The 144,179-nt window shown below is 33.6% G+C and overlaps 2 protein-coding genes across 3 annotated transcripts; both read right to left on the bottom strand.

The window, feature by feature from the left end:
• Window positions 1-2,048: 2,048 nt before the first annotated feature.
• On the bottom strand, window positions 2,049-2,441 carry LOC114759751 (bZIP transcription factor 11-like). Its single transcript, XM_028948991.1, has one exon. It carries the CDS (start codon window positions 2,439-2,441, stop codon window positions 2,049-2,051), a length of 393 nt encoding a protein of 130 aa, XP_028804824.1.
• Window positions 2,442-59,612: 57,171 nt separating this feature from the next.
• On the bottom strand, window positions 59,613-134,698 carry LOC114759755 (uncharacterized). 2 transcript variants are annotated; one of them, XM_028948994.1, is made up of 10 exons: window positions 134,463-134,698; window positions 130,498-130,711; window positions 130,301-130,391; window positions 130,119-130,208; window positions 129,903-130,004; window positions 129,654-129,803; window positions 129,479-129,567; window positions 129,315-129,390; window positions 61,385-61,589; window positions 59,613-60,202 (listed from the first exon to the last, which is right to left on the bottom strand). In XM_028948994.1, the coding sequence occupies exons 1-10, from the start codon at window positions 134,689-134,691 to the stop codon at window positions 59,667-59,669; spliced, it is 1,782 nt and encodes a 593-aa protein (XP_028804827.1). In that variant the 5' UTR covers window positions 134,692-134,698; the 3' UTR covers window positions 59,613-59,666. The 2 variants fall into 2 exon arrangements, with proteins under 2 accessions (XP_028804827.1, XP_028804829.1); XM_028948996.1 differs by lacking the exon at window positions 129,654-129,803.
• Between the last annotated feature and the right edge of the window lie 9,481 nt (window positions 134,699-144,179).

The following is a 144,179-nucleotide window of genomic DNA, read 5'->3' as shown; positions in this document are numbered from 1 at the left end:
TCTAGCTTCAAGCCCAAAGGTTCCAAGCCTCCAAAACTCCAAACCCTAGCAGAGCCAGCCTCTAAAATTGCTCCAAAGTCGAAGTCCCCCAGAAAAACCGAGTATCCACCTCTATACGCCCTAATTTTTTAAGTTACCATATAAAAAGCACAGCTGCGAGGGGTCAGACGCCGCGGCGCCTATTACAGAATGACTTTCCTTCGAGGCTTCGGCGCCGCGACTCATGTGACAATCGGCCGCGGCAGATTATACCGAACAGGCTTCCTCCGACACAGCTTGGGCGCTGCGGCGGATTTAGTAAGGCGCCGCGGCGCCTTTTACATAGACGCACTCCTCCCTTTCTGTTTGAGCCGCCGCGGCGTTTTCTCCCAGATGCCGCAGCGACTGACTTCTTTTCAGCTTTTCTCCATTCTTTACTCTCCTCAGGCTTTGTTTCCTGCAAAATTGACTTTCAAACCCAATAAAAGAGCGCTAAATCAGCTTAACTCAGTAGGAATTTTAAGAGATTATCAGTAGTCTAGCCCCCTTAGGTGTTTGTTGTTCAGTCTCTCACAACTTCTACGGAGATCATAGTCTAATTAAGCAAGTTCTAAACTTTCATTCATTTACCCTCGTTTTCTCTTTTCCTTCTATTAAAATAGGTTTGAAATGTGGTTGGTTCTTGTCATGATTTTCTGTTGGTTGATGTAATTTGTGAATTTGTGTGTTTGTGAGAGATATTGTGTTACCTGTGATTTGTGATTCATTCTGGGGTTCTCGTTAAAATTAGTGGTTTTCTTTTATTTCTTATTTCATGTCTAAAAGATACATTTGGTCTTATAACTTTGTACAATATTTCAATTTGGTTCCTTAACTTTAAAAAGTATATTTTTAGTTCTTTAACCCTAAAATTTTTTTAAAAAATGATGACATTAAGATCTTAAATGTTCATAAAATATTATCAAATGCTAACATATTAAGTTTAATTTTCAAAATATTCATGATTGTTACAAAAAAAATCATCATTAAAACCTAATGATTTTAGGGTTAAAGGACCAAATGTATGCTTTTTAAAGTTAAAGGATCAAATTAAAACCTTATACAAAGTTAAAAAACCAAATGTATACTTTAGTCTTTTTTTTATTATTTAAAATATTTTGAGTTGTTTGGCTTGCGTTTTGATTTTTGATTTTTGTTTTTTCTCTAATTGATTTTTACTAGAGCCTTTCCTTTTGGCTTCTTAGACTAAATAAATTTTATATGTCTCAGGTCATGCTAATAATAGATGGTTCATTGTTTTATTAAGTAATAAAATAAATGGCAACGGCGACGTAGGATACGGTGATAATGGAGTTTGAATATGACCCATTTAATGACAATCACAATAAAAGAATGATTTCAAAGAGTTAGCAACGTTGTCAACCTAAAAATCCAAAAAAAGGTGGAATTCTGTGAATCTATATGTGTGAATTTAATGCTACATTTAGTGGCATGGAAGTGATGCCTTAAAATTGGAACTGGGATGAGAAGTGAAAAATTGGGCCGTTTGGTAAGAAGGAAGCCGATTCTTGTGGAACCCAAATGATGGAACTCGGTTCCCCGTGTCGACTTCTTTTTGCCATCTCCATTTGTGTCTGAAATTTTCTCTCTTTGCCCTCTCTTTCTTCTCTTGTTCCGTGAAATTTCAAGGTCTCGTGTATCGGTGGATCTATAAATCGACCGTAAAAGCAGTCATTGTGGGTGCCGTGAGTCATCGTTCAATGAAGGAATATCATCATAGGGATGAGAATCTGAGTTTCCAGAAGGCAGCGATGAAGTCTTCCCTACCAGATTTCGAATAACAAGAGCACGTTCATGGTGAGATGTTTTTGAACTGCAAGAAAGGAAGATGATTTTTTTTATTATTTGTTTTAAGTTTGATTTTCGACGGTGGATGTTCCATTTCTAGGATAGGAACGATGAAGATGATGACTGAAGAGAGTTTGTTTTTCCCTTTTGATCTTTTTATCTTGAACATACATATACAAATTTAAAATCATATGATACTTCTGTTAACATACCAAACAACTTTAAAACTCACTCCCACTTCCAATTCCACTTCCACTTGCAACACCACTCCCAGTTCCACTTCCACCTCCATCAAATTCTTTCAAAAAGAGATCCAGAGGGGGGTAATCTGGGAACCAGGTTGGAGGAACTGTAAATCGATTGAAGTCAGGGAGGTCATAGGAGGGCTTTGCAGAAGCTGCATTGTTGGTGGCAGTCAAGTGGTTGATTCTTTTGTTGAGAGATTCGACCTTGGCGCACAGATCAGTCACTTGAGCTCGAAGAGCAGAGATTTCATGGTGAACACTGGAGTAATGTTCCGGGCTGCCATTGGCGCTCGTGAGTATTTGGGGAGGCTCTTTCTTGAGCTGTGCCACCTGAGCCCCCAGATCCTCCAGATGCTTCTGCATTCTCATTCGACGTTGCCTTGCTACCTTGCGATTCGATATCATCCTCTTCCTCTTCCTCTTCCCCAGATCCATCAGAACCTGCAAATCTTCCTCTGATTCAGAGTTGTGAGACAGAGACGACCAACCAGAACCTGAAGATGCCCCGCATGATGAAGAAATGAGACCCAAAAAGGAAAACAAAAGACAAATATAGAAAGAAACCCAGAAAATAAAAGTATTATTGCAAAATAGATCAATTAAATTTAAGTTCAAAACGGGCATAAGCTTTTTTCTTGGCAAGGATTCAAGTTTGTTTATCTCAAAAATGAAGTGTTGAGACTTAAATCCAAACAACAAAGTGAAATAAAGGCAAAAAACAGAGTGATTGTAAAGATAGATTTATATTGATTTAAAGATAAACAAATATTTAAAAATTTAATTAAAGAAAAATTTAAAAAAAAACATATACAGTAGTAATGTTCATGTAACTATACTCTGCAAACTAGAATGATATCCATGTAAGAAAAGGAGGTGAAGTTTTGATGGAGATATGCACCAATCATCACATTGCTAATAGTATGGTCCAAACCAAAATCTCCTTCGCCTAAGCTTATATCCTTCCATGATTTACACTGAGGAGTAACATCAAGCTGACTCTTCAACGTTAAGCAATGTTTCTTCAACTTCAAATAATCATTTGCAAATTCTACGTGGTTTAATCACGGGAACAAGATCGAAAAAGAATTAAAAAAGTATTAAATGGACTAATATAATAGACTTTGACAAAGTAACTAGCAATTGGATCAACAGGTCTGAATGAAAATTTCCAGGACGTCATTAATTTAATTTGTGTTGAAAATAGAGATGTTGAACATATTTTGGGCTTGAAAACTTGAATTTAAAGGGCTTAACAAAGTATTACGCATAGAAGACTCGTTAGGGTCAAATGCATTATATTTTGGGTTTAATATGCTAATTATATTTTGTTAATTATATTTGTGCTAAAATTACTACCTCTTTGTTCCTTAGTATTCAGTTAATTGAACTACAAACTAGGTCTTATACCACTAAATCAGTTGTTGGCCATATATAATCTTTAACACATTCTAGCAATGAGAAAAAAAATGAAGTCACAATAGGAGTTAAGTATTTATTTCAATGTAATAAGTGAGAAGAATAAAATATAAATAAATTCAATATATTGCATGCATTTTGGTGTCCATTTTTTAAATATCCTAGAAACAAACAATAATTATGAGGTGATCATAGCAACAACTACTTAAATCAAGGCACGATAGAGCAACTATATAAATTATATATATATATATATATATATATATATATATTACAAATAAAGAGGGCTGTAAATAGTTGAAGTTAAAGCATGCACCTGTTTTGAAACCAACATTATTTCTCTTGACTTTATTATCAGAATCAACCCCTTCTCTTTCAATTCCACAAGAACTTTCACTTTCACTTTCCACTTGTGCAGAGTGCCAACTTGCTACTTCAGCATTTACTGTTTCTTTTTCTCGGTTCAAGTCACTCTTGAGCAACTTTAATACCAAATTCAGTCTTTCTTCATTGCTGTCAAACTGCATTTGGTTTGTAACATTTATATGACTAGGAGTGTTTGTACATCCATGTACATGTGCTGTGCATGTGTGTATATAAGACATTTACCCTATGATTGGTATTAGGAATTGGAGGGGATAGGAGGAAAAGTTTTGATGAGCTTAATTTGAAAGGCTAAGGAAGTGGCATTCTAAAATTTTGATACAGAAAATATGTAAAATAAAAAAGAAGTGGCTTTATAAAATTAAAGAAGTGGCGTTCTAAAATTTTGATGAGCTAATCGAAATTTTTTCTCTCCTCTCTTCTCCTTTATTTCCTTCGTACCAAATAAATCATTAAAAGTAAAAACCATGCAAGAGAATGTACCTGAAATAAAGGCTTTTCCCTCACATAATTATGCAATTGTTGCATATAATTAATAACAAATATACCACAATCATGCCTACATATTAAAGAAACAGGATACAGTTGAACGCATGTTTTAATTAATTAAGAGGATAATTTTTTAATAAAAAAATTCTTAAACTCACCCATTAGGCTGTAACGGAATATTTCTCATCATTCTCGAGTAAAATTCTTTGAACTTACCTTCCTCGAAGAGTCTATCCATGGCAAGCAACTACAAAAAAAAAAATAATAATAATAATTCTAAAGAATTAAAAGATCAGTCTATACATATTAATTATATAAATATCATATATTTATGATGCTTACCAATTTCTGTGTTGTTTGGTCACGTTTAGCTTTATCTATGAATTGATCACAGAGAGAATCCCATATCTCAATTTCTTGATTCTTCATATGAATAATGTATAAATAATAATGTCCACTTGAATCCTTTTCGACATGTACGGGGATAAATATCTGCCATGCGTGATCAAATGAATCAAATTGACATGGAGCCCAAAAAAAAAAACGTTATTATGAATAAAATGTCAATTACAACTAGACAAAAGATTATACCTTCTCACAATCTTTCAAGTCATCAAACATGAAGTTCTCTCTCAATTTTTGCCGTTCAACAAAGTCAAGGAAGGAACTTGCATCACTATTGAGTGCTGCACTCTTTAATCACATCACAAAAGAACAACTAAATATTCTGATCGATGAGATTGTTTTAGAGTCAAGAACTAACAATATCAAACATATATCATCAAATTGAAAAGGGAATAAGCAATCACCGAAAACATCATGGGAAGATACCAATTTACAGGTTTACTTTTCTTCCTTCTCTCAGATTCGGTCAAGATATCGGCAAAAACATCTATTATCTAAGAAAACATGAAAATTGAACAATAACATAATCAAGACCTTGCTTAATAATAACAAACTATATAGAATAAACGTATAAGCAAATACTCACCCCCGAATCCAAATGAGTTTGTGGTTTAAGTGTAATCAATTGAGATTGAGGCAGATCTAAATGTGATGACCGAAAAGGTGTACACCTCTCACTAAAGAACATATAAGGTGAGTGATTTAACTATGCTTCAGATTAAAATACAAAAACACACACAAACATAAACACTAATCATATAGTTACAAGCATATGAATCTAACCTCGAATTCTCAAACACATATTGTATCAGCCGTAAATCAGGTTCATTCACAATATTGGAAACATGAAAAGGGCCGACTTTAATCCTCTCTTGATGATGCATAGCTTTTGTGTCGATGTTTTTTTGTTGGAGAGCCTTTATCCCTTCCCACATTGTTTTGGGGGACATGTAACAATCAACCATTCTTTCATTGAGTCCGTTATAATCTCTTGGTCTATCCATTGTTAGTAAACCTGTTTCATGCATAATAACGCACTTAGTACATTAATAGTTTCAAAAGTCACAACACAAATTCAAACTTCTTAACCATGAATTAATCGTGGCTATGCTATCAAATTAGGAAAAATTAATATGAAGTCCCAAAAAAATATAATCACCAAAAAGTTTGAAAACAAGTGAGCAGCATCATTGGACGTGTTGTCATATCCAATATCAAAACTTGTTATTGCATGCTACTCACTTTTGTAAGACTTTTTGGTGATTAACTACATTCCTTTCTTAGTACCTCCTAGATGTTAAGATTACTTTAAAAAAAATTAGGAAAACACATGAAAAAGAAAAATATTCTTCTGGTGGGTCAAAACTTTGACTTTCTATTTTTGAAGAAAGAAGTAGAAAATGGGGTAGCTGTAGGGCGGCTATGGTCAAAGGCTACGAGAGGGTTGTTTTAGGGAGTGCGAAGCCATCTTTTTTGGCCTATAATTTTGAATTAAACTTCAAGCTTCGGGAAGGAGAGCCAACCTCTCGAAAGATTGGCAACCTTGTTCTGTTTGAATGTGTAGCATCATCGTATTGTGGACTGTGCTCTGTTTCTTCTGGCTTTGTAGCTGTTAGTTAATTGTTGTTTGTGTATTTGAGCGTAAGAGAGTGATGCGTGTGTCTTAAATCATCCCACCTATGGTAATCTGATATAGTTTTGCAGTAATACTGTAGTTTCACTTACTCCTGTCTTCATTATCTATTACTAAGCTTTTTATGTCCTGTTACTATAGAGGGTCCTATCAGATTTTCCCATTAAATTATCTCCCACTTAGTTCACATGAATCATTCCTCACCCTAATATATGGTAAAAACCATTGAAGAATATCTTATTTAGAATTAACATACTACTCATTATAATCCACAATTAATTAATATAATCTAGAACACTTATGAGGTCCATTAATTAATTTCACACACTAGTAATGTTTCATTTCATTTATATTCACGATGAGAAGAATATAACAAAATATACTTATGCTATTCATATATCAGAGTCTTAATAACACCATTTCAAGATACCAAGATCTCATTCTTCAATCAATTTAAAATAATGCTACATCTGGTTCTAGATATAAGAAATAGTTTATTATTTCATACCTTGTGAATTAAGGAGATTTTGGTTCTCGCAGGTGCCTTTGTCGGAATCATCAGGATTACACGGTCGAATACCCTTACCCGGAATTTGATTAATGTGAGATTTGATTCGATTAGCACTTGCTGCAAAGACATATCCACAGTGATTACACTTTACTTTCTTCTTCTTCCCCTCCAACACAGTGACGTGTTTCCACACTTCAACATCCTTTGGCCTTCCACCTTCTCTCTCCATTACCTTCTCCTGCATCCAGCATTATTAGCTTCAAAAAAGTAAAGAATCTGACTGGTTTGAAAATAGCCACTGAATATATGGAAACCCTAATCATAGCGAAACAAGGAGAAACAAAAGTGAAGAAATTTTTGTTTTGTTTTAATAAAAAACCAATTCATAGCCTGAAAGGAATAAGGTTACTTACCTCAGGTTTCTGGAAGATGATCGCGATGATGATTTGAAGCCAGAGAGAAGAAGGAAGAAGATGAGCTGACAATTGAGCGTCAACTTTGAATTGCAGGCACTTTTTCCCCCCTCATCTCCGTGGGTGACTTAAACTAACTAGAGTCATTTAATTTATTAATTTACTCTAATCTAGACTGTAGTGGCAGGGCAAAAAGATGCATATATATATATATATATATATAAAAATCATTTTAACAGCCAATAGTGGCAACTTCTTTATGCATTCTCGTCAAATGAGATCAGGGACAGAATATTCGTTGTCAGCAGTATAATAAGCATGGGGTGTTTTGTATTTTTCAAAAAGAAAATATTAACATTGAGATTGCAAATTCAGTAAACCGTGTTATACTTTGAATCATAGTCCGATCCAATAATTCATTAAACAAAAGTTCAGGGGCATGCTATGCAATGTGTGTTAGAAAAAAGAATTTTTTTTTTTAACGGAACAATAAGGGTGTGTTTGGTACGAGGGATTTGGGAGGGAGGAGAGGGAAGGGGAGGGATTTTAATCATTTTTCCTTGTTTGGCAACACACAAATTTTAGAAGGGGAGGGAAAATTTTAAAAATTTTTCCCTCCCCTCCCCTCCTCAACCTCCCCTCCAAAATTGGGAGGATTTGGAGGGGAAGGGCAATATTTTGTCATGTTGTAACTATTATGCCCATATTTTGCCATGTTATGATTATTATGCCCATATTTTGTCATGTTGTGACCATTATGCCCATATCTTAAATAAAATAAGAACAAAATTGTCCATATTAAAATATTTTTCCCTCCCCTCCCCTCTTTTTTTTATAAATCCAAACAAGATAATATTAAAATCCTTCCACTCTCCTCCCCTCCCCTTCCTCTCATTGAGCCAAACATACCCTAATGCAATCCTTTATTACAACGAACTAAATCAGTGTCCTTTTAGAGACTAACCAGTTTCTAAAACAGAGTCTTAGAGACAGACCTTTGCCCACAAAGGAGTTTGAGTACGTAAGTACTGACGCGTGGTGGTCGATGGCTGGGGAGCTCAAATCTCTCTCCATTCTCACTGAAAACCAAACATTCACTTCTTTCTTCATTCTCCTTCATCTCGCAAATGAACCCGAAAGCTCAGAAATGAACTGTTGTAACACCGGAGCATATGGGCTTAGGAAATGGAGGCCCATCAGACATGCACAGGCCTGAAGCATTACGTAGAAGCATGAGGATGCGGAAGAAAACATGGAAGTTGCGTGCATTGGAGGGTGCAGAATAATATATGGATGTCAGAAACGGTTAGACGTGTGTGGAATGATTTGGGAACCTTATCTCTCTCTCACCACTTCTCTGTACTCTCTCTCCCTCCTTCGTATCTCTCTCTCTCTCTGAGACCACATGACCCAAGTATTCCACCTTCCGTTGCCCAAAAGTACATTTAGAAAATTTGGTGAACAAATGGTGTTGTGTAAGGACTTGCAACACTGCCTCCAGGTGTTTGAGATGTGCATCCCAAGTCGCACTGTAGACTAAGATGTCATCAAAAAAAATGAGAACGAATTGTCGCAAAAATGGATGAAATATCGTGTTCATCAGTGCCTGAAAAGTTGCCGGAGCATTGGTCAGCCCGAATGGCATGACTAGCCATTCATAAAGCCCCAAATGAGTCCGAAATGCCGTCTTTCTCAATTAGACTCTCTTATTAAAATCTGATGATACCCTGATCTAAGATCCAATTTGGAATAAAAAACAAAGCCGTATAATTCGTCTAGCAACTCGTCTACGGTCGGCATAGGAAATGCATCCCGCACAGTTATTGCATTTAACGCTCGGTAATCCACACAAAACCGCCAAGAGCCATTTTTCTTCTTTACCAAGATGACGGGTGCAAAGAAAGGGCTAGTGCTGGATGTATCAATCCTTCTTGAAGCAGATCTGCGACCATATTTTCGATCTCAATCTTTTGGCTCAACGGATAACGGTATGGACGTACCTTTACTGGTCCAGTGCCCGATAATAGCTCAATCCGGTGTTCATGAACCCTTAGTGGTGGTAAGCCATGCGGAGTGTCGAAAACACTCTTAAACCTCTCTAACAGTCGTGCTAACTCCATAGGAGTGTCCTCTCTTTCTCATATATCTGTGTGGAATACGACGTTTCATTCGAGTCGTCTTGTAAGGGGGCCAACATGAAGCATTCGGCAATGGCATCTGTGTTTTGTATCCGTACCAAATGATGGAATTGCGCCTGAGTCATGACAGGTCCTCTGAATCCTTTTAAAACAACAAACTGACCGTCTAGCAGGTATTTAATTGTGGATGTGCTATAGTCTACAACGTGGGGCCCTAAGGTCTCCAACTAGTCCGTGCCCATTACGATATCAGTGCCCACCACTGGTAGTACATACAAAGTTAACTTAATCTTATTACCATTTACCATCACTTCGAGGTCTCTCACCTCTTCTACGCTTCGCAATATCCTGCCAAACCCGCCCAAAACAAGATCTCAGGTGCTGGTACCACAGTCAGGTTGAGGTGTTTAACGACGAGAGGATGTATAAAATTGTCAGAACTCCCCCCCGTTCAACAGAATTTTAACAGGCAGCCCTTGTATAATCCTATTGAATCGTATAGTTGCAGGCCCTCGTGTGCCTCTTAGAGCATAGATTGATAAATGGTGCAACGTAGCGGTGGTCTCTGTTTCTTCCATAATTATTTCTTCATCCTCCCCCTATTCTTCTTCCCTTGTTAACATCATGAGTTGCTTGTTCGGGCACTTATGTGTAGGTGAGAATTTAGCATCGCATGTATAACAAAGCCCTTTCTCTCTTCGGACCTGCATTTCAGCTGCTGTCATTCGTTTGGGTTATGAGGTTTTGTCGCCACATGCTGGAATGTAGTTGACCGAGCTACAGAAGTACCCGTGAACACAGGCTCAGAAAATAACCTGGATAGTGCCATCGTATTTAGAAGGGTAGTGGGTCGTTACACCAATACATCACGCTTCAACTCGGGTTTAAGACCCCCTAAATAGCAGTCAAGTAGTGCTGGTTCTGGTACATCCTCAATACGGTTTGCGAGGGCTAAAAACTTCTGATTATATTCCTCTATCTTCCCTCCCAGACCCTACTGTGTTAGCTTGAAAAGCTATGCTCGAGGGCAGTCGAATTGCGTAGGCCCGTAATAGACCTCTACTACCTTAGCTAGATCCAGCCATCGTGTAACCCATCCTGCCTTTTCCAGCATTTGATACCAGGGCAAGACGTCCCCGTCGAGATGCATCGAGGCTATCACCAACTGTTGAGGATCTTGTATATCATAATATTTGAAAAAAACTCTCAGCCTTAAAGAGCCAATCTAACGCGTCGGATTCGTTGAACCAAGGAAAATCTACCTTCACTGATCTATAAGGACTCGGTATATAGTCAACCGGCTGTGTTAATGACCCTCCCGCAAACGAAGATTCTTTGGAGCTCGATACGGAAGAATCCGCAACCGACTGCAATCCTTCTACAGTTTTCATTAGGGCTCGCATCATGCCTTCTAATGCGTCAAATCGAGTGTTCACCTCTTCCAAACGATTATCGATCTGACTGAAACGGGCTCGAGCATCCTCTTCAAACTCGTGGGTGCATCTCATATCAGCTTGCAACTCCTTCAACTGTGTATTCTCTGTCATGGATGTTCACACTCCTCTCAATGAAAACACCAAATGTAACATTAACGTTTCAACAACAGTCACAAATAATCCGTTCCAGCTTTGAATGTATTATTAAGTGTTCATCCAACGATTACAGAGCAAACGCATGGAAAACAAAGGTACGTAAAATGCAGAAATCACAAATGACACAGAAGCTTAGACATGGAGAGAGAGAGATACGAAGGAGGGAGAGAGAGTACAGAGAAGTGGTGAGAGAGAGATAAGGTTCCCAAATCATTCCACACACGTCTCACCGTTTATGACATCCATATATTATTTTGCACCCTCCAATGCACGCAACTTTCACATTTTCTTCCGCATCCTCATGCTTCTACGTAATGCTTCAGGCCTGTGCATGTCTGATGGACCTCCATTTCCTAAGCCCATATGCTCCGGTGTTACAACTGTCTTCAGGGAAGATCTTGCCATCGCCACGCACTTTTGTAGTTTTTTTAGACCATAAAGCTGCCGGCTTTGATCCCACCATTTTCAACTTTCAATTGTCGATGTGAGGCTCTCACACACCCACATATATATATCGGTGGAATTCAAACTCTTTCAGTTATACTCAGCCTGAAGATGATGATCATAAAACAGAGTCTGAGAGAGAAAACTTCGCCACAGCCGAGCCTGACGCTGTTGAATGGAGTCTGAGCATGCAAGAACTGAAGCAAGTGGTTGATGGGTCAACGCTTGAGAGCTCAAACCTCTCCCCATTCACAGCAAAAACCAAAGTTTCTGTTCTTTCTCCCTTCTCCTTCATTTCCCAGATTAACCCAAAAGCTCAGGAATGAACGGTCGGCTTTGGTACAACCATTTACAATTTTCAATTCTTCTATATGTCTTCACCCTCTCTCTCTCAATATATCTACACATATATGTAAGTCCGTCAGTCCACATGATTAGCCAAGCTATAAGGGAGGCACAAGTAAGAACGTAACACGACCCTTTTATTTGGAAACTGGTGGGAGCACAGAAACTGTTTCTAATATATGTGTGCATATGCGATCAGAGGAGAACGCAGAGAAGAACAAAACTCCTCCCCTGAACCCCAACTCTCTCTCCCTCTGCTTTCATCATTGGTATTTGCGGTGTAACATAAACGGGATTTTGACTCTCTTTCGCGTGGCTTGATAAATGTGTGTCCGATTCTCAATACAGAACCTAATTACTCCTCCGGTCCTAAATATTTTTTTAATTTGAGTAGATTAAGAATCTTAGTTAAATTAGTTAACATGACATGTTCTTTCTAAAACATCTTAAACATCTTTCTTAATTTTCTCTCCTACTTACTTATTGTTAGGGGAGTACCAAGAACTAATTTGAGAAAAAATTGATAAACATATGAAATGAGTCTTACAAATAAAACTAACATCAATTTTCTAATTAGGATCTATATTAAACACAGAAAGAATATATATTACAGGGCAGAGTCAGAGTAACAATCATGGGAAATCGTTGGATCCTCTATACATTTCTTTCTTTTATTTAGGCAACAGACAACATAGTTCATACTCCTTCCACAAGAGCGATCTTAAATACAAGAGAAAATTCTCAGGTGTTGTGCAGCACCCAATCCTTGCTTTGTGAGCAAATCAGCCCCTTGTTGCGTGCACGGCCAATGTAAATCTTCTTCGAGCACTACTCTTCTACTACAAACACCCCCATAACTCAGCATGAGGGGCATCTCCATCATCATAAAAAGCAATAATTAACTAGTTAATGATTTGTGAAATTTACTTTCCGCGTCGATTAGTTAACTGAGCGATGTAGAAATGTATTTAACACGTCGTGTTTTAACCAGCGCAGAAACGTTAAAAAACTGCATCGTTACGCGTCGCTCATATAATTAATAATTAATATTAAAAGCTCATTTTGTTCATGACAATAATCATCTTAACTATTCAAATTTTATATGGACAGACGAGATTCAATGTTTCATATTTTTGTTTTTCAAAAAATATTTTTCTTTTAATAGGTATATAGTCCAAAATAAATATAATCTCTCAACTGTAAGTTTTTTAAAAAATAAAATTTTTATTTAAAAATTACTAGTTAAAAATTTTAAATATAAGTCATTAAAATTGATTTTAAATAATTTAGATTTTACTACAGTAATGAGCATCATGATAGTTATTATTACCATGAGCATTGCCACTAGCTGCGGTGAAAAGTTTTTCCTGCAACAGTGTATGTGATTCTTATTACAACATAATGGGTGAGTTTGTGATTTTTTTTCTTTAAATTATAGTTGTCATCTTTATTAAAAGAAGTATGCATCTTGATCATATCATATTTGTTCAATAGTAGTATATAGATGTATAGATATGACTGGGTATATTTGATATTAACTATATACAACAATTGGATCATTATGTGAGACAAAATCATTTATTTCCCCAGTATGATCACTTGCAAATTAGTTAATTATTGCTAAATACTCTACACAAGCACGTGTAGGATGTTTATTTGTGTCCCATCTTGTCCTAGTTCTAGTCACTTTGGGACGGGACAGTTTTTGAGACGGGACAAAAATAGTTCAAGAGGGCACATAAGATAAGGGTGTCCCGTCCCAGTTCCTTTTTGATATATTATTTTTTTTAATTTTTTTATTTATTATTAATATAATAATGTTATAATTTTTATGATTATGTTGTCTACAATTTATAAATTTTTCTGTATATGTTATATGATGCTTTTCAAGAGATATTTTGAGTTTGTATATTTTTTATCTTTCAAAAAGAAACATTTTTCTATGCTGATTTTCAATTAATGTCAATTTATTAGCCCATTTTTATTTATTTTTATATAATTTTTACTATAAGTTTTTATGCTCCAAAATACATTTGGTTTTCAAAAAAAATTTTAAAAAAATTGGAACACGAGACAGAAAGACTATCTCGTCTCATCCGATGAGCAACCCTACGTGTGCGCATCCACATGAATGTATAAACACCAATAATAGGGGCGAAATTCAGTTTTACAATGACAAAGAGGATTGAAGTTGGCTTTTAAGTAGTTTAAGAGTGACCTGAATCAAGAAAAAGAAACACTATGAGCGACAAGACATACAAAACTGCAAGTACATGCATACTGAATCTAGAAGAGGACTACGCCACATAACGAGGAAGATTGATGGCATCTCAAATAGCAAACCAATCAATCTCCACGGAAGGAAACTCCTCCAGCCCAAAGTCAATGGTGTCATCCTTGGAATCCAAGAAATCCAAGAAACTAATGTCGGATTTGGGGGAAGACGGGACAGGCCAGGATTTATCAAACAAGGACTACGATGATGATGATTCTATGTTCTCCACATTACAATCCTCCACATCACTCTTTGATTCGGACTCGTTCGATGCCATCTTAAGCTTTGAATCGCCGACGAAACAAGGCTCCCCTGCACTCTCTTGTTTTTGGGAATAGGCCAAACTCTCTTGTCATCAAGGGAGGAATGGAGAGGTTTGTAATTTCCAAACTCACCGAAACGAGGAAAATAGAGGCGAGAAAATTCACCCCTAAGCTTATAAGCAGCGTTGTTATAAGCCAAGGCAGCCTCCTCTTTTTTCTTTGCCGAGCCAGAGAAATATCAAGAACTTAGGAAAAGAAATAGGCTAACCAAAGATGGAGCAATGGTGCCACTATTTGTTACCAGTGTTTCGTGGTCTTTGAACCAACTGGGACAGGAGAGCAAAACAGGCAACTGAGAGAGACATAGCACATATAATTCTCCGGCTTATTACATTCACTTGTTTCCAACTATTTAATTTCATAATTTCTTTTGACATCACACAAATCAGATATGTCTTAATTGATGATCTTTTGCAATGGTCTTTCGAAACTAGTAAATACTATTATCATCTTGTCACTAGCTTCTTCTATTAAATCTTGTTGTGCACGAGTTAGTAAAACTGTTTTTTCTGCCCCTCTCATTCTCCATATCCTAATTCCTGACACCTCATTTTTTTATGTCTTTGAACCTTTTTTTAACCACCAAATCAATTGTTGGCAATATATAGTCTTTGATACATTCTAGCAATAAGAAAAAACGAGCTCACAATAGGAATTAAGTATTTATTTTAAATGTAATAAGTGAAAAGAACAATATATAAATAAGTTCAATATAGTGCATGCATTTTCTAGGGCAACTTCATTGTTGACTTCTCTATTTTCTATCGTCCACTTCTCTTATAATCTCCTTACTTCATTCTTTTTGTGTTGTAAGTTCTAAGATTCTCATTCATTTGCCATCGTTTTCCCTTTTCCTATTAAAACAGGTTTGAAATGTGGTTGGCTCTTGTCTCAATTTTCTGCTAGTTGATCTAGGTCGTGAATTTGTCCGTTTGTGAGAGCTGTTGTGTTACTTGTGATTTGTGATTCATTTTGAAGTTCTTGTTAAGATTAGTGGTTTTCTATTATTTTGTTCTCCTCTCATTGTTTAAAATATTCTGAGTTGTCCAGCTGGTTTTTGCTTTATATATGGAATATTGTTGCGTTTTTATTTTCGTTTTTTTTTTTCCTCCTTCAACTGATTTATGCCAGAGCCTTTCTTTTTGACTTTTTAGGTTAGATAAGTTTTTTATGTCTCAGATCTTGCTAATAATAGATGGTCTATTATTTTGTTCAGTAATAAAAATAAATGACAACGGTGACATGGGATATGGTAACAATCGAGTTAAATATGATTATAATAAAGGAATATGGATTTCAAAAAGATGAAAACTTTATAATAAGAAATAAATTAATTCAAGTTAAAAAACATTAAAAAAAGCCAAAACTAATAGGAAAAGGAAAAAAGACACTATTACTTTATTGAGAATATAATAACATTATTATTATGCATGTGTGTGCATGTTTAATTAGTTACTTTTTACTATAGGGAGAATTACAATGATGTCACAAGTAAGGAAAACAATTGAAAAACAAGTATCAGAAGTTGTTATTCTCACTATAGGACTTGTCATTATAAGTTGTTGAGATTGTTATTAAGACTTTTTGATAATTATTTCTTTTTTGTGGGACTTGATTATAATTCTCCCTTTATTATATGTAATTTATTTGTTGCTATCGCGTTTTCGTTCTTTATTTTGTTTTGCTGTATATGCTAATTCACTTATTGAAATGCCAGGGGACTGCTAATTGAAAAGTAACCCCTTGTTTTTTTTTAAAAAAAAAAAAGAACAAAACTGTCTTACATAACAGTTATTTGTTATACCCATCACGGATATGATTTTTTTTTTTTGCCAGCCCATCACGTATAAGATTATTATCATACATGTAATAATTATTAAAAAAAAAACAATCATGTATAATAAATCAGAGTTAGCAATGTTGTCAATCTAGAAATCTAAAAAAGGTGGAATTCTCTAAATCTATAGACCTTACATATGAACTTATGCTACGTTTGGTAGCAAGGAAGTGAGAAGAAGGAAATGGAAGTAGAAGTGGAGTAGAGATATCTGTTTCTTTGGTAGCCTAGAAGTCAGTTCCATGGAATTCCTAAGGCTTTATTTCTTCAAGCGTTTGAGTGGTCTAAAAGTAACTAATCTAGCTCACAAGCACGTTTCGAAAATTCTGACTTGTTTGGGTGAGCTTTTTTCCGGAACTAGTTTCGGTGCTCATCCATTTGATGAGCACCATAAACTCATCAGATCTGAACCGTCCATATCTCATTTGGATGGTTCAGATTTGATTTCTTTTTTATTTTTATTTATTCAAAATAATTATTTTAATATGTAGAGAATCTAAAATAGTGATGATCTCTTAACTATCATTCTTTCAAAAAATAGTTTATTGTATTTAAAAATAATTAATTAAAGAAATCAAATATGAACCTTTCAAATGAGATATAGATGGTTCAGATCTGATGATGTTATGATGCTCATCAAATGGATGAGCACCGAAACTGGTTCCGCTTTTTTCCTATCCTACTTTAAAACCAAAAGCTGGATTCATAAGTATGATTGCGTTAAGTATCTCAGAGTTGCTTATTGCTTTTGTTGAGCTTATAGTTAGTTGGCAAGATATTGCTAAAATAATAATTACTCTTAGAAAATAATTTTCTTACTCTTCTGCCCCATTCTCCGCTCACTCTTCTTGGCTCCATCTCCTTGCTCCTTCATCTACTCCTTTCCTCTTCTTGTCCGACTTGTCGTTGTCGTCGCCAAATCGTGCCCGCCGTCTCCAACTCTTCGCTGCTGTCGGACCATCGAGAGCAAAGGCAAGAGACTTGACCAATTCCGTTGCAGGTCGGGCAGCACAGAAGGAGACAGAGAAAAAGAAAAGGAGTTGTGGCCTGTAGGGATTAATATGGTTATTATGATATTTAAAAGTTATAAATAAAAAATAATTGAATAAAAGAGGTGGTGAATTCTTTGCTTGGAGTTTTGTAGGGATTTTTTTTCCCCTTCTGGCTTCTTACTTCTTTAATGCATTAGAAAATTTCTATTTGAATTAAATCTAAATTTAAAAATTATTTTCATACTGAAAAATTGTTATGTAAATTTTCTAATCTGAATATATTTATTTCATTAAATTTAACTTCTTTCAATTAAAGTAGTTTAAAATTATTGTATTATGTAAATGGGTAATTTTTTTCATTTTATATCATCTAATAAAAGTCATATCTATTTTAATAATTTTACAAACCACACTTACTTATTCAATTATAATCCAAATAACTTCTATTTTTATTATTTCTCTTTTTTTTAAAGTTAATTCAAACATAAATCATATTATCCAATCTAATTTTTATTTAATTTAGTTTTTTAAAGTCAAATTAAAAATAATCTTTTTTTTTTCACCACTGTTTCAAACAGTCACTGATTCTATCAAAATAGTTTCCTCACTTCCATAGAACTCATATTTTTTAGACTATTATACCACTAATAATTTAACATACTGTCAACTTTATCCTTTTCACTGTACCCGCCTCTTCTTCTTCTATCTCCCCAAGCCTTCTCTGACTTCCTTCATCCCCACCCTCTGCGATCTCCGGCGTCTACCTCTCCTACACTCTGCGATCTTCGATCTCCCCATCTCCATCCCTCACCAAGTTCGACACCCTCCTCTCCTTTCATCTTCAACTCCTTCATGTTTGGACTGATCACTGACCCTCCTCCACCAGTGACGGCGACGGCCGTCTTCTCACCAGACTTGTCTTTTCTCCGTCAACTCCTTCTTGATTCATCGTCATGTATTCCGCCATTCACTGCATCTATGCGTCGCCCCCATCTCATCGTCTTCTTCAACCTCTAGTGACGGCAACGAAGGAGATTCTTCTTCAACCTCCAGCGATGGCAGCAGCGGAGATTCTTCTTTAACCTCTTCTCTTCAATTCTTAGATCTGCAAGTTTGATGACGCGGACGGAGATTTCATCGACCAATTAGTCTTGCTTGTGGATTCTCAGATTTAGTGAACGTATACGAGAGATGAAGTCATATGATGAAGACAGATTACGCATATAGAGCGAATATGAAACCAGAACGATTGGCAACATGTTTTTTTTTTTTTCCCGGTGATATTCTGCTCTTCTTTTTTTTTCACTTTTTGTTTTTCTGTCTTCTAATGAGGCGCAAGAGAGTCTTTTTAATTTATCTTTCATCTAATATAAAGCCCACTTCCAACCCAAATTCTATTTTCACTTTTATTTATATTTCTACTTTTATGAAAAACTCTTCCATCAGACCGACCGACCGATCAACCAACCGGACGAGGCCTTAATGCTGCATTTGGTAGCACGGAAGTGATGCCTTAAAACTGGAACTAGTTTGCGAAGTGAAAAATTGGACTGTTTGGTAAGAAGGATTCCAATTCTTGTGAAACTGGATGGGAATTGAACTCAAATTTTTTAGACTACTATACCCTTCATAATTTGTTTTATTGACAATTCTACCCCTTTAATTTGACCCTCCTCATCTTCAACCTCTTCCTTCAGCCTTCTCTGCCTACAACGGTCCTCCGTCTTCTTCAACCTTTGTCGCCCCTCACTCTTCAATCTGCAAAATTCCATCGTCCACATCATTTCTTCTCTGGAGGCCATCCAAGCACAACCTTTCCTTGCTCAGTCGCATTCTGCAATGTGCTCTTCCACTGGCCTATTCAAGATCAATTTGCTTTCAGCCATCTCTGTTTTTTATTCAAGAAACAGAGATAAATAGAACCATGAATGCGAAGGTTGTAAGCGTGAAGATCTTTCCAATGGCAAAGCCATTGTATCTTGTTGTCTTATAGCTTGGAGTTTGTTCAATGCTACATAAAACTCCTCCTGCGAAAACAATGTTTTGGAAATAAAAAAGAAACGCATCTCCTGGATGGAAGAGTGATAGGGAACACAAATTTGCAAAGATGTCTTTCCTAAGAGCTTCTAGGATAGCTCTCTTATAGGTGGCACACGTCTTAATCCATACCTACAAGTTTTATTATAAAACAATTTTATTTAATGACAACATTGTAAGCTTTTTATTGTTTTTTTTTTAATTGGAATAAAACTATTTATATGACCAAATGTGAATCAATGCCTGTAATGAAAACGTAAGAAGAACAAGATTCCTGGACTGAAGCGAGTGTGGGAGAAGTTAAGGGTGAGTGAAATGCTAAATGGCATATTTTGAAAGTTGGGTATGGATTTATAAACACCTTCTTTCTCAGAGAAGATAAATGAGACAGTGAATGCACAGTGATTCAATGAAGAAGATGATGACCTTTCTAAAAATAAAAATTGAAATCATATATCCAATCAGCCTATCAAATCAGCATAGCATGTCAGCAGAATAGATGTTGTTAATGACACATCAACAAACTTAATGTCAAGTTCAGGTTCAGGACCTTATTAAACTACAGAGATTAACACTGTAAATAAAGTAAAACTTAAAAAACCAAAATCTATAGTTTCAAATCTCAGGAGCCAAGATTAAAATAAAGACAAATTATAAAGATCAAATATTATATTAATCCTTTAAGATAACATGAGACTTCCATTAGCATACCAAACAATTTTAAAACCCACTTCCACTCCCAGTTCCACTTCCACCTCCATCAAATTCATTCAAAAATGAGAGGCCAAAGTGATCGATACTTTTTCATTCAGAGTGGAATTATCTGAGAAAAATTTTGCAGGATCTGTAAATTGATTGTATTCAAAAGGGTCATAGGAGGGTTGTGCAGAAGCTCCATTGTTGCTGGCAGTGAAGTGATCGATTTTTTTGTTCTGAGATTCGACCTTGGCACACAGATCACTCACTTGAGCTCGAAGAGCAGAGATTTCATGGTGAACTCTCGCACAATGTTCTGGGATGTGATTGGCGCTTGTGAGAATTTGTTGAGGCTCATTTTCGAGCTGAGTGACTTGAGCCCCCCGATCGTCCAGATGCTTCTGCATTCTCATTCGACGTTGCCTTCCTACCTTGAGATTTGACATCATCCTCTTACTCTTCCTCTTCCCAAGATCCATTAGAACCTGCGCAGCCTCCTCTGATTCAGAATTGTGGGACAGAGACGACGAACCTGAACCTGAAGATGTTCCGCATGATGAACAAATGAGAGATCAGTACTAAACTGCACCAGGAGATAAAACAGACAAGCACAGATTCAACTTAAACTGAAAGAAGCCCAGAAAATACTGCAGTTAATAAAAGTATTACTGCAGGATCTGGCGATTAGAGATAGTGAATAGAAAACTAGCGGGAAAACTTTGAAATCATGAAACATGGTACAATCGGTAGAGGAAGGCAATGGAGAAAGATTGAACTAAATGGGTCCTGTGCCTGACTGTGGAATTGAGAATTGACCATACACTCGAAAAAGAAGATTTCACAAAGAATTCAACTCATGAATCTCAAATATCAACACCGCGAAATCATGCGTTTAAAAAAAAAAAACCTCAAAATCTATTACAGTTGATTGGGGGAAAAAAAAAAAATAGAGACTTACATTTAAGTTTAGGAAAAATGGCAAAAAAAGATCTTGAAAATAGAAAAATTGCAAGTGAGGACCTATTACAACATAGTATGAATCTTGACAATGATTAATAAGCAAATAACAACAATTTTTGTGAATAGGTCCTTATATGCAATTTTTCAATATCAATGGTTTTTTTTTTTTTAATGATTTTCCCTTAAGTTTATTCATAACATCTACCTTAGGACTTCCATGGCTAAACAAATTCAAAAATAAATAAAAAGAAAAGGGGTCCATCAAAAGAAATCATACATTAAGAAAAAAGGCAAATTTGTGAAAATTTTCACTTATGAGCACCTGGTATTTAAAAGTTTTTTTTAAGATCAAATTTATTCTAAAAGTTTAAAATCCATTTTTTCGACATCCTAAAAGCAAACTAATAATTATGAGGTGATCATAGCAACTACTTTCACCAATCCAGGTTAGAACTATATATATATATATATATATATATATTTTACATATATCGCTACTGAAAAAGGTTGTAAATTATTTGAAGTTAAAGCATGTACCTGTTTTCAAACCAATATTATTTCTCTTGACACTATTATCAGAATCAACCCCTTTTCTTCTAATTCCACAGGAACTTTCGTCTTCACTTTCCTGTAGTGCATAGTTCCGTCTTACGTCTGCAGGCTCCATAACTGAATTTAAGAAGTCAGGCTCAATAAGAGGCCTTGTAGAAGCTCCATTGTTGCTGGTAGTCGATCGATGGATCCTTTCCTTCATAGAATTGACCTTGAGACAGAACTCACTTATCCGAACTAGAAGAACACAGATTTCATGGTCAGCTATTGAGTAATGTTCTGGGCTAGGATTATCGCCTGTGAGAATTTGGTGAGGCTCTTTTTTGGTCTGAGCCACTTCAGGCACCCCATCGTCCAGATGCTTCTGCCTTCTCATTCGACGTTGCCTTGCTACCTTGTGATTCGATATCATCCTCTTCCTCTTCCTCTTCATCAGATCCATCAGAACCTGCAAATCCTCCTCTGATTCAGAATTGTGAGACAGAGATGACGAACCTGATCCTGAAGATGTTTCGCATGATGAAGAAGTAAGAGATCAGTACTAAACTGCACTAGAAAAAAAATAAGACGAATACAGATGCTACCTAAACTGAAAGAAACCCAGAAAATACTACAGAAAATAAAAGGGTTATTGCAGGAACAAGCGATTAGAGATAGTAATTAGAAAACTAGCAGGGAAGACTTTGAAATCATGATGAAACATAGTACAATCAGTAGAAGAAGGCAAGGAGGCAATGGAGAAAAATCGAACCAGATGGGTCCTGAGCCTAAACCTGGAATTGACCGTACACCCGGAAAAGATTTCATGGAGAATTCGATTCATGAATCTCAAATATCAATACCAAGAAATCATGCATTTGAAAGAAACCTCAAAATCTACCACACTTGACAAGAAAAAAATCGCGACTTACATTTAGGTTTATTCATAGCATTTACATTTAGGACTTCCATGCCTAAACGGATTCAAAACAGATTTATTCTAAATAGCTAATTCAAAACTAGAGAAAACTATAAGTCATTGAATTAAATATTAGTTATGTAGTTTGTAAGTTAGCATTTGATGCTTTTAAGTTAGGTTTGAATGTATCTCTTAAAATACTTTATATTGCATAACTATTTTGTATTTAGTTAGACTTTATTTTTAGGAATGAAAAGTTGTGTTTATACGCTTTCAAACTTGAGAGTGGCCTGGATCCCTAAGGTTCTCAATTGGACTAACATATTTATTAAAGATTGATCAATTTTATGACATCTTCAAACACTATGGTCCCGTTTGGTACGAATTATTGAAAATGAGAGGTAGGGATTGAGATTAAAATTGAAAAACTTTGTTAAAAGGATATTTAGCATGAGAGATTTTTTGTTACATGAAATTAGACAAACCCACGTATGTGGGATTAGAGAATACTATGGTGGGATGTGGTATTCTCCAATCCCACCTCAATATGTTTGCCTAGTCCCATGTAATAAGTAACTACTCATACTAAATACTTTTTTAATGATTTTTCTCACTTACAATCTCAATCTATATCTTTCATTTTCAATACTTTATATCAAACGGGACCTATGGGTCTTTATTTTTTCATGTTCAAGGGTTCAAGTACATCACAAGTCCTTTATTTAGATTTTTTGAGGTGAGTATATTTAGATTGGTTGTGAATTCATGAAATATTTTTCTTAAGAGTTCACATTATCTAGATGAGAGGGGCTTAGTTTCTCACAAGTCCTAATACAAAAGTTAGTTTTGGTTGACCAAGTAATTTCACAACTCTCACCCTGGGAAGAGTGATAGAAAGGGTCAAAGTGTTACCACTACGACAATGTTCTCCAATTATTTCTTCCATCGAAATGCATGATTCATTTGTAAATGGTCTCTAGGTTTTAAAGTTGTGTTATTCTTGCATCATCAAAATCTTCATTCTGCGGTATACATAGATATCAAGAACTTAGGTAAAGAAACAGGCTATCCAAGAATGGAGCAATAGTGCCACTATTTGTTACCAGTGTTTCAAAGCTATGAGTGCTAGTCTTTGAACCAACTGGAAAGAGAGCAAAACAGGCAAGCGAGAGAGACATAACGCATATAATTTGTCCGGCTTGTTACATTCACTGATCTCCAAATCAGATGTCTTGATCTTTTGCAATGGTCTTTTGCAACTAGTAAATGCTATTATCATCTTGTGACACAGTAACCCAAATAATATGGTCAAAATTATCACTAGCTTCTTCTAAAAGCTTGTTTATGTCTCTCATTCCCCATATCCCAATTGCTGACACCTCATTTTTCATTATTCATTCCCATTTTTCATGGCTTTGAACCTTTTTTTACCTCTAAATCATTTGTTGGCAATATGTGGTCTTTAACACATTCTAGCAATAAGAAAAAAATGAGGTCACAATAGAAATAAGTATTCATTTCAAATGTAATAAATGAGAATAATAAAATATAAATAAGTTCAACATATTGCATCCATTTTGATATCCATTTTTCAGAGATATCCTAGAAACAAAGTAACTATTTAGTGATCATAGCAACTACTTACATCAAGCCAGGTTAGAACAACTATATATATATATATATATATATATATCACTACTAAAAAGAGTGTTGAATAGTTGAAGTTAAAACATGTACCTGTTTTCAAACCAATATTATTTCTCTTGGTTTTATTATCACAATCAACCCCTTTTGTTTTAATTCCACAGGAACTTTCGTTTTCACTTTCCACTTGTGTATAGTGCCATCTTGCTACTTCAGCATATAGTGTTTCTTTTTCTCGGTTCAAGTCACTCTTAAGCAACTTTAATACCAAATTCAATCTTTCTTCATTGCTGTCAAACTGCATTTGGTTTGTATCATTTGTATGACTAAGATTGTTTCTACACTCGTGTGCATGTGTGCATGCATGTGTATATATAAAACATTTAAAAATAAAACTATATATGTATGAACGTACCTGAAATAAAGGTTTTTCTCTTACATAATTATCCAATTGTTGCATATAATTAATAAAAAATATGCCACAGTCATGCCTATTTATTAAAGAAACAGGATACAGCTGAATGAATGTTTTAATTAATTAAGTGGATAATTTTTAAATAAGAAAATCTTAAACTCACCGTTAGGCTGTAACGGAATATTTCTTATCATTCTCTAGTAAAATTCTTTGAACTTACCATCCCCGAAGAGTCTATCCATGGCAAGCAACTACACAAAAGAAGATTAATTCTAAAGGATTAAAAGATCAGTCTATATATTAATTATATAAATATCATGACTGTATGATGCTTACCAATTTCTGTGTTGTTTGGTCACGTTTAGCTTTATCTATAAATTGATCACATAGAGAATCCCATATTTCAATTTCTTGATTCTTCATATGAATAATGTATAAATAATAATGTCCACATGAATCTTTTTCGACATGAACAAGGATAAATATCTGCCATGTGTGATCAAACGAATCAAATCGACATATGGCCAAAAAAAATAATCATTGTTGTGAATGAAATGTCAATTACAACTCAGACAAAAAGCTAATACCTTCTCACAATCTTTCAAGTCGTCAAACATGAAGTTCTCTCTCAAATTTTGCCGTTTAACAAAGTCAAGGAAGGAACTTGCATCACTATTGAGTGCTGCACTCTATAATTACATAACAAAAGAACAATTAAATATTCTTGTCAATAAATTAAAATTGTTTTAAATCCAAGAACAAACATTTATCATCCAATTAGAAAGGGAGTAAGAAATCACCGAAAACATCACTGGAAGATACCGATTGAAAGGTTTGCTTTCCTTCCTTCTTTCAATTTCAGTCAAGATACCAGCAAAAACATCTATTATCTTGGGAAAAAAGAAGAAGAAGAAAAGTTGAACACTAACATAACCAAGACCTAGGCTAATATTAACAAAATAGAATAAAAGTACAAGTATATACTCACTAATGAATCCAAAAAAGTCTTTGGTTTAAGTGTGGTAAATTGAGATTGCTCCAAATATAAACATCGTGAAGAAAAAATTGTCTCACTGAAGTTAAAATAAGATGAGTGATTCAAAATTTTAGAAAACATAAACAAACACGTATAAACACTAGTTAGTAATCATTAATATAGTTCGCAATATATGAATCTAACCATCATTGTTCAAAAACATATTGAATCAACCGCGAGTCAGATTCCTTCACCATATTAAAAACAGAGAAAGGGCCAACTTTAATCTTCTTTTGATGATCTTCGGTGTGGATTTGTACTTGCTGGAGAGTGTTTATCCCTTCCCACATTGTTTTGGGGCACATGTAACAATCAAGCATTCTTTCATTGAGTCCATTATCATCTCTTGGTTTATCCACTATTGGTAAGCCTGTTTCATAAATAATAACGCAATGAGTCTGGAAAGTCACAACGAAAATTCAAACTTCTAAATTCTGAATTAATTGTGACTACGCTATATTAAATTAAGAAAAATTACTACGAGTTCTCAAGGAATGAATATAATCACCAAAAAGTCTTACAACAAGTGAGCAGCATGAGATATGTTGTCATATTTTACTCCATAACTTGTCGTTGTATGTTCTACTAACTTGTTTCGGGACTTTCTGGTGATTAGTTACATTCCTTCCTTAATACCTCCTGGTGATTTTTACCATTAAATTAATTCTCACTTAGTTCACATGCATCATTCCTCACCCCAATATACAATACAAAAAACACGTAATGATATTTAGGCGCAGAAACATTACGTACAAATAACAAAATGTATTGACATCTTTTCTGATAAATACACACCAGTAATGTTTAATTTCATGTATATTCACGCTGGGAAGAATATAATAAAATATACCTATGTTATTAATTCATATGTGAGAGAAAATGGTATTTAACACTCCTCTTGTTCTTAATATAGGACTTGACTGGGGAGTTGGTGTTACTTCTATATATAAAATCTATTTCACATGTGTTATTGTTTTTTCTCAAAATTAATCTCATTGATATTCTCCCAACAATAATTAAGTAGAGGAGAGGAAGAGAGGGAATTAAGGAAGATGCTTAGGATGTTTTAGAAAAATCATGTCATATTAGCTAATTTAACTAACATTATGAATCCATTCAAATTAGCTAATGAAGTCCTGTGTTAAGGAGCAGAGAAGTAATACCCTTTCAAGATGCCAAAATATCATTCTTCCTTCAAATTAAGATACTATTATTTCATACCTTGTGAATCAAGGACATCCTGTTTCTCACTGGTGCCTTTGTTGGAATCGTCAGGATTACACGGTCGAATACCCTTACCCGGAATTTGATTAATATGATATTTGATTCGATTAGCACTTGCTGCAAATACAAGTAAGCAGCGATTACACTTTACTTTCTCCGTTTCCCCCTCCTCCTTCCCCTTCAATACAGTGACGTGTTTCCACAGTTCAACATCCTTTGGCCTTCCACCTCCTCTCTCCATTTTTCCCTTTTCCCTGCATCCATCATCTTGGATCCACTTCTAATCACGCATTCAATTTAACTGCCAAACAAGTACTAAGAAATTTCCAGTGTTCAACCATTTTCCTTTGCCGGCAAATATAAAAGGTAAAGAATCTGATTGCTTTGGAAAAAGCTATTGAATTTACAGAAACCCTAATCAAAGAGGAGAAACAAAAGTGAAGAGAAACAAGAAAGCCAATTCAAAGCCTGAAACGAATGAAGTAAAATAAAGAGAAAAGTTACTTACATCAGGTTTTTGGAAGGTGATGGCGATGATGATTTGAAGCGAGAGAGAAGAAGAAGGAAGAAGATGAGCTAACAATGTAGCAGCTCCCCCTTGAATTGTGGGCACTTCTTTTTGCCTTAGCTCCGTGGGTGAAATAAACTAGGTAGAATCATTTAATTTATTAATTTTGCTCTAATGATCTAGAGTGTAGTGGCTGGGCAAAAATGTATTTATAAATCATTTAGCAGCCAATAGTGGCACCTTCTTTATGCATTCTCGTCAAATGAGATCGAGGACAGAATAATTGTTGTCGGCAATATACCTTTTTAAAAAAGGAAATATTATTAATGTTGAGATTGCAAAAATTGAGTAAACCGTGAGATACCTTAAATCATCATAGTCCAATAATTCATTAACATTAATGGCGTAATGGGAGCCAAGAAGAAGTAATTAAGTTTTGTGCAATCAGATATTCAAATTTGTTTCTCACTTAATTTTAATTTCTTCCCCAGTTCGCACCGTAAACAATATAAATCATTTATCAATCCTGACTAGACAGTTTGAAATACCCATGAGAGCAAAGGTTATCAGTTCATCCGAATACCTAGGTTACAACAGTTCAAGGGCTTGCAATATATATATGTATGTATAATATGTTAGGAAAAAGACTTTTTTTTTTAATGCAACGAATAATGCAATCTTTGATTTCAACGAACTAAATCAGCGTCCTTTTGGAGGAAACAAATTTCATAGCGATGACTGAAGAGCATCATAATGCTCACCGCTGTAATAAAATCTAAGCCATTCAAAATCAGTTTTAATAGTCTAAATTTAAAATTTTCAACTAATAATCTTTAAATAAAATTTATTTTTTAAAAAAACTTACAGTTAAAAGATTACATTCATTTTAGATTATATACCTATTAAAAGGAAAATATTTTTTAAGAAACAAAAATATTAAATATTAAATCTTGATCATTTATATTAAATTTGAATTGTTGAGATTTGATGAGCATCATGACGCTCAACAATGTGATGATCGCTGAAACTAATTCCCACCAACCACTTTCTAAATCAAGAAACTCCCTACAAAAAAACCACTCTAAGGTATACATGTGAACATGATCATCATATAAAACGAATCCGCATTCCTGCGAATCGAATAGATGAGCAGGGAATGCTCATACCCTCAAACGCCACCGTTTGGGGATGAGACACCACCTCCTTTCTTCATTTTTTTAATTTTCATTAATTTTATTTTTTATTTATTTGGGTTGACTTCTATCCAATTCAGCACTCTAAAATATTTTTTCATTACACACTTAGCATCCCAAGTTAATAATTTTTAGTGTATTCAAAGTATTTTTTAGTTAGTGAGTATTACTAAAAAAAAAAATACTAGATAAACTAAAAATTTAATTTATAATACTGGGTATCACAGGAAAAATATTTCAAGATATGGATACAGCAAAAATTAATTTAAAATATTGAGCGTTACTAAAAAAATACTTTAGATTATTGGATATACTAAAAATTGATTAATTTAGTATGCTGGTCCTACTGTGAAAATATTTCAAGGTGAAAAAAATAATTAACTTATGACATTGGGTGCTACTTAAAAAATATTTCATGGTGCTACATGGATGCACTAAAAATTAATTAATTAGGATACTAGGTGTTACCGAAAAAATTTTATGATACTAGATGCACTGAATATTAATTAATTTAGAATATTAAATGCTACTGAAAAAATACTTCTAGAAGCTTGATTCACTAAAAAATAATTAATTTAGAATACTGGATGTTACTACAAAAATACTTCAAAATACTGAATGCATTAAAAATAAATTAATTTAAGCTACTGAGTGCTACTGTAAAAAATATTTTAAAGTTCTAGATATAAATTAAACCCAATAAATAAAAAAAATTGATAGAAAAATATTATTAAAAAAAAAAAAAAAAAAGGGAGGGAGTATAAATCAGCTCATCCCAAAATGACAACGTTTACGTTTGGGGGATGAGCATGCCGTGCTCAGAGATTCGCTGAGCACGGCATGCGGACTCCATATAAAACAGGGTCTTAGACATACCATCGCCCACAATGAGTCCCGAGTACGCTAGTACTAAAGCAAAGTAGTTGATGGGGAGATCAAATCTCTCTCCATTCACACCAAAAACAAAACTTTTCTTCTTTGTTTATTCTCCTCATCTTGCAAATGAACCCGAAAGCTCAGAAATAAACTATCTTCAGGGAAGGTCATGCCATCACCATGCACTTTCTAGTTTTCTCAGACCATAAAGTTGCCGGCTTGATCCCACCATTTTCAACTTCTAATTCTTTGATGGCTCTCACATAATTTGGACTAAGCTTGACTCACCCTTGATGGATTGCCCATAAAGCTTGGAGTCCAAAATATAATTAAACTAAGAATTTAGGATTATATTCCTAAAATATCCTTTATTATCCAAATAATAGGGAGGGAACAGTTATAGCACGTATTTTTGAATGAAAAACTGTAGAGTAGTTATAAGACTGTGTGTATGCATAATAAAATGCTCTCCTGTCATTTTTTTTCCCATTAGACATCTCCATCAAATGCTGTTTCATGGGAGATTTTGCCTTAAACTTGTAGGTATTGAACTTAATCGTTAACCTCCTAAGCTTAGTCATGGATATGCCACCTAACTTGTCTTTTAGGACCGTCCACATGGCTTGAGCAGTATCATACTTGTTGAACTCACACATAAGGTCATCTGTATGTACTTCTTGGAGTTCTTACATGTGTTCCATGAGACCATGTTCATGAAGATCATCTTCCTCAGGATCCTACTCAGGTTCCATTTCTGGGTCTTTCTCAGTGTCCATTTATGGATCTTCCTCTGGATTCATCTCTAGTCCTCCTCTGGGTCTACCACATGGTTCATTTCTAGATCCTCCTTAGGATACATCTCTTGGTCCTTCTTATGGTCTATCTCTGGCTCCTTTTTGGAGTTCATATTAACGGATTGTATTGTAAAAGCTTATCATCCATGTATTTTATGCTAAACGATCATATGAATGAATTTCTATGTCTAACAAACCCCTTGCTTCATTTTACCTAGAATAAAAATAATTTTAAATTAAAAACTTAATATTAAGAATTTTTAAACTAAAATCAATAAAAAAAAGTGAACAACTCATAAATAAATCCCAAATTGCCTTATAAAATAGGCAAATGATATATCATAATCAAAATCATAAATTTAGAAATTTTTAAAGACAAACCGCACCTCAAACAGAGATCCCACATACCTACATATGTCATGGAAAAGAATAAATCCTTAAGAAAAGGAAAAATTTTGTGAAGCCTAGTCTCACCATTGGCACGTGAACTTCACATGCGATCGTGAAGGCCGCCAACAATGACACACGCTTGACCATCGGCCTCCACGCACCACCACCATTTAGGTGGTGGCGGCGGCCACGTGGTCATAAGATTTGCCATTGGCGTTACGTGCCACATCGTAGTTCTAGCCCCCTTTCCCCTTTTTTAAATATTTCATTTTATTTATTTATTTTTTTTGTTAAAAGTTTGAGCTAGAAATATTTTTGGGCCTCAACCAAAAAGCACAAGATTTTTTTAAATATCTGGGCCTCCTGTAAACTGGGCTAAAAACTATTGTGTTTAAATGATGGACCCAACTCTTTTTTCAAAAAATCCTACACACCAAAACAGTGTCATTTCAAGGCCACTATTCATCATCTATTCATCTTCAACCTCCAACCAGGTCAACCCAACCTAACTACCGACATGGGTCAGGTCCACTGAACCCGACCCTTCTTTCCTCTATATCTTCTCCATTTGAAGTCCAAATTTCGTATTCTTGGTGTCATTTTCTTTGTTTTTTCGAACTCTACACAATAGGATAAGTTTGGGAGCCTAAAACTTGATTCTCTATGAACTCAAAAATGAAAACTAAATGCTCAAAAGATGGGTTCTCACTTATTATGAGTCTCATGCCTCCAAGTCTATGTTTTTATTGTTTTCTGGATGTTTCCAATTGTTTCCTTACACTTCTCTTACAGACTACTAACACATAGTAAAAGGAAACAAACCAAAAAAAAATGGAAACTGAGAAAAAAAAAAGAACTCAACGTTCCAAACTTAAGAAGGCAGAAACGAACACACAAACATTTATATTCATAGGTATAAAATACAGATATATTATAAAGAGGGATTTGCAAAATAATTGAGAACAAATCGCATCTAGGAAAATACTGGTGACCCAAAAAAAACGCGAAAGCATACACAAGGCAGAGAAAAAATAATATAGGCCACAGAAAAATTTTGAGCTCTGATATCAATGAGGGATTTCGGAACTTACCTGGTCTCCCACAGAGTCCGATCACAATGAGGCGTCGGAAGATTGTAATACAGCAAGTGCACTCTGGACGGAAGAGAGGAGAAAAAACTGCAGAGTGGTTATAAGACTACATGTGTGCATAACAGAATGTTCTTCTATCATTTTTTCCCTATGCTCTATTTACAGAATGTTCTTCTATCATTTTTTCCCTATGCTCTATTTTCTCTCTTCTCTTTCCTCCAGAGTGCACTTGCTGTATAACAATCTTCCGACTCCTCCTTGTGATCGGACTGTGTGTGGGCAACAAGGTAAATTCCAAAATCCCTCACATAGATATATATAGACACACACACACACATATTGGTGGAATTCAAACTCTTTCGGTTATGCTCATGATTCACGTTGGTTTGGAAAGCGCACGCATGAGGTGACGGCCTAAGTTTGATGGGCGGCGAGCAATTTGCAGCTCCGGGGAACGGACTTCATTTTTACTGAGGGGGAAGGATAAAGATAGCTTTTGAAGATAATAGTAATATTTAAAAGTTACAAAAGTATTTATAATATTTTATGAAGTTATCATCTTAAAACAACAGGGGTTAAAGCCAAAATTATTGTGTTGATGGCACTGAAGTTTCAATAACCAGTGTTTCTTTTGTCCTGTTTCTTAAAATGTCCAAAGAAGTTTCGGTCAGAGTCTTGCAAATGCGTCAAACAAACTAGTTTAACCAAGAGGAAAAAAAAACAAAAAATCTCTGATTGGTCTTTTCTTTAGATCATTGGGCACCAGTTAAGGTAACAGAGAAAGATATATACCGAGGATTCAAAGCTCTACAACATGTGCAGAGATTAGCATGGATACAGATTTATCAAGGAAACTGAAAGATACACTCAGTAAAGTGCCGGAGATCAGCACTCTCTCTCTCTCTCTCTCTCTATATATATATATATATACACACATATATATAAGTCCATCGGTCCACTTGATTAGCCAAGCTATAAGTGAGGCACAAGTAAGAACATGTGACACAGCCCTTTTATGTGGAAACTGGTGGGAACACAGAAACTGTTTCTAATATATATGCGCGTGATTAGTCAGAGGAGAACGCAGAGAAGGACATAAACTCCTCCCCTGCAACCCAACTCTCTCCACCTCTACTTCCATCATTGCTATTTGCAGTGTAACATAAATTGGATTGTGACTCTATTTCGAGTGGCTTGATCAATGTGTGTATTTTATATGCTATGTTTAGTCATTAATATAAAACTTATTTAACTAGTTTGAAGAGATTAAGAAAATTAAATTAAAGTATTTTAAAGTATTATATTTCTTGTTTTTCTTCCAATCAAATTGTCCAAATTATGCAGAGATCATATAAGATATGTTATAATTAAGTAATTTTTTTGTTTTTTTAATTTTTTCAAATTAATCAACTAAATTTTATATTAAAAATCGGATGTAATATATCATATACAGGGCCAGCATGCAGAGTTAGAGTAACAATCGTGGGACATCTTTAGATCATCTACGCCTTTCTTTCTTTGCTTTTTCTTTTTTTTTTAGGATAGACAAGAGACACCTTAGTTCTTCTACAAGAGGGATCTTAAATACAGTCCTTCCTAATTATATCAATTCCTAATGATATCAACCCGCTCAGGAGGAGCTGAAGAGAAAATTCTCAGGTCTTGTGCAGCTCCCTATCCTTGCTTTGCCATAATCAACTACTATCTCTAGTTTTTAATACAAGAGTTAGTTAACTAATTTGAGCAAGTCAAGAAACTTTGTTAAGTTAGTTATTTGTAATAAATATTATCTTTCCTAAAATACTACTCCCTCCGTTTCTTATTATAAGAGACAAATAACCGAAGTACGTTGATAAAAAAAACAGTTAAAATTAGTTAAGAACAATTAATGTGTAGAAAGTATAATTTTTTTTTTCAAAAATACCCTCATTACTAAGGAGAGAGAACAAATAAATTATTAAAAGAAAGAGAAGTGGGAGGGAGAGAGAGTGTGAGTTGGAGATAATAAATATGGGTAAAATAGTAAATCAACACAAAAAAGTAGATACAACTTGTAAGTGTCTCTTATATATAGGAACATACCATAAGCATCAAATGTCTCTTATAATAAGGAACGGAGGGAGTATTATTAATAATGTGTATTAACTAAAACTACTATTTGGTGAAACTTTTAATATGTGTAATTACGATATGGACTACTTTGAAAAAAATGAATAAATATAAGAAACAAAGTAGATTAAGATCTTATATCTATAACCAAATTAAATTTTAAACTAGATATTATATTAAGGACCAAAGGTTGCACTTCTCTAATACTCCTCCGGTCCTTATTATAAGACCCCATTTGACTTTTTATTTGGTCCTAATTATAAGACCCCAATCCATTTTGTCTCTTATATTTATATATTTTTTCCAAGATAATCCTTCTAATAATGATAGTTTTGGCCAATATACTTAATTAGTAAGGATATTTTAGGAATGACAACACTTATTTATTATAAATAACCAACTTAACTTACTTCTTTAATCTCCTCAAATAAGTCAATTGGGTCTTATAATTAGAACCGAAGGAATAGTATCGTGCAACACATGCTCTTCATTGGTCCCTGACTGAATTAACTCAATCACAATGATGGAAGCTGTTTCGAGCGCTACTCTTCCACAACAAATGTCCCAAGTAACCTTCAGGCCACACAAACACGCCCATAACTCAGCATGAAGGGCATGTCCATCCTCATACAATTAACTAGTTAATGACTTGAGAAATTTACTTCCCACGAGCATTAACTAGTTAACTGAGCGATGTGGAAGTGTATTTACCACATCACGTTTTAACCAACATAAACACGTTTCTCATATAATTACTACCTCCTGTCCTTAATATAAGAGTTCGTTTACTTTATCTGTCATATTTATCCCATTTTTTAAGGTAGTCCTTGTAATAGTGGTAGTTCTAGCCAATACACTTGATTAGTAATGATATTTTAAGAAAGACAATATCTATTTATTATAAATAACAAACTAAACTAATTTTCTTAATTTATTCAAATTAATCAACTAGCTCTTGTATTAAGGACAAGAAATAGTAATATTAAAACTCATATTGACCAAGGTTAACAGGTTTTCCTGCAATAGTGTGATTCTTTTGTGATGTAATAATAGATCACATCGCTCAATAGTGATAATGTAAGTTTCTTCCTTGCCTTTGTTGAACAATATAAAATAAGAGAGAACGTTCATTATACCACAAGTTGATATAGTTTGTTTTATCATAAATTACGTATATTTGTTCTCGTTTATATTGAAAAAGATAAATGTGGACATTATTATCTCTATGTTACTCATATGAAGAGTGAAGTTGAAACATGGGATTCTCTAGGTAATCAACTTGTAGATAATACTGAACGTGATCAAAAAACACAAAATTGATGTGTTACAAAGTTGTGCGTGATATACATGTAAGCAATAGTTTGATCATTTAATTCTTTAGAGCTAAACTTTTATGTATAGTTGCATGCCATGGAGAATCTCTTCGTGGATGCTACAATGTTAACAAAATTTGATTCGAAAATGGCAAGAAATATCTTATTACACTATAATGGGTGAGTTTGTGATTTTTTTATTTAAATTATAATTATCATCTTTATTAAAACAAGTATAGATACGACTAGGTATATTTAATATTAACTATATGCAACAATTAGATAATTATGTGAGGCAAAATCATTTAGCCGGTATGGTCACTTGCAAATTAGTAAATTATTGCTAAACAATCCATGTGAGCATGCTTAATGGCGCTCACTTGTGTTTCATCCTAACGTTCCGTTCCAGTCTTAGTTATTTTGGGACGAGGCAGTCTCGTCTCGAAAATTTTGAAGACGAGACAAAAGTAGGACATGAAAAACAATATCTCGGAATGGGACGGGATACAAGATAAAGGTGTCCCATATATTATCTTTTTTAATTTTATAAATTTATTTTATTTATTATTGACATAATAATTTTTATTATTATGTTGCCTACAATTTATAAATTTTTCTGTGTAGGTTATATGATGTTTTTTTAAAGAGATATTAGATTTTATATATTTTCTATCTTTCAAAAGAAACTTTCTTTTTTGCTAATTTTCGATTGATGTCAATTTATTAGTCCATTTTTATTTATTTTCTTTATATAATTTTTACTATAAGTTTTTATGCTCCAAAATACATTTAGTTTTGAAATAAAATAATTCAAACAAATTTTTAAAAAAATAAACATGACATCCCCATTCTGTCCCGATTCTATTCCGTCCCATGAACACATTGACAGTTACGAGAAAGATTAAATTTGGTTTTAAAGTGGTCTAAGAGTGACTTGAAACAAGAAAAAGAAAACACTAAGCAACAAGACATACAAAACTGCAAGTACATACATACTGACACTAGAAGAGGACCAAGCCATAAAACGAGGAAGATTGGTGGCATCTCAAATAGCAGACCAATCAATCTCCACGGAAGGAAACTGCTCCAGCCTAAAGTCGATGGTGTCATCCATGGAATCTGAGAAATCCAAAAAAATGATGTCGGATTCGGGGGAAGACGGGACAGCCCAGGATTTATCCGACAAGGACGACGACGACGCTATGTTCTCCACCTTACAATCCTCCACATCACTCTTTGATTCTGACTCGTCCGAAGCCATCTTAGGCTTTGCATCGCCGGCAGAGCAAGGCTCCCCTGCACTCCTCTGTTTCTGGGAATTGGCCAAACTCTCACAAATAGCTTGAAGCTTGGCATCTACGGAGGAATGGAGAGGTTTGTAATTCCCAAACTCACCAAAATGAGGGAAACGGGGGCGAGAAAAGTCACCCCTAAGATCATAAGCAGCATGGTCATAAGCCAAGGCAGCCTTTTGGACAGTGTCTTTTTTCTCTGCCAAGCCAAAGAAATATCAAGAACTTAGGTAAAGAAATAGGCTAACCAAGGATGGAGCAAAACAGCCAAGTGAGAGAGACAAAACACATAATTTCTCTGGCTTACTACATTCACTTATTTCCAAACATTTAATTTTATAATTTCTTTTGACGTCAAACAAATCAGGTATGCCTAAAATGATATCCATATAATAAAAGAAAGTAAAATTTTGATGGGGATATGAACCAATTATCACACTGCCGATAGTATAGTCCAAGGCAAGCTTATATGCTCCTATGATCTCTATTATTACTGTTGAGTAAGAGCGAGTTTACCTCCAACTTTAGTCGAATCCCATTTCATGAACGGCTGTAAAGCTTTAAGCAACGTCCCTCTATCGTCGAGTGATCCTTCGTAAATTTCTATTGGTCCAATCATAAGAGCAGGAGCCAAAAGAATTAGAAAAAGCATTACTAATACAAGAGATTTTAACAAAACAAATGGCAATTGAATTAACAAATCTAAAAGAAAATTCAAAGGACGTCCTTAATTTAATTTGTGCTAAAATTGAAGCTACCGAACATATTTTAGACCTGAAAACTCTCAATTTAAAGAGCTTGAAGCAAGCACTTCACATGATACGATTCATAAATATCATGACTCATTTGTAATTAAATCAGATAAATACTATCATCTTTCGACATAGTAACACAAATAATATGGTCAAAATTATCACTAGTTTCTTACTAAAACTGTTTTTCTGCCTCTCTCATTCCCCATATCCCAATTGCTCACACGTCATTTTTCATTATTCATTCACGTATTTGATATTTTATATCTTTGAACCTTTTCCCCCACTGAATCAATTGTTGGCAATACATAGTCTCTAACGCACTCTAGCAATAAGAAAAATGAGGTCACAATAGGAATTACGTATTTATTTTCAAATCAAATAAGTGAGAAGAATAAAATATAAATAAATTCAATATATTGCATGCATTTTGATATCCATTTTTCAGATATCCTAGAAACAAAGTAATAATTATCAAGTGATCATAGCAACTACTTACATCAAGCAATGTTAGGAAAACTATATAAATTATTTTTTTTATAAATTACCATTAAAAAGGGCTGTAAATAATTGAAATTAAAGCATGTACCTGTGCTTAGCAAAAAAAATGCATGTACCTGTTTTCAAACCAATATTATTTCTGTTGACTTTATTATCAGAATCAACCCCTTTTCTTTTAATTCCACGGGAACTTTCGTTTTCACTTTCCACTTGTGCATAGTGCCATCTTGCTACTTCAGCATATAGTGTTTCTTTTTCTCGGTTCAAGTCACTCTTAAGCAACTTTAATACCATATTCAACCTTTCTTCATTGCTGTCAAACTGCATTTGGTTTGTATCTTTTTTATGACCAAGAGTGTTTGCACATCCATGAACATGTGTGCATGTTTGTATATATAAACCATTTAAAAACAAAAACTATGTAAGAGAATGTACCTGAAATAAAGGCTTTTCGCTTACATAATTATCCAATTGTTGCATATAATTAATAACAAATATACCACAATCATGCCTACATATTAAAGAAACAGGATACAGGTGAATGCATGTCTTAATTAACAAAGTGGATAATTTTTAAATGAATAAATCTTAAACTCACCCATTAGGCTGTAATGGAATATTTCTTATCATTCTCCAGTAAAATTTTGTGAACTTCCCATCGCCGAAGAGTCTATCCATGGCAAGCAACTACCAAAAAAAAAACAAGAAGATTAATTCCAAAGAATTAAAACATCAGTATATATATTAATTATAGAAATATCATAACCATATGATGCTTACCAATTTCTGTGTTGTTTGGTCACGTTCAGCTTTATCTATAAACTGATCACATAGAGAATCCCATATTTCAATTTCTTGATTCTTCATATGAGTAATATATGAATAATAATGTCCACATGAATCTTTTTCGACATGAACAGGAATAAATATCTGCCATTTGTGATCAAACGAATCAAATTGCATATAGCAAAAAACGAAAGTAATCATTATTATGTCAATTACAACTAGACAAAAGATAATACCTTCTCACAATATTTTAAGTCGTCAAACATGTAGTTCTCTCTCAATTTTTGCCGTTCAGCAAAGTCAAGGAAGGAACTTGCATCACTATTGAGTGCTGCACTCTATATATAATTACATCACAAATGAACAATTAAATATTCCAGCCGATGAAACTGTTTTAGATTCAAGAACTAACAATCTAACTTGTATGATCCAATTAAAAAAGGAATAAGAAATCACCGAGAACATCACGGGAAGATACCAATTGAAAGGTTTGCTTTTATTCCTTCTTTCAATTCCGGTCAAGATATCAGCAAAAACATCTATTATCTAAGAAAACATGAAAATTGAATTATAACATACTCAAGACGTTGCTCAATAATAACAATATACAGAATAAAAGTATGAGTAAATTCTCACCCCTGAATCCAAATGAGTTTGCGGTCCAAGTGTGATCAATTGAGATCGACGCAGATATAAATGTGACGACCGAAAAGGTATACATGTCTCACTAAAAAACATGTAAGCTGAGTGATTTAATTATGCCTCAGATAAAAATAAAAGATACCCATACAAAAACACCAATCATATAGTTATAAGCATATGAATCTAACCTTGAATAATTCTCAAACACATATTGTATCAACAGTAAGTCAGGTTCATTCACAATATTGGACACATAAAAAGGACCGACTTTAATCCTCTCTCGATGCATAGCTTTTGTGTCGATGTTTTCTTGCTGGAGAGCCTTTATCCCTTCCCACATTGTTTGGGGGACATGTAACAATCAACCACTCTTTCATTGAGTCTGTTATAATCTCTTGGTCTATCCATTGTTCGTAAACCTGTTTCATGCATAATAACACAATCAGTACATTAATTAGTTTCAAAAGTCACAACACAAATTCAAACTTCTTGACTATGAATTAATCGTGCCTATGCTATTAAATTAGGGAAAATTAGTATGAAGTCCCAAAGAAAAATATAATCACCACAAAGTTTGAAAGAGAAAAAAAAAAATGCTCTGCCTCTGCATTTGATTTATATATATGATCTTTTGGAAATTCTCAATAGTTTGTCCCTCGAACTCTGTGAAGAAGCAGAGTAACATGAAAAATGTGTACTTATGTGTCGTTCACTTTTTATATATCTCAGGATCGGGGTTGTATATTATACACACACATGCTTCTTGGCCCTCACTCATAAATGAATATGTAATAAACTTGTAATGGAAAAGGAACCGGAGAAATAATCTTAAAAATCATGATAGAGTAACCCTTGAGAACTCCAGCTTTTAAGGGGTCAAGTTAGTAAGTGTGGTATTCACACATAAGATGGGCCTGTCTTCTCCAACCGGACAAATGCTCCAGAAACTGTTACTCTGTTTTTTGAAGCAGAAAACAGGGTAGTGAGTGGCCCTGCAAGAGACTTTCTAAAATCAATTGGGTTGAAAGTTCAGCAGTTCTTTGCCTCAAAACTGACCCGCAGCGCAGAACGCATTAGCATTGCAGGTGGGAAGGTAGACCAAGATCACGTGAGAGTGCTTAATCAGATTTTACTCAGGCCACTTCATCCTTGTTAACTCAAATTAACGGCATTTGCAAGGTTATTTGGCAGAAGGACTAGCACCACTAACGGTATAAACATTAAGGATGGAATAAAAAGGAGAAGAAAAACTATAAGAGACTAATTCAAAATTTGATGAAATTATAAGGACTAGCAAATTAATTTTCTTTTTAATTAACGTACTCCCTTACTTTCTTTTTTCAATACATTCTCTCTTTCTTTTTTTCTCATTCCCGCCTACCCACTTATTTTGGATTTTTTTTTCCTTGAAAAGAAGGTACATTTCCTACATATTTATTATTTTTAAGTGATGTTAACTAATTTTAACAATTCTCTTAAAACATGCAATTCCATTAATGGATCTTATATATGGGACAGAGAGAGAGTAACAAAATAGATAGCGATGAGGAGGATGTATGGATAGCAATGATTTGAAGCCAGAAAAGAAGGAAGAAGATGAGGTAACAATAACAGTGTCTTCTTTGAATTGAGTTTCATCATGAATGCTTGAAGAAGAAGACAACTCTTTTTTATTGGCCGCATCTATTTAGTTTCCAATTAAGCTTTTAAGACTATATCATTGTCTTTCACACGCCATTAATCGTTATGTCCATTGTTTATTTATTACTATTATAGATTAATATTCTGGGTCCTATTAGCAGATAAAATCCATAACCACCAACAGAAGGTTCAATACTTGGCAGCTAAAGATATCCTTATGATTTATAGTAATTTATAACGCAGAATGAAAAGGGTAAAACTAACAATGAGTTACATTAATTGGCTCATTCTTCAAGTGAACAACCATTGAAACCCATTGCCAGAACCATGCGAAACTGAGAGAGAATGATCCAAAATAGAAGCAGAAAGAAAGATGAGAGAGGGATGGACCTTGTTCATATTTCAAAAAATTTAGGAAAAATTAATCTGTTGGCCCCTATAGTTTTCACTTATTTGCAACTCAATCCTTATATTTTGACTCGGTACAACTCAATTCCCACAGTTTTGACTCGATTGTAACTCAGTCCCTGAAGTTTGATTCGCCGCGACTCAGTCCCCATATTTTTAATCATTTTATAATTCAGTCCCTCATTTTATTAGATATATAATTTTATTTTTCAAAAACACAGGGACTAAATTATAAAATGGATAAAATTATAAGGACTGAATTCCAACGAGTCAAATTTCAAGAACTGAGTTACAACCGAGTCAAAACTATAAGGACTGAGTTGCATCAAGTCAAAATATAAGGACTGATTTACAAACATATCAAAACTATAAGGACCAAAAATTAATGTTCTCAAAAATTAAAAGCAGAGCAGATATGTGTTTTAGAGAGATAGATAGTAATCTGCTTAGAGAGGAGATTTATCATATGGAAGAAACAACATTTCAAAACATTTCAAACCCATTCAGACGTATTTTAAGCGGACACAACTTCCCTAGGTCAAGGACTAGCCTTAACAAATGCAGCAGTGCAAGCCTTGCCTGATTTCAAAACAACCAATACGGTGAAAATAAATGCTTATGCTCCCAACATAGGAATCTACGCATGATTATGAGCTTCTGGATATGGTACGTACATGTATGTTAGGAAGTACCGGCAATGTCTTCGCATTAAACCAGTTATCATTCTCACTGACTAGACAGTTTCAACTGCCTATTAGAACAACAGTTCATGGGCATGCAATATAAGAGAACTCTACCAAAACATAAAGAACAAGACAACATGGAACATCAAGGATTTAATTAATATAAGATGAAATGTTTTCTAGGTTGCATTTCTACTTTTCATATACGTTTCGGAGTATTTCTTAGAACTTACGTCATCTTTTCTTCCCCAAGGGATTTTGAAAGAAAAATAACAAAAGGGATTTTAAGAGAATGCAGAATCCGTGGACGCTTCACAAAATGAATACAGTGGAAGCTATAAAATACAAAGAAAAACACCTAGAATGATATACCATACCTATTGATGTGAAATTCCAATCTTGAGTTTTCTTTTCCAGCACTGCATAGTCTCTCACAATTTCCAAGTTTCATAGTTATAGAGCAACTCTGTTTTCATTACAGCTTTCTTTCATATTTCTTTCTTCATTTCCCATTATTTTCTTTGGGGAACATAGAACAAAGGACTGAGATACAAATTTGTTTTAGAAGTTTTCACTCAGAAGTACTGGGCATCCATAAATTTGTTTTAATGCAAATTTGTAAAGTTTAAAATTTTAGTAATATTCTACTCACCTTTAAAATAATAATGTTGATTGTTAGCATTTTTAATGACAGAGCAAAATTGTTACGATTTTAAAATTATGCTGCACATTTGCATCGAAAAATACTTTGAACTACCCAACGCTCCTAGATCAAAACTTTCGAGTCAAGTTTACTCATAGAACAAATCAAAGCAAGCAAGGTTTGTCAATAGAGAAAAAGTGGGACTCTCTGAGGATAAATCTGCAGAAGCCGTAATTGGTTGGTTAGGATATGTCATGTTCATTGGGTTCAAGAAGCCATTGTTGGGCTCAATGAAGGTGTTTGCAGAAGCTCCATTGTTGCTGGCAGTCGAGTGATCGATTCCTGCGTTCAGGGATTCGAGCCTGAAGCTCAACTCAATCGCTTCAGCTCGAAGAACAGAGTTCTCAGATTCAACTCTTAAGTATTGTTCTGTGTTGAGCTCAATGCTTGTGAGAATTTCCTGATTCCTTTTTCTGAGCTGAGCCACTTCAGCCACCAGAGAGTCCAGATGCTTCTGCTTTCTCATTCGAGATCGCCTTGCTGACTCGCGATACGACATCATCCTTTTCCTCTTCCTCTGATCCATCAGAACCTGCAAATCCTCCTCTGATTCAGAGTTTTGAGACAGAGACGACGTACTTGAACCTGAAGATGTTCCGCTTGACGAAGCCGTGAGAGATCAGTACCAGATTACAAAAAAAACCAAAAACAAAAGACAAATACAGATATGATATTGAAAGAAAGAATCCCAGAAAATACTGCAGAAAATAAAAGGATTATTGCGGTGTCCAGCGATTAGAGATAGTAATTAGAAAACAAGCAGGGAAGACTATGAAATCATGAAAACATAGTACAACAATTAGAGGAAGGCAACGTAGAAAGATTGAACTAAATGAGTCCTACGCCTGCCCGTGGAATTGACCATATACCCAGAAAGGAATTCTCGCAGAATTCGATTCATGAATCTCAAATATCAATACCACGAAGTCATGCTTTTTTTTTTTTAAAAAAAAAAACCTCAAAATCTGCCACACTTGATGAGAAACAAAATCGCGACTTGCGTCAAGGTCTATTCATAACACCTAAACTTAGGACTTCCATGCCTAAACAGATTCAAAAATTAATAAAAAGAAGCTGTCTATCAAAATAAATACAAGAGGAAGGTAAGGCAAAATATATTGGGTTTACATTAATTATGGTCTTTTCGATAAAATTGTGCAGTTTGTTATCATCGTAAGAATAGAGAGGGATTCATAAGACCTGAATTTCAGTAATGCACAATTTGAACACTGATTAAGAAATTAGCATCAAGCATGCATACACTAAAAATTGGCTCGGCATGGTTAATATTTATTTTAAGCTCTACTTGATATAACCAAAATAATATATGTACATACCCAAACTTCCAAAAGATCAATTAAATTTAAGTTGAAAATGGGCATGAGCTTTTTTATTAGTAGCAACTCCAAAATAGATCAGAATTATATAGGAGTAGCAGCAAGCTGACTCTTCAACTTTTAAGTAATGTTTCTTCAACTTTAAATGATCCTTTGCAAATTCTAAATGATTCAATTACAAGAGCAAGAGTTAAAAGAACTTAAAAAGCATCAGATGGGCTCGTGCAATAGACTTTGACAAAGCAAATGGTAATTGGATCAACAATCTGAATAAAAATTTCAAAGATGACATTAGTTTAATTTGAACTGAAGATAGAGTTGTTGAACATATTCTGAGCTTGGGAGCTTCAATTTAAAGGGCCTGACAAAGTACTACGCACAGAAGACTCATTGGAACCTGATTGATATGCTAATTATATTTTGTTTGTAATTGTGCGAAAATTGCTACAGTATTTAATATAAGAGCTAGTTTGCATTTCAAATATATATGAAGAACTAGAGGTAGTACTAATTAGTTGCCAAATATGACTTTTAAGCTCCCAAATTATTAAATTAAGTATTAGTTGTTTATTTTCTAAGTTAGCATTTAATACTTTTAAGTCAGATTTAAATGTATTTCTTAACATGTTGAGTAATTCATTTTGTAATCAGACTTTAATTAGCTTTTAGAAATGAATAGTTGTGTTTTCACACCTCCAGACATAAGAGTGGATTTCTAAGGTTCTCCATTGAATTAACAAATTTATCATGGCTTATCAACCTTGTGACATCTTCCAACACTTTGGGTTCTTGCTCTTCCATGCTCAATGATTCAGGTAGATTACCAGACCTTTATTTAGATTTTTTGTGGTAAGTATATTCAAATTGATTGTGAGTTTATGTGATATTTTTCTCATGACTCCGCTCCGTGGGGCTTAGTTTCTCACAAGTGAAGGCATCAAAATATTTGACAGAAGGATAGAGCATGGTTCCTCTTAAATACCAAAGTTAATTTTGGTAGACCAAGTAATTTCACAACTCTCATTTAGGAAAGAGTGATAGTAGCTAGGGTTGAGAGTGTTACCACCATAATAATGCTCTCCAACTATTTCTTCCATCGACAAACAAGATTAAACGTAAATCGTCTCTAGGTTTGGGAGTTGTGCTATTCTTGCGTCATCAGAATCTTCATTCTTCTGCATCCATAACTATCAAGAACTTCGAGGTAAAGAAATAGGCTATCCAAGGAAGGAGCAAAGGTGCCACTACTTGTTTCAAGTGTTTCAATACTATGAGGGAGATAGTCTTTGGTTTAAGTGTGGTAAATTGAGATTGCTTCAAATAAAAACGCCGTGAAGAAAAACCTGTCTCACTAAAGACAATATAAAATGAATGATTTAAGCTTTTATAAGACACAAACAAACACATATAAATACTAATTAGTACTACCTCTGGTCCTAAATATAAGACTTAGTTTGCTATACAAAAAAATTATTGAATCAATTGTATACAAACCAGGTTTTATATTTAGGATTAAAAGTAGTAATTAATAATATAGTTGGAATATATGAATCTAACCATAATTGTTCAAAAAACATATTGAATCAACCACAAGTCAGATTCATTCACCATATTGGAAACAGAGAGAGGGCCAGCTTCAATCTTCTGTTGATGCATCAGTGTGGATTTGTACTTGTTGGAGAGCCATTATCCCTTCCAATGTTTCTGGGGGACATGTAACAATCAAGCATTTTTTCACTGAGTCTGTTATGATCTTTTGGTTTATCCACTATTGGTAAGCCTGCTTTGTGTACCTCCTAGCTATTAATTTTCCCATTAAATTAACTCTCACTCATTTCATACGAATCATTCCTCACCCTAATATATTGGAAAAAGACACTAAGGAATACTACCTCTGGTCCTTAATATAAGATCTCATTTGACTTTTATTTTGGTCCTAAATATAAGATCACAATCCACTTTGTCTCTAATATTTATGAATTTTTTTTCAAGATAGTCCTTTTAACAATAGTAGTTTTAACCAATACACTTGATTAGCAAGGATATTTTAGAAAAGACAACACCTATTTATGACAAATAACTAACTTAACTTCTTTCCTTAATCTCCTCAAATTAGTCAACTAGCTCTTATAATTAAGACTAGAGGTAGTATATCTTATTTGGAATTAACATAATAGTCGACACAATCCACAATTAATATAATCCAGAACACCTATGACTGTATGAGGTCCAAAAAAATTGCAAAAGAAAAACGTACTGATGCTTTTTTGTCAGAGATTTTGTTTTCTGCTAGGGTAAAAAAAACGTGCTGATATTTAGGCGCAGAAATATTACGTACAAATAACAAAATTTATTGACACCCCTTGGTGATAAATTAATTTCAAACACTAGTAATGTTTAATTGCATTGATATTCACGATGGGAAGAATATAACACAATGTACTTATGGGAAGAACATAACATAATGTACTTATGCTATTCATTCATATATGAGAGAAAATGGCACGTTAATAATACCCTTGGAAGATGCCAAAATATCATTCTTCCTTCAGATTAAGATACTATTATTTCATACCTTGCGAGTTAGGGAGATTTTGATTCTCGCTGGTGCCTTTGCTGGAATCATCAGGATCACATGGTCGAATACCCATACCCGGAATTTGATAGATATGATATTTGATTCGATTAGCACTTGCTGCAAATACAAATCCACAGTGATTACACTTTACTTTCTTCTTCTTCCCCTCCAGTACAGTGACGTGTTTCCACAGTTCAACATCCTTTGGCCTTCCACCTCCTCTCTCCATTATTGCCTTTTCCCTGCATCCAACATTTTGGATCCACTTATAATCACGCATTCAATTTAACTGCCAAACAAGTACTGAAAAATTTCCAACGTTCAACCATTTTCCTTTTCCAGCAAATATAAAAAGTAAGATATCTGACTGGTTCGAAAATAGCCACTGAATACATGGAAACCCTAATCAAAGGGAAACTAGGAGAAACAAATGTGAAAAGAAACAAGAAACCCAATTCAGAGCCTAAAATAGCAGACCAATCAATCTCCACGGAAGGAATCTCCTCCAGCCTAAAGTCGATGGTGTCATCCTTGGAATCCAAGAAATCCAAGAAACTGACGTCGGATTCAGGGGAAGACGGGACAGCCCAGGATTTATCCGACAAGGACGACGATGACGCTATGTTCTCCACCTTACAATGCTCCACATCACTCTTTGATTCTGACTCGTCCGACGCCATCTTAGGCTTTGCATAGCCGACGGAGCAAGGCTCCCCTGCACTCCTCTGTTTCTGGGAATTGGCCAAACTCCCACAAATAGCTTGAAGCTTGGCATCTAGGGAGGAATGGGGAGGTTTGTAATTCCCAAACTCACCAAAATGAGGGAAACAGAAGCGAGGAAAGTCACCCCTAAGCTTATAAGCAGCGTGGTCATGAGCCAAGGCAGCATTTTCGACAATGTCCTTTTTCCCTGCCAAGCCAGAGAAATATCAAGAACTTAGGTAAAGAAATAGGCTAATCAAGGATGGAGCAAAACAGGCAAGCGAGAGAGACACAACACATAATTTCTTTGGCTTATTACATTCACTTATTTCCAAACATTTAATTTCATAATTTCTTTTGACATCTCACAAATCAGATAGGCCTAGAATGATATCCATATAATAAAAGAAGGTAAAATTTTGAGGGGGATATGCACCAATTATCACACTGCCAATAGTATAGTCCAAGGCAAGCTTATATGCTCCTATGATCTCCATTATTATTGTTGAGAGAGGGCAAACTTACCTCCAACTTTAGTCGATTCCCCTTCCATGAATGGCTCTAAAGCTTTAAGCGACATCCCTCTAAAGTCGTCATTTTCTTCTGGTCCAATCATACAAGCAAGAGCCAAAAGAATTAAGAAAGCATTAAATAGACTAATACAAGAGACTTTACAAAAACAAATGGCAATTGAACTAACAAATCTAAAAGAAAATTCCAAGGACATCCTTAATTTAATTTGTGCTAAAATTGGAGCTACTGAACGTATTTTAGACTCGAAAACTTAAACCTAAAGAACTTGAACCAAGTGCTACACATGATAAGATTCATAAATATCAAGATTCATTTGTAATTAAATCAGATAAATACTATTATGATCTTATGACACAGTAACCCAAATAATATGGTCAAAATTATCACTAGCTTCTTACTAAAACTGTTTTTCTGCCTCTCTCATTCCCATATCCCAATTGCTGACACGTCATTTTTATTATTTATTCACATATTTAACACTCCTCCAGTTCTTAATATAAGACCCATTTAACTAATTTGATTAGATTAAGAAAGTTAGGTAAGTTAGTTAATTATAAAAAATGTGACACATTTTTTCTAAAATACCATAATCATCTTTCTTAATACCCCTCTTTGTCTTATGCTTGATTATAGTTAAGGGAGTATCCATAGGGGTAATTTAGAGAAAATTGATAAATATGATAAATGAGTCTTATATTTAGGACCAAAACCAACTCAACAATTTGGGTCCTATATTAAAGACCGCAGGAGTATATTATGTCTTTGAACCTTTTTTCCCACTAAATCAGTTGTTGGCAATATATAGCCTCTAGCAATAAGAAAAATGAGGCCACAATAGGAATTAAGTATTCAGTTTCAAATGGAATAAGTGAGAAGAACAAAATATAAACCAATTCAATATATTGCATGCAGTTTGATATCCATTTTTCATATGCCCTAGAAACAAAGTAATAATTATGAAGTGATCCTAGCAACTACTTACATCAAGCAATGTTAGGAAAACTATATAAATTTTTTTTTTATAAATTACTATTAAAAAGGGTTGTAAATAATTGAAATTAAAGCATCTCCCTGTCTCTAGCAAAAAAAAAAAAAAATGCGCGTACCTGTTTGCAAACCAATATTATTGCTCTCGACTTTATTATCAGAATCGACCCTTTTTCTTTTAATTCCACGGGAACTTTCGTTTTCACTTTCCACTTGTGCATACTGCCATCTTGCTACTTCAGCATATAGTTTTTCTTTTTCTTGGTTCAAGTCACTCTTAAGCAACTTTAATACCAAATTCAATCTTTCGTCATTGCTGTCAAACTGCATTTGGTTTGTATCATTTATATGACTAGGGCATGTATGTGTGTAAATAAAACATTTAAATATAAAAACTATGCAAGAGAACGTACCTGAAATAAAGGCTTTTCCCTTACATAATTATCCAGTTGTTGCATATAATTAATAACAAATATACCACAATCATGCCTACATATTAAAGAAATAGTATACAGTTGAATACATGTTTTAATTTAAGTTGATAATTTTTAAACAAAAAAATTTTAAACTCACCCATTAGGCTGTAACAGAATATTTCTTATCATTCTCCAGTTAAATTCTTTGAACTTACCATTCCCGAAAAGTCTATCCATGGCAAGAACCTACACAAAAGAAGATTAATTCCAAAGAGTTAAAACATCAGTATATATATTAATGGGTTACTATAATTTTGGGTCTCTGAAATTTGAGCTTGCTTTGATTTTGGTCCCTCACATTTCAACTTGTGGTTTTAGTTCCTAGAATTTAGCCCCTCTTAAAACATTAGTCCATGAAGTTGCAATAGTGTTAAAATTTATTAAAGTGTCATTAATGGCATCAGAAGTGGTGATATGGACTGATCACATGGCACCTAGCTAACTGGATATTGTGTGTATAACAGAATGTGACGCAGTGAATAGCTTTTGGAACGAATTGTAATGAAGAAAAAAAACAGGAGGCTAAACAGCTTCGTTTTGATGAGCTGTTCTTTTTCTTCCTTATGTTATCCTCTTACAAGATCCAGCTAATTACCATTTGATTAATCCACATCACCACTTAACATTATTTGTGACACTTTAGTAGATTTTAACACTGTTATACCTCTGGGAACTAACGTTTTAAGATGAACTAAGTTTCAAGGACTAAAATCATAGGGTTTTGAAACTTGAGGGATTAAAATCAAAATATACTCAAATTTCAGCGACCAAAAAATATATTGACCCTATATTAATTATAGAAATACCATAACTATGTGATGCTTACCAGTTTCTGTGTTGTTTGGTCACGTTCAGCTTTATATATAAATCGATCACGTAGAGAATCCCATATTTCAATTTCTTGATTCTTCATATGAATAATATATAAATAATAATGTCCACGTGAATCTTTTTCGACATGAACAGGAATAAATATCTGCCATGTGTGATCAAACAAATGAAATTGCATATAGCAAAAAAAAAAAAAATCATTATTGTGAATGAAATGCCAATTACAACTAGACAAAAAGATAATACCTTCTCACAATATTTTAAGTCGTCAAACATGTAGTTCTCTCTCAATTTTTGCCGATCAACAAAGTCCAGGAAGGAACTTGCATCACTATTGAGTGCTGCACTCTATATATAATTACATCACAAATGAACAATTAAATATTCCAGCCGATGAAATTGTTTTAGATTCAAGAACTAACAATCTAACTTGTATGATCCAATTAAAAAAGGAATAAGAAATCACCGAGAACATCACGGGAAGATACCAATTGAAAGGTTTGCTTTTATTCCTTCTTTCAATTCCGGTCAAGATATCAGCAAAAACATCTATTATCTAAGAAAACATGAAAATTGAATTATAACATACTCAAGACGTTGCTCAATAATAACAATATACAAAATAAAAGTATGAGTAAATTCTCACCCCTGAATCCAAATGAGTTTGCGGTCCAAGTGTGATCAATTGAGATCGACGCAGATATAAATGTGACGACCGAAAAGGTATACATGTCTCACTAAAAAACATGTAAGCTGAGTGATTTAATTATGCCTCAGATAAAAATAAAAGATACCCATACAAAAACACCAATCATATAGTTATAAGCATATGAATCTAACCTTGAATAATTCTCAAACACATATTGTATCAACAGTAAGTCAGGTTCATTCACAATATTGGACACATAAAAAGGACCGACTTTAATCCTCTCTCGATACATAGCTTTTGTGTCGATGTTTTCTTGCTGGAGAGCCTTTATCCCTTCCCACATTGTTTTGGGGGACATGTAACAATCAACCACTCTTTCATTGAGTCTGTTATAATCTCTTGGTCTATCCATTGTTCGTAAACCTGTTTCATGCATAATAACGCAATCAGTACATTAATTAGTTTCAAAAGTCACAACACAAATTCAAACTTCTTGACTATGAATTAATCGTGCCTATGCTATTAAATTAGGGAAAATTAGTATGAAGTCCCAAAGAAAAATATAATCACCAAAGAGTTGGAAAACAAATGAGCAGCATTATCGGACGTGTTGTCATATCCAATATCAAAACCTGTCATTGCATGCTACTCACTTGTTGTGAAACCTTTTGGTGATTAACTACATTCCTTCCTTAGTACCTTCTAGATGTTAAGATTACTTATAAGAAATTAGGAAAACACATGAAAAAGAAAGATACGCTTTTGGTGGGTCAAAATTTTGACTTTCTATTTTGAAGAAAGAAGTAGAAAATGGGGTAGCTGTAGGGTGGCTAAGGTCAAAGGGTATGGGAGGGTTGTTTAAGGAGTGCGAAATCATCTTTTCTGGCCCATAAATCAGCAGAAGGTGTGGAGAATTTTGAATTAAACTTGGCCATTCGAGAAGGAGAGCCAACCTCTCGAAAGATTGGCAACCTTGCTCTCTTTGAATGTGTAGCATCATTGTATTGTGGGCTGTGCTCTGTTTCTTCTGGCTTTGTAGCTGTTAGTTGATTGTTGTTTGTTGTTTGTGTATTTGAGCGTAAGAGTTTGATGTGTGTCTTAAATCATCCCATCTATGGTAATCTGATATAGTTATGCAGTAATATTGTAGTCAGTTTCACTTATTCCAGTCTTTATTATCTATTTCTAAGCTTTATATGTCCTGTTACAATAGAGGATCCTATCAGACTTTCCAATTAAATTAACTCCCGCTTAGTTCACATGAATCATTCCTCACCCTAATATATGATAAAAAACATTGAAGAATATCTTATTTAGAATTAACATACTAGTCATCATAATCCACAATTAATATAATCTAGAACAGGTATGAGGTCAATTAATTAATTTCACACAGTAGTAATGTTTCATTTCATTTATATTCACGATGCGAAGAATATAGCAAAATACACTTATGCTATTCATATACAAGAGAAAATGATATTTTAACAATACCATCTCAAGATACCAAGATATCATTCTTCAATCCAATTAAAACAATGCTATATCTGGTCTTAAATATAAGATTTAGGTCATTATTTCATACCTTGCGAGTTAGGGAGATTTTGATTCTCGCTGGTGCCTTTGTTGGAAGCATCAGGTTTACACGGTCGAATACCCTTACCCGGAATTTGATTAACATGAGATTTGATTCGATTAGCACTTGCTGCAAATACATATCCACAGTGATTACACTTTACTTTCTTCTTCTTCCCCTCCAATACAGTGACGTGTTTCCACACTTCAACTTCCTTTGGTCTTCCACCTTCTCTCTCCATTACCTTGCTTCAAAAAAGTAAAGAATCTCACTGGTTTGAAAATAGCCACTGAATATATGGAAACCCTAATCATAGGGAAACAAGGAGAAACAAAAGTGAAGACAAATTTAAAAAAAAAAAAAACAATTCAAAGCCTGAGACGAATAAGGTTACTTACCTCAGGTTTTAGGAAGATGATCGCGGTGATGATTTGAAGCCAGAGAGAACAAGGAAGAAGATAAGCTAACAATTGAGCGTCCACTTTGAATTGTAGGCACTTTTTTTTCCCCTCATCTCCGTGGGTGACTTAAACTGGCTAGAATCATTTAATTTATTAATTTTCTCTGGCAGGGCAAAAAGATGCATATATATATATATATATATATAAATCATTTTAACAGCCAATAGTGGCATCTTCTTTATGCATTCCCGTCAAATGAGATCAAGGACAGAATATTCGTTGTCGGCAACATAAAAAGCATAGGGTGTTTTGTATTTTTCAAAAAGAAAATATTAACATTGAGATTGCAAATTCAGTAAACCATGTTATACTTTGAATCATAGTCCGATCCAATAATTCATTAAACAAAAGTTCAGGGGCATGAATTGCAATGTGTGTGTGTTAGAAAAAAGATATTTTTCTAACGGAACAATAATGCAATCTTTTATTACAACGAACTAAATCAGTGTCTTTTTAGAGACTAACCAGTTTCTAAATCAGGAAACCACTGTACGTTGTACGTGTGAACATGATCGATCATTATATAAAACAGGGTCTGAGACAGACCTTCGCCCACAATGGAGTCTGAGAACGTCAGTACTGAAGCATAGTGGTTGATGGCTGGGGAGCCCAAATCTCCCTCTATTCACATCAAAAACCAAACTTTCTCTTCTTTGTTCCTTCTCCTTCATCTCGCAAATGAACCCGAAAGCTCAGAAATGAACTGCCGGCTTTGAGCCCACCATTTGCAACTTTCACTTCCTCGATGTGAGGCTCTCACATATATGTCTGTGTGTGTGTGTGTGTGTACCGGTGGAATTCAAACTCTTTCAGTTATACTCAACATGAATATGATGATCATGAAACAGAGTCTGAGAGAGAAACCTTCGCCACAGCCGAGCTTGACGCTCTTCAATGGAGTCTGAGTATGCAAGAACTGAAGCACAGTGGTTGATAGGTCAACGCTTGAGAGCTCAAACCTCTCCCCATTCACAGCAAAAACCAAAGTTTCTGTTCTTTCTCCCTTCTCCTTCATTTCTCAGATTTAACCCAAAAGCCCAGTAATGTAACTGTCGGCTTTGATACAACCATTTACAATTTTCAATACCTCTCAGTGTCTTCACCACTCTGTCTCTCAATATATATATACACATATTTATATAAGTCCGTCGGTCCACGTGATTAGCCAAGCTATAAGTGAGGCACAAGTAAGAACGTGACACGGCCCTTTTATTTGGAAACTGGTGGGATCACAGAAACTGTTTCACGTATGCATATGTGATCAGAGGAGAACGCAGAGGAGAATAAAAACTCCTCCCCTGCACCCCAACTCTCTCTTCCTCTGCTGCCATCATTGCCATTTGCAGTGCAACATAAATGGGATTGTGACTCTATTTTGAGTGGCTTGATCAATGTGTGTATTTTATATACTTCCTTCTCTCTTTAATATAAGACTTATTTAACTAATTTGAGGAGATTAAAAATGTTAGTTAAATTAGTTAATATGATATGTTCTTTCTAAATTAACCTTACCATTTTCCTTAATTTCCTTCCTCCTTCTCCTAGATGATTATTGTAAGGGTTAATTTGAAAAAAAATTAATAAATATGTAAAATAAATCTTACATAAAGGACTAATATTAATTTTTTAATTAGATTCTATATTAAGTACCAAATGAGTATATATTATATACAGGGGCAGAGTCAGAGTAACAATGGTGGGAAATCTTTGGATCATCTATACCTTCCTTTGTTTTTTGTTTTTGATAGGCAAGAGACACCTTAGTTCATACTCTTTTCACAAGAGGCATCTTAAATATAATCATTCCTAATGATGTCAACCAGCTCTGGAGGAGCTGAAGAGAAAATTCTTGGGGTCTTTTGTGATGTAGTGACAGATCACAGCACTCAATGGTGAAAACGTAATTTCCTTCCTTCGTTGAAAAATACAAAATAGGAGAGAACTGCATTTTAGATGACTATATTGTGAGAAGGTACTTCTTTTTGTCTTCTTGTAGTTTGTTCCACACTTATTATCACGATTATTCTTTTTTACCACAAGTTGATATGATTTGTTTTATCACACATTGCGCATGTTTGTTCTCGTTTATATTGAAAAAGATATATGCGGACATTATCATCTCTGTGTTACTCACTTGAAGAATGAAGTTGAAATATGGGATTCTCTAAGCAATCAACTTGTAGATAATACTGAACATGATCAAAAAACACAAAAGTTGATAATTGTGCCAAAGTTGTGCATGGTATAAGCAATAGTTTGATCTTTTAATTCTTTAGAATTAAGCTTTTATGTATAGTTGCATGCCATGGAGAATCTCTTCGTGGATGCTATAATGTTAACAAATTTGATTCGAAAATGGAAAGAAATATCTTAGCACAACATAATGGGTGAATTTGTCATTTTTTTAATTTAAATTATAATTATAATCTTTGCTTGCATGCATCTTGACCATATCATATTTGTTCAATATATAGATATATAGATATGATTATGTATATTTGACATTAACTATGCAACAATTAGATAATTATGTGAGAAAAAATCATTTATTCCTCCCACATGGTTACTTGCCAATTACTCTTTTGATTATAAATATAAGACCCATTTTATAATGTAAATTACACTATAAAATGGGTCTTACATTTATGATTAGAAAAGTAGTTAATTATTGCTAAACAGCATGCATATGCATATCAATGTATAAACACTAATAATATGGGGGCAAAATTCAGTTTTACAGTGACGAGAAAGATTGAATTTGGCTTTAAAGTAGTTTAAGAGTGACTTGAATCAAGAAAAAAGAAACACTATAAGTGACAAGACATACAAAACCACAAGTGCATACATGCTGAAACTAGAAGAGGACCACACCATATAACGAGGAAGATTGGTGACATCTCAAATAACAGGCCAGTCAATCTCCAAGGAAGGAAAGTGATGGTGTCATCCTTGGAATCTGAGAAATCCAAGAAACTGATGTCGGATTCAGGGTAAGACGCGATAGCCCAGGATTTATCCGACAAGGACAACGACGACGCTATGTTCTCCACCTTACAATCCATTTAAGCAAGGCTCTCGTGCACTCCCCTGTTTCTGGGAATTGGCCAAACCCTCACATATAGCTTGAAGCTTGGCATCGACAGAGGAATGGAGAGGTTTGTAATTCCCAAACTCACCAAAATGAGGGAATATAGAGGTGAGTAAAGTCACCCCTAAACTTATAAGCCAAAGCGGCCTCTTTGGCGGGGCCCTTTTTTCTCTGCCGAGCCAGACAAATATCAAGAACTAAGGGAGTATTTAGATGAAATCAAAACCATAATTTTAAAAGTATTTTTATAGTATACAAAATAAATATGTGGAGGAGTTTATCTCGCTTTATGAAAAAATACTTTTAAAAAGCATTTTTCACGATACCCAAACACCCCTTAAATAGGTTAACCAAGGATGGAGCAAAACAAGCAAGCGACGGAGACACAACACATAGGGTCCATTTAGATTGGCGGTAGAAAGAGTAACTTATTTTCAATCTCACTTTAAAAAAGTCAAATTAGGTAATGCAATTTATGCTTGAATTAGCTTTTAAAAAAGTTAGTTTGTAAAGTAAAAAAAACTGTTTGGATTGTGATTGAATAAGTAAATTTAGTTTGTAGAATGACAAAATAGATATGACTTTTATTAAATAATTAAAAATATGAATTTACAAAATATAATAATTTTAAATTATTAATAATTTACAAAAAACATTACATAAGTAATTGGATGATATACTCTGCACAATTTATGTAAATATAAATAAAAATAATATTAAAAATTAAAAATATTATGAAAACTATTAAAAAAAAATTTTGCTTAAGAGAATATCACTTAAAAACTGATTGAGAAGCACAAGAAATATACAGAAAGAAGCATAAGAACAACATATATATATAAGGGTAAATAAGTCTTTTAATTTCAATAGCAAAAAACAAAGTCTTTTAATTTCAAAAAGCTACTTTTGTACAAGTTATAAGTAAGTTTTAGTTGTTTTTGTAACCATGCTTAAAAAAATAACTTTTGACTTATAAGTCAGATTGACTAAAAGCTATTACAAACAGCTTTTAAATTTATAAACTAACTTATCATTCTTATAACCTACTTTTTGCCCCTCTGCATGTCCCACCAAAGAGGCACATAATTTCTTCAGCTTATTACATTCATTTATTTCTAAATATTTAATTTTATAATTTCTTCTGACATCACACAAATCAGATATGTCTAAATCAATTGATCTTTTACAATGGTCTTTCGAAACTAGTAAATACTATTGTCATCCCGTCACACAGTAACCCAAATAATATGGTCAAAATTATCACTAGCTTCTTCATCAAAGTTTGCTGTGCACGAGTTACCAAAAATGTTTTTTATGCCACTCTTATTCTTCATATCCTAATTGCTGGCACCTCATTTTTTATTATTCATTCCCATTTTTCATATCTTTGAACCTTTTTACCACTAAATTAGTTGTTGGCATTAAATTGTCTAACACATTCTAGCAATAAAAAAAATGAGGTTAAAATAGGAATTAAGTATTTATTTCAAATGTAATAAGAGAAAAGAATAATATATAAATAAATTCAACATATTAAATGTATTTTTTAAGGCAACTTCGTTGTTCACTTTTCTATTCTCTGTCATTCACTTTTCTTATCATCTTCCTACTTCATTTTTTTGTGTTGTAAGTTCTAAACTTTCCTTCATTTACCCTCGTTTTCTCTTTTCCTTCTATTAAAATTGGTTTGAAATGTAGTTGGTTCTTGCTGCGATTTTTGGCTAATTGATATAGTTTGTGAATTTGTGTGTTTGTGAGAGAAGGTGTGTTACCTGTGATTTGTGATTCATTCTGGGGTTCTTGTTAAAATTAATACTCCTCTAGTCCTATTTATAAGACAGAGATAGAATGTTTTTTTTTTTTCTATTTATAAGTCACTTCATTAAATTTTTAGCATAAATGTAATATTTTGTCTTTCATTTATTATAATGTAGATAATTATTCTTTTGAAAGGTGTATATATTAAATCGGGGTAAAGTTGAAAGTTGTTATATTTTAATGGAGAGTTAATACAGTTTAAGGTTTTTTTTTTATCTGTGTAAAAGTTGTTGGAAGTACCTTATAAATAGGATCAGAGGAGTAGTTTTCTTTTAATTTTTTTCATTGTCTAAAATATTTTGAGTTGGTTGGCTGATTTTTGCTGTATGTATAAAATGTTGTTGCGCTTTAATTTTTGTCTTTTTTTTCTCTACCTGATTTTTGCTAGACTTTTCTTTTGGCTTCTTAGACTAAATATGTTTTATATGTCTCAGGTCCTGCTAACAATGGATGGTCTATCTGTTGAGTAATAAAATAAATGGCAATGGTGACATAGGATATTGTGATAATAGAGTTGAACATGACCCATTTAATGGGACGTCTCTTAAAACAAATTTCAACAAAGGTGATACTTTGTATGTGAAGCACGGTCATAATAAAAAAATTATGTCAATCTAAAAATCCAAAAAAGGTGGGATTCCTTGAATCTATAGACCTTATGTATGAATTTATTGCTACATTTAGTAGCATAGAAGTGATGCCTTAAAATTGGAATTGGGATGAGAAGTGAAAATTTGCGCCGTTTGGCAAGAAGGAAGCCAACTCTTGTGGAACCCAAATGAGAGAACTCAGTTTCTTGTCCCCTATGGAACTGTATAGGGGTGTTCACAGGACGAGACGAAATCAAGACAGGCCCATCCCGGTGAATAGGGATGAGATAGGGTTTTAGTCCTGTATCCTGTCCGGTCTCGGGACCGAGATGAGACGAGACGTCCCGTGCCTCCTTTTTTTTTAAAAAAATATTATAATTTTTTATATGAATTTTTATTTATTTATAATGCTTATTTTTCATTAGGCTTCTAAAGATAAAAACATTATAAAAAATATTATGTAAAAAGCTCAATTATATAGCATAAAAAAGGTGTAAAAACAATATTGTAAAAAAAAATTACTGCAGAAGAAACACTATATAATAGTTTTATAAATTATTTTATTGAGGAAGGAGATATTGTTGAGATAATACTACAATTTAAGAGCTAAAAATCACTATAAAAAATTATTATTAATAAATAAATTAAATAATTTAATAATAATTATTAATAAATAATTTTTAAAAAAAAATACTCCGGGACAGGACAACCCCGTCCCGCGTCCCGTCGTGTCCCGAACTCATCAGGACCAGGACGGGACAAATTGAACACCCTAGAACTGTATAGGAACTCAAGTTTTGGACTCTTATGCCCTTCATAATTTGTCATATTGACAACTCCACCCTTTTAATTTGCCACTTCTCATCTTCAACCTTCGTCATCTCCCTTCAGCCTCCTCCGCCACCAACGGGCCTTCGTCTTCTTCAACCTTCGTCGCGTCCACATCATTTCTTCTCTGGCGGCCATCCAAGCACAACCTTTCCTTGCTCAGTCGCAATAAGCTGTCAGCATCATCACCCAACAAATTGAAAGGGCCATTTTCTTCCTCATTTGTTCTTCCTGTGGTCGTTCTTCTAATATACTCGCGTTAAGCTTCTCAGGTTATTAAATGTCAATTTCTTTCTGCCATCTCCATTTGTGTCTGAAATTTTCTCTTTGCTTTCTCTTTCTTCTCCTGGTCAGTGAAATTTCAAGGTCTGGTGTATCGGTGGATCTCTAAATCGACAGTAAAAGCAGTCATTGTGGGTGCCGTGAATCATCGGTCGGTGAAGGACTATCATCATAGGGACGAGAAACTAAGTTTTCAGAAGGCAGCGATGAAATCTTCTCTACCAGATTTCCAATAACAGAGCAAGTACATGGTGAGATGTTTTTGAACAGGAAGAAAGGAAGATGATTTTTTTATATTATTTGTTTTAAGTTTGATTTTCGCAAGATTCATTGTTGTTAGTACTTGATCTGTAGTTTTAATTATTTGTTGATGGATTGTTGTTCTTGCTCAAGGTAGATGTTCCATTCTATGATAGGAAGGATGAAGAGGATGAATGAAGTTCTAATCTTTTTATCCTGAAAATACATGTATAAATGTAAAATAACATGAGACTTCCATTGGCATACCAAACAACTTTAAATCTCACTCCCACTCCCACTTGCAGTCCCCCTCCCAGTTCTACTTCCAACTCCATCAAATCCATCCCAAAGTTGATCTAGAGCGGAATCATCTGGAACAAGTTGATCTAGAGTGGAATCATCTGGGAACAAGTTTGCAAGAAGTGAATTGAAGTCAAAGTGGTCATAGGAGGGCTTTGCAGAAGCTGCGTTGTTGGTGGCAGTCAAGTGACTGATTCTTTCCTTCGGAGATTCGACCTTGGCGCACAGATCACTGACTTGAGCTCGAAGAGCAGAGATTTCATGGTGAACGCTGGAGTAATGTTCTGGGCTGCGATTGGCGCTTGTGAGAATTTGCCGAGGCTCTTTCTCGAGCTGAGCCACTTGAGCCCCCAGATCGTCCAAATGCTTTGGCATTCTCATTCTCATCCGACGTCGCCTTGCTACCTTGCGATTCGATATCATCCTCTTCCTCTTCCTCCTCCCCTGATCCACCAGAACCTGCAAATCCTCCTCTGATTCAGAGTTGTGAGATAGGGACGACCAACCAGAACCTGAAGATAGATCAATTGAATTTAAGTTGAAAATGGACATAAGCTTTTTTCTGGACAACGACTCCAAAATAGAGCAGAATTCAAGTTCATTCATCTCAAAAATGAAGTGTTAAGACTTGAATCCAAACAACAAAAAGTGAAATAAAGGCACAAACAGAGTGATTGCAAAGATAAGTTTATTTTGATATAAATTCATGTCAGATATTCAAAAATTTAATTAAAGATAGATAAAACCAACACATACAGTAGTAATGTTCATATAAGTATCCTATGCAAAGTAGAATGATATCCATGTAATAAAAGGAAGTAAAATTTTGATGGGGATGTGCACCAATCATCACATTGTCGAATGGTATAGTCCAAACCAAATCTCCCTCGCCTGAATCTTATATATATCCTTCTGTGATTTATATTTATATTGAGCAGTAACACCAAGCTGACTCTTCTAGTTTAAGCAATGTTTCTTCAACTTTAAATAATCATTTGCAAATTTTAAGTGGTTTAATCTAAAGAACAAGATCACAAAAGAATTAAAGAATTGTTAAATGGACTTGCCCAATAAACATTGACAAAGTAAATAGCAATTTGATCAACAGATGTGAATGAAAATTTTAAGGACTTCATTAATTTAATTTGTGCTGAAAATGGTGCTCTTGAACATATTTTAAACTTGGAAACTTCAATTTTAAAGGCTTGACTAACACATAGAAGACTCATTAGCTTCTAATGCATCATATTTTGGGTTTACTACGCTAACTATATTTTATTAATTATATTTGTGTGAGTATAACTACATCTGGTCCTTAACATTCTCTCAATTAAACTACAAACTAAATCTTATAGTAAGAATCAAAGGTATTAAGGACCATTGAATCAGTTGTTAGCATTCCATAGTAGTTAACACATTCTAGCAATAAGAAAATATAAGGTCACAAGAGGAATTAAGCATTTTTTTCAAATCTAATAAGTGATAAGAATAAAATATAAATAAATTCAATATATTGCATGGATTTTGATATCCATTTTTTAAATATCCTAGAAACAAAGCAATAATTATGAGGTGATCATAGCCACTGCTCAAATCAACCCATGTTAGAGCAACTATATAAATTATATTTATATATATATATATATATATTACTAGTAAAGTGGGCTGTAAATGGTTGAAGTTAAAGCATGTACCTGTTTTGAAACCAACATTATTTCTCTTGACTTTATTATCAGAATCAACCCCTTCTCTTTCAATTCCACAAGAACTTTCGCTTTCACTTTCTACTTGTGCAGAATGCCAACGTCCTAGTTCAGCATATAGTTTTCCTTTTTCTCGATTCAAGTCACTCTTAAGCAACTTTAATACCACATTCAATCTTTCTTCAGTGCTGTCAAACTGTTTATGGTTTGTATCATTTATATGACTGAGTGTTTGTACATCCATGTACATGTGTTGTCCATGTGTGTGTAAAAACATTTACCCTATGTTTGGTGAGGGGAGGGGCAGAGAGGGAAAATTTTGATGAGTTCAATTGGAAAAATTGAAGAAGTGGCATTCTAAAATTTTGAAGAAGAGAATATGCAAGACCAAAAAAAAATTAATTAACAACTTTTAACCACAGTTTCTTCAATTTTTTAAATCGAACTCATTAACATTTTTTCTTTCCTCCCTTCATTTTTACTTCTTTTGTACTAAATAGATCCTTAAAAGTAAAAACTACGCAAGAGAATGTACCTGAAATAAAGGCTTTTTCCTCACATAATTATCCAATTGCTGCATATAATTAATCACAAATATACCACAATCATGCCTACATGTTAAAGAAACAGGATACACTTGAATGCATGTTTTAATTAATTAAGTGGATAATTTTTCAATAAAAAAATTCTTAAACTCACCCATTACGCTGTAACCGAATATTTCTCATCATTCTCGAGTAAAACTCTTTGAACTTACCATCCCTGAAGAGTCTATCCATGGCAAGCACCTACACAAAAAAAAAAAAATAATTCTAAAGAATTAAAAGATCAGTCCATGTATTAATTATATGAATATCATAACCATATGATGCTTACCAATTTCTGTGTCGTTTGGTCACGATTAGCTTTATCTATAAATTGATCCCATAGAGAATCCCATATTTCAATTTCTTGATTCTTCATATGAAAAATATATAAATAATAATGTCCACATGAATCCTTTTTGACATGAACAGGGATAAATATCTGCCATGTGTGATCAAACAAATCAAATTGACGTATCGCCCAAAAAGAATCATTATTATGAATGAAATGTCAATTACAACTCAGACAAAAAGATAATACCTTCTCACAATCTTTCAAGTCATCAAACATGAAGTTCTCTCTCAATTTTTGCCGTTCAACGAAGTCAAGGAAGGAACTTGCATCACTATTGAGTGCTGCACTCTGTAATCACATCACAAAAGAACAACTAAACATTCTGATCGATGGGATTGTTTTAGATCCAACAACTAACAGCCTAACATATATCATCCAATTGAAAAGGGAATAAGCAATCACCGAAAACATCACGGGAAGATACCAATTGATAGGTTTACTTTTCTTCCTTCTTTCAGATTCGGTCAAGATATCAGCAAAAACATCTATTATCTAAGAAAACAGGAAAATTGAACAATAACGTAATCAAGACCTTGCTCAATAATAGCAAAATATATAGAGTAAATGTACAAGTAAATACTCACCCCCGAATCCAAATGAGTTTGTGGTCTAAGTGTGATCAATTGAGATTGACGCAGATTTAAATGAGATGACCGAAAAGGCGTATACGTCTCACTAAAGAACATATAAGGTGAGTGATTTAACTATGCTTCAGATTAAAATACAAAAGTACGCGCAAACAAAAACACCAATCATATGGTTATAAGCATATGAATCTAACCTTGAATTCTCAAACACATATTGTATCAACCGTAGGTCAGGTTCCTTCACAATATTGGAAACATCAAAAGGACCAACTTTAGTCCTCTCGTGATGTATAGTTTTTGTGTCGGTGTTTTCTTGTTGGAGAGCCTTTATCCCTTCCCACATTGTTTTTGGGGACATGTAACAATCAACCATTCTTTCATCGAGTCTGTTATAATCTCTTGGTTTATCCATTGCTAGTAAACCTGTTTCGTGCATAATAAAGCAATGAGTACATTAATTAGTCTTGAAAGTCAAAACACAAATTCAAACTTCTTGACTATATTAATTAATAGTGACCATGCTATTAAATTAGGGAAAATCAATATGGGGTTTTAAGGGGAAAAAATATAATTACCAAAAAGTTTTAAAACAAGTAAGCAGCATTATCAGACATGTTTTATATCCTCACTTGTTATTAATTACATTCCTTCCTTAGCACTTGCTAACGATTTTCTCATTACATTAACCATCACTTGGTTCATATGAATCATTCCTCACCCCAGTATATGATTTACAAAAAAAAAAAAACTGAGGAATATCTTATTTACAGTTAAAATACTAGTTAGTACGATCCCCAACTAATACAATCCGGAACACGCATGGGGTCCTAAAAAAAAAAAATCCAAAAATCGCGTACTGATATTTAGGCGCAGAAATATTACAAATAGCAATATTTATTTACATCCTTTTCTGATAAATTAAATTCGCACACTGGTAATGTTTAATTTCATTTATATTCACAATTTGAAGAATAACAAAATATACTGATGTCATTCATACATGAGAGACAATGGTATTTTTGTCTCTCTTAAGGAGAGATTATTGTTAGGATTAAGGTTTTGATGATAACAAAGTAAGGAATATGTGTTTTAGTATGTTGATTGATCATCTGATCGATCAAGGACTTATCGATAACTTGATAGATAATATTGTGTACAATCAGTAACTTAGTGAAAACATTGATCAATAACTTGATAGATAATGTATTGATCGATCATTGTTAACTTAGTTATGTATATAAGTCTGCAGTAAATTATCGATCACTTGATCGATAATCAAAATGATTGAACATCAGTTAGATAAAGCGATACAAATTTGATAGGCATTTATCGATCACATGATCGATAAATGGTTTATCGATGAGAAGACAGATAAATGGTAATGTGCTCTACTCACTCTACGTTTTGCCTCCATCACCATTTATCGATCACTTTTATCGATCAGTGATTTATCGATAATGTGATCGAACATTGCTTTATAACCCACTCTACATGCAAGTTGTTATCCAAATGACTTATCAATCACTTGATTGATCAGTGGATTATCGATCAAATGATCGATCATCGGTATCTCGTTTTTAATTAATGTTCTTTTCGATCACCGGATCGATAATCAAATTATCAATAATATGATCGATCACTGCACTTACCTGTATGCCTTGTTTTTTCACATAACGTGATCGATAAATCAGCTCTTTGAATTTATAGGATTAAATCTCTTTGTTCTATTTTATCGATCACTTGATCGATCATTCATTAATTGATCACCTATTCGATAATTTACATAGTCTGTGTTTTCACTGAATATACTTCTGCTTATTGTTTATCGATTAGTTTATCCATCATCTATTTATAGATAATGTGTTCGATCATTATTGCTTTAAAATCTGTTTCTATAACACCTTGTTTATTGATAGCCTGATCAATCAACAAGTGTTCAATCATTTGTTCGATCATAGAGCGATTTCAGTTTAAACTTCAACCAGTCACGATGATTTTCAAAATTTATTATCTATTTCATTCAAGCTTTTCTTAGTCTTTATGTTTATCTTAATTCTCTATTTAAAGAGATTCAAAATCGAAAGTGACCTTAATCTTCATTTTCTCTGCATACCAGTATGAAGTTACTTTTTCCTTTTATCGATCACTTGATCGATAAATCATTAATCCATCACTTGATCGATAAACTTAGTTATTTGTTTCAAAAGCTCTCACTCTAAATAATTGATAGCCTGATCGATCAACCAGTCATCGATCATTGCTTCGATCAGGGATGTCTAGTTATTGTTCAACACATTTAACAACTGATTGATTCTACTTGTAAACTATGAATGTTCATTTTATCATTTGTTCGTTTTGATCTCACTCTACAAAGAAAAACTTATTGAATTAAAATACTATTGTAGAAAAACCCAACGGCTCTCCAACGGTTGTCTAAGTAGCCTGTAGCCTACCTTGTGAGAAGTATTAATGGCAAAAACTCTTCCAACTAGAGAAACACACAACTGAACTCCCAACGGCTAGAAGCTCTTCTGTCTAACAGTTACTAAACTACTTGAACTATAAAAGGTGTGAAGAAGCATTAAATGAACAGATTGAATACGTGAACTACCCTCTGTTGATTATTTACTATTACATTCAATACTTTGTTCTGCCATACACCGAGCTTCAGTGATTCTCATTTATTCACTCTGTAAGAGAGTTTTGTATCTATCATCATTAATCACGTTCTGTGTGAAACTCAAGAGTGTGGACTCTTGGGTGGGATTGTAACCTTATGGGTAGTAAGGGGGAGTGATTGAGAGTATCAATTACTATACTGCGACACCAAGAGCCAGATTAATTTTGGAACATAGTGGAATACTAAGAGGTGTTCTGCGGACTGGACGTAAGTTAAGTGGTTGAGACCAAACCAGTATAAATTCTATGTCTACTTTCTATGGTGAAATCTCTCTAACTCATACTCTCTGTTTCCGTTAACTTATTGTTTTAAATTCGCAAAATTTTTATAACTCACCCAATTCACCCCCTCTTGGATGAGACTACCACTAACATTTGGTATCAGAGTAGGTCTCTTCTGTAAAGACTTAACAGTCTAAAGAGAGATCCCGTGGCAGGATTTGGAGACAGTGTGCTACCCGAAGGGTGTTCAACATCAAAACCGCCTGGCTTCAACAGAGAAAACCATACCTTCTGGAAAATGAGGATGAAGATCTTCATCAAGGCTACCGAGTATGGATTATGGGACGTGATCGAGCATGGTAACTACGTTCCTATGAAAACCGTAGACAGACAGCAAGTACATAAGAGTCCCAGCGAGTTCGATGAAGAAGACAGAAGGTTGGTGACTCTAAACGGCAAAGCCATCAACATACTTACCTGTGCACTAAGCCAAAGAGAATACTCTAGAGTTTCTAGTCTGGAAACTGCGAAAGAAATATGGGAAGCATTGGAGATAGCTCACGAAGGAACCACCTGTATAAAACAGAGCAGAATCAACACTCTCACCATAGAATTCGAGTTATTCAGAATGAAGGATGGAGAGAGTATCCGAGACATGGAGGTTAGATTCTCGCATCTCATAAACCACCTCACTGCACTCGGAAAGAAGTATACTCAGGAAGACCAAGTGAGGAAAATCTTAAGCGGTCTTACAAAAGAATGGGAGCCAAAAGTAACATCCATTGAGGAAATGAAGGGAGAATCAATTGGCTCGGTTGCAGCTCTATTTGGAAGCCTTGCAGAATATGAGAGCAAGCAAAGATATAAAAGGGAGATGAATGAGAAAAACCGCAAAAGTATTACTCTCAGAACTCAAGAGAGCGAAGATGACAACGAAGAAGACCTGGAGGATGACGAAATAGGTCTTATTGTCAAAAGATTCAAGAAATTCTACAAGAACAAAGCCGAAAGGAAGTTTCAGTCAAAACACAGAGTTTCCATATCTCAGAATGAGCCAAAAGAACCAATTATCTGCTTTGAGTGCAAAAAGCCGGGACACATCAAAGCAGAGTGTCCCCAGCTATCTAAAATTAAAGACAAAGAAAAGAAGAAAGAAAGGTTCAGAAACAAGAAAGCCTTTGTCACATCAATTTAGGGAGATAGTTCTTCAGAAGAAGAAGAAGAAAGTGACGACGAAGAAACCACCAACACCTGTCTTGTGGCTCAGGAAGATGAAGAATCAGAGACAGATGAGGTATGCCTCAAAGCATCCAGAATGAATAAATGGTACATCGATAGTGGATGCTCTAGGCATATGACGGGTGATACTGAGAAATTCACATCGCTCAAACCAAGAGAAGGAGGCAAAATAAGCTTCGGTGGCAATCAATCTGGAAGAATTGCTCGAATGAGAGAGATAGGAAATGACAAAGGAATGAAGGTTAAAGATGTATAGAAGGTTTGTGTCACAATCTACTCAGTGTCAGTCAGAGTACCGACAAAAACAACTGGATGATCTTCGATTCAGAAGAATGCTTAGTCATAAGCAAAGACGACTTGCCATTAAAGAAAGAAAAGTTGAATATAAAGCTGAGAGCTCCAAGGGACAATAACTGTTATACACTCCAAATTGACTCAAAACCTCTAGATGATGATGGTGAGATCGTTCAAAATTTTCAAAAACTGGATTTAAACAAATTTTCAAATAAATTACCTTCAGAGGAATATTTAGAAAACAAAAATGATTTAAATGAACCTTCTTCACAAGAAAATTTAGAACAGCCTAAGACTTGGAGACATAATTGAGACTATCCTCTGGAACAAGTCATTGGTCAAGTCAACGAAGGGCTCAAAACACGGAGACAAGTGTTCAATGAAGTTCACTTCTCTGCATTCATCTCGCATATTGAACCTACCAATGTTGACGAGGCTCTATCCGATGAATTCTGGATGGTTGCAATGCAAGAAGAGCTTAACCAATTTGAGAGAAATCAAGTTTGGGGATTGGTACCCAGACCTAATGATCATTCGGTCATAGGCACCAAATGGGTATTCAAAAATAAGCTCGATGAATCTGCACAAATCATCAGAAACAAAGCCAAATTAGTAGCTAAAGGCTATAATCAGGAAGAAGGTATTGATTATGAGGAAACTTATACTCCAGTAGCTAGATTGGAGGTCATACGAATACTCTTAGCCTTTGCTTGCATAAAAGATTTCAAATTATATCAAATGGATGTTAAAAGTGCATTTGTGAACGGCTATATTTTAGAAGAAGTTTTCATCGAACAACCTCTTGGTTTTGAAGACTCAAACTTCCCTAATCACCTTTATAAACTAAAAAAAGCTTTATATGGTTTAAAACAAGATGATCGACTTGGCAATTTCTTGATAGAAAAAGGTTTTGAAAGAGGGAAAGTGGATGCTACTCTTTTCATTAAAAGAAGTAGGAAAGAACTTTTGATCGTTCAAATCTACGTGGATGATATTATTTTCAAAGCTACTAATGAGGATATTTGTCAAGAGTTTGCTAAGCTAATGTAGGGGGAGTTCGAAATGTCGATGATGGGAGAACTGAATTTCTTTTTGGGATTACAAATCAAGCAGAAGAAAAAGGGCATATTTATATTCTAGACGAAGTATTTGAAGGAGTTACTAAAGAAATATGGACTAGAAAATGCTAAAAGTGTAAAAACTCCTATGAGATCAACCATCTCGTTAGATGCAGACGAAAAGGGCAAGGACGTGAATCTGACAAGCTATAGAAGAATGATTGGTTCATTACTCTATCTCACTGCTAGTAGGCCAGATATTCAATTTAGTGTGGGAATATGCGTAAGATATCAATCAGCCCCAAGGAATCACATAAAGAAGCCGTCAAGCGAATCCTCAGATACCTTGTTGGAACACAAAATTTAGGAATTTGGTATTCGAAGAAGGAAGCAGAATATCTAATGAGATATGCAGATGCAGATCATGGAGGATATAAGACGGATAAAAAGAGTACCAGTGGATAATGTCAATTCTTTGGAGGGTGCCTTGTCTCATGTTCAAGTAAAAAACAGAATGCTGTAGCAATTTCCTCCATAGAATCAGAATATGTTGCCACTGCCAGCTGTTGTGCTCAGATTCTATGGTTAAGACAACAACAACAGGATCTAGGAATCAACTTGAGAGAAATTCCAATTCTGTGTGACAACACGGGTATGATAAGCCTGTCTAAGAATCCAATTCATCGTGCCAGAACTAAGCATATTGACATTCGACATCATTTTATTCAGGATCATGTTCAAAAGAAAGATGTAAAAGTAGAATTCATCTCCACCGAGTATCAAATAGCAGATATTTTCATGAAGCCTCTTGATTAACAGAAGTTCAACTACTTTAGAAGAGAATTGGGAATGGTAAATCCCAATGAGTTGTAAGAAATCTCATATTATCTCTTAAATTTGAATCTTTAGATTTAATGTTTTGATGATTAAAAGACTAACTTAAGCATCGAAGTAGATAGAAATTTGTTTTGCAGGAAGCTCTGTTTTGTCCAAAAAAAAAAGCAGAGGTAAACATAGTATGGAATGATCGATAAAGACATCGATAATCATGACGCCATGAAGGGATCATTTATCGATCAACTAATCGATAAATGAAGCATGTAAGGAGAAAGAAGAAAGTCAAAATGAGGATTATCGATAAGATGATTATCAATCAACACATTGATTAGGAGCAACAAGGATTTGAGACACTTTGTTCAATTTTGGTAAGCATTATCGATAAGCTGATCGATAAACTATTAATCGATCAAATGATCGATAAAATAGACCAGGTACACATTTCCTCTATCTACGTTTATCGATAATATGATTGATAATTATCTTCAATGTTCTTGTGTGTTCTTCATATTTATCAAACATGTGATTGATCACTCATTGATCAATAACATGATCGATAATTCTGGTGTTTTATAATGTTTAATTTTTGAAAACCCCTTGTCAATTATCGAACCCTAACTCCAAAAAAATCGATCCCCTATTTCCACACAATGGTCTAAAATCACTATTCCATTAAATTTCCTGCCCCTTTCCACTCGAATCCAACTCTGAAGCTCACTCAACCTCCACCGCACTTGACAAACACTTCTTTAACCGATTAAATCCTCAAAATTCTTCGGTCCTACAAAAATGACGAGAGTTAAGCAGCCCAATGTTGAGCGGGAAGAGAGCACTAAGAAACAAACCCAACCTAGCGGCACTACTCCCTCGGGTACAAAGAAGAGGTACAGATTGAAAGTGAGGGAAGAATCGTCGAAGAAAAGAGGAGTCCTCAAAATTCAAGAGAGTCGGGCCGAAGAGCAACCCACTCCTCAGAGAAAATCTCCCTTGTCCAAATCTAAGCTACCAGTGGTCATTGAGGAATCAGAAACAGAATTGGATGAAGGAGCCTCGGTTCAGAAAGCTGTGGAAATTGCCTTGAGAGTTCCCGTCCCCAAGCAACCAAGATAGAGAAAGCAGAGAGCCAGTAAAGGTGTGTCACGACAAATTCCTATTGAAGGTACCTCATCTGATTTTTCTGAGCTGTTGATTGGGAACCTTGATAATGAAGTAAATTTGGCTAAGTTTAAGACAGATTTTGCAAACCGAAAATTCTATCCTGTGGTTTCTGTGGATATTGAGAACCTGAAAAAAAACAAACAGATTAATCTGGATTTAAGTGACCCACTGCAATACTATTCAAATTGGTTGATTATTGGCAGAGAGTATTGTCCTGAGGTATTTAAGAGGTTCTACTGTAATATGAAATCACTGGAAGAATATGATGAGCAAGATAATCTGATAAATGATTATCTACGGGTTAAACTTAGAGGCCGAACCTTCCACATTACTAGTGCTAAGCTGAATGAATTGCTGGGAACCCAAGAATCTATGAGAGGAGGTGATATGAATGACATCAAAGCTTACAAGATTTTGCTACAAAGTGATTACTACCCCGGTGAGCTAAACTTTCCACCTAAGCAAATGTGTGATTATTATAAAATAATCCACTATATCTACTCGAGGAGCATGATCAACAAGTTCGAGAGTTTTTCACATCTGACTCAGGATGATTATTTGCTACTGGCCCGGATTATCAGTGGGGAAAAGATCAACATAGGGGATTTGATCTATAACAAGATAAAAGATTTTGCTCTTAACAAATCCAAGTCTACACCAATTCCCTATCCTCATTTGGCCACCTACATCCTTCAAGCAAATAACGTCGGCCCTTTTGAGCCTAGAGAACTCAAGACAAAAGTTTCTGCTTTGGCATCACCTAGCTCAACAAAATGAGGATCCCTGTATCCTTTAGACCCTCACAGAAGATGACTCAGAAAGATAAAGGGAAACAATCAGTTGCTAGCACCTCTAGAACCCAGGATGAGGCCGAATCCACTGCAACTCCCTCTCATACCCATAGACCATCATTTCTAGAAAGATCAATTAGGCAGATGTTTCAAGCTGAATTTCAAGAATTTGATAGAAGAGTTTATGTCATGGCCAGAGACTATGGGGAAGTCTCAGACAGAAAATTTGAGGGCATTTCCAAAATTCTGGATCTTCATCGACAAGCAATGGTAGTTTTGAAAAAGCAAGTTTCTCAGAGATTTGATCATGTTAACAAAGAGATCCGAGAGCTCAAAAGCATGGTGGCCTCTCTCTACAACAACTTCTCTGTGCCCAGCACCTCTTTTAGTTTTGAGGATTTACTTTCTCATCTGGCCTGTCCTCCTCACTATGCACTTGTACCATCTACCTCAACCATACCCACTTCTCCTATTTCCACTTCACCATTTGTACCCTCTACCTCTCCCACTCCTCTTACTACTTTAGCTCTTATCACTTTCCATAGCCAATCCCTTCTCTGCATTTTCCACCTTTCTCTCCACTTTCTTAACCTCCACCTCTTCCTATTCCACTTCCTATGCCTGTTGTTTCTACTCCTTCCCCTTCTTCTGATGCTGACAAAAAGGGGGAGAGAAGGATTCTGCTGTTTAATTGTTTTCAGTTTCCTGTTTTTACTGTTATGTATTTTGATGTAATTTGCTTACTGATATGTATTATGACAGTTCACGCTTATCAGTTAAGTTTTTTCCCCCTTATGTTGCCTTTTTGTCTCACTTTGATTTGTCAAGAGCCTTTGTTGTTTTGATTTTACTGTTATCTAATGCTACTTAGTTAATATCCCTCACCTATGTTTTGTCATCATCAGAAAGGGGGAGAATGTTAAGATTAAGGTTTTGATAATAACAAAGTAAGGAATATGTGTTTTAATATGTTGATCGATCATCTGATCGATCAAGGACTTATCGATAACTTGATAGATAATATTTCTGTACAATTAGTAACTTAGCAAAAACATTGATCGATAACTTGATAGATAATGTGTTGATCAATCAATTGATCGATCATTGTTAACTCAGTTATGTATGTAAGTCTGTAGTAAATTATCGATCACTTGATCGATAATCAAAATGATTGAACATCAGTCAGATAAAGCGATACAAATCTGATAGTCCTTTATCGATCACATGATTGATAAATGGTTTATCGATGAGAAGACAGATAAATGGTAATGCGCTCTACTCACTCTATGTTTTGCCTTTGTCACCATTTATCGATCACTTTATCGATCAGTGATTTATCGATAATGTGATCAAACATTGCTTTATAACCCACTCTACATGCAGGTTGTTATCCAAGTGACTTATCGATCACTTGATCGATTAGTGGATTATCGATCAAATGATCCATCATCAGTATCTCGTTTTTAATTAATGGTCTTTTCGATCACCGGATCGATAATCAAATTATCGATAATATGATCGATCACTGCACTTACCTGTATGCCTTGTTTTTTTCACATAACGTGATCGATAAATCAGCTTTTTGAATTTACATGATTAAATCTCTTTGTTCTATTTTATCGATCACTTGATCGATCATTCATTAATCAATCACCTATTTGATAATTTACATAGTCTGTGTTTTCACTGAATATACTTCTGCTTATTGTTTATCGATTAGTTTATCCATCATCTATTTATCAATAATGTGTTCGATCATTATTACTTTAAAATCTGTTTCTATAACACCTTGTTTATCGATAGCCTGATCGATTAACAAGTGTTTGATCACTTGTTCGATCATGGAGCGATTTTAGTTTAAACTTCAACCAATCATGATATTTCTCAAAATTTATTATCTATTTCATTCAAGCTTTTCTCAGCCTTTATGTTTATCTTAATTCTCTATTTAAAGAGATTCAAAATCAAAAGTGACCTTGATCTTCATTTTCTCTGCAAACCAATATGAAGTTACTGTTTCCTTTTATCAATCACTTGATCGATAAATCATTAATCCATCACTTAATCGATAAACTTAGTTATCTATTTCAAAAACTCTCACTCTAGATAATCGACAACCTAATCGATCAACTAGTCATCAATCATTACTTCAATCAAGGATGTTTAGTTATTGTTCAATACATTTAACAATTGATTGATTCTACTTGTAAACTATGAATGTCCATTTTAGCATTTGTTCATTTTGATCTCACTCTGCAAATAAAAACTTATTGAATTAAAGTATTATTGTAGAAAAACCCAACGACTCTCCAACGGTTGTCTAAGTAGCCTATAGCCTACCTTGTCAAAAGCAGTAATGGCGAAAACCGTTACAACTGGGGAAACATGCAACCGAACTCCCAACGGCTAGAAGCTCTTCCATCTAACGGTTACTAAACTGCCTCAACTGTAAAAGGTGCGAAGAAGCATTAAATGAACAGATTGAATACGCGAACTACCCTCTGTTGATTATTTACTGTTACATTCAATACTCTGTTCTTCCATACACCGAGCTTCAGTGATTCTCATTTATTCACTCTGTAAGTGAGTTTTGTAGCTATCATCATTAATCACGTTCTGTGTGAAACTCAAGAGTGTGGACTCTTGAGTGGGATTGTAACCTTACGAGTAGTAAGGGGGAGTGATTGAGAGTATCAATTGCTATACTGCGGCACCAAGAGCCCGATTGATCTTGCAACATAGTGGAATACTCAGAGGTGTCCTGAGGACTGGACATAGGTCAAGTGGTTGAAACTGAACCAGTATAAATTCTGTGTCCACTTTCTACAGTGAAATCTCTTTAACTCACACTCTCTGTTTTCGTTAACTTATTGTTTTAAATTCACAAAATTTTTATAACTCACCCAATTCACCCCCCTCTTGGGTGAGACTGCCACTAACAATTATAACACTTGATTCCTTAGTTGGCAAAAAAAAAACTAATAATACCCTTTCAACATACCAAAATATCATTCTTCCTTCAAATGAAAATAATACTAGCTCCAATTATATTAAATACTATCTCCGATCTTTAATATAAGAGCTAGTTGATTAATTTGAATAAATTAAGGAAACTATATACTAGTACAAAATGCTCATTCAACTACTCATTTTTGCTTCTGTTACATGTGTAAAGAAGCAATAAGTAATTTATGTACATTTCGCTTCTGTTATATTATTGATAGACATCATAGTAGCACTTATGGCATCTTTTCAACAAGTAAAAGACATCGTAAGTACTTTTTTAATCCTATAATTTTTTTATCATTTTTAATTTTTGTAATGTTTTATTATATAATGTTTCAAATTCTTTAATGCTTTTATTATATGTTTTCATTAATTTTTTTAGTTACAGTATTTATTCCTAAAAGAATAGAAATCATAACAAGCATTTATAATTTTATATAACTATCCATAAACATTAGAAGAGAAATTAAACACTTATGGCGTTAGGTCCTTATTAGACTAGATGCCATTTATAGTTAGAAACTTAGAAAAAAAGAAAAAGTTAATCACTTATGGTGTCAAGTCCTTATGGGACCAGACACCATATACATTTGAAAAAATTTCACCCTTATGGTATATGGTGCTTATTGGACCCGACACCGTAAACGAAGAGCAACTTAGGAAAACAATACTCCCTAACTTAGGGAAAAAAAATCCCTATCCCTAACCCTCCTTAAAATTCAGTTCTCCGCTTTGCTTTTGTGGTCACCTGCCCAAATCCATTATCTTCTTCCTTCAGTCATGACATTCTTACTTCTTTCCTTAGCCAGTGATCTTTCCTAGCGCCATTGTCTTTATCCTCACTATCACACTATTAATCTTCATCTCCCTTCATCGACGTGCCTAGTCATTGCCCCCTTCTCTGTTCCCTCTTTATCTCAAGCTACAATCATTGTTGACGCTTCTATCCATCATCCTGACTAGCAACACAATCCAACACTATTAGCCATTCTCTAAAATCTTACTCTTTTATTGTGCATTGTTGTCTCTCTCATCGGCATCATTGTCGTGTGTTCTTTAGTTGGATTCACTACTGATTTTGTTGCTCTTCCCTCGTATTGCTATTCCTTCTCTCTTTTTTTGCTTGCAAGGTATTTCTTTTTTCTCCCTTATTTATTTACATTAATTTCCAAGTCTTATTTTGATTCATAGGCTTGAAATCAGTTAATGGATGTTTGACAAATGATATGGCTGTAGGCAATTTATGGTTTCATCTAATCAATTGCAAACTCTCTAGCTAACTTTTGAACAAGAAGTGAAAGTGTTTTTTGGTTCAGCTCCTTCTTTCCAAAACATTAATGAAATAAATGAAAAATTGAAGGAATTGATGTCAACTTCTTATCTGCATATGCTGTCACCTTTTTTTTTTTTAATCAAAGGAGAATTTCTTTTTTTTTTTTCTGTTCCTGTTATGATGCTTTCTTTTGTGATATATGAGTTGCAGAGGATGTCTATCTCTAGTTTGGTTTGACTTTGTGATTGAACCAAACTTAAATTGAAATCAATTTGAAATAGATTTTCAAAGCAAGTGGTTAGGATGATTGATTTTTGAGGCTATCTTGAGGTGTAAACTTTGAAAAAGGATATAGTTGTAGATTCAGAAAAGAGTGTAAAGGATTAAAATTGTTGCTGCCAATTAAAGCTTAATAAAGGAAATTTAGTTTGTTGCTTATGATCAATTAGATTAGAAATAGGAGTTTAAATGATGGTAGCTGCTATGTTTTTCTGACTTGAGTGAGTGTTGTGATTTTCTAGTGTTGTGCATTTTTCTTGTTACAAAATGTATTGACGATAATAAGGGCCAAAATAAGATCAAGAGTTATTAAGGGCAGTTTCATTTTTATTGTTAGAGTTACGTTTCTTATAAGAATTAGTGATTTTGTGCTCTTGAGTTAGTGTAATTTCAGGAAAATAGTGTTCTTGAAAGTTGTGCATTAAATTCTAGCCAAAAAATTTGTGCATTAAATTAAGCAGGTCTTTAATTAACTCATCCTCATGAATATATATTGTAATTCCAGGAACATGATTATTACTCTCATATGTTCTTGGAGTTTCTTTGTGGCATTTAATGTTCCATTCCTCTTTGATGTGTACTTACTTTTTTGTGATTTTGACTTGACATTGGATCATATACCATGACTCTATTTTTGATACTTTGTTATATTTTCAGTGATCTTATACAGGTGGATTTCTATTGGTTATGACTTGAAGATTTGACGCTAGAAGAGACTTGGATGATGTGGGTGCCACTTGCGATTGAAGGTATATTTGTTTAAAGTTGTGTCATATTTATTTGGAAAATTGATCTTTTACTAGGGGCTTATACTTTTACTGTGATAGACCCAAGGATGCAAAATATGACTTGTTTTGAGCGTCTTCTATTGTTTTGCAATTTTGTAATACAATACTTGTTATCCATAATTTTCCTATGCTGAATGATTCGAGGCAGTGTTAGACTAAAACACCAAGCTATGTTTGTGCTAAACTCTTTAAGATGATGTAATTTGTTATGTGTCATATTTTTCTTTGTTTGTTCTTATCAGAATACTGGTTTTGATCAGCATTTACTTTGGGTTATAATGGTAGTCTTTATTGGAGTCTTTTAGTTATTGTCATCCTAGTGAAGTTGTTACTTTTAATGGTAAGATCTTGGCTTGTGTAATTCCTGTCTTAGAAAACAAAAATTGCAAGACAATAAAGCAAATGAGAAAACTAAAATGACGTGCATATGGGTACTGGCTTTTCCTTGTATTAGTTGATCATTTAGTTACATTTGAGAAAAATCCAACAATTTGGCAAGTTTCTATAATTTTTTTTTACTCTTTCAAATTTAGAAATGCATAGAAGCAAGTCCAATATAATATGCTTATGATTTATTTTGAGATATCAAGGAAAGGCTTTTTGTTCTCTCTTGTTGAGGGTATGTTGTTGCTTGGGGCTATCCTTGCTGGATATAATTGGATTGGTGAGGAGATCGGCTTTGATGTTCCCTTACTTCTTTTATCAGTTTCCCATTTCAAGGTTTTTTTTTAATTTTATTATATATTTTTCAAAGGTAGCATCTCATGCAAAATAGTATTCTCAGGTGGAGGAGATGGAGGATTTGGGTAACTGATTTGTAATTCTTGCAATAATACTTCTAGCTTGAAGGGCATGCCAGCTAAATTAAGTAGAGCATATGGCTTATATATTTATGTGCTATTTGAAATTTATGTAATTGTTGGAATTTAGGCTGGCTTCGGTATTTTTAGTCCATGTGACATTGGATTTGTACAGAAATGCTTGTATATATTAGTTCAGGAGTAACTGGCAATTACTTGATTTGTGTGTTTTATTTTTTTTTTTTGGTGAAAAATAAGACTTATGGCATTTGCTACGCAACAGAAGCCATAAGCTATGACTTATGGCGTCTACTGCGCAACACTATGACTTACTGTGTCTGTTGCTTTATGACAAACGTCGTAAGTCCTACCTTTCGCTTCTTCGCCTTCCACTACTCACCCTGTGCAGTAGTAGAAGCTCATTTTTAACTATGCCAAAACTAGTATTTGCAATAAATACTTGTTGTTTTTTCTCCCAAAATATCCTTATTAATCAAGTGTATTGTTTAGAACTACTATTATTGTAAAGATTAACTTAAGAAAAAATAAATAAAAATAATAGATAAAGTGGATTGGGGTTTTATACTTATGATTAAAATAAAAGTCAAACAAACTCTTATATTAAGGACCTAATTTAAGAAGATTAAAAAAATTAGTTATGTTGTTAATTGTAATAAATATATGTTGATTTTTCTAAACCATCATCTATTCAAATTACTCCTTAGCAAGATCTCTTACTCTCAATAAAGGTGTTTGAGAGAAAACATTAAAAAAATTTAAAAAAAATGGATTGAGATCTAGAACCAAATTTAATACTCCTCCGGTCCTAATTATAAGACCCAATTGATTTATTTGAGGAGATTAAGGAAGTAAGTTAAGTTGGTTATTTATAATAAATAAGTGTTGTCATTCCTAAAATATCCTTGCTAATTAAGTATATTGGCTAAAACTATCATTATTAGAAGGATTATCTTGGGAAAAAATGCATAAATATAAGAGATAAAATGGATTGGGGTCTTATAATTAGGACCAAATAAAAAGTCAAATGGGATCTTATAATAAGGACCGGAGGAGTATTAAATTAGCTATACGAGCAGGTAGTATTAAATACCTTGCGAATCAAGAAGATCTTGTTTCTCGCTGGTGCCTTTGTTGGAAACAGGAGCACACGGTCGAATGCCCTTACACTTAATTTGATTAATATGCGATTTGATTCGATTATTACTTGCTGCAAATACAAATCCACAGTGATTGCACTTTACTTTCTTCTCCTTTCCTTCCAATACAGTGACATGTTTCCACACTTCAAGTTCCTTTGGCCTTCCACCTCCTTTCCCCATTATTCCATTTCCTACATCCAGAATCTCCGATCCGCTTCTAATCACGCATTCAATTTAACTAAGGAAACTCTGATCAAAGGGAAACTAGGAGAAAAAGGAAACCCAACTCAAAGTCTGAAACGAATAAGTAAATAATTAAAGAGAGAAACTTGGAAGATGATGGCGATGATGATTTGAAGCCAGAGAGAAGGAAGAAGATAAGCTTTATCCATTCCCGTCAAATGAGATGTAGGGCGCGTTGGCAAAAGGAGAGAGAGGACAAAATATTTGATGTTGGCAATGTAACAAGCACCGCGTGTTTTGTATTTTTCAAAAAGAAAATATTGATATTGAGATTGCAAATTAAGCCACGTGATACTTTGAATCATAGTCCAGTAATTTCATTCACATTACTGGCCGTGATGAGAGTCAAGAAGAAGTAATTAAATTTTGTGTAATCAAATATTCAAATTTCTTACCAACAAGCTATTATTTGAGATGGTAAGCAGTCTCATTTTCTATAAAGAGAAGAACACAAGTTTAAATCCTAAGAAACATATTTATTGGGAAAGTTTTAATCTTAACGCTCCCGACCTAACAAAAATTAGTCTCAAACTCAAAGTGAAGATACTTTAAGTTATGTAAAAAAAAAAATTCAAATTCCTTTCTTACTTGAATTTTAATTCCTTCCCCGGTTTGCACTATAAATCATTCATCAACTAGATTGTTTGAATTACCCATTAGGACAAGGGGTATCAGTTCATCGAAATAATTAGGCTACAACAGTAGTTCAAGGGCATGCCATATAATATTTTTAATATAAGAACTAATTAATTAATTTAAGTAGATTAAAAAAACTAATTAAATTAATTATTTACAATAAATGTATATTGTCTTTTCTAAAATATCTTTGTTAATTATATGTATTAGCTAAGAACTATCATTTGGTGGAATATTTAATATGTGCAACTATTATAAAGACTATCATGAGAGATAAAATGGATTCAAATATGATGTTTAGGACCAAATTAAATGTGAAACTGACTTTTATATTAAAGACTAAAAGTAATATACTCTTCCGGTTCTAAATACAAGACCCGCTTTATAGTATAATTTACACTATAAAGTGGGTTTTGTGGGTCTTGTATTTAGAACAGGAAGAATATAATATATGCTAGAAATAAAAGGCTTTTTTTTAATGAAAGGATAATGCCGTTTTTTATTACAACGAAGTAAACCAAACCTGTGTCGTTTTAGAGACTAACCAGTTTCTGAAATTAGGAAACTGATCTAAACGACTATGTCTTGTGAACATGATCATTGTATAAAAGAGCCTTGCCCTATGTTTAGCATGAGGAAAATGGATGCGAGGGGAGAGAAGAAAAAATTTAATAAGTCTCATGTTAAAAATTAGAAAATTAGGATTATAAAATTTTGATTATGATAACTCAAAAAAAATACCATAATATTTATATTTGCAAAAGTCACACTAAATATACTCCTATCGGTTCTATTTATGATCCATTTTATAAGCTTCAATTTGGGTTACATTTAATGTATTTTTTTTAATGTTACCCTTAATGATTTCTCTTTTATCACACTTCCTAATATATTCTTTTTCATCTTTTTTCTCATTTATTATAGGGGCATGTTTGAAAACAAAAATATATTTATAACATATTTATTATTTTTAACTAATTTTAACTAATTATTCGTTATTTATAAATTAGTTATTTGAAATTTATAATACGGATCGGAGGGAATATTTAATCAACTATTTTAATATTTTCTAGTTTGTTTAATAATAAATTAACTATTTTTATTGTTGTAATTTTTAATTATAATATTTCTCTTAAAATTATCATTTTTCGTACATATAATATATATTATTTAATAAAATTTATGTTTTGCCAGTCATTTTATATCTAACTTTGTTTTTCTATTAAACATCCAAGTGAATTTTATTTTGTCAAATGGAATTTTCATTTCATAAAGTAAATTTAAATATAAATCTCACTACACCATAAATTATTTTTGTAACAGTCTGATGAAAAAATTACTTTTGTCATGACTAATTCAAATTGGCTTCCCCTTCAATTGAGTTTTTGACAAAAGCTCTTACCATTTTCATGGTTGGTTAAAAACGAGTCCCTCCCCTCACTTGGTTACTAAATTTTCTCCCCTCCGTCTCTTACCCTCATCAAGATGGGCATGTTTAGTTAGAAGAGGAGGTAAAATGAGTCCCTGTCCTCATTTGGTTACCCTCCCCTATCCTAATTTTAGCTTCCCCAAATTGGAGTATTTTCATTATGGGAGTTAAATTTTTAGACCATTTTACTTTTGTATTTTTTTATATTCTACTAATACTCATAAAATATATTATTATAATATTTGTTTCCAATAAAAAATAGATTACCATAATAAAAAATAAAAAAATATAAATTATTATAATTAAAAAATATATTATAATAAAAATTAATTAAAAATAAAAAATTATTTCAATAAAAATTATAAAATTATAAAATTAATTATTTTCTATAAATATATTTTTATTAATTAAAGTATATTTTAAAGCTAAAAAAAGCCTAAATAGAACAAAAATTACAACTTTCTAGACAAGATGCAAATCATGAAGAAGTCTTGTTTGAATTTCTCTCTAGACTCACAAGAACTTTGAGGAAATGGTTTCAAAGCCTGAGTGATTATCAAAAACTTGTAGTTGCTAGAGTCGATAATGCAGGTACTCTTTTGGGTATTATTCATAAAGAATTTATTGGTGATTTTCAAATCATCGATAAAAGGCATAGGCAAGAATATTTTGAGATGATATGTTGTTCTTTGGATAAATGAGATTTACAAAAGCATGTTGAACAAATGTCTAAAAAATATTACATGCTTAGAGGAGCCAATGATGCCAATCTTTGGCGTACATTTATTGCTTCTCTTTCGGATGAATTACAGCTAGAACTTTATAGAGCTATCAATGCTCTCCATAGAAATATGATTGACATTTGTATAGACAAATATATTAGTTAGCATCATCAACTGTTGATGAGCTCTATGAACAACAAAAGTTCTTCAAATGGATAATAAAAGGAGAATCAAAATTGAAGCCTTCCTGCAAGAAGCCTTATTGAAAAATAAAATGCAAGGATAATAAAGATGGCTTTTGTTCTACCAAGAGAAAATCTCATTACTGACATTTCAAGTATCCAAAAGGATTATATTCCAAAAGAAGATTTAAGAAGCCCTTCTTGTGATACTCCAATAAACGATGGGTGTTTAAAGAAATCATATAGGTGCTCTTTGTGCAGAAAAAAAGGACATTTTGCAAAAAATTGTCCTAACAAGACAAAAAGGGATGTAAAGCTGCTACAACATTTGCAAACTGTTCTGATAATAAATAAAGATAAATATACTGAATTTGTCATTGAAGAACAAGCTATTCAAGTTGAAGAAACTCAATATATTCTTCTTCTTACAGATAGTGAGGGGATAAACTTTGAAGCTTTGTCTCAAGAAGAAGAAGAATGCAGATATCTTTGCTCCTGTGACCAACCTTACAATTCCCCTCAAAAGAATCCATCTTTTCCCACTATTCTTTATCTAGAAACTTATCTTGGATCTCTCAAGCTGACCTCTCAACTCGCACAAAACACGGTCATTCCCAGACCAAATGTCATAATCTATATCCTCCATAAAAAGTATGAGAAACCAATCAATATTATCAGTTTTATTGTCACTGGAGCTTGCAAAACCATAATAAAGCTTCATATCCTTCATCCTAAAGAATGGGTTGCTTTCAATCGATACTTTGTCACTACTAATTGAAAGTTATTCAAGATTGATTGGATTACTAAAAAAAAAAAAATGGCATTCAATTCTTTCCAAGATGTGTTTTGTTGATTAAGGTGCTTGGAAGTGATCTGCTAGGGAAAGATATTCTTGTTGGATTCAATGCCTATTTTCATACTGAGAATCTTCAAGTATTGCCTAGAGGAACTCAATACAAAAATTTCTTTAGTGCATATATTGAAATTCCTAGTTTGTTTGAAATCCAGCAAGCACCACCAGAGTATGAAGATATCAAGAATCATCTTCTTAGATTCTGTGCTGATAGTTATAATCAGTTCTCTCATCCATCTCCATTACGGAAAAGTTAGGAATTTTTCATAAAACTTCCTTTCAAGAAGAATGAAGATATCAATCCTATTAAAGTTTCTCATTTAGGAATGAATCCAAAAGTTCTTAAATTAGCCAGAGAAGAATGTGTTATACTTTTTAAACAAGGTCTTATTGAACCCACAAAATTAGGTTGGGCTTGTCAGGCATTCTATGTTGAGAAAAGATCTCATTGACTATAAACCTCTCAATATTTTCCTTCAAGACGACAAATTTTCTTTACCAAAGCCCAGTTCTCTTACTATTCATCTTAAGGATCCTCGAATTTTTTCCAAGTTTGATGTTAAAGCAGGATTTTGGCAATTAGGTATCTACCCAAAAGACTGCCATAAAACTGTTTTTTGTATTCCAAATACCCAATACTAATGCACTATCATGCCATTTGGGTTTAAAGTCACCCTATCATTATTTCAAAAGGCCATGACCAAAATATTTGAGCCCATTCTCGATATTACCTTTATCTACATTGATGACCTTTTGTTTTTCTCAAAAGATGAGGACTCCCGTAAGCTATTATTGATTTAATTTGGAGAAATTGTTGAAAGATATGAATCATGTTGTCAGCCAAGAAAGGAGAAATTGGTGCCACAAAAATAAAATTTCTTGGAATGAATTTTGAAAATGGTCAGTATTATTTGGGATCTCATATAACAGGAGAATTGTTCAAATTTTTACATAAAAATCTCACCACAAGGCAAATTCAATAATTTTTGGGGATTGTCAATTGTCTCAGTGATTTTATCCCTCATAGATCTAATCATACCAACTAGCTATCTAAACTTTCAAAAAAGAATCTTCCCACATGGGGAACAAATCAAACTTTAGCTGTCCAAATCCTCAAAAGGATAGCTTAACATCCACCACCTTTAAAGATTACTGAGAAAGTATTGCGGATCCTACAAACCAATGCTAGTGATGATTTCTGGGATGTTGTTTTAATTGAAGAAATAAATGGGAAAAAGTTTTAGTATGGACATACAAACAAACAATTCAAGGAGTCAGAAAAGCATTATAATGCCACTTACAAGGAAATCCTTGCAATCAAAAGCGGAAATGAAAAGTCTAGTTTTCATCTCAGTCCTTATTAATTTAGAGTGAAAATAAACAATACACCTTTTCTTAAGATGCTTAATCCCAAAGGAAAAATTTTACCAGATAGCCAAATACTCCGATAGAAAAACTGTTTTTCTTGCTATAAATTCACAGTTCATCACCTTAAAGGGCATCAGAACGCCATTGCAGACTACCTTTCAAGACCTCAAAAAACTCTCCATATTTTAGCCCCTTTATCCTCTACTACACCACACTAACCACTTTACATCTTAACCAGAAGAAAAAATGCCTCACAGAATGAAAATCACAATTTTCCCTTCTGGATCTCAACCTGAAACCCCTGCAAATATCCATAACCTTGCAAGCAGTACTTTGTTTTATCGGCTTCACTTCCTCATTGTGAAATATTGGGATCCACTCATATCCTCAACAGTTTAACCTAGATGCTTTATATCTCACTATTCCCATTGTTAAAGGACCTATGCCGAAAGAACTCTTATGGTACCTTTGGTCTCTCTCAGCCATTAACACCTGTGCCATAGCCTTTCCAACCTTACCCATATATCACTACCTTTGTGATTTAAGAAACCAAAATTCTCTCCTTGTCACTCTTTTTGAACTCTTTGCTCCTCTATCCAACCAGAGAGGAAAGCTTTACAACATCCTTGATAAATATAATGTTTGGAGTGCACCATCATCAAAATGAAAAAGACTTTTTTATTTATTAACTCTTTACAAAAGTTATGACAAAGGTGCTAATGGAAATCTCTATACAGATAGCCATCTAAATTTCTGGATTACTTCTCTCTTATAGCAAAAAGATGAAAAGTTAATAATAGTAAGACTTGAAAAAAAAATTATTTGCACTTAATGAACCAGACACATGAAAAGACTCTAAGTGCCTTTCTCTAGACCTTTTCCTCTAAGTCCTCCCAGTTCATCACATGTGGCTAGTTCCTCAACTCTTGAAGAGTTTCAGAGAAATTTATCCTTCAGGCTATTGCCTCTCGTTTCAACAAGAGAATCACAGCCTCCAGTTCTCGCAGGAGAATCGTAGGACCCTTATCAGGATAATTCACGGATTTAAGTCACCCAACCTAAAGGACTCTAACACCCTTAGCCAAGGTTACAGTCACCTTCTTATTTTCATTATTCATTAGGGATCTATGACTTCGATGCTAACAACTCAAATCTAGAAGACAACATGAACCTATCTCCAAGTCATGAACCTCTTTTCAAGAACTATGGATAGGGAGGACCCACCATGAATCTTCTTTAAGCATCTTTATAGCATGAATCTACTATTGCTTTAAGAGTGCTTGTCCTTCAACAATTAAAGGCATCTTTGCCCTTATTTTATGCGTCTGTATGGAATCTTTGCTTTAGTGCTTATACCAATAACTTTAGTTTGTTTATTGTACTATAGCCTAAGAGTCTATATAAACTAAGCTCTGCTAAGTGATATTGGCAGAAGTAGTTATAAAAACCTTCTTGTATAATACAATTATATTTTCGCTATAAAGTCTCTCTTTTCTTCTGAAAGCCTAACTTATAATGCCTTTCTTCTGTCTCCAAAGATTCTAAGTATACTCTGTACTTACCTCTTAAGAGGACCCTATACATCAAAAGTAGAATCTAGCCACGATCTATTAAAGTGTGTCCGGTGATATCTTACTAAGGTTTCATAGTTTTGGTATTCAAAAGATAAGATTCATAATGTGGCCCTTTGATGAGTTGATGTGTATGGTCTTACCTGAACTAAAGTATTGAATATCAGGTTATGTTAGCTTCGTTAGTTTTACCTAACACCCCCAATGTGGTATTAGAGCTTTGGTTGTGATGGGATGCATGATAAGTCCCACATCACCTAAAATTCTGATGCCCACGAGATTTAAATATTCTTTCATACCTCCTACTCATGAGTTTGCTTTTGGGTTTAATGCACATATTAACATGATAAGACTGAATTTTTATTAAATTATATAATTTGAGAGTGAAGCTTGTTGACACATGTAAGATATCACATAATTAAGCTTTCAAAATTGTGCATTAGAAAGAATTTGATAAGACTATAATTTTCATTAAATTATATGATAAGTTAGGCTTTAAGAGTGCTTTTCATGTTTCACTAATTAAAGGCATCTTTATTTTTATGTCATGCGTTTGGAATCTTTTCTTTAGTGTTTGTACTAATAATTTTTAGTTTATTTGTCACATTGTAACCTAAGAGTCTATATAAATTAAGCTCCGCTAGGTGATATTGATAGAAGTAGTTGTAAAAACCTTTTTGTGTAATACAAGTATGTTTTCTCTCTAAAGTCTCTATTTTCTTCTAAAAGCCTAACTTATAATACATTTCTTTTGTCTTCAGAGATTCTAAGTATGTTCTGTACTTGTCTTTTAAGAGGATTTTGTGCATCAAAAGTAGAATCTAACCACGATCTATTAAAGTGTGTTTGGTGACATCTTACTAAGGTTTCCTAGTTCTAGTATTCAAAAGATAAGAGTCTTAATGTGGCTCTTTGATGAGTTGATGTGTTTGGCCCTACCAAGACTAAAGTATTAAATATCAGGTTATGTTAACTTGGTTAGTTTTAGCTAATACCACAAATGTGGTATCAAAACATTGGTTGCGGGGGAGGGTGAAAAGTGGTGCGATGAATGATGAGTCCCACATCACCTAAAATTCTGAAGCCCACAGGATTTAAATGTCCTTTCATACCTCCTACTCATGACCTAGCTTTTGAGTTTAATGCACATATTAACATGATAAGACTGAATTTTCATTAAATTATATAATTTGAGAGTGACGCGTGTATTAGAAAGAATTTGATAAGACTATAACTCTTATTAAATTATATGATAAGTTAGGCTCTAAGAGTGCTTGTCTTGTTTCAATAATTAAAAGGCATCTTTGCCTTTGTGTCATGTGTTTGTCTGGAATTTTTACTTTAGTGTTTATTCCAATAATTTTAGTCCGTTTCTTGTATTGTAACCTAAAAGTCTATATAAACTGAGCTCTTTCAAGTGATACTGGTAGAAGTAGTTGTAAAAACCTTCTTGTATAATAAAATTATGTTTTCTCTCTAAAGTCTCTCTTATCTTCAGAAAACCTAACTCATAATATCTTTTTTTCGTCTCCAAAGATTCTAAATATGTTCTACACTTGCCTTTTAAGAGGATCTTGTGTATCAGAAGTAAAATCTAATTATGATCCATTAAGATGTGCTGGTGACATCTTACTAAGGCTTCTTGGTTCTGATATTCAAAAGATAAGATTTATAATGTGGCCCTTTGATGAGTTGATGTGTGTGGCCTTACTTGGACTAAAGTATTGAATATTAGTTATGTTAGCTTAGATAGTTTTAGCTAACACCCCCAATGTCGTATCAAACCCTTGGTTGCGAGGGACGGTGAAAAGCGATGGGATAATGATAAATCCCACATCGCCTGAAATTCTGATACCCACAGAATTTAAATATCCTTTGATACCTCTTACTCATGAGTTAACTTTTGGGTTTGATGCACATATTAACATGATAAGACTAAATTTTCATTAAATTATATAATTTGAATTAAAATGTAAATTATTTTATATAATATATAAATAAAAATATAAACTAATATGTAAGAATAAAATGGTAAATTGATTATTACTATTCCTCCTGTCCTTTTCTTGAACTAAATAAAGGATCATTAAATATTCCTCCTTTCTCTCCTCTTTAATTAAACCAAATTAGATGAGGTCAAAACTTCCTCCACTCTTTCTTTCCTCCTTTGCGCTCTCCTCAAATCATAGAGGCTTCAAACCAAACAGGTTGAAAAGTAGCCTTTATTTTTTTGGGTTCTATCTTGATTTCAAAAACAGCCATCTTCTGTCAGAGGAAGCGACAATAAAAAATGTTTAGAGAAAGAGATAATAATAAAAATATTAGAATATTGATTTTTAAGTACAAACATTATTGCTAATATTTTATGAAGATACGATTAGTTTATGTTTGGGCTTGATGTAGCTGCATGAACACCAAAAAGGTTAAAAAAATAATATTAGAAATAAAAAAATAAGAACCTTTTGTTTATTAACAAAATAAAAAAAGTGATTGCCCTTCATTCAACATATATTAATAATTTCGGAACTGAAATTAACATTCTTTTAAAGTATGAAAACTCAATAATTACAAAAAGTTCAATCGGTTTAAATTTTTTAAAAAATTGAAATAGACAATATATTAGGAATTAAAGTAAACTTTATAGAATCTACCCTACAAAAAGAATCCAAGGGATTATACATCAAGCCAAGCAGGACCAAGTTTTGGATTGGATTTCATCTTCACTAAACCTAGCTTAGTCACAGAACAGAATAAGTCATAGCTTGATGAACATAATTATATAGTGAATCATTAGTTAATAGTTTTATCTTTATTGTTAATTTACTAGAGATTAAATATAATAATAATAATGTAGTATTTATTCTACCTCTGGTCTTTAATATAAGACCCTATTTGATTTTTATTTTGGTCCTAAATATAAGACCCTAATCCACTTTATCTCTCATATTTATACATTTTTTTTTCAAAGTAGCCCTTCTAAAAATAATAGTTCTAGTCAATACACTTGATTATCAAGAATATTTTAGAAAAGACAATACCTATTTAAGACAAATAACTAACTCAACTTACTTTCTTAATCTCTTCAAATTAATCATCTGACTCTTATAATTAGGACTGGAGGTAGTATTATTCAAATTAAACACTACCTCCGGTCCTAATTATAAGACCTCGTTTATAGTTTATAAACGAGGTCTTATAATTAGGACTAGAGGTAGTATAAAGTATTCATATAATATCCAAAACCAGACATAAAATCGGATCATATAGTTTGAAAATAAAAAGTTTACATTTTAGTTTATTATGATTGGCAAGTCCCACAAATCTTTATCAGAAACGAATTTATTGTCACAACAAATGCCAAAGATTCTGGCGAAGAATGCAACATGGTTCTGCATAAACACAGGAGAGCCAGCATTCATGAGAAGATCCTTTCATTTTAATTTTTGCATGCAAGGCTTGTGTAGATGACGAAACATACTGAAGAGTTAGATCATCCGCATTCCATAATACCCATATTCCCCCTGCGTATCCCTTGGCCTCAAGTCTAATCCAATTGCTGAAACCTAGTCTCCGAATAATGCTGTCAGCCCTTGCCACTTACTCGTGTCTCAGTTAGGACCAGAATATTAACATGTCTGCCTCTGATCACATCCCTTAATCTACAAGGAAAATTTTTTGAGGCCGCACCTACAATTCCAAGTTAAGATATTCATAATTAAAAATTTGACAGAGAATACCTAGATCAATACGAGAGGCCTCATTGACCCGAGTCTGAAAGTTCCATCATTGTCTTGTCCTCTCTTGGGCTTCTTCCCTCACATTGTCTTCAGTTTCAAACCATTGATCCAAACCATCCCCCAAATCTCTCTTTGTTCCCACGTGTCAGCCTCTAGCCTTCTTCCGGCCTGGTTTCACTATTATTATTATTATTATTTTTGCATATAATAACATTTTCTACTTCAATTTCTCCAAACAAAGTCAGAGATTGAACATAACTTCATATGTGTGTCTCTCTCTCTATATATATATATGGATATGTATCTAAATGAATAAAAACAAACTGAACTATTTAGGTTGGCTTATTCCTATAACACATGCATACTCTCATTGTCCAAACCCAGTTAGAAGCTAGTAATGTGTCTTTGCTTTAAGGACTTCAAAGCCTTTGACACAAGGAAAATACTCTTAACATTTCAAAGACGAAATTATTACAAATTGAAATAAGAAGTAAGAACATGTTGCATGGTCGTTTTGAGAGGTTGACGTAAATACCCTTCAACACAACTTTGAAAATTAATCGTGCAATCAGGATATATACAGAATAACACTTAAATACGGGAAAACTTGATCAAAGCAAAGCTTGGAGAGACAAGAAAACCAATTTAGGGCTTGTTTGGATCAACGTTGTAAAAATACTTACAAATATTTTCACACAAATTGAAACAAAACTCATCTAATATACTTATCATGTATTATGTAAATCACATTTAAAAAGTTACTTATAAATTATTCCGACCCCTTAAAGTATGAGACAAATCAAGTAAAATGAAGAAAAAATTACGCACAGGTCCCATGAAATGTTAAAATTACTAGCAGGTTCTAAGGGACCTTAAAGTATTATATTCTAATTGTAAAATGACATGACTACTTCTCATATTCCCAATTCACATTTTCTTTTGCTATTGCGATTAACAACCTCAGCAGCGACTATTAACAGCCCAATGAGAAGGTATTGACAACCTAACCATTAAGCATTTTAACTAAACCCAATAGGATTATAGTAAAATTTTAATGCGGAGATCTATTGACAACCTCAACAGTGAGTATTAATAACCCAAGGAAAGTTGTTGACAACCTTAACAATTGATTTTATAGGATAATATAGCCTCTAACAACTATAACTAACTAAATTATAACTAAATAGTGTTAAAGTTGATCTTATGTAGTTGTTATGTTATACTATTTAGTTATAATTTGATCTTATGTAGAGATTATATTATCCTATAAAGTCAGTTGTTAATAGATACTACCTAGGTTGTCATCAGCTCTTCTTGGGTTATTAATACTCACCATTGAGATTGTCAATGGATCTCTATATTAAAATTTTACTATAATCCTATTGAGTTTAGTTAAAGTTCTTAATGGTTTTAAAAAGCTTCCTATTTCGGTGCTAAAGTTGTTGTATTATACTGTTTGGTTATAATTTACTCTTATGTGGAGGTTATGTGATCTTATAAAAAAATTGTTAGCGGATATTGCTTAGGTTGTCAACATATTCTCATTGGGTTGTTAATAGTCACTGCTGAGGTTGTTAATCGCAATGGTAGAGAAAATATAAATCAGGAATCTAAGGAGTAGTAATGTCATTTTATAATTAGAATATAATACTCTAAAGTCTCTTAGAACTTGTTAGTAATTTTAACATTTTGTGAGACTCTAGATAAATAAAATCTTTTTCTTGAAACCTATACGTAATCTTCGAAAGTTACTTGCTCAAGTTTTTGAAAGATGAGCAGGACAAGAAGATGATAGAGATGAGCTGACGCCAGAAAAGAATGAAGATGAGGCATGCACTAGAACAGTGCTCTCTTTGAATGGTGGCCACTTCTTTCCTCCTTGGTGCGGGAGGTGACATAAAATAGAATTATTTAATGAGAGCTTGCCTTTTGATTGGCCAATGAAAAAAAATATATATATAATTTTTTTTATTTTCAATATAAAAAATTAGTTTAACTTTTAATTTGATTATAATATAAAATCTCAATTTATTTTACCTTTCATATTTATTAATTTTTTTAAAGTAATCTTCATAGTAGTTATACATATTAAGTATTTTATTAAATAATATTTTATTAGTAATGATATTTTTAAAAAGACAATATCTATGTATTATAACTCTTGTATCTCTTGTATTAATAAGATATCATGTGGCTTTATCGCGTATTCATAAATCATTCTAACGATGGAATCTTCGTATTGTCTCTCCTTTTTATTACTCCCTCGGTGCCTTTTAATAATATCCAAAAATTTTAATTGCTCCATCTTTTTTAATAAAATTCATTCTGAGGTCATTTAAATACTGAATGTATTCTTATCAATTTTATTCTATACACTTTCTTCTATAATTTTTCCCATCGTTGCTCTCACTGTCTCAGTTATGAGTAGGGCAATTCATATAACCCGGAACCCGGTCTAACCCGTCCTAACCCAGTCCAGTTTGGTCCAGCCCGATGGTTAAAAAAGCAACCCAATATCAACACCAGACTGACCGGACCGGGTTGCCTAGCCGGGTCAGACCGGGTTCCGGGCTAATCCATCTGACCGCTTAGTTCAGTCCAACCCGGTAATAAATTTTGTAATATATGTACATTTTTAAAACGTAATAAATAATAAAAAGAAAAAAGGGCTATTCTCACCTCCTATATACGCCTCAACCAATTTTTAGCATCAATTTCTTTTCTTTGAATCACCAACAATCGATCCTCAACCTCAAGCGTTAGTAAGCCTAGTAAAAAAGTATGCAAATCTGAATCTAAGCCACCGTCACCTTTGCGAAGCTTATGCCCAATGCCTCTGCAGAATGCTCACCTTTCAACTCCACAATCTGCGAATTCGAAGGTCCGTCTTGAGAGGAAATCAAAAGACCCACTACCAAAACATCTTGGGTATTTGCTCATCTTTTATTCATTCCATTCTTGCCTGTCTTCAACTTTCTTCTTGTTCCGTTCTCAGGTTGGTCTTGTCGGCGGGGATGAAGAAGCAAGGAGAAGGGTTTGTGTCAAATGCCAAGGGCAGTAAGAAAAAGTTGCGATGTCAAATGGGTACTTCGGTTTGGGTTGGGCTGTTATATTTTCTTTTCAGATTTTTGTTAAATTTGTTTTACTGGAATCAACTTTGGCAAAAAAAACTGGACTGACCCAGAAGTCTGGTATAACCCGGTCTAGTCCAGCTAAGTACCGGGTTATGATCAGGTCAGACTGGACTACAGACTAATTTTTCTAACCCAGTATTATTTCAGACCGGACATTGGGTTGGGGTGTAACCCGGTCTAACCCGGTCTTTGAACACCCCTAGTTATGAGTTTTTTTTTTTTTTTTACCAACCTGTCTCAGTCATGAGTTATCTACTTGTAGACAAAGATATATTTAAAAAAGAATGACCCACCTGTCTCGGTCATGAGTTATCTACTTATAGATGAAGATATATTTATTAAAAAAATGTATATTTCTAATGTATTTATAATAAAGGACTGATGGAATATTTGTTTTAAAAGAATATCCTATACTTAGCAACTAGTTAACTTTCCGGTACAAAAAAAGGAGAACAGTCTAAGAAACAAAAATATTTGCTCAAAAGTTTAAAAAAAAAAAAACTAGATACAAAACAAATTTCAGAAGTTATTATTTTTATTTTAAAATATTTTATTATCAGACCTATTTAAATTGTTACTGGTAACACGGTGTTATTTGCCCTTGACTCGCTGTGGCAATATGTGACCAGGTCAGTCAATGGTGGCTACTTCCTTTATGCATTCTCGTCAAATGAGATCTAGGACACGATATTTGTTGTCGGCAATAGATAACATTTACGATTCGTTTGATTATATTCAGAGGGGCCAATTAATATTAAGCACCCGTTCAAAAAATTTTGAAATTTTACCATACCCCCTTAATCAAAATTTTATACGTGAAAAAACAAAAATGTTGTTATTTTATTTGAGTTGCAAATCACTAATTTGTGTTAAAATTGCCGAATTTGTATTGTTCATTCACCTACAAAATTTAAAAAGATTTATAATCAAATTTGACGATTTACAATAAAAATCAATGATATACAATATAAATTCAGCGATTTGTAATATAATAAGGCAAGGGTATTTTTGTTTTTTCACACATAAAATTTTGGTCAAAGAGTGTAGTAAAATTTCATAATTTTTGAGAGTTGACTAACGTTATTGGCTACTGAAAATTTTATTGAAATTCATCTTTATATTTACGAGATATTTCTAAGATGTTTTATTGGAATTAAGAAAAACTTTAAATTTTACCTATTCCATTTTAAAATTTAATAAATTTTTAGTTTTATTTAATAGTACTTCATGTCCTAAATATAAGAGCTCATTTATAGTGTAATTTATATTATAAATTAGCTCTTATATTTAGAACTCAAGATAATATATACTTGTTCCTATGAATAATAAATGAAGAGTATAATTGCATATTCATGTGAAAAATTTAATACAACTAATAGGACCACAAAATATATTTTTTCATGCCTTATAAATAGGATGAGAGTTCCTCAATAGGACATTAAGTGTTTTTCTAGAAGTGGAAACAAGAATACCACTCTCATTCTTATTATCTGTCACTTGTATGAAAGAATTTTGGTCCTTTTTATTTTTACTTGTATTTTTTATTGATTTATTTCCAACTCTATTCCTATTAATATGTCTATCTATTAATATACAAAAACAGAGTACAAAGCAATACTTAATAGTTGGCCGCTCTATTAATATATAAAAGTAAGGGAAATTTTCAACTTAGGACTGTAGATGGCAATTAATTTCAAACAGCCCCCTAAGAAATTCTGAAATTTTACTGCATGACTCAGGGGACAAACTGAAATTAATTACACAGTCCATTTTATTGAAATGTCCCTATTAATTGTTGCCTAAAATTTGGAAATGAGAGGGCCAAAAAATAGGAAAACACATTATCCCACTTTTCTCTCTCTCTCATATTAGTCACATTCCCTCTTCCCTCTCACAATAGTTGTGGTTCTGTCTCTCTAAAAACTGTTAAACAACTTCAAACACCAAAGGAGATTGTCATCGTCGTTGTCACCATGGTTCCAGTGTAGCCATTGTCGTGGACAAAGGAGGAAACTTGGAAGGCCAGTGCTTTGATGCATGATAGCCAGTAGAACAAAAAGAAGAAGAAGGAGAAGTAGATATCAATTGGAAGGCGATCGAGAAAGGACGAATGAAAAGTAGAAGAGACTTCAGGCAAATAAAAGAGTGAAGTTTGGTGAAAGTAAGCCTCCTTATGTATCTTAAATGTTGTATTTGTGTGATTGGGTTTATTTGTAAGTGAGACAGGCAAATGAAGCTACTGGGTCTATTTTTGTGGTGGGTGCTCTGCTTTTTGCCTTTGACAAAGATGGGTTGTTTGTTTATGTGTGTTTGAATTTTTCTAATGAGTGGTTGGTGAACAAAATTGAGAGGGGAAACATTATGTTTGCAACAAGATTTGGGCTTAAGGGAAGAACCTTATGTTCGTGATTGTTTGTGTTTAGTGGTATAACAATTGAAGTTAGGCAATTTGACAGAAAAACTAGTGCATTTACAAGTTGATTGTGGTAATTTGATATTCAGTAGCGTAACAACTAAACTTAGGCAATTTGCGAGAAGAAGTAGTGCATTAACAAGTTCATTGTGGCAACTTCATCGTTAGTGTACTAACAATTTATTCTAGGCAATTTACATGACGATTTAGTGCATTTACAGGCTGGCTGTAACAATGTCATGTCTCATCTTGTAACAAGTGAAGTAAAGAAATTTTCAATAATAATTATGTATTTAGAAATGTGGAGTTCGTTTAACAAAGGGAGCTGCATGCAATGGATGTTGATGAACTGTTTACTGTACTTATTAATGAAACAATAATTATTGTGTGTATCGTTAAAAAAAGATGACAAAGAAGGATCCAGATGTTATAGGGTAAAAGGTTTTTAAGACTGAATTTTGGAAAAAGAATAAAGAGGACATACATGGGATGAAAGCTATGTCAGATGTAGCATCAGAAGTTTGGAAGAAAATGACAAATGTTGAGAAGGCGCCATATAGAATAAAGGACGAAGAGTCATTAGAAGGAAAGAAGAAGAAATATGTGACCCATTTTCAACCCAGTGCTCCCCATCTAAATTCAAGGAAGTAGCTGATTTTGTTAAGGGGAAAACAAATTTAAAAAACAGGTAGAAAATTTGGGGTTTAGAAAGCTATTAAATATCACGCTAAACAAGATTCTAAAAGAATTATGTGTGGAGGTCATACGTGCATATGATCCCCCCATAAAAGAACTGACCATAAGGAGGAAGACATTAACAGTAACACTAAAAGATATGAAAATACTAATGGGGTTATAGGATAATGGTCTAAGAGTGAAGTTAGATGGTTTCAAAGATGAAGTGAATGAACTGAAAAGGAAATACATGCCACTGACATATGTTGAAGTTGGGGAAAAACTAATGAGTGAAGAAGATGATGGAATATTTGAGTTCTATTTTGTTCTCTTTAAATGGAAAATTTTCTTTATCCCACTGGGAGTGCAAGTGTTAGTGAGAAAGTGTTAAAAGTAATGGCTTGCACAGAGAATAAGTAAACAGAATTTGATTGGACAACATTTGTGCTTGATCAAGTGAGTGATAAAATACAATGGTACAATATGGGCAGCAAAAAAGGAAAGGCAAGGCAATATGTATTTGTTATTGGTACTTATATATTTGTTTGTATAATTAATGGAAGATTTCACTAATTAAGTTGTTTCCGTATTGCTTTGTTTGATTAATAACTTGTTATATTTTTCTCTTTTAGTTTTACTTCTTGCAAAGGTCCTACTGGGAAAGCTGTACTGAAATCACCTCATGCAATTAAGTATTGGGATGATAACACTGTGAAAGAGAGGATTAAAGTAGAAAAGGGAAGTAAACGTGACATCTTGCGTAGCCATAGTACTGCAGAAGTAAAGTCAGTAACACAACCGAGAAGACAAGTTTCCAAGACCCAATAAGTAGTACTAAATATTAGTCTAATTTGCTGACATGAATATAAGTTTTCTGACAAACATTTAAATACGTAGACATTCAAGAATTTTGGTTGAAATTCAACAATAAATTAAATAGTGAGATCAAAAAGCTTAAAATTTTGTTTGAAAGAACTGATACTGTTAGAAAGCAAAAGGACTGCTAGTGGGAGAGATGAAGGAATGCATGCCGCAGAGGTAGAAGAAGGTGAAAATAAAGATGAAGAAAAAGAAGAAGGAGAAGATGAAGAAGAAATCAATGCACCCTCCAAGAAAAGAAAGACAAACGATGCTACAAAGGCAAGAAAAGGTGAGAATGAAGATGAGGAAACAAGAAGAAGATGCATATAAAGAAAAAGAGTGAAAACATGATGAAGCTGCAGATCAGGAAAAAGGAAGAAAAAGATGAAGAAGAAGACAACGATGAAGAAAAAGGTGAATAACAAGATGATAATAAAGAAAAGGATGAAGAAAAATAGTCAAAAGAAGATGAAGATAAAAATGAAGAAAAACAGAATGATGGTGAACCTAGAAAAAAAAAGTTGATAAAGGGCAAAGAAAATTAAAAGCTATGCAACTACCCACAAGGAGGTCAAAAGGACGTTATAAATAGGCTATAAAGTCATCATACGAAGCCACGTACATGAAAAAGGTCAAAGTCAGCGAGAAGGAAGTATTTTATAAACTTTGTAGTGACTGGTGTCAACAAGAAGAGACTGGAGAGTAGGTACAAACAGTGATTGGAGTTGTTTTTATGATGGAAATAATAGCACTCCACTAATTTAACTTCCATGTCTGTTGTGTAGGGTATTAGTGGACATGTTTGGCCATTATGCAACATGGCAAGACCTGCAGGTCTTTGGTCCAAGACAATAGATAAGCAACTGAGTATATGTGATGTTGAATTGAATTTATACAGGCATATATTGTGAATCAATTTTAATTTTAATGATGCATAAATGTGCAGATAATGTCATTGATTGCCCATGTTATGAACAACGAACATAAAGAACAAGCTTTTATGGTGAAGAGGCACATATTTGATGCTGATTTCAAGGGTAGTGCTATCTAGTTTTTCTCTGTTAATATGTTCATATGTGTCTAAGAATACATTGAATTACATTATCCTGTGACAAAAACATTTTGGAAATTAGCACATAGAACTAAAGTACTTACAATGAACGTTTGAATATTAACAAGTTCATGGTCTCCATATATGTCTAAGAATGCATTGAATTATATTATCCTATGACAAGAACAATTTGGAAATTTACACATAGAACTAGAGTATTTACAATGAAATTTCAGATATTAACAACTTCATGGTCTGCATATGTGTCTGGAAATGCATTGAATTAAATTATTCTTTGACAAGAACAATTTGGAAATTTACACATAGAACTAGAATACATATAATGAAAGTTCGAATATTAAAAACTTTATGGTCTCCAAATGTGTCTCTAATAATGCATGAATTACACAATAAGAATTAGAGTATTGCAATGAAAGTTCAGATATTAACAAGTTGATGTTCTCTAATGTTGGCTGTCATAGACAAGAATGGTGCAACAACAGAGATCATAGGGGGGTGGAGAAACACCTCAAAGAACTACTACCAGAACACCTAGGCTATAATTTAGAAGACTGTGACTTTCTCTTTGCACCCATCATATTTACAATGTATTGGTTTTGCTTTGTGTTTGAACCAAGGACGCTAAGGTTTCATTTGTTGGACTCCCTGCATGGTGGCGATGAGGTAACAGACAAAAGGAAAAAGCAAAAGAAGAGAAAAACTAATCCTAAAGACAAAAGCCAATGCATGATGGCTCAATTTTGTGTTAGTTCAATCATCCTTAACGATATTTTGTCACTGTTGACTAAAACTGTTGTTTGATAGTTATTTTTTGTTGTCAAGAGGGCACACTTCATTGATATACTAAAGAGAGTTGAGCCTGATCTGGAGTCATTAAGCAACCCAGATGCGAACAAAGACATCTTGTACCCTACTATTCATGTCTAACAGAATACATGAGTTGTCAATAATGTTTATATACTGCATTTTTCATTATTAATAGAACCAAATATTGTGGTTTGTCAATTTTCCAGCGATGATTGTGGCATTTATGTTATCACATATCTGAGAGAGTGGCCCCATGTATAAGAGAAAGATGGAATTAAATATATTATTCCTTATTATACAGAAGTATGAGTTGATTAAGTGTTTATCTATGAATGCGTTATTTTTAAATCTCAATCCTCTATCCTATTGTGTCCCTTATTTAATGCTCGTTAATGTTGTGCAACAAGAAGAACTCAATTCCCTGAGGGCAGTGTTGCTGTGGTGGCTTGTTACTCATGCAAGAAATACACAGTCGGTAGCTGTTGTGGAACTATTTGCACAAATACAGACACAACCAAGAGGGAAATTAAAGAGGGATCCATCTACTCAATATGTCTTTTGAACAATCATAGGATGTGTCAAAATTTATGTAAGGATTATTCACAATTTCATTTTCTTTGCAATCAACTATATATAATATGTTTATTATATGTCCAGTAATGGTATTATATTTTTCCCACAAATATCGCACTTTCACTATACATGTTGACTACTGAAATTAGGGATTTTGCAACAATAATAGTTCAGTTTACAACAGGAACTCTTGTTTTCACAAGTGATTTTTCTCGGATATAACAATCATCATGCTAGGGTCTATCATGTGTCTTCACACCTGGGTTTAGATAATTTGCAATGGTAATTAGGTAATGTATAACAAGATTTGTGTTTTCACAACACCCATTTTTCCATATGTAACTTCATTTTCTACCTAGTCTGTCATGTGCATTCACAACTATGCTTAGACAATTTGCAATGGGATTTTAATAATTTACAATAGGCACTTATGTTTTCACAAGCAACACCCATTTTCCACATATAACTTTATTTTCTACCTAGTCTCTCATGTGCGTTCACAACTTGGGTTAGACAATTTGCAATATGACTTAGGTAATTAACAACAGGCACTTATGTTTTCGCGACACCCATTTCTCACATACAACTTCATTTCCTTGCTAGTCTCTCATGTGCATTCATAACTAGGATTAGACAATTTGCAGCGGGAGTTAGGTAATTAACAACAGTTACTCGTGTTTTCACAACACCTATTTCCCACATATAACTTTATTTCCTCGTTAGTCTCTCCTGTGCATTCACAATCGGGGTTAGACAATTTGCAGTAGGAGTTAGACAATTAACAATAGGTACTTGTGTTGTTCCAACACCTATTTCCCACATATAACTTTATTTCCTCCCTAGTCTCTCATGCGGGTTCACAATGGGGGTTAGACAATTTGCAGCAGGAGTTAGGTAATTAACAACAGCTACTTGTGTTTTTGCAGCGCCTATTTCCCACATATAACTTGACCATCAAGCTAGTCTGTCATATGAATTCACAATTGGGTTTAGATAATTTGCAATGGGACTTAGGTAATTTATAATAGGCACTTGTATTTTCGCAAGTTTAATTTAGGGATTGACCATGGGTTAGGGAATTATCTAATATAATGTGTAGTTGACAACAGAAATTAGGAAATTTGCAACAGGAATACATTAAGTAACAACAGAAATACGACTACTCCTAAGTGGGCAATGTCTTTCATACATTTACATTGTTGCCACCCAATTTTAGTGTAGTACTTGGGATAGCTTGTCGTCAAGTACCATTATGAAATATTTCAACTATCAAGTCACTATATAAAATATATTTCAATCCACCACCAAAAATACTAAATGGGTTGTCTTAGCTACTTCCCCAATCTATCCAAAAAATTACATATTGTGGTTTATTCACATATAAAAGTAGTTGTATATTAAACCAAAAAAAAAATATTGTTAGCAATAAAGTCACATAGGGTTTGGTTTCCTGTAAGTCTTTCTCATGTGACCACCTTCACCATATCTTGAGCAATGATACACTTTCTTGTCCTGAAATTGTGACTCAATCCTTCTAACTCTAGGCCTTTCAGGATGGCGAGCAGTCAATGGTGGTTGTAGAAAGATAGTTGATGAGTATTCTTCATATCAAAGGAAATCTAGTCTAGGAATGTCATGTGTCTCAACTGGGATCATAAATGTATCATAAATTTTTTCTTGAGTTGAGAGTAAAAACCAATCATTCACATATGCACATATATTATTATATATCTTCTTGATTGCAGCACATACTTGAGGACACAAAGTCCTAACATCTGCCAACCTTTGTAATTACATTCACGTAATATCATATTTACTCACACATCTATGTTTCCCCACCTGATCCTAAATGTGTTCATTTCATAATTCTACACATCCATTCTTATTGATCTAGCCATGTGATCCATCAATTTTTTCTCTATATTAGGTCCCATACCATTGGTCCAATTCCTCAGCACTATTTTGCTGCTATACATCTTATTTGCTAATTTTTTTCTATGCTCATGTATCAATACAGCAATATTATGCTTCATCTCATAAACTAGCGAAGCATTTAAGGATTCAGCAAGGTCTGTAGTGATATTGTCCCACCTCTTTTAAGAAAATTGCTTTGTGCCTAATGCTCAATGTCTCCATTCCTTTGCAACCATTCTCCTATTTCTAGCCAAAATCCCATTAGCTTCTCCATACTACGATCAAAGTTCCTGTCAAGTCTTGCATATGTAATTGAATCAAGTAATTTCAAAGCAACTTCCTTTGTTTGTCCATTGGTCTTTCTCTTTTCCCTAGTTACTTTTAAGAGCTCAGCACTATAATTCTCTTTCAAATGATGATAACAAAAAGCATGCTGATCTCCTCTAAACACAGCTTGCATTGCACTTTTTATTGAGTTCTACCTATCCAAAACTATTACTAATTACAATGATCTAGTAATATCCTTTATGTTACCTAAAAACCATGCCTACTCTTCAAAAGTCTCACTCCCTACAATTGCATATACAAGTGAAAATAACTCGTTCTCTGCATCATATGCTTGTGCTCCCAATAAAGTCTTTTTGTACGAACTACTCAAGTAGCATCCATCCACATATAATATGGGTCTAGCACCTTCCAAAAACCCCTTTTATATAGCAGCCATATGCAATACATATAGCTTGAAATCTATTATCTGATGATGCAACCCACTTTGCCATAATCTTTAGATCAGTTTGTTTTAGTCTTTCACTTATCCAAGAGACTAACATATAAGAATCCTCTGGACGACCATGAATATATGTCAATGCTTTCTCCTTCACCCTGTATACTTGTTGGCAATTGAGGCTCAAACCATACTCTCTTTCCAAATCCCATCTAATGTCGTTAGGATATTTTCCTATGCTATAACTCAACTTATTTACAATCACTCTTAAAATAAGTCTGTACTTCTTCTTATGGGAACAACTAAGTTGTCTTGTACATAGTATAGGTGTTTATCATTAAATCTTCTTACAACTAGGAATACATTCTTCTTGTCTATACCATATGCTGAAATTTGCCATGAACAATTATCCACACAGCACTTGACAATAATCTTATGCTTATCATTCTTCACTAATCAGTATGCAAACTTGTGTGTGAGACTATACTTATATAATGATTCTCTAAAATATGTAGTATTAACAAAAGTTTGACCTTTTGATATAAACAAATCGGTCTACTTTGTAGAATTGATCATCAGTATTAGGTTAGCAACATTTCCGCATCTAGACTTCAAATGTTTGACTGTCTTTGCCCTCTTTCAATCCCTATTAGTGTTGGCACACTATTGGAGATGTATTCAGGTTATCTATGTCCTCACTGAATACAGTTGGAGACATTGACCTTACAAAAGAAGGTCTGACCAAATCATCTGTCCTGCATACACAAATACAAGTTCTGAGTTTTACAATTCCATTTTTGAAAATTATACCAAAATCTAAATAAATCCAATTAAAAACAGCTGGCTCTTGTACACTGTCCAACTATGATGCTTGTCTCAAGTCTTTTTCATTGTTGCATATATAAATATGCCCACTCTTATCGTTGTACTTAATCAATTGGCCAACTCCAATATCATTGATAAGGTCCAAAAATGTTCTCCTGTCAAATCTAACTGTGTACTTCATTTTATCTTAACCACTTCTTAGCCAAACATCATCTGCTACCATTCTTTGTAGTTCTTCGTATATCATCCATTCTCTGATTAATCTTCCACTTATAATACCCCCTTCATATATTAATTTTCCTTTTAGGGTCTTCACAAATTCCCCCTATATAGAAGAAGCAAAATAATTGTTTCCCACCACTAGTAGCCATTTATAATCCGTTGCTGCACATCATTCAACTATCAATTTCAATCACTTGTCAACAATAATAGACAGTATATATTAACAATAGGAATTTGCACTTTGACAAAAGAAATATGGGCTTTCACAATCTTAAATTGCCATTTTCCTACACAACTCTAATTTTCAACTTCACAATCCGAATACTTATTTTTATAACTTCAAGTTACCATTTCTCTTCACATTTAGCTTTCACATTACCAATTCAACACATTCACCTATTTTCCTTTTATCCGTCCCTAAGTTCCTTCAACCACGCATTACAATCAGTATTCACCCATTCTTACCCATTTTTCAAAAATCACTAACACCGCTTATTTATTAACTTCAAACAACAAAACAATAACAATCTCTTTCCAAAATTTAAAGCACCATTAGATTTTTTTCCCCCCTCACTACCTACTTACCCATGTATTTAAACACTCATTTCTACATTATGCAGCCATCACAACCCAACTGTGCTCAACAAGTCAGCTCAACAAAATGAAAATTTGGAAAAAAAATTTTTACCTCACACACCAAGCACCAGAGACGATCATGACGCCACACCGTAAGCCATAGTTACAGTTTCTCTCACTTTCAGCAACACTAACGGTGACTTTCCACAGACCGCCAATAGATGCACCTTTAGATTGAGCCTCACCCACTGCATTTTCTCAACTCATTCTTGTCGATCACCTCCCTTCATCACTTTATAGGTATAGGAGACACTGGCACCAACTTCTCCTTTTTTCCCTCTTTCTTCTTCCTTTTCAGCATATCATATTTTGCAGGCCATTTCAGTAAAATAGGTTGTGCAATTAATTTCAGTTTGCTCCCTTGGTCCTTCAATGAAATTTCAAAATTTTTTAAAGGTTGTTTGAAATTAATTGCCATCTGCAATCCTAAGTTGAAATTTTTTCTAAAAGTAAATTACAAAACAAGACTTAATAGTATGTTGAGGCGTGGTAGCACTATTTTACAAATAAATGTTTTTTATTTTTAATTTTTGTTAAAACCACAGTTCTATCCATGCTCCTCTATTTATGCGTTTTTCTAGGGATTTAGTTCAATTGAATTTTGAATTGGTTCATGTTCAATATATATGCTATGAATTTCGATCAATTCATATTTTCAAACAGTACAAATATAAATTTAACAACTTAACAATAAGACGTCTACCCAACCTTCGATTTTTTTCCTTTCTTTTCGGTTGTTGCATTGTTTCTATTTGAATTATTTTGGTTGAATTGTTTGTATTTATTACCTATTATACATTTTAGATTTAAAATAAATATACTTTTGAATAGATATTTAAAATTTTAAATTAAAAACATATGAGAACCATATAACTTCTCTAATCCACCCCGATTTATTTGAGCTCACATTTCATGTCTTTCTATTCAATTTGTTAACCAATCAATACAATCTTTAAAATATCATTATTTTTATTTTTATTTTTATTTTTTCAAAATAATGACTTTTGTTAATGGGAGGTAGCCACTATGGTGCCAGATATATCTACTTTTTTATATTTTTTTATTAATTCAATTAATTCTGATTTATTATGGAATTTATTGCACTTACCTTCAATAATGAGCCTTTTTTTTTTATTTTTTTTGTAAAAACGGAAATTCCTTCTTTCTGCAAATATTTTAAATTAAAAAAATAAATAAAATTGTATAACTTCTCTTATTCCAAAAATCAGGGCATCTATACCAGGTATGATGTATGTTCGAAATTTGAAATTTGTATTAGTTTGATAGTATTATTTAAAAGGAGTAAACTTAGGTCAAGTTGGTTAGATCAAGTAGGTCCATGAAGCCAATCAGAGTGCACCACCTATATTAATTATCCATGTCAGCACTTAACCTAACACCCACCGTTAGTCCTCCTGTTAAGTGTATTTTTTTAAAAAAAAAAGTAATTGGCGACGGAGAAGAGATCAAAAATAGTGGCGACCATGATCGGATGATCCTCTAAAACAAATCCTCTTCTTCGGTGTCCAGGTGCAATATCGCCTAAAAAATTCTATTCTCATGCATTGCTTTATGCTTGCTTATAGAACTTTTCATTGTCCAGGACATATGTATTCCATTACAGAAGTCAATTCTCTCTTATCGCAACTTCAATAGATCCTAGAATCACTCTCTAACCAAAATCAAAGAAGCCCCAAAAATTAAAACAAGAGAATCGTGCATAAACATAACTCTCAACCTAGAATTGATCACACTGCAACTCCTTATATCACCGTCCTTGGCCGTCGTTCCTGTCCGTCATGATTGCCGCTATATCCAGTCCTTCATGTTGCCGCTTTTTTGATCTCTTCATTGACCTTAACTCCAGTCACCCCCTAGCTTCTATTCCGTCGCCAATTACTTTTTTTTTTTTATAGAAAAAATACACTTAACAGGAGGACTAACGGTAGGTGTTGGGTTAAGTGCTAACATGGATAATTAATACAAGTGGCACACTCTGATTGGCTTCATGGACCTACTTCACCTAACCAACTTGACCTAAGTTTACTCCTATTTAAAATTAATTATGCTTGAAACTTAATTTCAGCTGGTCTATTAATGTATGCCAAAATGGAATCCTACATCTTAAATCTAAACTATCACTTATACATGAAGTATTGATTATTTTTATTTATGAATTATTCTAAAATCTAGATCAAATGGAAAATTATTTTATTTCTGATATTTAGAATTAATTTATTTTAAAATAAAATATTAATTTTTAAGAAAAACAATCAATGTCTTTTATGAATTGACTTAATAAAAAAATGAAATACAAACTTAAATATATTAGATGAGATATTTTGTTTATTATTATTACGTAACTTTAACAATTGACAAGAGAAACTACTCAATTTTCTAATGTATTCAATAGTGAAACTATTTTATATTTTACCAGATATTTATATATTATTAATTATCTCAAATAGTGAATTTCCTAATTATCATTACAATGATCAACATAGTTTATGTTTTATATGTAATACCTAATCCAATCTTAACTCCACAAGATATGTGGATTTTGGGAGGGAGCAACTAGTACGTGTCCGATGTTTGTGTATGATGGGGGAAGATTATAGGGGGTTATGACATTTACTCAATTACCACAGTTATCTAAATACCTATGAATGTTACTATGCACATTCTTCCTTTTCCTCTTTCTCATGGACGATGAAGATGGCAAGGCTATCTACTACAGACCACTGCCACAAGATTACATTTGTAGTCTTACTTTATTATTCTTTAGGGAGTTGGCCAGGAGGTTTCATTTTCATAGTAGTTAAGAAGATAACAATGAAGGCTTTGTTGCCTCCTTTTTAATTAGGACAGGCCAGCCTTTATCATGTTTGAGTTAATTAATTAAATGCTTTTTATTTTTTCCCCTCATATTTCATTATCATTGTGAGTGAATGGCTTAATCACCAAGCACAGTGGATAGGCCTATTTAGATGAAGGAGCATAGAATGCTATGCATGCTATAGAGTTAGTTTCTAATAGTTGTTTTACCTCATTAACTCATTGTAAATAATACACATACATAATAAGAAAGTGTTGGCAAAAAAGAAAAAGAATACATACATATATATATATATGTATAACAATGAAGTATTCACAAATGTGCATCTAACAACGTAAAATTTATTTAGATGCAAAAAATATATATAAAAAATACAACAACTGTTTATTTGGCAGGTCCCACTAATTAGGAGACTCTATACCGAGGAACAAAAAACCGGACCTGACATTAAATCGGTTGAGATAGTGGTTCAAGGGTCAGTGGGTCAGACTGAGGTCAACCCGGGATCAAACTGGTCATATTAAAATAATATAATTTGATTGAAAATAACAAAATATAACAATACTAATAATCACTAATAACAAAATATAAGGAAATACAATAATAATTTGATTGTAATAATAATAAAGTACAACAATATTGAGAATTTTGATCTTTATAATTCCTCAATAATTAAAATTAATAGTTATTGATACCAAAATTATCACTAAAATTCATTTAAATATATAATAAATGAGATATTAAAAGCTGAATGAGGAAAAATATGACAAATAGTAATATAATTATTAAAACCGGTTCATTATCGGTTTTTACTGATTCATACCGGTTTGACTAGTTCAATCCAGTTCGAACCGATTCCCAGTTTAATCCATAAACTAGATCGGACCAATGACTGGTTCACCTATTTTCTGGTTGAACGGCCGGTCCGGTCCGGTTTTTTTCACTCCGCTCTATCCAACTCAATAGCCAGAATAGTCATTTTGTTTGGTGGTCCCTCATGCACTACCCATCATTGTTTGCAGACTGTAGACTCCTCCACAACCCATTCCCTTCTTCCTTTCACCCTCATCTTCTCCACTCTGTCTTTCTTCAGCTACATCGAAAACCCAAATCCCTCCCCCAGCACCAACCCTATCATGGCCCAAATCCAAGGCCGGAAAAAAATGTGACCTTAGACATTACATTCCCATCAAGTTTTGTCTCGGATGTCAGAAGCCTAAAAGTTTGGCCAACTCTTTCAAGAACATGGGTTATATTTTTGAGAACTAGGCACATGACAAAAACACATGGGAAGTATGAAACTGAAGTTTGTGGCTCATTTAGATATAATTGGTTGTTTGAATGGGCTTTTAGCCCAACCAACTTTTGGGGCAAAACTTCAGTCCGATCCAACATTAAAAAATCTGACTTTTCAGCATTTCAAATTGCAATCTACCGTTAGGGAAGCATTAAATGATCATTGAAAATATTCCCTACTAGATTTGCCCTCATATCTTTCTCCTCACCTCTTCTCCTTCAGTGTTCATTGCTCCCTCCCTCAAAATTCGCTGCCCCGCTGCTCCTCCCTCCCTCACTATCATCGGCTGCTTTCCCCCCTCCCTCTCCCCAGCTGTTCTCCCTCCGTCGTTGTTGCCGGCTCTTCTCCCTCTGTCATTCTCTCCTTTTTTCCCCCACACGGACGACCCTTCTCCCCTGCTCTTCTCCCTCACGCAGTCAGGCCGGGTTGCCGACAGCTCTGTCACGTATCATTCGGATCTTTGGTTTTCAACCACCAGGCACGTGATTGTTTTTTATCTTTGGTCTTCAGCCACCTAGTTTGCGATTGCCTTCCTGTTCCTATTTCTCGCCCCAAAAGAATGATGATGGTTGCTGTAATTTTTGGAGTGGGTCGCGGCTTATGGTGATGATTCAAGAGGAAAAGAAGGCAGAGGTGTCTCGAATGAAAATAGAGGCGGCGGCCTCCCATCTCCTCTGATTGGCCGATGGAATCTGAAAACAATTCAGCCCTCATGTATTCATTTTTTTTTTTGGGGTGAAGGTACAATGCACCATTTTTGTACTCATTCGCTTCTATTATTATTATTTTTCTCTGCTTTGCATTTTTTTTATTGTTCTTCTTTCTTCAAAGACATGCATCAGTGTATTTTGGTTGTGGGGATGTATAATGTTTTTTCAATTAAATATATTTAATTAACTAAAATGGTTTCTTCTTTCAGACACAAAGTCCACATAGTTTGTGCAATAATGACTGTCCATAATTTTATCAGGCAAAATTCTCCAACTGATGATCACTTTATACAAGATGAACATAGAACTATGGAAGTGTAAAAGATGAAGATAATAATTACACAGTTGGTGAGGTATTCTCGTCAAGTTTAACATCTACTGCACAAATGAATTGTGTACGTGACTCAATTAGAGATCAAATTGTACAAAGCTTACGATCTAATTAGTTATGTGGTTTCATTTACTTTAATTAGATATCAAATGAACTTTAATTTATAATCATATTTGTCCATTATATCTATTTAATTAATTATCTATAATGTGTTTTCAAATTTTTCTCGGTAACAAATATTTTTATTTTATTATTTCACAAATAAACTATTTTTATTTTATCATAATAATTTTAGATATTTTTTTAACAATTATCACATTAAAAACATATAATATCAAACACTACTATTTAATAAAATTCATATTATTTTCAGTCATTTTACAACTAAACTTACTTTTCTATTAACTATTTAAACAACTTTTAATTTTTTCAACTGACTTTTACATCTATAAAAATATAAATCGCATTACATTAGCTGACGTTTATTCAAATTTCAGTTTATAAAAGTCAGTTATAATAGAAGTCAATTTTACTGCCGTTAATCCAAACACACCCTTAAGGACGACTATTTTTATTTTTGACCAAAATCAATAAAGCTATATGCATTTATAATTGTCCACTACTGGATGATTGGTTTTAGATGCCATATTGATCTCTTTGATTTTTTTTTTTCAAAATTTTTCGTACATGATCAAATGATATTAAAATTGAAGTAACCTCACAGTTATATTGCACAAAAGGAAGAAGAACAAATGCAAGAGGATTGGGGGGAAAAAAAAAAAGAACTAACGCCTACAAGTTCAAAAAGGCTTTAACAAAACGAATGTCTTGCTCAATCACATTTAAGATTCCCCCTAGAAAAGCTTGAGGGAGATAAAAAACTGTTTCTTGATGAAACACACTATAAGGGAGTTTCTCCTTTGGAGAAGTCTGGAGCCATGAATAGTCTCTTCGACTTAACAACGCCCCCCTCAGCATAAGCCATGACAGGGGAGGAAATGTGTAACGAAGAATTCTTGGGCTTGAAGTGATTAGATTTTCGACATTCGCACCGTCGATGGGATTGAATTAGTCGAACTTGAGTTGAGGTTAAATCTCTGATAGAGTAGTTTAGAGCCCAATCTTCTTCTTTAATTCATGCTTAGTTGAAGATTGCAACCCATTCAAGCAACGCCAACTCAATCAGTCCCCTCATGTCACCATGAACTTGCTTTGGTGGATGCCACTTTCTCTCTCTTTCTCTCTCTCTTCTAGACATGACTTTTTAGATCTTATGTGATAGTGAATTCGATCTGCTTCCTCCACACTGCGTTAACCTGCTCCCTTCACATCGCCATCGACTTGGCCGCCTCCATGTCGTCGAACTTTTGCCCTGTTTCGCCTCCCTCCCTCTCTCTTGTTCAGTGAAATTTCAAAGTCTGGTGTATCGGTGGATCTGTAAATCGACAGTAAAAACAGTCATTGTGGGTGCCGTGAGTCATCGTTCGGTGAAGGAATATCATCTTAGGGATGAGAATTTGAGCTTCCAGAAGGCAGCGATAAAGTTTACCTATTCTTCTTCTCTACCAGACTTTGAATAACAGAGCAAGGTCATGGTGAGATGTTTTTGAACGGGAAGAAAGGAAGATAATTTTTTTATTATTTGTTTTAAGTTTGATTTTCACAAGATTCATTGTTGTTGGTACTTGATCTCTAGTTTAATTTTTTGTTGATGGATTGTTGTTCTTGCTCATGGCGGATGTTCCATTTCTACGACAGGAACGATGAAGAGGATGGATGAAGAGTTTTTCCCGGCTGAGTGTATTTTGATCTTTTTACCTTAAAAATACATACGTAAATTTAAAATAATATGACACTTCCATTGGCATACAAGACAACTTCAAAACTCGCTCCCAGTTTCAATTCCACTCGCTGTTCCACTTCCACCTCTATCAAATTCATTCCGAAATGAGAGGCCAAAGCGATCGATTCTTTCGTTCAGAGTGGAATTATCTGAGAAAAAGCTCGCAGGATTTGTAAATTGATAGAAGTCAAAGGGGTCATAGGAGGGCTTTGCGGAAGCCCCATTGCTGCTGGCAGTCAAGTGATCCACGTTTTTGTTCAGAGATTTGACCTTGGCGCACAACTCACTTACTGGAGCTGCATTTTCTAATCAACTCTTGAGCGATTCTCTGGGCTGCGATTTTCGCTTGTGAGAGTTTGCGTGCAACTCCATGATATTCATTTCCAATTTCACTCCCAGTTCTACGTCCACCTCCATGATATTCATTCAAAAGGTATTCCAGAGTGTGCTTATTTGGGGAAAGGCATGCAGGACCTGTCAGTAACTCAAGGTCAGAGGAGTCATAGGAGGGCTTCGCAGAAGCTGCATTGTTGGCGGCAGTCAAGTGATCGATTCTTTCGTTCAGAGATTCGACCTTGGCGCACAGCTCGCTCACTTGAACTCGAAGAGTAGAGATTTCATGGTGAATTCTGAAGTGATGTTCTGGGCTGCGATGGGCACTTGTGAGAAATTGCTGAGCCACTTGAGCCCCCGGATCGTCCATATGCTTCTGCATTCTCATTCTCATTCGACGTTGCCTTGCTATTATCCTCTTCCTCTTCCTCTTCCCCAGATCCTTCAGAACCTGCAAATCCTCCTCTGATTCAGAGTTGTGAGACAGAGACCACGAACCACGACCTGACGATGTTCCGCATGACGAAGAAATGAGACCCAAAAAGGAAAGCAGAAGACAAATACAGATACTACCTAAACAGAAAGAAGTCCAGAAAATGCTGTAGAAAAATAAACGTCTTATTGCAGGATCTAGCAATTAGAGACATGGTAAATAGAAAACGAGCGGGGAGGACTTTGAAATCAAGCTGACTCTTCAAAATTAACCAATGTTTCTTCAACTTCAAACAATCATTTGCAAATTCTGAGTGATTTAATCACAAGAACAAGATCATAAAAGAATTAAAGAAACATTAAATAGACTAGCACAGTAGACTTTGACAAAGTAAATAGAAACAGCAATTGGATCAACAAATCTAAATGAAAATTTCAAGAATGTCATTAATTTAATTTGTGCTGAAAATAGAGTTGTTGAACATATTTTGGGCTTAAAAACTTCAATTTAAAGGGTTTGACCTTGTATTAAACATAGAAGACTTGGTAGGGTCTACTGCATCATATTTTAGATGTAATATGCTGATTATATTTTGTTAATTGTGTTTATGCAAAAATTAATACCTCTCCATTCCTTAATATTCTGTTAATTGAACTATAAACTAAATTTTATATTAAGGACCAAAGGTATTAATCATTTGTTGGCGATATATAGTCTTTAACACATTCTAGCAATAAGAAAAAATGAGGTGACAGTAAGAATTAAGTATTTATTTCAAATGTAATAAGTGAGAAGAATAAAATACCTATAACTTTAATATATTGCATGCATTTAGGTATCCATTTTTTAAACATCCTAAACCCTAAACCACAAAGCAATAATTATGACGTGATCATAGCAACTACTTAGTCATGTTAGAGCAACTATATAAATTATAAATTATTTTATATACATGGGTTAAACAACATTCTTGTCCTGGAAGTTTTCGCAAAAGAACTATAGGTATCCGGAAGTTCTTTTTGGAGCAATGTCAACTTGGAAGTGGTAAAAAAAAAAACGTAGTAATGTCAAGATGCCCTAACAAACCCAAACGGTCAACCATTAGCTGACCCACTTATGTTGAGATGGCATGTCTGCGTGGCATTCACCTCACTTTTTTTTCCATGTTAGATTTCGTAGTAGGAAAAAAATTTGCCGCTGATAATCCTGACTTTGGTTGACCAAACGATATTTAAAAAAAAGGGGCAAAACAAAACAAAACAGGAATACATGTACTGTGACCAAATCATCCATATTAGATTCCTGTGAGTTTAAGATACGAGTCTTGCTTCGTATTTCTTCATCGTTGTAAAAAGAAAAAAATTAACAGTAAAATATATACACAAGGCAGAGCCACCTCAACATAATTGGGTCAACAAACATCGACTGTTTGGGTCTGTTAGGACAGGTCAACATTACCACGATTTTAACATTTTTGGGTGACAGTGTTCCAAAAAATACTTTCAGATACCCATAGCTCCTTCATAAAAACTTCTAGGATGAAAATGGACCTTAACCCTATATATATAAAAATACTAAAAAAGGCTGTAAATAGTTAAAGTTAAAGCATGTACCTGTTTTCAAACCACCGTTATTTCTCTTGACATTATTATCAGAATCAACCCCTTCTCTTTTGATTCCACAAGAACTTTCGCTTTCACTCTCCACTTGTGCAGATTGCCGACTTGCTACTTCAGCATATAGTTTTTCTTTTTCTGGGTTCAAGTTTGGCTCAATGAGAGGAAGGGGAGGGGAGGGATTTTAATGGAGGGAAGGGGAGGGGAGGGGAGTGGAAGGATTTTAATATCACCTTGTTTGGATTTATAAAAAAAGAGAGGAGGGGAGGGAAAAATATTTTAATATGGACAATTTTGCTCTTATTTTATTTAAGGCGTGGGCATAATAGTCACAACATGACAAAATATAAACATAATGGTCACAACATGACAAAATATGAACATAATGGTCATAATATGACAAAATATTGCCTTTTCCCTCCAAATCCTCCCAATTTTGGAGGGGAGGTTGAGGAGGGGAGGGGAGGGGAAATTTTAAAAAATTTTCCCTCCCCTCCTAAAATTTGTGTGTTGCCAAACAAGGGAAAATGATTAAAATCCCTCCCCTCCCCTCCCCTCCCTTCCAAATCCCTCATACCAAACACACCCTAAGCAACTTTAATACTAAATTCAATCTTTCTTCATTGCCGCCAAGCTGCATTTGTTTTGCATCATTTATACTAAGAGCGTCTGTACATCAATGTACATGCGTTGTGCGTGTGTGCATAAAAACATTTACCCTATGTTTATGATTGGTGAGGAGAGGACAGGAGGGAGAAAATTTTGATCAGTTCAATTGAAAAAATTGAAGACATTTCCAAATTTTGATAAAAAGAAGAAGATGTAAGATAAAAAAAGGAAAACTTTAATTAAAATTTTTTAACCCACTTTTTAAATTTTTTAAATCAAACTCATTAAATTTTTCCAGCTATAATATACATTTAGTCCTTTTTTTTAATGAAAATATACATTTAGTCCTTTAACTATATAGAGAGTTTCAATTTGGTCCGTTAACTTTTAAAAATATATTTTTAGTTGTTTAACCTAAAATTAATAACAAAAAATGATGACAGTTAGATTTTAGTAGTGACAAAACATTCTCAAATGCTAATATATTAGGTTTAATTTTGAGACACAACTATGATTGTTACAAAAAATAATCATTTAAGCCTAATGATTTTAGTGTTAAAAAAACCAAATATATGCTTTTTAAAGTTAAAAAACTAAATAAAAGCTTTATATAAAGTTAAAGGATCAAATGTATATTTTAGCCAAATTTCTTTTCTCCTTCCTTCCCCTTCATTCTCTTCGTACCAAACAGACCTTTCAAAGTAAAACTATGCAGGAGAATGTAAATATTATATAAATATCATAACTATATGATGCTTACCAATTTCTATGTGGTTTGGTCACGTTTAGCTTTATCTATAAATTGACCATGTAGAGAATCCCATATTTCAATTTCTTGATTCTTCATATGAATAATGTTTAAATAATAATGTCCTCATGAACCTTTTTGGACATCAATAGGGATAAATATCTGCCATGTGATCAAACGAATCGAATTGACATGCATATAGCCAAAAACATAATCATTATTATGAATGAAATGTCAATTACAACTCAGGCAAAAAGATAATACCTTCTCACAATCTTTCAAGTCATCAAACATGAAGTTCTCTCTCAATTTTTGCCCTTTAACAAAGTCAAGGAAGGAACTTGCATCACTATTGAGTGCTGTACTCTATAATTACATAACAAAAGAACAATTAAATATTCTTGTCAATAAATTAAAATTGTTTTAAATCCAAGAGCAAACATATATCATCCAATTAGAAAGGGAGTAAGAAATCACCGAAATCATCACTGGAAGATACCAATTGAAAGGTTTGCTTTCCTTTCTTCTTTCAATTTCAGTCAAGATATCAGCAAAAACATCTATTATCTGGGGAAAAAAAAACAGAAAAGTTGAACACTAACATAACAAAGACCTAGGCTAATATTAACAAAATAGAATAAAAGTATATACTCACTGATGAATCCAAAAAAGTCTTTGGTTTAAGTGTGATAAATTGAGATTGCTCCAAATACAAACATCGTGAAGAAAAAATTGTCTCACTGAAGCTAAAATAAAATGAGTGATTTAAACTTTTAGAAAACACAAATAAACACGTATAAAGACCAATTAGTAATTAACAATATGGTTCGAAATATATGAATCTAACCATGATTGTTCAAAAACATATTGAATTAACCGCGAGTCAGATTCATTCACCATATTAAAAACAGAGAAAGGGCCAATTTTAATCTTCTTTTGATGATCTTCGGTGTGGACTTGTACTTGCTGGAGAGCGTTTATCCCTTCCCACATTGTTTTGGGGCACATGTAACAATCAAGCATTCTTTCATTGAGTCTATTATCATCTCTTGGTTTATCCACTAGTTGTAAACCTGTTTTATATGTAATAACGCGCAATGAGTCTGGAAATTCACAACAAAAATTCAAACTTCTAAATTCTGAATTTGACTGCTATATTAAGTTAAGAAAAATTACTGAGTTCTCAAGGAATGAACGTAATCACCAAAAAGTCTTACAACAAGTGAGCAGTGCAGGAAGTGTTGTCATATTTTACACTGCAGCTTGTCATTGTATGTTCCACTAACTTGTTGTGGGACTTTTTGGTGATTAGTTACATTCCTTCCTTAATACCTCCTAGTGATTTTTACCATTAAATTAACTCTCACTTAGTTCACGTGCATCATTCCTCACCCCAGTATATGATAAGAGAAATACGTACTAATATTTAGGCGCAGAAGTATTACGTACAAATGACCAAATTTGTTGACATCTTTTCTGATAAATAGACACTAGTAATGTTTAATTTCATTTATACTCACAATGGGAAGAATATAATAAAATATACTTCGTTATTCATTCATATGTGAGAGAAAATGGCATTTAATACTCCTCTTGTCCTTAATATAGGATCTAATTAGAAAGCTGATGTTAGTTCTACATGTAAGATCTTTTTTCACATGTGTTATTATTTTTTTCCAAAATTAATCTCATTGATATTCTCCCAATAATAATCAAGTAGAAAAGAGGAAGGAAGGAAATTAAGGAACATGCTTATGTATGTTTTAAAAAAACATCATATCAACTAATTTAACTAAGATTCTTAATTTACTCAAATTAGTTAAGTATGTCCTATGTTAAGGAGCAGAGGAGTAATACCCTTCCAACATGCCAAAATATCATTCTTCCTTCAAATTAAGATACTATTATTTCATACCTGTTGAATCAAGGAGATCTTGTTTCTCGCTGGTGCCTTTGTTGGAGTCATCAGGATTACACGGTCGAATACCCATACCCGGAATCTGATTAATATGATATTTGATTCGATTAGCACTTGGTGCAAATACAAATCTACAGTGATTACACTTTACTTTCTTCTCCTTCCCCTCCAATACAGTGACGTGTCCACAGTTCAACATCCTTTGGCCTTCCACCTCTTCTCTCCTTTATTGCCTTTTCGCTGCATCCATCATTTTGGATCCACTTCTAATCACGCATTCAATTTAACTGCCAAACAAGTACTAAGAAATTTCCAGTGTTCAACGATTTTCCTTTGCCGGCAAATATAAAAGGTAAGGAATCTGACTGCTTTGGAAAAAGCTATTGAATTTACAGAAACCCCAATCAAAGAGTAGAAACAAAAGTGAAGAGAAACGAGAAACCCAATTCAAAGACTGAAACGAATGAAGTAAAATAAAGAGAGAAAGCTGAGTACATTAGGATTTTGGAAGATGATGGCGATGGTGATTTGAAGCCAGAGAGAAGAAGGAAGAAGATGAGCTAACAATATAGCAGCTCCCCTTTGAATTGGGGGCACTATGCCTTAGGTAGAGTCATTTAATTTATTAATTTACTCTAATCTAGAGTGTAGTGGCTGGGCAAAGAAGCATTTATAAATCACTTAGCAGTCAATAGTGGCACCTTCTTTATGCATTCTCGTCAAATGAGATCGAGGACAGAATAATTGTTGTCGGCAATATACTTTTTTAAAATAGGAAATATTATTAATGTTGAGATTGCAAATTGAGATTACAAACACGTCAAGGGCATGCAGTATATATGTACGTATAAGATGTTAGAAAGAAGACATTTTTTTTTTTTTTAATGAAACGATAATGCAATCTTTTATTACAACGAACTAAATCAGCGTCCTGTTGGAGACTTACCGGTTTCTAAATCAGGAAACCACTGTACGTTGTGGACATGATCATCATATAAAACAGGGTCTTAGAGACAGACCTTCGCCCACAATGGAGTCTGAGAACGTAAGTACTGAGGCATAGTGGTTGATGGCTGGAGAGCTCAAATCTCTCTCCTTTCTCAACAAAAACCAAAGCAAATGAACCCAAAAGCTCAGAAATGAACTGTCTTCAGGGACGTTCGTGCCATCTCCACGCACTTTTCTAGTTTTCTTAGACCATAAAGCCGTGGGCTTTGATCCCACCATTTTCAGCTTTCAATTCCTCGATATGAGGCTCTCTCTCTCTCTCTCTCTCTCTCTCTCTCTCTCTCTCTCTCTCTCACACACACACACACACACACACACACATCGGTGGAATTCAAACTCTTTCAGTTACACTCAACATGAAGATGATGATCATAAAACAGAGTCTGAGAGAGAAACCTTCGCCCAGCCGAGCTCGACGCTCTTGAACGGAGTCTGAGTATGCAGGAACTGAAGCACAGTGGTTGATGGGTCAACGCTTGAGAGCTCAAACCTCTCCCCATTCACGGCAAAAACCATAGTTTCTGTTCTTTCTCCCTTCTCCTTCATTTCTCAGATTAACACAAAAGCTCAGTACTGAACGGTCGGCTTTGACACAACCATTTACAATTTTCAATTCCTCTATATGTCTTCACCCCTCTCTGTTAAAATATATATATATATATATATATATATAAGTCCGTCGGTCCGCGTCATTAGCCAAGCTATAAGTGAGGCACAGAAACTGTTTCTAATATATGTGCATATGTGATCAGAGGAGAACGCAGAGAAGAACAAAAACTCCTCCCCTGCACCCCAACTCTCTCTCCCTCTCCCTCTGCTTCCATCATTGCTATTTGCAGTGTAACATAAATGGGATTGTGACTCCATTTCGCGTGGCTTGATCAATATGTGTATTTTATACTCTTCTAATTCTTAATATAAGACCTAATTAACTAATTCGAATAGATTAAAAATATTAATTAAATTAGTTATTGTGATATGTTCTTTCTAAATTACCCCTAGCATTTTTTTTAATTCTCCTACTTGATTATTGTTAGAGTTAATTTAGAAAAAAATTGATAAACATGTTAAATAAGTCTTATATATAGAACTAACATTAACTCTTTAATTATATCCTACATTAAGTTCCGAACGAGTATATATAGGAGCAAAGTCAAAGTAACAATGGTGGGAAATCTTTGGATCATCTATATATACCTTCCTTTGTGTTTTGTTTTTTTTTTGTTTTTTTTTTTGTTTTTGATAGGCAAGAGACACCTTAGTTCATATCTCTTCGACAAGAGGCATCTTAAATAGAGTCATTCCTAATGATATCAAACAGCTCAGGAGGAGCTGAAGAGAAAATTCTCGGGTCTTTTGTGATGTGACAATAGATGACAGCACTCAATGGTGATAATGTAAGTTCCTTCCTTAACTTTGTTGAAAAATATACAATAAAAGAGAACTACATGTTAGATGACTATATTGTGAAAAGGCACTTCTTTTTGTCTTCTTGTAGTTTATATATATTACATTTATTATTATGATTATTCTTTTTTACCACAAGTTGATATGATTTGTTTTATCACACATTACTTATGTTTGTTCTCATTTATATTGACAAAGATATATGTGGACATTATTGTCTCTCTGTTACTCATTTGAAGAATGAAGTTGAAATATGGGATTCTCTAAGCAATCAACTTGTAGATAACACTAAGCATGATTTAAAAAAAAAAACACATAACTTTACAAGTGTGCCAGAGTTGTGCGTGGTATACCTGTAAGCAATAGTTTGTTCTTTTAATTCTTTAGAATTAAGCTTTTATGTATAGTTGCATGCCATGGAGAATCTCTTCGTGGATTCTATAATGTTAACAAAATTTGATTCGAAAATGGCGAGAAATATCCTAGTACAATATAATGGGTGAGTTTGTGATTTTTCTATTTAAATTATAATTATCATATTATTAAACAATTATGCATATTGACCATATTATATCAATATATCTTTTAATACTATTCCACTCAAGCCACGGCTCAAACGGCTTACTTTACTGTTCATAAGAGATATCTGGCTTAATAATGATTTTATTGGGCTTTGTGTCATATGGCTCACAACAAATGGCTCCGTGTAGATCATATTTTGAATTTGAATCCCCCGCCTCATTTCTCAGGCTTACTTTCATCTCTTTTTCCAGCTTTCCCCACAAACGTTTCTCCCTCTACCGCCTGCTCTCCGGCTCCTTCATCTTCTTCAGTGTCCTTCATTCTTGTCCCTCGTCTTCTACGCTATATGAGTGGGTATGTTTGAATCTACTCCTTTCTTTTGCTGGAACTCACTATAATGTCATAGCTTCTTCCTATTCCCTTGTGTGTGGTGTGATGTTTGGCTGGTGCTACATTTTTTTCCCCCATCTTCATAGCCTTCTTCGTTTGCAGATCACTGCAGCTAGAACGGAGCAAAGAGAGGAAGGACTTGCACAAACATTGTTCCTTTTGCCATCATCACTGCAAAAGTAAGTTCATTGGTCAACTGCTCATTTATTCATCCCACCCTTCGTCTCCTACACTACATATGTGGGTGGCACCGAATCTTTTTATTTCTTCTGCTGAAATGTTGTATGATGTCCATATTTCTTCCTTTCGCCTTATGTCTGACATCCAAGTTTTTTTCCTTTCTTTTGCTAGAATGTTCTGTGACATCCAAGCTTTTACGATATATATGTGGATAACCTTGAAGTTTTGCTTGCAAATATACTGTCTTCGTTCTCAATTTTTAATTGCATTGTCAAGAAAAGCTTATAACCGGTGGAGTTCTAAAGATTGCTGATTATGCAGCATAATGAATCGAAAATTATATTACTCTTAATTTGCACTATGTAGATAGAGATGACCTATTTTCAAGCTTTGAACGGTTATGAGATGCCCTTAACCTGTTGGATCTTTTCTTATATGCTTCATTCGACTGTATTGCAGGTTTGCTTAGATTGTTGGCTTTAATTTTTCTGGTCTGTCAAAAAATTCTGGTGCAAGTGGAGCTTATTTTGATGCTTCTATGGGAGATTGTAGTACTAAAAATTGATGTAGCGGAGGTTACAGGCAATACTAATCGATGCTTTGTTTTTAGTTGAGCCATACATTTTGAATTGATAGGGGAGGTTGCTTAAGACCATGGCTCATGGCAATGGAAATGAAACCAAAATTATTAAAATATGTTCCCCAATTTTCTGGTACTCTTTCCTTCCTCTTCAAGCTTGGTAGATCTTTGATTTTTAAGTTTTATCATTTTTTCTACCATGATAAACTTCAACGATGTGGTTCAATTCTTTCTACCCAACTGAATCCAAATGTGTAAGAAATGTTTCATCAGGTATAGAGGGTATCACAAGGTACCTCTCCTTGTCAGGATACATTGTTAAGCTTTATGAGTAGTTTTTTTTTTGGTTTTTTTTTAAGCTTCTTATCAGTTTATGCCTTTCGTGAACTGGCGTTTAGATTAATAATGAAGACAAGGGCTCTTTAGTGTTCTGTAGTATAATGCCTCCTTGTGTAGTCTTAATCTAAATATCTTATATTTTTGTATTGCCCATTTACTTTCGAATAGTATTCAAATATTCTACCCTTGCAATTATCTTTTTTATTAATGTGTGTTCATTGTATGTTGTTATTATTCCATAATTAAGAAGCAGAAAATGAGAAGTAAACATTAATAATTTATCAACTTCTAAAACATGAATGACAATGCTTTGTTGGAATGATTGTCAACAATAAAAATATGAAGTAAAGCTCACAAATTAGTCAAATGAACATGAATCTCCCTATTGTGATGAGAAATGCTTTCTGGCCCTAGCCCCTTTTCCATTTTTGCAGATAGTGTTGAAATGGCAGAGGGAAAAAAAAAGCTGCCATCGTGAAGCTAGAGGGGAGGTGGAGAAGAGTGAGTAGAATCAAGCAATAAAAAGAGGACAGATTAGTCAGCTCGCAGTGCAGAAGGCTGAGTCGATGCAAAAGGCTGACTCCATGCACAGAAATTACACACATTTTGAGACTTCTCTATCCATGAATGAACATACATTGTGTACTTTTTGCAGATATATAAGATGAAGTTTGGGTTAAAAATTGTATTCTTTTGCTTCATTAATGGTCGGGAAATCTTTTTTTTTCATCAAGTTATTTAGAGGGCATAAACTGTTGGTGGTTTTATATCTAATTAATCTTGGACTTATTCATTTCATGAGAAATAACAGTTTAGGTGATGGAGTCATTGACCTTAAAAAGTATGGTAAAACTTCATTTTTCAATTGTCAAAACAAGCAGTAGTGTCTACATTTCAGTGGGTATACTGCAAAGGGACGTCTCTTTATGATGATAAAGTGGAGCAGAAAGTGTTTATTTTTATTGAATGATCCTAAACAATACTACTCAACCGGTCTATTTTGAGGGAATGTGAAATAGACATGGTAAATTGTCGACTTGTCATGTGACTTTTGGTATTTTAAATGGTGCTAATTTGCTTGCTTTAAACTTATTTAATATCAATTTTATTGTCTTGTCTATTGACATTTTACATGAGTTGAAACTTCCCTTTCATGGGGCGGAACTTAACAATATTATGCCTTCCAATATACTTTCTGCAGGTGATGCCATGTTGGGTGAGAAAGGTTGAAGTCAAAACTTTTTCCCTGGGGCAATGTGAAATAGTCTACAGAAAATTTGTCCCTATGTACTTTGTCATTGTGGATTGGTATGGGTGCTTGCTATCAGTTGTAGTGTTTAATGTTTAATAGCATGTTTCTTGTATGCATGTTTTGTTTCATGGTGATCTCACCAGAGACATCCTTAATAGTCTTTTTAGAATCCTGCAAGTGGCATTAACTGTGCCTTTGTTTTTCCCATCATTGCTTTTGATCTTGGTGGTTTCTTTAATATTGTTCCACTTACTTTTACAAAGGATCATTTTCATATAATAATTTATTTTATTAATTGCTTTGTGCAGCATTCCCTTACTAGATAGCTAGAAAACTAGGCTGCAAATGGAATTTATTTTGATGCTCACCTAAAAAGAAGATTTTTCACGTTGGGTTGCAGTATTAGCATCAAGAAGTCAGAACTACTGATTTTTTTTCCCTGCATCTGTATAGTTTGTTCATAGCATTTCTTGTTCAAATGGATGCACGTTTACATGACAAATGCATATATCAGCAGCAACTTGTATAAAACGTTTGAGCTGTGTTGAATAGTATTGATCTGGTTATAAATATGAAAATCTCCAAAAATGTTGTCTTATTACTTTACTATTAGGACATCTTAAAATACAGTAAGTTCAGACATCTAATGACTTTCGATATCTTATAGTGCAGTAATTTCTTCTGCTGGAGTGGATATTGAAAAGGTTTGTAATTAATGATATATTAATAAGATAAAATATATTTACTCAAAAGAAAAAAGAAGATGAAGTGTATCAACGTTTTTGCATCATTATTTTCCAAGACGTATTTGAGTAAACTAATAAGGGGGCCTATTTAACTAAATACGCTGTTCAAAGAGCGAGCAAGGAATCTCCTTTCCTTCATCCCTCAATGGCAACTGCAGAATTGTGGTTCATCCTATATATATTAGTTTTCCTATTGGTAACTCGTATATGGTGCAGACTGTCCTAAGTAACTATCTTTTTATCTGTAGATTTGGCGTTTTACTATGCGACAGAGCCTGTCATGAGTAGGTATCCTTACAAGTTTCAAGTTCATGCTTAGAAAATTCTAAAATAATGACAACATGTTTTAGTTTTGATTGAAAATCTTTCATAGTAAAGAATTATTCTATTCCGTCGTCCTAAAACTTCTATGAGCTTCATATGGGTATCGGTTTAATAGGTCACAGTACATAGCTACTTTTCTAGCTAGCTATGTGTTGAAGATTGACTCGGGGAATGCATAGCTATAGACAAATAAACAGTGATCCCTGCTCGGTGGACCTTTATTACGCATCAAATGAGCAATAACATCATTCGTCCCCAATGAATTTAAATTTTAAATAAGAGTTGAGAAATTTTTATTATTTTTTTTAAAAAATTCATCAATAATAACAGTTATAATATTGTCGATAATATTTTATAAGTTATACAAACATATAAAAATGTGTAGAAGAATTGAAGGCATTGGAGTAATTTTAACGTATGTGCGTTAGCAAATATGAGAATAATATTATTTTGAGGGAGAGCCTTAATAAAGTAATCGCTCCCCGTGCAACGCACGGGGTAGCACAATCTAGTTTGTTCAATATATAAATATATAGATATGACTAGGTATATTTGATATTAACTATATGCAACAACTGAATGTGAGACAAAAATCATTTATTCCCCTGATATTTTCACTTACCAGTTATTTCTCCGATCCTAAATATAAAATTTATTCTATAACGTAAATTACGTTACAAAACGAGTCTTGTATTTATGACCAAAAAAGTAGTTAATTTTTGCTAAACAATCTACACGACTATACATGGACATGCACATGAATGTATAAACACTAATAATATGGGCAAAATTCAGTTTTACAGACAAGAAAGATTGAATTTGGCTTTAAAGTGGTTTAAGAGTGACTTGAATCAAGAAAAAGAAACATTATAAGCGACAAGACATACAAAACCCCAAGTACATGCATACCAAAACTAGAAGAGGACCACGCCATATAACGAGGAAGAGTGATGACATCTCAAATAGCAGGCCAATCAATCTCCAAGGAAGGAAACTAATGGCGTCATCCTTGGAATCCGAAAAATACAAGAAGCTGATGTCGGATTCAGGGGAAGACGCGATGGCCCAGGATTTATCCGACAAGGACGACCACGACGCTATGTTCTCCACCTTACAATCCGTTAAGCAAGGCTCCCCTGCCCTCCCCTGTTTCCGGAAATTGGCCAAACTCTCACATGTAGCTTGAAGCATTGCATCGACGGAGCAATGGAGAGGCTTGTAATTCCGAAACTCACCAAAATGAGAGAAATGACAGAGGCACAACACATAGGGTACGTTTGAATTCACGGTACAAAAAATAACTTATTTTTAATGTAATATTAAAAAAATTAGATTGGATAATGCAATTTATGTTTGAATTTGCTTTTATAAAAGTTAATTTGTAAAATGAAAAATTTGTTTGGATTGTAATTGAACAATTAAGTTTAGTTTGTAGAATGATCAAAATGAGTGCAACTTTTATTAAATAATTAAAAATATTAAAAATATAAATTTACAAAATATAATAATTTTAAATTATTATAATAAGAAGAAGTTATATTTAATGAATAAAATATATTTAAATTGGAAATCTTAGTAACGTGAAAATTTTTGAACCAAATAACATTACATAGGTAATTGGATAATATACTGTACAAAATTTACGTAAATATGAATAAAAATAATATTAAAAATTAAAAATATTATAAAAACTGTTAAAAAAATTATTTTTCCTTAAAAGAATATTAAAAATAGATACCTAAATACTGACTGGCAGGCACAGGAAATATATAGAAAGAAGTATAAAAACAACATAATATAAGGGTAAAAATGTCTTTTAATTTTAAAAAGCTGTTTTTGCACAAGTTATAAGTAAGTTTTAGTTTTTTTTTAATTATACTTAAAAAAATAACTTTTGACTCATAAGTTAAATTAGCCAAAAGCTATTACAAACAGCTCCTTAATTTATAAATTAACTTATCATACTTATAAGCTACTTTTTACCTCTTTAAGTACCCCACCAAACAGGCACATAATTTCTCTAGCTTATTATGTTCACTTATTTCTAAACATTTAACTTTTATAATTTCTTTTGACATCACAGAAATCAAATATGTCCAAATTAATTGATCTTTTACGATGGTCTTTTGAAACTAGTAAATACTATTATCATCTCGTGACATAGTAACCCAAATAATATGGTCAAAATTATCGCTAGCTTCTTCTATAAAAGCTTGTTGTGCACGACTCGAGTTACTAAAACTGTTTTTTCTGCCTCTCTCATTTCCCATGTCCTAACTGCTGGCACCTCATTTTTCATTTCCATTTTTTATATCTTTGAACCTTTTTACCACTAAATCACTTGTTGGCAATATATAGTCTTTAAAACATTCTAACAATAAGAAAAAATGAGGTCACAATAGGAATCAGGTATTTATTTCAAATGTAATAAGTGAACAGAATAATATATAAATAAATTCTATATATTAAATGCATTTTCTAAGGCAATTTCATTGTTCACTTTTTTGTCCTCTACCATTCACTTTTCTCGTCATCTTCCTACTTCATTCTTTTTGTGTTGTAAGTTCTACACTTTCTCTTTTCCTTCTATTAAAATAGGTTTGAAATATGGTTTGTTATGGTTGCGATTTTCTGTTAGTTGACCTAGTTTGTGAATTTGTGTGTTTGTGATAGATGTTGTATTACGTGTGATTTGTGATTCATTTAGGGGTTCTTATTAAAATTAGTAGTTTTCTTTTTTTTTTTTCATTATTTAAATATTCTGAGTTGTTTGGCTGGTTTTTGCCATATATATGGAATATTGTTGCGTTTTGATTTTTGTTTTTTTTTTTCCTTCTAACTGCTTTTTGCTAGAGCCTTTCCTTTTGGTTTCTTAGACTAAATAAGTTCTATATGTCTTAGGTCCTGCTAATAATGAATTGTCTATTGTTTTGTTGAGTAATAAAATAAATGGCAACGGCACATGGGATATGGTGATAATGGAGTTGAATATGGCCTATTTAATGGGACTTCTCTTAAAACAAATATCAAGAAAGATTATACTTTGTGTGTGAGGCACAATCACAATAAAAGAATGATTTCAAAGAGTTAGCAACATTGTCAATCTAAAATCCAAAAAAGGTGGAATTCTTTGAATCTATAGACCTTATGTATGAATTTAATGCTACAGTTAGGAGCATGGAAGTGATGCCTCAAAATTGGAACTGGGATGAGAAGTGAAAGATTGGGCCGTTTGGTCAGAAGGAAGCCAATTCTTGTGGAACCCAAATGATGGGGACTCGGCCCCTTGTCGACCCCCATGGAACTGGATAGGAACTCAATTTCTTGGACTCCTATGCCGTTCATAATTTGTCTTATTGACAACTCCCCTCCTTTAATTTGCCCCTTCTTATCTTCAACCTCTGTCATCTCCCTTCAGCCTCCTCCGCCAACAACGTTCCTCCGTCTTCCTCAACCTTTGTCGCGTCCACATCATTTCTTCTCTGGTGGCCATCCAAGCACAACCTTTCCTTGCTCAGTCGCAATAAGCTGTCAGCATCCACATCATTTCTTCTCTGGTGGCCATCCAAGCACAACCTTTCCTTGCTCAGTCGCAATAAGCTGTCAGCATCGTCGCCCAACAAATTGAAATGGCCATTTTCTTCCTCATTTGTTTTTCCTGTGGTTGTTCTTCTAAGATACTCGCGTTAAGCTTCTCAGGTTATTAAATGTCGATTTCTTTCTGCTATCTCCATTTGTGTCTGAAATTTTCTCTTTGCTCTCTCTTTCTTCCCCAGGTCAGTGAAATTTCAAGGTTCTGGTGTATCGATGGATCTCTAAATCGACAACAAAAGCAGTCATTGTGGGTGCCGTGAGTCATCGTTGGGTGAAGAAATACCATCGTAGGGGATGAGAATCTGAGTTTCCAGAGGGCAGCGATGAAGTCTTCTCTACCAGATTTCGAATAACAGAGCAAGTTCACGGTGAGATGTTTTTGAACGGGAAGAAAGGAAGATGATTTTCTTATTATTTAAGTTTTATTTTCGCAAGATTCATCATTGTTGGTACTTGATCTCTAGTTTAATTATTTGTTGACGGATTGTTCTTGCTCATTGTGGATGTTTCAGTCCTAGTATAGGAATGATACAGAGGATGAAGGAAGAGACTTTTTTTTCCCCCCTTTTGATCTTTTTATCTTGAAAATACATATATAAATTTAAAATAATATGAGACTTCCATTCGCATACTAAACAACTTTAAAACTCACTCCCACTTTCAATTCCACTTCCTGTTGCACTTCCACCTCCATGATATTCATTTCCAATTCCACTCCCTCTTCCAATTCCACTCCCATTTCCACTTCCACCTACATCACCGTCAATCAAAAAGTCTAGCCAATTATCAAAAGACTGTGCATGAACTGCCAATGGATTGAAGGCAGTGGGATAACAGGAGGGCTTGGCAGAAGCTGCATTGTTGGTGGCAGTCGAGTGATCGATTCTTTTGCTCAGAGATTCGACCTTGGCGGACAGCTCGCTCACTTGAGCTCGAAGAGCAGAGATTTCATGGTGAAGTTTTGAGCAATGTTCTGGGCTGCGATCGGCGCTTGTGAGAATTTGCTGAGGCTCTTTTTTGAGCTGAGCCACTTGAGCCCCCAGATCGTCCAGATGCTTCTGCATTCTCATTCTCATCCGACGTTGCCTTGCTACCTTGCGATTCGATATCATCCTCTTCCTCTTCCCCAGATCCTTCAGAACCTGTGAATCCTCCTCTGATTCAGAGGTGTAAGACAGAGACCACGAACCAGAACCTGTAGATGTTTCACATGACGAAAAATGAGACCCAAAAAAGAAAACAAAAGACAAATGCAGATACTACCTAAACAGAAAGACACCCAGAAAATACTGCAGAAAATAAAAGTATTATTGCAGGATCTAGCGATTAGAGATTGTAAACAGAAAACTAGCGGGGAAGACTTGGAAATCATGAAACATGGTACAATCAGCAGAGGAAGGCAACGGAGAAAGATTGAACTAAATGGGCCCTGTGCCTGAACGTGGAATTGAGAATTGACCATACACCAAGAAAAGAAGATTTTACAGAGAATTCGATTCATAAATCTCAAATATCAATACCACGAAATCACGCGTTTAAAAAAAAAAAAACTCAAAATCTATTACACCTGATGGGAAAAAAAATCGCGACTTGCATTTAAGTTTATTCATAATATCTACATTTGGACTTCCCAGGCTAAGCAGATTAAAAATAAATAAAAAGAAAAGGGGTCCACCAAAATGCGCTTAAAAAAACCTCAAAATCCACATTTAGCACCAAGCACGCGGGTACTACAAATTGGCTCGGTATGACTAACAATGATTTGAAGTTCTACTTGGTGTATACAAAATATTATATATACACATCCAAACTTTCAATACAATGATTTGAAGTTCTAATTTATATTGAGGAGTAACATCAAGCTGAGTCTTTGACTTTAGCAATGTTTTTTCGGCTTCAAATAATCATTTGCAAATTCTAAGTGGTTTAATCACAGGAACAAAATCCAAAAAGAATTAAAGAAGCATTAAATAGACTAATACAATAGACTTTGACAAAATAAATAGTGATTGGATCAATAGATCTGAATGAAAATTTTCAGGACGTCATTAATTTAATTTGTACTGAAAATAGAGCTGGCAAACATATTTTGGGCTTGGAAATTTTAATTTAAAGGCCTTGACCAGGTATTACACATAGAAGACTCATTAGGGTCAAATTTGCATTTGTGCGAAAATTACTACCTTTTTGTGTCTTAATGTTCTATTAATTGAACTACAAACTAGATATTATATTATGGGCTAAAGATACTAAGGACCACTAAATCAGTTGTTGGCAATATGTAGTCTTTAACACGTTCTAGCAATAAGAAAAAATGAGGTCACAATGGGAATTAAGTATTTATTTCAAACGTAATAAGTAAGAAGAATAAAATATAAATAAATTCAATATATTGCATGCATTTTGATATCCATCTTTTAGATATCCTAGAAACAAAGTAATAACTATGAGGTGATCATGGCAATTTTTTTTTTATATTACTACTAAAAAAGGCTGTAAATTGTTGAAGTTAAAACATGTACCTGTTTTGAGACCAATATTATTTCTCTTGACTTTATTATCAGAATCAACCACTTTTCTTTTAACTCCACAAGAACTTTCGCTTTCACTTTCCACTTGTGCAGAGTGCCAACTTGCTACTTCATCATATAGTTTCCTTTTCTAGGTTCAAGTCACTCTTAAGCAACTTTAATACCAAATTCAATCTTTCTTCATTGCTGTCAAACTGCGTTTGGTTTGTATCATTCATATGATGAATAATTTGTTTGGAATGACTTATAAACAGATTTAGAGAATATAAGGTAAGTATGTAAGAAAATTTTTATCTTGACTTATGTGAAATATGTTTATAAGTGTTTTTAATCATGAATCCAAACGACTCCTAAGAGTGTACGTACATCCATATACATGTGTTATGCACATGTGTGTAAAAACATTTACCCTATGTCTGGTGAGGTAAAAGGAGGGGAGGAAAAATTTTGATAAGTTCAATTGGAAAATTTAAAGACGTGGTGTTCTAAAATTTTGATAAAAAGAAGATGTAAGATTAACAAAAGAAGAAAATCTCATTAAAAACTTTTAATCCAATTTCTTCAATTTTTTAAATTGAGCTTTGAAATTTTTCTTCTCATCCCTTCTCTTTCATTTCCTTCATACCAAATGGGCCCTTAAAGGTAAAAACTATGCAAGAGAACGTACCTGAAATAAAGGCTTTTCCCTCACATAATTATCCAATTGTTGCATATAATTAATAACAAATATACCACAATCATGCCTACATATTCAAGAAACAGGATACGGTTGAATGCATGTTTTAATTAATTAAGTGGAAATTTTTTTTAATAAAATATTCTTAAACTCACCCATTAGGCTGTAACGGAATATTTCTCATTATTCTCGAGTAAAATTCTTTGAATGTACCATCCCCGAAGAGTCTTTCCATGGCAAGCAACTACACAAAAACAAAAGATGAATTCTAAAGAATTAAAAGATCAGTCCATACATATTATACAAATACCATAACTGTATGATGCTTACCAATTTCTGTGTGGTTTGGTCACGTTTAGCTTTATCTATAAATTGATCACATAGAGAATCCCATATTTCAATTTCTTGATTCTTCATATGAATAATGTTTAAATAATAATGTCCACATGAATCTTTTTCGACATGAACAGGGATAAATATCTGCCATGTGTGATCAAACGAATCAAATTGACATGTAGCCAAAAAAAAATCACTATTATGAATGAAATGTCAATTACAAGTCAGAGAAAAAGATAATACCTTCTCACAATCTTTCAAGTCGTCAAACATGTACGTCTCTTTCAATTTTTGCCGTTCAACAAAGTCAAGGAAGGAACTTGCATCATCACTGAGTGCTGCACTCTATAATCACATCACAAAAGAACAACTAAATATTCTGGTCGATGAGATTGTTTTAGATTCAAGAACTAACAATATAACATATATCATCCAATTGAAAAGGGAATAAGCAATCACCGAAAACATCACGGGAAGATACCAATTGACAGGTTTACTTCTCTTCCTTCTTTCAGATTCGGTCAAGATACCAGCAAAAACATCTATTATCTAAGAAAGCAGGAAAATTGAACAATAACACAATCAAGACCTTGCTTAATGATAACAAAATATATAGAATAAACGTATAAGCAAATACTCACACCCGAATCCAAATGAGTTTCTGGTCTAAGCGTGATCAACTGAGATTGAGGCAGATGTAAATGTGATGACCGAAAAGGTGTACACCTCTCACTAAAGAACATATAAGGTAAGTGATTTAACTATGCTTCAGATTAAAATACAAAATTACGCACAAACAAAAACACCAATCATATAGTTATAAGCATATGAATCTAACCTTGAATAATTCTCAAACACATATTGTATCAACTGTAAGTCAGGTTCATTCACAATATTGGAAACATAAAAAGGACCGACTTTAATCCTCTCTTGATGCATAGCTTTTTTGTCGATGCTTTCTTGTTGGGGAAACTTAATGCGTTCCCGCTTTAAATCAAGCATTCTTTCATTGAGTCTGTTATAAACTCTTGGTTTATCCATTGTTAGTAAACCTGTTTCATGCATAATAAAGCAATGAGTACATTAATTAGTCTCGAAAGTCACAACACAAATTCAAACTTCTTGACTATATGAATTAATAGTGACCATGCTATTAAATTAGGGAAAATCAATATGGGGTTCTAAGGAAAATATATATATATATATATATTTACCAAAAAGTTTAAAAACAAGTGAGCAACATTATTGGACATGTTCTATATCCTACACCAGAGCTTGTTATTACATGTTACTCACTTGTTATTAATTACATTCCTTCCTTAGTGCTTCCTAATGATTTTCTCATTACATTAACTGTCACTTAGTTCATATGAATCATTCCTCACCACAACATATGATTAAAAAAAACTGAGGAATATCTTATTTACACTTAACATGCTAGTTAGCACAATCCCCTACTAATACAATCCGGCACACGTATGAGGTCAAGAAAAAAATTCCAAAAATCACTTACTGATATTTAGGCGCAGAAATATTACAAATAACAATATTTATTTACATCCTTTTCTGATAAATTAATTTCGCACACTAGTAATGTTTAATTTCATTGATATTCACGATTCGAAGAATAACAAAATATACTGATGTTATTCATACATGAGAGACAATGGTATTTTTGTCTCTCTTAAGGAGAGATTATTACACTTTATTCCTTAGTTGGCAAAAAAAAAATGCTAATAATACCCTTTCAAGATACCAAAATATCATTCTTCCTTCAAATGAAAATAATACTACCTCCAATCTTTAATATAAGAGTTAAATACTACTTTCGGTCCTTAATATAAGAACTATGTTGACTAATTTGAGTAAATTAAGAAAACTAGTTAAGTTAGTTATTTGTAATAAATATGTGTTATTTTTTTTAAAATATTCTTGCTAATCAAGCGTATTGGCTAGAACTACTATTATTATAAGGACTACCTTGAGAAAAAAGTAGATTAATATGAGCGATAAAGTAGATTGGAGTCTTATATTTATGACCAAAATAAAAGTCAAACAAGCTCTTATATTAAAGATCTAATTTAAGAAGATTAAGAAAATTAGTTAAGTTGTTAATTGTAATAAATATATGTTGATTTTTCTAAATCATCTTCTATTCAAATTACTCATTAGCGAGATCTCTTACTATCAATAAAGATGTTCAAGAGAAAACATTATAAATTTTTCTAAAACATGGATTGAGATGTAGAACGAAATTTAATATTAAATTAGCTACACGAGCAGGTAGTATTAAATACCTTGCGAATCAAGGAGATCTTGTTTCTCGCTGGTGCCTTTGTTGGAAACAAGAGTACACGGTCGAATACCCTTGCCCTTAATTTGATTAATATGAGCTTTAATTCGATAGTTAGTTCCTGCAAATACAAATCCACAGTGATTGCACTTTACTTCGTTCTTCTTTCCTTCCAATTCAGTGACGTGTTCCCACACGTCAACTTCCTTTGGCCTTCCACCTCCTTTCCCCATTATTCCATTTCCTGCATCCACAATCTCCGATCCACTTCCAATCACACATTCAATTTAACTATGGAAACTCAAACCAAAGCGAAACTAGGAGAGAAAGGAAACCCAACTCAAAGTCTGAAACGAATAAGTAAATAAAGAGAGAGAGTTACTTACATCAGGATTTTGGAAGATAAACGCGATGATGATGTGAAGCCAGAGAGTAGAAGGAAGAAGATGAGCTCTACCAATAGCCGCGTTGACGTTTACTTGTCGGCACTTCCTTTTCGCCGTAACTTCGTGGGTGGTATGACTTTTAAACTTGTTGATTTCATAAATTTACATAAAGATATGAATTTTTAAAAACACATTTCTTCGTTTTAAAAATATTTTAACAACTTATTATCAGAAAAAAAAATATTTCGACAACTTACTTGTTATAAAATTTTTTGGTAATTAATTACATTCCCTCCTTAGTACTTTCTAATGATTTTCTCATTACATTAGCTATCACATAGTTCATATGAATTATTCCTCACCCCCAATATATGATTAAAAAAAGACTGAGGATCTTATTTATAATTAACATACTAGTTAGCACAATCCACAATTATTAATATAATCCAGAACACGTATGAGGTCAAAAAAATTCCAAAAACCACGTACTGATATTTAGGCGCAGAAATATTACTAATTTCACATTTATATTCCGGATGGAAAGAATAACAGAATATATTTATTCATATATGAGAGACAATGGTATTTTTGCCTCTCTCAAGGAGATTACCACACTTTATTCTTTAGTTGGCAAAAAAAAACCAATAATACCCTTTGAGATGCCAAAATATCATTATTCATCAAATTAAAATAATACCATTTCTAATTTTTAATATAAGAATTAAACAATTAATTTAAAAAGATTAAAAAAATCATTAAGTTAGTTAATTATAATAAATGTGTGTTGATTTTTCAGAACTATCATTTTTAATTATGTGCATTAGAACAGCTTCTTAGCAAGATCCATCACAATAAGAATGTTTAAGAGAAAACATTATAAATTTGAAAAGAAAAAAGATTGAAATCTTATGTCCTGTTTGGTATGATGGAAGAGTTTTTAATGGAAGTGGAAGTGAAAATATAAGTGGTAGCGGAAATGGAAATGAGAATGGAAGTGGATTTTAAAATGTTTGGTAGGATTTTGGCCAAAAAAAAGGGATATAATTTTTAATATGAAGTTACTGAAATACCCTTTATCCCAACAAAAAAAAAAAATCCCCCTCCTTTGCATCCACGGCCAGCCTACCCAAACCAACATCAGATAATCAAACCGGCAACAAGAGAGAGAGCACAAAATAATCAAGCAGAATCACAGTGAATGGAAAAGAACGCAGCAAACCAAAATCGAAGAATCTATCCAAAAATATCAACATATCACAATCTGAAAAATAAAAAACTAAAAAAAATCACCTATCAATTCAAAACTACAATCTGAAAAAGGAACAAAATCTCTTTCTTCCATGAACAAGGATGGTAATCTCACGGAGGAGCGTGTTTTGAGAGCTGTTGTTCCTTGCTAATTCGCTGCACAATCCGTTGATTTTTCATATCCTTCTTCAAACAGCTCTCTTGCAGTTGTGTTCTCTTTCAGAAAAGAAATCAAACCAAGAACAAGAAATCAAACCCCACCAGTCGGTCAAAGATTTGGAGTTTTGACACATGGTCCTGAGAAATCGAAGCTTGAAACAGGATCAAAGCTTCCAGGTTGCTGTCGACTCAGATCTGCAAGCTTCTCTATTGTTAGATATCCAGACCAAACCTTGCGATAGATGTGGACGAGGAAAGAGGGAGGGAACGATGGAGGAAGAATAAGATGGGATAGGGTGACAGAGCTTGCCGTTACAATACTTCGTCGTCGTCATCGTTACCGCCACTGCGTTTGACTGTCGCCGGAAGAAAGGGAAAAGCAGGCTGTCGAGACTCGAAACTGGAGAGAAGAAAGTAGGGCAGGAGGGCAAAACTGTGAATTAATAAAATATATGAGGGTATTATGGTCATACAGTTTTACTTCACGGAACTCATATCAGTTCCTGGGTATGGTCAAGGCCAAGGAACCACTTTCATCATTTTTGGTGGAGCCGAGTTCCACAAGGAAGTGGACTTCAACACACCAAACAGTCCAATTTCATAGTTCCACTTCCACTTCCAATTCCCCAGCACGAATTCCATTGCACCAAACGGGACATTATATTTAAAATCAAATTTAATATTACATTCGCTGCGGGAGGAGGTAGTATTAAATACCTTGCGAATCAAGGAGATCTTGTTTCTCGCTGGTGCCTTTCTTGGAAACAGGAGTACACGGTCGAATACCCTTGCACTTAATTTGATTAATATGAGCTTTGATTCGATTATTACTTGCTGCAAATACAAATCCACAGTGATTGCACTTTACTTTCTTCTCCTTCCCTTCCAATACAGTGACGTGTTTCCACACTTCAATTTCCTTTGGCCTTCCACCTCCTTTCCCCATTACTCCATTTCCTGCATCCACAATCTCCGATTCAATTCTAATCACACATTCAATTTAACTATGGAAACTCTAATCAAAGCGAAACTAGGAGAAAAAGGAAACCCAACTCAAAGTCTGAAACTAATAAAGTAAATAAAGAGAGAAAGTTACTTACATCAGGATTTTGGAAGATAAACGCGATGATGATGTGAAGCCAGAGAGTAGAAGGAAGAAGATGAGCTCTACCAATAGCCGCGTTGACGTTTAATTGTCGGCACTTCCTTTTCGCCGTAACTTCGTGGGTGATATTTTTGGGAAAGTTTTAGTTAACTATCACAATGAAGACTTGATAAACTTTTCCTCCCAAGAGATTCTGAAAATTCAATTCAATCCCTCTAACCCAAAATGAAATTCAATGAACAAGTAAAAGGACCATTAAACCTTTAAAATAGATAAGGTATAACTCCACATATAAAAATTTACGACAATAAATAATAAAATAACAACTCTGCATCTAAAAAATTACAACAAAAAATAGAAAATGTACAAATCTATATGTAAAAATTTACAATGAATAGTAGATTAATAATGATTATACGTTGCTAACTTTTGATCCTTCATATTTTAACTCAATTAAAACTTAATCTTTTAACTATGACTTGTTATAACTCACTTTGTGAGTTTTTAACTCTGTTAAAATTCAGTCTTTTAACTTTTTTTTTCATTTAATAAATCAACCCTAATTATTACCTAACTGTCCTATGTGGCAAGTGTATTGAGATCAGCGCCACCCACGGCTAGAACAAGTTCTCTATCACCAAGGTAAGTAGAGTCCTTATCACTATTATGGAGGTAGGGCTTTCTCGCTTGATTGCTGCCAAATCAATCCCTAAGAACTTGCATTGTTTGTTACCATCTTTTTAATACTGATTGAAAAGGGAAGTGAAAATGCCAGAAAGAATAAAAATGAATGCATGGTCTTTGGTTAAATTTGCTTTAGTAATTCTACTAATAGTTCTTTGCCTTTTTCTCGTCAGGTTTTTATTCTGCTTATGCTGATGAATATGACTACATTTCACAATGTTTTGATTTCGGCCAAGTCCTTCAACTCTTGAATCTTTTTCTAATGCCGTCTTCCACTTGTTGGAGAGAAAAACATTCTCCTTTAACTCTGAGATAGCAAGCAAGTCATGCCCTGCCCCCATTCCATCCTACCTCGGAAAACAGTGAAAGGAATGGGGCTAACAGAGAGATAAAGCATGGAGATAAAGAATTTTTTAGAATCTTTTGAAACGGAAAATTTATTAAGTTCATATTGTGGGACTTAGTTGAAATTTTTCCTATAAACTAACCAGAACCAAGTGGCGGGGCCAAAAAAATAATTATAAATCATTTTAAAAGTCAATATTGGCAACTACTTTATCCATTCCCGTCAAATGAGATGTAGGACGCGTTGACAAAAAGAGAGAGAAGTCCAGGACAGAATATTTGATGTCGCCAATGTACTAAGCACCGGGTGTTTTGTATTTTTCAAAAAGAAAATATTAATATTGAGATTGCAAATTAAGCCACGTGATACTTTGAATCATAGTCCAGTAATTTCGTTCACATTACTGGGCGCGATGAGAGCCCAAACGAAGTAATTAAATTCTGTGTAATCAAATATTCAAATTCCACCAGCGCGTGCTGACACAACTGGTAAGAGAGTTGTGTCCCTTAACCGTTGCTTCTGGGGTTCGATTCCTGGAGGGATGGGAATGGAACAAGCATGCCTAGGAGGGTCGCTCTCATCTTGAGCCCGACAGTACCCGAAGGATTAGTCATTGGGCTCGCTCCGATGGATACCCTGGTGAAAAAAAAAAATTCAAATTCCTTACCAACAAGCTATTAATTAAGATGGTAAACAGTCTCATTCTCTGTAAAGAGAAAGATAGGTTTTAATATTAACGCTCCTAACCCAACAAAAATTAGTTTCAAACCCAAAATAAAAATACTATGTTATATATAAAAACATATTCAAATTCCTTTCTTACTTGAATTTTAATTTCTTCCCCGGTTTGCACTATAAATCATTCATCATCCATCCTCACTAACTAGGCTGTTTGAATTACCCATCAGAACAAAAGGTATCAATTCATCAAAATAATTAGGCTACAACAGTTCATGGGCATGCCATATACTATCTTTAATATAAGAACTCATTAATTAATTTAAGTAAATTAAGAAAACTAATTAAATTAATTATTTACAATAAATATGTATAACAGCCTCTCTAATTAATGGTAAATAAACATTTCCAAAATGATACTTTATTTTTTAAAGATCAATATATAGAAAAGAATTAGCCAAAAATATTTAGGTAATAGTTATGATAGGAAGAATAAAACCAATCAAATAGAAACCTACCATGGCCATTAACCATTAATATCCTTAACAGAGTAGTAGCTACTATACTAGAATAGTAAAGATAGTTAATGAAATAAGAAATAATCAACACTTGATTTTTCACATATGTATCAAATCCATTCGCAATACTCTAAAATCTCAAAATACTTAATCAGTTGTAAATGGGCTAGGGCATTTGAAACCCGTCAGAATAACAGTCACTACCACCCATAACAATCGTCACCAAAATAAAAGTCACATATATGTCTAAAAGGGCTCCGCCCAACAGCACAATTTCAAAATGCAGTGGAAAAGTTAAAATTATATTAAGTATAACAAAAAAAACCCTAAAGTTTGGCAATATACATAAGTCAAAGCATTTATGACAAAACAAAAGCTATACAAAGTGAAAAGGAAAACTCAAGCCTCAGACAACTTTCTCTTGGGACCAACACCTGAACTCTTGCCTGAAAAATGTTAAATAACCACAGGATGAGTCAAATTGACCCAGTAACCACAATTCCAATTCAACAAGTATACAGGGAGTGATTACAAAATAGTTAAGCAGGCAAAGCACAATTTTAAATAACATATAAGATAAACGTCTTTACAGAACACAATATATAATAATTCAAAAAGTAACTTGCATGCACAAAACTTCATCAACCATCTTTATAACCTCCTTGTAACCTCTGATAGAACCCATGGGCTATTCATACATAACAGGATTCATCTCTCTTACAAGATTGTACCAAGCTTTCCAATAATAAGGTGTAACTCAGGTAAAAGTTACAAAGCTCATATCGGACCATGGATTCCCTTTCCTTAAAATATGAAAAGGTGTCATGTCCTTTAGGCTAACCTTTAACCTGGCCAAAGGAATGGTGATACCAAGGATCCTAAGAATGTTAAAGCCAGCCACTAGGTGCCAAGTAGCGACTATGCCACGTGGTATAAAATAGTCAAACCTCTTACAATTACATTCCAGCACCACCCAATATAGCTCTATAAGCATTTCAACTATTCAATTCTACACAATCCAATATCATAAAATATTCTTATATTCAATAATCAAATTTTGTTCAACATCAACAAAAAAATCACAAGATAAAATAATTTATGCTCACTTAACTAATAAATTTATCAAAATATAAATTTTCATATATATGTATATCGCTTTTTATACATAAACCACCATAACATAGAATGATAACATTTATAATATCAATACATGCTTATAATCAAATCAACAAGCATACAAGGTAAATTAGAAAGTGGTTACCTCAAGTTCTTGACACGAGAACTAAAATGGGAAGATTCAAAACCCAAGAGCCCAAACCAAGCTCACTCTACAATAGTAAATTTATAAACATATATTAATATAAAAAGACTAATTAATATAGCATTAAAATATTTTATTAATTAAATCCCCATAATTGGCTTACTTTAAAAGTTATCTTTAGGAAAAATGATAATTCATCTATTCCTCCAGGTAACAATTTCTAGTACTTCCCAACTTTATTTCTCTCAATCACATTATTAATAAGAATAATTCCTTCAAATCTTCAAAAAATCTCCGAAAAGGGCTTACTTTAACTCTTAGAAAAATAACCATATATCAACTATGTCTCCGATCATTATTACAATCCTATTCCCTTCTTCCATTAATCATTCCCCATTCATTAGAATTAATAACTTATAATATTTTTCCTAATTTATTCAAAACACCCAACTTCTACTAGTTAAAGTCTCTCCAAAAATCATCAACACTCCTATTTCAACAAAAATCCTCAAAGTTCAAGCATTGAATCCTCAATATAACATCAAATAAACTCAACTAAGAGATGAATTTTGAAATTAATATCATCATTAACACAAATCATAATTTTTCAACCAAACCCTAACCTACATTACCTCAAATCAATCATCCAAATAAAAATCTAAGTCATAAGATTCTTATTTTAACCCCATAAGCTCTATTAATATCCTAATAATAAGTTAGAAACCTCAAAAATTAAAAATCTAACAAGCCCTAATAAACTTTATTTTTCTGCCATAGACTTGGAAAATAAATAGAAGAAGTTAATTAGAAAAAGTAGGAAGAAAATAGCTTACCTAGATGACTTAGGTGACACCAAATAAGACCCTTTTCTCTATCACACTCTCCACCTCTCTCTCACCGTCACTCTCTCTTGCCACCAACCAGAGGAACAGCGAAGACGAAGCAGAAAAGGGGAGGGGAAACGTTTGAAAGTGGGGTACACGTGACCCCCCACTTGAAATGCCCTACCATTTTTTTTTTAAGGAGGCCACGGCCCAAAATTAGGGGGATTACCCCCCTTCCAACTTCAGGCAGTGGGTGGCCACATGGCACCCACTTGTCTTTTTTATTTTTTAAATTTTTTATATAATAAATAAATTTTTTAATATAATTTTTTATTTTTTATTTATTTTTTATAATTTATATGTATATCACAAAAATTATGATTTACAGTTTATTCAATAAGATTTAATTTTAAATATTATGAATTAATCTCATACCTATATAACTTAAATCCTATAATAAGATAAAAAAAAAATGGAATGTTACAATATGTGTTGCCTTTTCTAAAATATTCTTATTAATTATATGTATTAGTTAAGAACTATCATTTGATGGAATATTTAATATATGTAACTACTATAAAGACTACCTTAAAAAATTGGATAAATATTAGAGATAAAAATATTTGAATATAATGTTTAAGATCAAATTATATGTGAAACTGGCTTTTATATTAAAAACTAAAAGTAATATATAATATATGCTAGAAATAAAAGGGTTTTTTTTTTTTAAATGAAAGGATAATGCCGTTTTTTTATTACAATGAACTGAACTAAACCTGTGTCGTTTTGGAGACTGACCAGTTTTCTAATTTTAGGAAGCTGATCTAAACGGCTATGCCTTGTGAACATGATTATTGTATAAAAAAGTCTTGCCCTATGTTTAGTACGAGGAAAGTGGATGGGAGGGGAGAGAAGAAAAATTTTTAATGAGTCTCATTTTAAAAATTAGAAAATTAGGATTATAAAATTTTGATTATGATAACTCTAAAAAAATACAATAATATTTATATTTGCAGAAGTCACATTAAATGTACTCCTACCGATCCTATTTATAATCCATTTTATAAGTTTCAATTTGGATTATATTTAATGTATTTTTTTTAATGTTACCTTTAATTATTTCTCTTTTATCACACTTCCTTACATATTTATTGTTTTTAACTAATTTTAACTAATTGTTTGTTATCTATAAATTAGTTATTTGAAACTTATAATAAAGATCGGAGAAAATATCTAATTAACTATTTTAATATTTTCTAATTTTTTAATAATACATTAAATATTTTTATTGTTATAATTTTTAATTATAATATTTCTCTTAAAATTATCATATTTTTTGTACATATAATATATATTATTTAATAAAATTTATGTTTTTTTAGTCATTTTATATTTAAATTTGTTTTTATATTAAACATCCAAGTGAATTTTATTTTGTCAAATGGACTTTTCATTTCATAAAATAAATTTAAATATAAATCTCACTACACCATAAATTATTTTTGCAACAGTTTGATTAAAAAATTACTTTTGTCACTACTAATTCAAATTGGCTTCCGCTTCAATTGAGTTTTTGACAAAAGCTCTCACCATTTTCAAGGTTGGTTAAAAACGAGTCCATCACCTCATTTGGTTACTAATTTTCTCCGCTCCCTCTCTTACCCTTATCAAGATGGGCCTATTTATTTGGAAGCAAGGGGGGCAAAATGAGCCCCTCCCCTTATTTGGTTACCCTCTCCTATCTTGATTTTAGCTCCCCCAAATTGGAGTTTTTTCAATTAGGGGAGCTAAATTTTTAGACCATTTTACTTTTATATTTTTTTAATATTCCACTAATAGTCATAAAATATATTAGTATAATATTTGTTTCTAATATAAAATATATTATCATAAGAAAGAATAAAAAATATAAATTATTATAATTAAAAAATATATTATAATAAAAATTAATTAAAAATAAAGCTTATTTCAATAAAAATTATAATATTACAAAATTAATTATTTTCTTTAGATATATTATTTTATTAATTAAAATAGAAGTCTTGTTTGAATTTCTCTCTAGACTCAGAAACTTTGAGAGAATGGTTTTAAAACCTAAGTGATTATCAAAAACTTACAGCTGCTAGAGTTGATAATGCAGGTACTCTTTTGGGTATTATTCATAAAGAATTTATTGGTGATTTTTAGATCATCGATAAAAGGCACAGGCAAGAATATTTTGAGATGATATGTTGTTCTTTGGATGAACAAGATTTACAAAAGCATTTTTAACAAATGTCTAAAAAATATTACATGCTTAGAGAAGCCAATGATGTCAATCTTTGACATACATTTTTTGCTTCTCTTCCAGATGAATTACAGCCAAAACTTTATAGAGCTGTCAATGCTCTCCATAGAAATATGACTGACATTTCTATAGAAAAATATATTAGTTAGCATCATCAACTGTTGACAAGCTCTGAGAACAACAAAAGTTCTTCAAATGGATGCTAAAAGGAGAATCAAAATTGGAGCTTGCCTGCAAGAAGCCTTATTTGAAGATAAAATGCAAGGATAATAAAGATTGTTTTTGTTCTACCAAAAGAAAATCTCATTACCGACATTTCAAGTATCTAAAAGGATCATATTCCAAAAGAAGATCTAAGAAGCCTTTCTTGCAATACTCCAAAAAACAATGGCCATATTCAAAGAAATCATATAGGTGCTATTTGTGCATAAAAAAAAGGACATTTTACAAAAAATTGTCCTAACAAGACAAAAAGGGATGTAAAGCTGCTACAACATTTGCAAACTGTTCTTATAATAAATAAAGATGAAGATAAGATGAAGAAACTCAATATGTTCTTTTTTTTACAGATAGTGAGGGGATAAACTTTGAAGCTTTGTCTCAAGAAGAAGAAGAATGTGGATATCTTTACTCCTATGACCGACCTAACAATTCCCCTCAAAAGAATCCATCTTTTCCCACTATTCTTTTGTCTAGAAACTTATCCCAGACCTCTCAACCTGCACAAAACACAGTCATTTGCATACCAAATGTCATAATCTATATCCTCCCTAAAACATGTGAGAAACCAATCCCTATTATCACTTTTATTGACATTGGAGCTTGCACAACCATAATGAAACCTCATATCCTTCATCCTGAAGAATAGGTTCCTTTCAATCAATACTTTGTCACTACTTATTAAAAGTTATTCAAGATTGATTGGATTACCCAAAAAAGGATTGGCATTTAATTCTTTCTGAGATGTGTTTTGTGGATTTAAGTGCTTGGAAGTGACCTGCTAGGGAGAGATATTCTTGTTGGATTTGATGCCTATTTTCGTACTAAGAATCTTCAAGTACTGCTTAGAGGAATTCAATACAAAAATTTTGTTAATGCATATATTGAAATTCCTAGTTTGTTTGAAATCCAGCAAGCACCACCAGAGTATAAAGATATCAAGAATGTTCTTCTTAGATTTTGTGCTGATAGTCATGATCAATTCTCTCATCCATCTCTATTATGGAAAAATAGGGAGTTTTTCATAAAACTTCTTTTCAAGAAGAATGAAGATATCAATCCTATTAAAGTTTCTCATCCAGGAATGAATCCAGAAGTTCTTAAATTAGCTAGAGAAGAATGTGTTGTACTTATTAAACAAGGTCTTATTGAACCCACAAAATTAGATCAGGCTTGTCAGGCATTCTATGTTGAGAAAAGATCATAAGTGAAAAGAGGAAAGAAAAGGTTAGTCACTGACTATAAACTTCTCAATATTTTCCTTCAAGATGACAAGTTTCTTTTACCAAAGCCTATTTCTCTTACTATTCATCTTAAGGATACTTGAATTTTTTCCAAGTTTGATCTTAAAGCAAGATTTTGACAATTAGATATCCACCTAAAAGATCGTCATAAAACTGCTTTTTGTATTCCAAATGCCCAATACTAATACACTGTCGTGTCATTCGGGTTTAAAGTCACCCCATCATTATTTCGAAAGGCCATGACTAAAATATTTGAGCCCATTCTCAATATTGTCTTCATCTACATAGATGACCTTTTGTTTATCTCAAAAGACGAAGACTTCTATAAGCTATTATTGATTTAATTTGAAGAAATAGTTGAATGATATAGGATTATGCTGTCAGCAAAGAAAGGAGAAATTGGTGCCACAAAAATATAATTTCTTAGAATGAATTTTGAAAATGTTCAGTATTATTTAGGATCTCATATAGCAGAAGAATTGTTCAAATTTCCAGCTGAAAATCTTACCACAAAGCTAATTCAACAATTTTTGGGGATTATCAATTATCTCAGTGATTTTATTCCTTATGGGTCCAATCATACCAACCAGCTATCTCAACTTTTTTTTTAAAAAAAAAATCTTCCTACATGGGGAACAGATCATACTTTAGCTGTCCAAATCCTCAACAGGATAGCTCAACATCCACAACCTTTAGAGATTACCGACAAAGGATTACAGATCCTACAGACCAATACTAGTGATGATTTCTGGGATGCTGTTTTAACTGAAGAAATAAATAGGAAAAATTACTATGGACATGCAAGCAAAAAATTTAAAGAGTCAGAAAAGCATTATAATGCCACTTACAAGGAAATCCTTGCAATCAAAAGAGGAATTGAAAAATTCAGTTTTCATCTCATTCCTCATCAATTTAAAGTAGAAATGAACAATACACCTTTTCCTAAGATGCTTGATCCCAAAGGAAAGATTTTTCTAGATAGCCAGCTACTCCGATGGAAAAACTGGTTTTCTAGCTATAAATTCATAGTTCATCACCTCAAAGGGCATTAGAACACCATTGCAGACTACCTTTCAAGACCTCAAAAAACTCTCCACATTTTAATCCCTTTATCCTCTACTACACCACACCAACTACTTTACATCTTAACCATCTTCGAACCAGAAGAAAAAAATGCCTCACAGAATGAAAACTACCATTTTTCCCTTCTTGGTCTTAACCTGAAACCCCTATAGATATCTATAACCTTGCAAGGAGCACTTTGTTAT

The sequence above is a fragment of the Neltuma alba genome, unplaced genomic scaffold (assembly GCF_004799145.2).
Source record: "Neltuma alba isolate B1F8T4 unplaced genomic scaffold, ASM479914v2 tig00010889_pilon, whole genome shotgun sequence".
Lineage (NCBI taxonomy): Eukaryota > Viridiplantae > Streptophyta > Magnoliopsida > Fabales > Fabaceae > Neltuma > Neltuma alba.
The sequence above is the reverse complement of the archived record's forward strand: the minus strand, read 5'-3'. Positions and strand labels throughout refer to the sequence as shown.

Excerpts from the sequence above, each read along its gene's own strand:
- LOC114759755 (XM_028948994.1), bottom strand. The coding sequence starts at position 134,691 with ATGGGGAAAGGAGGTGGAAGGCCAAAGGAAATTGAAGTGTGGAAACAC. Across the intron at positions 129,568-129,653 it reads ACCAAACCACACAGAAATTG|TTGCTTGCCATGGAAAGACT; the intron begins GTAAGCATCATA and ends GTTTTTGTGTAG. Across the intron at positions 60,203-61,384 it reads TAATGTTGGTTTCAAAACAG|GTTCTGGTTGGTCGTCCCTA; the intron begins GTACATGCTTTA and ends ATCTATCTTCAG.
- LOC114759751 (XM_028948991.1), bottom strand. The coding sequence starts at position 2,441 with ATGAGAATGCAGAAGCATCTGGAGGATCTGGGGGCTCAGGTGGCACAG.